Source organism: Oryzias latipes, chromosome 17 (assembly GCF_002234675.1).
Source record: "Oryzias latipes chromosome 17, ASM223467v1".
NCBI classification, from domain to species: Eukaryota; Metazoa; Chordata; class Actinopteri; order Beloniformes; family Adrianichthyidae; genus Oryzias; species Oryzias latipes.
In genome coordinates this window covers 15067327-15209688 of record NC_019875.2, presented here as the reverse complement: position 1 = coordinate 15209688, position 142362 = coordinate 15067327, and the positions used below count along the sequence as shown (strand labels likewise).

At 38.7% G+C, this 142362-nt stretch overlaps 8 protein-coding genes across 16 annotated transcripts; 3 read left to right on the top strand and 5 right to left on the bottom strand.

The window, feature by feature from the left end:
* Positions 1 to 20138: 20138 nt before the first annotated feature.
* LOC101169236 (WW domain-containing adapter protein with coiled-coil-like) lies at positions 20139 to 36972 on the bottom strand. Of its 4 annotated transcripts, none has more exons than XM_011486425.3 (14): positions 36628 to 36971; positions 36226 to 36259; positions 35889 to 35943; positions 35224 to 35413; positions 28196 to 28287; positions 26423 to 26532; positions 26196 to 26293; positions 25832 to 26119; positions 25169 to 25285; positions 24749 to 24897; positions 24483 to 24574; positions 24188 to 24368; positions 21474 to 21601; positions 20139 to 21386 (listed from the first exon to the last, which is right to left on the bottom strand). In XM_011486425.3, the coding sequence occupies exons 1-14, from the start codon at positions 36656 to 36658 to the stop codon at positions 21317 to 21319; spliced, it is 1635 nt and encodes a 544-aa protein (XP_011484727.1). In that variant the 5' UTR covers positions 36659 to 36971; the 3' UTR covers positions 20139 to 21316. The 4 variants fall into 4 exon arrangements, with proteins under 4 accessions (XP_011484727.1, XP_011484728.1, XP_020566541.1 ...); XM_011486426.3 differs by having other exon boundaries at positions 24188 to 24365; XM_020710882.2 differs by lacking the exon at positions 25169 to 25285 and having other exon boundaries at positions 36628 to 36972.
* A 3185-nt stretch (positions 36973 to 40157) lies between these two features.
* Positions 40158 to 65237, top strand: LOC101168988 (MAGUK p55 subfamily member 7-like). The gene is made up of 19 exons (XM_020710881.2): positions 40158 to 40245; positions 44767 to 44801; positions 45012 to 45130; positions 50042 to 50119; positions 50596 to 50676; positions 53321 to 53455; positions 54682 to 54763; positions 55956 to 56041; positions 56823 to 56900; positions 57334 to 57530; positions 57615 to 57673; positions 57874 to 57885; positions 58068 to 58121; positions 59547 to 59720; positions 62392 to 62472; positions 62554 to 62647; positions 62752 to 62860; positions 63141 to 63284; positions 64887 to 65237. The coding sequence occupies exons 2-19, from the start codon at positions 44777 to 44779 to the stop codon at positions 65115 to 65117; spliced, it is 1839 nt and encodes a 612-aa protein (XP_020566540.1). The 5' UTR covers positions 40158 to 40245; positions 44767 to 44776; the 3' UTR covers positions 65118 to 65237.
* Positions 65238 to 69610: 4373 nt separating this feature from the next.
* Positions 69611 to 77437, top strand: LOC101168740 (homeobox protein Mohawk-like). Its single transcript, XM_011486423.3, has 6 exons — positions 69611 to 70221; positions 70407 to 70566; positions 70647 to 70800; positions 70933 to 71244; positions 76756 to 76789; positions 76900 to 77437. The coding sequence occupies exons 1-6, from the start codon at positions 70034 to 70036 to the stop codon at positions 77207 to 77209; spliced, it is 1158 nt and encodes a 385-aa protein (XP_011484725.1). The 5' UTR covers positions 69611 to 70033; the 3' UTR covers positions 77210 to 77437.
* Positions 77438 to 81698: 4261 nt separating this feature from the next.
* On the bottom strand, positions 81699 to 85313 carry LOC101171031 (ras-related protein Rab-18-B). Its single transcript, XM_004078915.4, has 7 exons — positions 85114 to 85313; positions 84639 to 84694; positions 84469 to 84530; positions 84165 to 84237; positions 83855 to 83973; positions 83686 to 83752; positions 81699 to 82841 (listed from the first exon to the last, which is right to left on the bottom strand). Exons 1-7 carry the CDS (start codon positions 85179 to 85181, stop codon positions 82669 to 82671), a joined length of 618 nt encoding a protein of 205 aa, XP_004078963.1. The 5' UTR covers positions 85182 to 85313; the 3' UTR covers positions 81699 to 82668.
* Positions 85314 to 87640: 2327 nt separating this feature from the next.
* LOC101170791 (ATP-dependent zinc metalloprotease YME1L1) lies at positions 87641 to 95977 on the bottom strand. Of its 2 annotated transcripts, none has more exons than XM_004078914.4 (18): positions 95778 to 95977; positions 95315 to 95443; positions 94986 to 95163; positions 94732 to 94830; positions 94066 to 94175; positions 92400 to 92550; positions 92231 to 92314; positions 91859 to 92032; positions 91619 to 91771; positions 91395 to 91527; positions 90453 to 90515; positions 90193 to 90305; positions 89881 to 90036; positions 89638 to 89789; positions 89418 to 89544; positions 89269 to 89342; positions 89103 to 89189; positions 87641 to 89025 (listed from the first exon to the last, which is right to left on the bottom strand). In XM_004078914.4, exons 1-18 carry the CDS (start codon positions 95808 to 95810, stop codon positions 88882 to 88884), a joined length of 2160 nt encoding a protein of 719 aa, XP_004078962.1. In that variant the 5' UTR covers positions 95811 to 95977; the 3' UTR covers positions 87641 to 88881. The 2 variants fall into 2 exon arrangements, with proteins under 2 accessions (XP_004078962.1, XP_020566537.1); XM_020710878.2 differs by having other exon boundaries at positions 91859 to 92011.
* Positions 95978 to 96215: 238 nt separating this feature from the next.
* On the bottom strand, positions 96216 to 105390 carry LOC101168491 (acyl-CoA-binding domain-containing protein 5). Of its 2 annotated transcripts, XM_020710880.2 has the most exons (13): positions 104317 to 105390; positions 103965 to 104077; positions 103459 to 103582; positions 103134 to 103206; positions 102816 to 102960; positions 100160 to 100348; positions 99181 to 99405; positions 98750 to 98844; positions 98482 to 98647; positions 98217 to 98401; positions 97973 to 98029; positions 97415 to 97530; positions 96216 to 97312 (listed from the first exon to the last, which is right to left on the bottom strand). In XM_020710880.2, exons 2-13 carry the CDS (start codon positions 104068 to 104070, stop codon positions 97300 to 97302), a joined length of 1494 nt encoding a protein of 497 aa, XP_020566539.1. In that variant the 5' UTR covers positions 104071 to 104077; positions 104317 to 105390; the 3' UTR covers positions 96216 to 97299. The 2 variants fall into 2 exon arrangements, with proteins under 2 accessions (XP_020566539.1, XP_011484724.1); XM_011486422.3 differs by lacking the exon at positions 100160 to 100348 and having other exon boundaries at positions 104317 to 105381.
* A 1512-nt stretch (positions 105391 to 106902) lies between these two features.
* Positions 106903 to 125259, top strand: LOC101170217 (abl interactor 1). Of its 4 annotated transcripts, XM_011486418.3 has the most exons (11): positions 106906 to 107166; positions 110342 to 110509; positions 114325 to 114501; positions 117732 to 117746; positions 118345 to 118448; positions 119528 to 119668; positions 119859 to 119959; positions 120122 to 120337; positions 121485 to 121574; positions 123026 to 123211; positions 123323 to 125259. In XM_011486418.3, exons 1-11 carry the CDS (start codon positions 107050 to 107052, stop codon positions 123496 to 123498), a joined length of 1491 nt encoding a protein of 496 aa, XP_011484720.1. In that variant the 5' UTR covers positions 106906 to 107049; the 3' UTR covers positions 123499 to 125259. The 4 variants fall into 4 exon arrangements, with proteins under 4 accessions (XP_011484722.1, XP_011484723.1, XP_011484720.1 ...); XM_011486420.3 differs by lacking the exon at positions 121485 to 121574 and having other exon boundaries at positions 106903 to 107166; XM_011486419.3 differs by lacking the exon at positions 117732 to 117746 and having other exon boundaries at positions 106907 to 107166.
* Positions 123715 to 141572, bottom strand: LOC101163456 (amyloid beta A4 precursor protein-binding family B member 1-interacting protein-like). The gene is made up of 12 exons (XM_023964983.1): positions 139769 to 141572; positions 132349 to 132436; positions 130898 to 131043; positions 130710 to 130781; positions 130479 to 130638; positions 130287 to 130408; positions 130126 to 130200; positions 129904 to 130047; positions 128810 to 128920; positions 127390 to 127488; positions 127212 to 127311; positions 123715 to 125594 (listed from the first exon to the last, which is right to left on the bottom strand). Exons 1-12 carry the CDS (start codon positions 139826 to 139828, stop codon positions 125458 to 125460), a joined length of 1314 nt encoding a protein of 437 aa, XP_023820751.1. The 5' UTR covers positions 139829 to 141572; the 3' UTR covers positions 123715 to 125457.
* Positions 141573 to 142362: the final 790 nt, after the last annotated feature.

The following is a 142362-nucleotide window of genomic DNA, read 5'->3' as shown; positions in this document are numbered from 1 at the left end:
GGACAGGCTGACAGACGAGGTAAGACAGGAATCTCCCTGGACAATGATGTTTGCGGATGACATTGTAATTTGCAGTGAGAGTAGAGAGCAGGTGGAGGAACAGCTAGAGAGGTGGAGGTTTGCTCTGGAAAGAAGAGGCATGAAGGTCAGTCGTAGTAAGACAGAATACATGTGTCTGAACGAGAGGGATCAAGGTAGAAGCGTTAGGTTACAGGGGGCTGAGGTGAAGAAGGTGCAGGAGTTTAAGTACTTGGGGTCAACAGTTCAGTGTGATGGGGAGTGTGGAAAAGAGGTGAAGAGGCGAGTGCAGGCAGGTTGGAGCGGTTGGAGGAAAGTGTCAGGAGTGTTGTGTGACAGAAGAGTGCCAGCAAGACTCAAAGGAAAGGTGTACAAGACAGTGGTGAGACCAGCTCTGCTCTATGGGTTAGAGACGGTAGCAGTGAGACAGAGACAAGAGGCTGAGATGGAGGTAGCGGAGATGAAGATGTTGAGGTTCTCCTTAGGAGTGACCAGGTTAGACAGGATAAGGAACGAGTACATCAGAGGGACGGCTCATGTTGCCTGTGTTAGCGACAAAGTTAGAGAAGCCAGACTGAGATGGTTTGGACATGTTCAGAGGAGGGATAGTGTATATATTGGTAGAAGGATGTTGGAGATGGAGCTGCCTGGCAGGAGGGCAAGAGGACGGCCAAAGAGGAGATATATGGATGTCTTAACAGAGGACATGAAGTTGGCTAATGTTAGGGTAGAAGATGTCCATGATAGAGTGAGGTGGAAAACGATGATTCGCTGTGGCGACCCCTGATGGGAAAAGCCGAAAGAGAAAGAAGAATGGGATATTTACTGCTTTAGAGTTATGGTATTCTGACTTCCCAAACATCATGTTTTCAAGGTACAAGTAAAAAATTTTCCTGACTTAAGTGAATAAAAAGCCTCCTCACTTCAGGCACAACATTTTAATTGTAATGTAGAGTCATGCAGTGCATCTGGAATGTGTGCGCCCACACGCCAAGTGTAAATTACATGCAATTATTCTCCATTATGTTGCAACTGCAATCTTTATTAACTTTACCATTTTTGCTATACTTCAGGTAGAAGCAATTCAGAATTTTTTTGTTCATAAATCTGAATGCAGAAACGAAAAAGTACCGGAACAATCTGTTGTTACAAGAACAGGCAGACAGATGGATCCAAATACAGCAGTTTTTAGCTCAGTGTAAGGTCCACAAAGCTAAGTCAGGGTCAGACAGGCAGGAGATCATCCGAGGAGAGGCAGGGTAGTCAAGATCCAGGCGCGAGTCTTGGCAGGCAAACAGAGTCAGGGTCAGGAGACAGAAGATAAGGTCCAAATAGAACGCTCAAGCTTCCAATATTAACAATATTCTTTATAAAAATATTCACCCTGAAAGCTACTTATCCAGGCTGATCACCTCTCTAAGGTCAGGAGCAAACTTCATCATTTGTCAGGCCTCATTTGTTGTACAATTTTGGTATAGGCAATACTTATTTAGTTAACATTTTAATTTGAAAAACACATATTTTGTATGCTTTTTGTTGTTTTTTGTTTGTTTGTTTTTAAGAGATTTAACCTGATCTAGTTTCATACATTTCCACCATAGTAAAATCCATGTTTTTAAAGGGGATGGTCTTTGTTCAACGAAAGACTCATTATCCATTATTTTCTCCTCCCAACATGACCAAAGTTCTCATTAGAAGCTGTGTGTATTCCACGGGTATCGATGCACATCTGGCAGAAGAATGAGCAGTGTTGCCTTAGTGCAATTAAACTCAGCACAACCAGGATTATATTTAATTGGCAACTTCTGACAGGGAGGGACACATTAAAAATCTAGTCAGAGGATCTCATTCCTCACCTTGATGCTCTGTTTTTATAGAGGCGGAGCTGAAAAGATGAGACATTTTTCTTCTCAGGAACTAGAATCCTTTGACTAAATCAGAGTTTACCCTCGTTGGCCTTATCTCTTGCACTATCGCATGAGACAATAGTGTAGCAGGAAGAAGCTCTTTTCCACAAACGGAGGACATCGAATTTTGCGTGTTTATGGCTACATCTGTCCGTTGAGCATCAGCAGCTGGAGGTACACAAGGGACGAATAAAGTAAAGGCTGAAAGACCATGTTTAATGCAATAGTGTCCACTTTAAACCATTTTGTAGATTTAAAACAACATTTATCCAGGGCAAACCTTGATCCCCTTTAGTGTGTTTATCACATCAGCTGCATGCACAATCGACATATGTTCAGGTTCTAGGCCAGGTTTGCACCATGTGACACACGCATTGATGTTTCGCTCACACGTATGCATTAAGAAGGAAAACTGCCTTGAAAAAAGGGAAAATCCAGATGAGTGGCCTTCATAGGTTCAGCTTACCAAACAGCAGACAGGTCATATAACCGGACAACAGTTGAGGATTTATTGAACAAGAGCAAAAGGTAAAGAAAGCAATCTTTAATACACATGAGTGCTCCCCGCCTATTCTTCGTTTTTCAACACTTGCTTCCGCAGAGTTGTTCTGCCGGGTTCAGAGGAGATCAATACTTAATTTGGTGGAGCTTTCAGCCATCTTTAAGATTGCATACTTCATTTGTTTATCAACGTATCATTACTAAAAATGCAACCCCTTTTCTCTTTAATTACTCCTGTAAGGAACATTTTCTTTTGTTCTGTTTGTCCCTGTTGCATTTATGGATGCTTGGACCATGCAAAGAGACTGATTGAATTTATTTTTTATGGATCTAGCTGCGAAATGGATGTGGAAACAGCAAACAAAAATCTGTAATAATCCTTTATGATCTAAGAATTAGACCTTCAGTTATACAATATATTTTACAAGGAAAAGAGGAAGGCTATTCTTTTAAATGAAGCCTTGGAACAAGAAAATCTTTTGCTGTTTGTTGAAGAAACATTCGTACAGAGTAATAGAGGACATTAGAGGATGTGTGGGCAAACAGGATCTCTCCTCTCTAATCTGCCGACATTTCAACAGTCGACCCTGTGATTCATTTTTCAGTCTTAGGCTCCTGTCGTCCAGCCGCTTGCTGCAGGTCGAAAGCAGAAGCAGCGCCACACTGTGATAAGTGTTTTGTTGTTCTGCTAAGTGTTCCTCACAATCAAATTGGCTACATCAGCCCATTGTTGTGCAAGGCTGTAATTTGGCATCAGGACTAGACAGTAATCCATTCCACTCTGAATAAGATTGCTACAGGGGCAACTCTGCAGACGCATTGTAGTGAATCAACATTTAATGTTTCCTTAACCCAACAGAAAAGCTTAGAAACAGATTATTAATTAGTGGCTTTCTTTCTATTTTTCACTTGATGTGTGCGGTCTTGTTTTAATGAAGAGGGAGCAGTTTGTAAGGGGGAAATTTGTCCGTTCTGAGGCTTTGTTTTGAGGCCGGCTGAACATTGATGTTCTGTTTTTTTTTTAAGATCAAATGCATTTCAGCAGAAGAGAAGATGCCTGAGGAATGGAGGAGAAGCGTTCTGGTTCCGATCTTTAAGAACAAGGGTGACATGCAGAACTGCAGCAACTATAGAGGAATAAAGTTGATGAGCCACACAATGAAGCTGTGGGAAAGAGTAGTGGAAGCCAGGCTTAGGAAGAAGGTGGAGATTTGTGAGCAGCAGTATGGTTTCATGCCCCGTAAGAGCACTGATGCCATCTTTGCTTTGAGAATGTTGATGGAAAAGTACAGAGAAGGTCAGAAGGAGCTGCATTGTGTGTTCGTAGATTTAGAGAAGGCGTATGACAGGGTGCCGAGGGAGGAGCTGTGGTACTGTATGAGGTCGTCTGGAGTGGCAGAGAAGTATGTCAGAGTAGTTCAGGACATGTATGAGAGAAGTATGACGGTGGTGAGATGTGCTGTAGGTCAGACAGAGGAGTTCAAGGTGGAGGTGGGACTACACCAAGGATCAGCTTTGAGTCCTTTTTTGTTTGCTATGCTGATGGACAGGCTAACAGACGAGGTAAGACAGGAATCTCCCTGGACAATGATGTTTGCGGATGACATTGTAATTTGCAGTGAGAGTAGAGAGCAGGTGGAGGAACAGCTAGAGAGGTGGAGGTTTGCTCTGGAAAGAAGAGGTATGAAGGTCAGTCGTAGTAAGACAGAATACATGTGTCTGAACGAGAGGGATCAAGGTAGAGGCGTTAGGTTACAGGGGCTGAGGTGAAGAAGGTGCAGGAGTTTAAGTACTTGGGGTCAACAGTTCAGTGTGATGGGGATTGTGGAAAAGAGGTGAAGAGGCGAGTGCAGGCAGGTTGGAGCGGTTGGAGGAAAGTGTCAGGAGTGTTGTGTGACAGAAAAGTGCCAGCAAGACTCAAAGGAAAGGTGTACAAGACAGTGGTGAGACCAGCTCTGCTCTATGGGTTAGAGACGGTAGCAGTGAGACAGAGACAAGAGGCTGAGATGGAGGTAGCGGAGATGAAGATGTTGAGGTTCTCCTTAGGAGTGACCAGGCTAGACAGGATAAGGAACGAGTACATCAGAGGGACGGCTCATGTTGCCTGTGTTAGCGACAAAGTCAGAGAAGCCAGACTGAGATGGTTTGGACATGTTCAGAGGAGGGATAGTGGATATATTGGTAGAAGGATGTTGGAGATGGAGCTGCCTGGCCGGAGGGCAAGAGGACGACCAAAGAGGAGATATTTGGATGTCTTAACAGAGGACATGAAGTTGGCTAACGTTAGGGTAGAAGATGTCCATGATAGAGTGAGGTGGAAAAGGATGATTCGCTGTGGCGACCCCTGATGGGAAAAGCCGAAAGAGAAAGAAGAAGAAATGCATTTCAGCTCCATTGTTGTTGACTTCCACCATGCAAACCAGGACAAAAACCGGGTTAGACCTGCATCTTTTTATGCTTTTAAATCACCCAGCATTATTTCAGCCGTGAAGATAAAGAGTAACTGAAACTTTGATGAGCCTGAAACGGAAACCCTCAAAGAACTTTCAAATCAGTGGAACTATTGAGTGATTCTTAAAACAGCATGTGTTGATGAGACTTATCTGGATGATCGACAGAGCATTCAGCAAAACACGTCTGATGAGTTATTCTGAAAATCACAATGGTGGAGGACCTGCTCTGATTGAACTGCAAACTGCAAGGCTTAATGACATTCATCTGTGTGATAACTTTACAGAGTCCAGAAAATGTTGTGTAGTGCAAAACTCTCCACAACTCAGAGTGAAAAATGCTGAATATGTCCAAAACACTGTGATGAATTTATATTCATTTCCAAAAGCCAAGGAGGTAGTGACACCAACGACATTTTTCTGTATTAATAAAATATTTTATTTGTCCAAACACTGCCAATCATCTGTATGAGGCACTATAAAGAAATATTGTGCCTTCTGCAATTTGATATGGTTTCTTGTATGAACAACAAGATGTACAAATTAATGTAAGCAGCTACGATTTACCATAGATTTACCATAAATATGAAAGATGTCTTTGCTTCTCTTTAAAGAAATCTCTTAATAGAAGCCCTCTTTTAACAAGACAGCCTCAATTAAAAATGAATTTTAATCCACAGAGAAGAAACCTTTTTTTTCTTTACTAAAAGTCAAAGTTTTGTCTCGCTCTGTCATAATTCTGATGGTTCCATCCCTCTTGGAGACCAACACAACTGGACAGCATGTGATCCACCTCTTCCTTTAGCCGACCCAAGAGACGCTCTGGTACTCTAACTCATTCGCCTTACTGTTGCGTACTCCTTTAGCACAATGTCATGGTGCACCAAGTTTGTGCGTCCTGGATATTCCTGGAAGACTCCGGAATCAATGCTTTCAACTCAGCTTGTTGGTCTTTAGAAAGATGGTTTAAATCCAAGGTGGTGGGCATTGATGATGGCAGGAATTCATCCACTTCCTCCTCCTCATTGACATCTCTGATCAGCAATCCCATAGCATCATCTGCAGTCCTGGAACCCCATTCTTTGAGAAGGTTAACATGCAGTACACGACTGGACTGTTTATGACCTGGGGTGGAAACCTGATATGTTGTAGCCCCAAGTTTCTTTTGGACCACTAAAGGGCGTTGCCATTTGGCTAGTAACTTACTGTCACGAGGTAACATTACTAGGACTTTTTCACGTGGCAGGAAGCTTCTTTGGCGGGCTTTCTGATCATACCAGCTCTTCTGGCATCTCTGTGCATCAGCCATGTGGGCCTGCGCCAACTCGCTCATCCTCTGCAGCTTTTCTCTCATTTGAAGAACATACAGAATGACATTAACAGGTTCATCTCTGCCCTGCTCTCCTTCCCAGGTTTCTCTCAAGAGGTTGAGGGGCCCCCTTACTTCATGTGGTTCTTCCTTCTCGTTGCATGGCTCACAAAAAAAACGTTTCAGGGGGATCGCCGGGGAAAGAAACAAAAAAACTTTCCTTAAACTGCTGATCCCACTTCTGACAACAGTATGTGGTGGACCGAGCAGTAGAAGGCAAGGACAGCAAACAATTTTATCAAAAATTTTCAAATTTAATTTTCAAAACTTGTAAATGGGCAAAAATGTGCCCTTAAAAGAGGTAAAAGTAACAAAACGAACTCAAGCTTTTAAATGTAAAAGAGGAAAACTGAACAGACAAACAAACTTAATTAAACTGACCTACCTAATTGAAAACACAAGGGAACATATATAGTGGCTGATCAAACCAACTAGACACACAAGGGGGAACTTAAAAAGACTAAGACAATATACAACAAACAAACAAAACAAACGTCCAACATGTAATAAATTAACATACACAATGAATGAAACTAAGGACCATCAAAATGGAAACTAAAGTAAAGAAACACAGAAAGTGTTCCTTGTCCACTGGGCGATGGTTCAGTCCAATTAGCTGTCTGCTGAATATAAGGCCTCTGCTGACTGGCATGCATTGTTGTGTCAGGCCTGACTTGATTGTTCCAGCTGCAGATGGCAGCAGCAACAATGGTTCCCTCAGCACTGGTAACTCAAAACAGAACATCAAATTAATGAAGCAAATTATAATAAAGTAAACTGAAACATGTTAATAAATTTTATGTTCAAACATGTGTTTGGGTTATGTGTGAAAAAAGAAATCTAAAAGTACACGAACAAAAAATAAAGTGATCAGATATGGTGATGTGGTGCAGGAGGTTACTGCCCTGATGGGGGGGCAGCGTAGGCAGCCATCACAGAAGGGTAGCAGGGAGTCTTGAGGACAGCAAAAATAAACATAACTCAACATGCATAAAAAACGGGGCAAGGTACGGTACATCCCAACAATCCACCTAAACAGGTAGGAGCAGCAGAACATTGTGTAGGTTGGTTGGAGGTACGTACTTTATTTTACTCATAGAAATAATAACATACACATTATGCAACACACTTTCTATCCTCTTTTATCCCAAAATGTTTAAAAATCAGTTTATTTGTGGAAAATCTGAAAATTTCCTGTAATTCTTTCCTTTAAGAGAAGCACTGCTGCATCCACTGACATGAATACTGACACGATGACAGACCCATAATGCAGGAATTCAGGTGGAAGATGTTTGTGTGTTTTAGAAGTAGTATAAGAAGTTAGAAGTTAAAAACAAGGGAGCAGGTTTAGCTCGCGCTGGTTTGCGGCGCCTTCGTCCGTGAAACCAGGGTTCGACTCCAGGCTGCTCCCTGTTCCCTTCTCTACTTCTGTGCCGGTCCCAAGCCAGGTTGCTTTGAGAGGGTTGCATCAGGAAGGGCATCCGGCATAAAACATTGCCAAGTTTACCATGCAACCCTGATGGGAAAAGCCAAACGTGACACACATAAAGTTAAAAACAAATGTGTGCATATTTCTTCATAACCATATAGAAAGGCTGCAAAAAAGAAGGCAACAAACTGGTAAAAGTACATGAAGAGACAAACAAATGACTGACCATAACAGTACCTTCATGTTTCAGATATCCTGTAAATATCCTAACCTATCTTTATATTTAACCCCAAACCATTTGATTAACCTTTAACCTTATGGCATTCAGAGAGACCTGCAAAGTAAGCATCTCATTGTACAGGGGAACCCGTTTCCTTACTGTACATATGACAATAAACCCTTTGAATCTTGAATCTACCTCACCACCATGGCAATGATGATCCTCTACCACCACAGGGTTGATAGGGTGTTTGGATTGGATTTGGGGGGGATTTCCAGAGGTTTCTCCCAGAGCTTTAATGTCTTAGAGAGTTGATGAAGTGACTGGAGGTCTGACCACGGGGTGAAACATCCTAAGACACACTTCAGCCAACCAGCGTGAAAACAGGCAAAGCTTTTTTCACCACTGTGTCTACTCTTTCTTTCTTCACGAGTGAGAAGCTGCAGGTTGTTTTTTGGTTGTAATGCACATTTATGGTTAAACACAAACTTACTGTCATCAATTGTGAATCTTTCACAGTCTGCATTTCTTGCTTGTTTTTTGTTCTGTTTTTTAAGTGAAAGCTGGGTGCTGGTGGTTAAAACCATCGCTTCACAGCAGGAAAGTTCCTGGTTTAAAGCCCAGCTGTGACCTTACTGTGTGGTCTCCCTCCATGTGCAGGTGTGTGTCTTCCCAACTCCAGCCCACCCACCCTTCTAGAATTCCAAAAACATATCCCTGTACAATAATTGTCGACACTAAACTGCCCCATTGGAGACTGTCTTTGGATCCCTCTCGCTGCATCCAGCCCTATGACGAGCTGGCGACCTATTCAGGGTTTGCCTGCCCCCAAAGATAGCTACAGGCTGTAATGACCACTGTGAACCTACTCAGAAGAAAACCGGTGTAAATGATGGTTTGGCAGGCTCGTATGTCAAAAAATGTGGATATGTCAGATTTTTAAATCCATGGGCAAGAGTTTGCTAAAGTCTCAGGGAAGCCTCCTTCTCTTTATAATAGCATCTGAGGAAATTACTTGCAACAAGTCTTTTATCCAGGGGCGGAGCTATGGGGGAAACAGGAGGAAGGGACTTTGTCCCCCCACGTGTCCCCATATTTTTGAGTAAATATTAGTATCATTATTGACAAAAGAGGAATAAATCACCAGTATGAGCTTCTTTAAGCATTAACAAAAGCAAAACATATTAATATCTCCTCAGCTAAAATAACTGCTCTTTTAATATAAATAACAATAAAAAAACTGTATGAAAAACGTATTATTTTCTTTTTGCCATGGCCTTCCACTCTGCTGTTCTCATGTGCCACCCTTCCAAAGTCTTCTGCCCTCCCCCCCATGTAAAATATTCCAACTCTGCCACTGCTTTTAACAAATCTAATATTTGTTCATATTGAATAATATCTTTAAGTGAGTGCTTCTCTCATGATCGATTTCCCTTGACTGAAATGTTCTCCCGCCAATCAGGGGCATCAATAGAAAACTCTGATTTTTGGGTAGATTGGGAAGTTATTTATATCCGTTGGTGAAAAACACAGGAAAAAGTTTGCAACCAACATTTTCATGAGATATATCATGTATCATCAGCTGTGATATTTTGGTTGATTTGGTAAGTTTTTGCTCACAACAATGTTCTGTTAAGATGACAAAATATTGACATGAGTGTTAAGGGGGAAAAAACATATTTACTCTCAGATTTAATCCACACATTTTTAACATTGCAGTATAGTGAATTAGTCATTAATATATTTCAAATTATTACAATTCAGCAAGTAGTCATTTTTAAAAAATGATTTACGATAGATGAGTTATTCCCACCATGAAGTTAATTAAAAAATTAACTTTTTTGAGATTTCATGGAAGCAGGCATTTTGAAATGACCATAAAAAGCCCTTCTACTGCCCCTAGTGGAATGATGATGAACTGTAGGACAAAAAAACCCTCAGCAAAGTTCTATACAATGGGTTTATAAGGAATGTTTGGACCAAGCTTATGAGATAGGGGTCTCAGAAATGTGTGCATCTAATATGATAAAGATAAAAAATCTTCAGACATGTTTTATAAAAATTTTCAGATCTGTGAATCGGTTTTGGCACTACTGTATTTTTTTCCACAACCCAGGGACTCTCTGCAGAGGCCAGTACATGTTGAGCGGTTATTACAAATAAAATACACACTACCTTCTAACAACAACCCTTTGAAAGGTTAGCAAAATGCCACATATCTAGCCTATAATTAATCACGGCAAGTATTTTGTGCTGAAGTGTTCTAACCTCCCCTTGATAAGAGGGAACTCACAGGACCCAGCTTTAGTCCTTGAATAAATGCCTGACAAGAGGAACTCTGCAGACACACAAACACCCGCTTGCACGTACGGTGGCACCTCCAGTTCTTCTGAATCCTTTCACACAGATGCATTTTCACCTTTACTTCCTCTTTAATGCCGCCCTGTTTTTAGATTAGAGAAGGCAGAGTTTTAGATGAGAATGAAATGCAGCCAAATACTTTTGCATAAAAAAATAGAGGAGTAGGAAAAAAGAGCTCATTTTAAGCTCAATCCTTTAAAATACGTGCCTAAAAACATGTGTTGGAGTAATCAAAGAGGAGGAATTCATTAAAAATGACAGGCGGGCCTGCTGAGATAATGAATGAATTACCCGGGTCAGATGATTGCAGTTTTATGCTGACTTCCAGATCCACTTGTCTCCACAACTCAAGCGTACAACATTCCACTTCATTGAAAAACTATTTTTGATGAATTACCATTATTTAGAGCATCAGCGGGTGTCTTGTCCCAATCCCAAAGCTAAAACAGAATTCAGAAAGGTTAATAAAATAATTGCACACACAGACATAGAGGAGGGGGCTGCTTTATGCCTCTTTTCAGGAACTATTGGATGGTTGGCCTCATTAAATCTCTTACATGTATTTAATTATTTATTTATATATTTATTTTTGAGTGGGAATACTGCAGGAGAAAGGAGGTGCCATATCTCTGACTTTTATTTAGACTGAATGACTTTAATTCTTTGCTGATTTCCAGCTCATAAACTAAAGCAATATTTTATAATAAAGAACGATTTCAGGTCTACAAACCATAAAAGTCCTTTTTTTCTGAGATATAGGTACCTTTTAGAACGATGTTTAATTGCTTTAGTTAAGGCACCTTTTATTTCAAAATAATATGTCGTGATTATGTCATATGCATCCGTTTTAAGCATGAACTGAGGAATGTATTGAAAGCCATAGATGGGTTGGTGGGTTCAACAGCACCACTCTGTGGTAAAATTGTGTAATTACAGCTGCAATCTGATGATTACCATGAGATTGTGTGAATGTGCAAATAAAATGTGCAGGTTTATATATTAATATGCATAGTAATAAAATATATGGCATAAATGTGGCTTGTTCTGTAGAAGGTTGCACCATATCTCTGCTCCACAGATGCATATTTCTTGCTGTCATAATTTATCAGCGATGGGTGTCAGGTTACAAGGTTGCCTTGCATCACAGTTTTGTTTGGGGGCAAAAAGCTGTTTCTAAAGAAATTAAAATTAAAAAACAAAAACAGATGCATTATCTGAGCAAGTAGTCCAAAAGATGAGCCATCAGGGTTTAGAAAGACAAGCCCAAATGTTCTTCAGCTGATAAAAAACATAGTTTGGTATAAATTAGAAAAATAAAAAGTAGAATATGCACACAGGCTTTTACAGAAAGGGAATTCCAACTGTGACAAGTGCTAGTTGTTATTCTAAGGGGCTTGGCTGCTACAGGAAGGAGGAGCAGCAATTAGATTTTCACATGAGCTTCTGTTTTTTGTGTTCTCGAATCTTCCATTTTAAAATATCAAATAAAAATGAAACAGACATGGTTGGTTATGTGGAAACCAAATGAAACCAAGAACAACAAAGTTACTCTCAGTGCTTTGCCTGAAATATAGTTTGGAGCTCTTCTTACACATGTGGCAATCAAATCAAATCAAATATTTTATTTATATAGTCCTGTTTCTACATCATATAATTCAAAGTGCTGTACACAAAAAGTGAATACCATGAAACAATCACAATAATTTCAATGGAACCCCCCCACCCCTATATAACCTCCAACCCCCTCTCCCACCTCCCACCCCTAAACGATGCAGATAAACATTGGGAATAAATTGTTCCTGATTTGATCTGCAATGTTCAATGCCAAGCCTGCAATAGGACACTTTTATGGCTGTTTTAGAGGAGAGACAACTGCTTTAAACTCAACGCAGACCTGCAGTTCCATTATCATCCATCACAGTAAAAGTACAGCAGTTCTCCATGAAGACATCCAGCAGACGCAGAGCAACACTAGCATGTACTAGGAAGTACGTCCTTAGACCGATGGCAAAAACAAGCAAAATGAGCTGCACGCTCATTTTCCATTATCTTTCTTTTGCTGTTAAATGCTTGATCCGGTTAGTCTCAGGTAAAGTGCACTTTTCTTTTTTTATTGAAACAGTGCTCTGCATGGAACACTTTTCATTCTGTAAGAGTGCATCAGGATCAGATTTTTTTTCTTTGAGATAAATTACAGGTCGTATACTGTTTCCCGGAGCTTTCCATCTACTTCCAATGCTTCAAACAGCCGCCTGCTAATGACAAGAATTTGCATCTTAGCTGAAAAAGTTCACGGTCTTTAAAGCTAAAGGAATGTAGCCAAGAGAGACTTTGTACTCACAGCTTAGTTTCAAAAAGTTCCACTCAAATAATTAAAGGGTGGATTTTTGCTAAAGAGCCAAGTTGTTGTCTTAAGCATCTGTCTGGGTCTCTTTACAAAACACAAAGACTTTTGTTTTGTATTTCTTTCTGTTAAATCTCAGTTTGCCGAACAAGTTTTCTAGTTTGCTCTGGAAGAGTTTCATGCTAATGTATTTCCTAGATGGGTTTCATCCATTGCTGAGCCTGAAGAGGGATTGTGCTTTATACTCCAAATTTTTGCAGGCATTACTAAAAGGTGTATACTTACATTGTATTTATCTCTATAAAGCCCAAAGCGCTTGTCAGGGTTCGCCCGGCAGAAATTGAGCCACTGGACAAAAAAGATCTTCAAATCAGGGGGTTTTATTTTACCCAACAAAAAAATGGCATGGGCCTAAATTCAAATGGGATCAACTTAACAAAAATGTAAGTGAGAGCCTCAATAACAAAAGCTCAAACTAACTGAACCAAAACTGACCCACCAACAGGAAACATTGAGGAGATTTTACACTGGCTGATTAGACCAATGGCACGATAGAGAGGGAATCACAAAAACAAAACATTCAAAACCTAAATATTAACTAAAGTTGTAAATTATTAGTAATTTAACACTTTAACAAACAAACTGTACTTTTACTTCTAAACAAGTTTAAAATATTCCAAAAATACAAACAATAGTTCAACATAAGAATAAACTTTATCTTCCCCTCCATCTTCTCCAGATGGAAGTGTACAGGAAGTTGTCCATGCTCCTCCCTTTTCCACCATATCAGGAACTTCTTTAGCTCCTCCCACTGCCACATAATCAGGAAGTTATCCAGCTCCTGCCTTTGCCCCAGCATCAGGCCTCAGACAGAACTCAAAAGAATAGAATTACTCAAAACAAAAATGAACTAAATGTGTCCAGACTTTTAAAACTGTATGACCTTGTGGCTTTTACGCCGCGCAACTTCTATCCAGAGCTAGAGGGAAATCATTACCATTCAATATCCAAAAACAGTTCTTAGAAAATGAAGGAGGATAAAAACTGAGGGGATGAAGGAACTTCAAGATTAAATTGATTAGAATCACAAAGAAAAGTTTCTCTGTGTGTCGTGTGGCACTAAACTTTGGAATGGGTTAAGTAATGAGCGCAAACTATGTTCAAATATCCAAATATTCAAGAAGAAACTCTGATTTCACAATATAAAGATAAAGGGAGTTAAGGATCAACAGGTATTTGACCAAATACATGTGTGAACTTGATTGTGGTATTTTAATTACAACCAGCAATAATGATTACTGAAATGTTTTAATTACAATCAATAAGCTATTGATTTTCTTTATTTGATTTTGCAATATGTAGCAATATTTACTGGTTTAATATGATAATGTGTTCTAACGATCAATCAATGATTATTACATACCGGTTACTGTTACTGAAATCTTGAATGAACGAAAATAATCAATCATTACTAGGCACTGGATTTTGTTACTTGAAAAGAATCAATCAAATCAGAACCAGATTACAAAAACTGTGTAAAACTGTAAATTGAATTAACTCAGTAGGGGTGGGATTATATAAACTCGCTTCTTCCCACTCCTTTTCAAGCAATAAAACAAACTCTACTTATACTTTGGTTAATGATCACTGTTCTTAATTAAGCAAAATGTGATTTAAGTGACTTTTTTTGTTTTATTTTCTGTTTTTTTATTTATGTCTTTTTTCATTTCTCTAATGAGTTTGACAAATCTGTGTACATTCTTTATTGCTTTGACTACAATGCTTGAAATCAATCAAATCAATCAAATCAATCAAATCAGTCACAGTCCTATCCACCCATTCACTCACACATTCACACGCTGATGGCAGCTGACTGATTTTTTATTAGGTTTTCAGGAAACAGTAATCGGTCTCTGTAAGATGGACTGTAGATGTTAACAGGTACTTCAAAAGAAAAGAAAAAAAAAACAGAAATGAAAAGAAATCAAAAAAATACAAGATAGTGAGTCAGCAGGATGCCTTTCCATACCTCAGTCCTGGGACAGACATCCATCCATTTTCACTGAACCCCTTTTGGGGGCAACTCAGTTATTATTGGTGGGGTACAGGTGGGGTACACCCTAAACAGGTCACCAGTCTGTTGCAGGGGTGCACAACCACACACAAACACAGGGAAAATTCAGAGATACCAATTAACCAAGTAATAAAGCATGTTTCTGGACTGTTTGGCGAAAACCCGCACATGCACGGGGAGAACATACAAACTTCAAACAGAAAGGTCCCATTTACTGTGAGGGGAGACCACTACACCACTGTGCAGCCCAGTTTTGAGACATTAACATATCATTGAAGCGATTCAAATGACTTGATTTACAATTACTTGTAGTAATGGTAAGTTGATGATGACTCATTTTGATGTTTTTATATTCTGATTAAAAACTTGGGGTTCAAAGTGAAAACAGAAATGTGTATTGTGGGAGTGGCCAAACACAGCTTTATTGTTTTCTAGGCAAATTGACAAGACCAAGTCAGCTTCATCTGGAGAGTCACCCATAGAGGGTATTTCACAGGTTTATCATCACTCATCTAAATTACTGGAACATGCCTTATGCATGTGGGGGCCAGAGCTTCTATTGCACAGCTTCAGAGTTTTTTTAAAACACACAACAGCACACACATTTTGTTTCAAATATGCATGTTTTTTTCTTTTTGTTAATTTTATTATTCGTAACCCTTGTGCTATCTTAGATGACCCCCACCCTTACATTGACGTGTTCTCCCTACCATGACAAAGGTGGATAAAGGTGGAAAGATTTCATGTAATCCATGGAAACCAGTGAAGATCACAAATCATTGAAGAAAAAAGGTTCAGAGCACTGTCTAGTGGGTCTAGATGACCCAACTCCCAATGTTAAAGTGCCTAGGATAGCACAAGGGTTAATAATACTACCTTTGATATCACGATGTGAATCCTGTTTTACTTTCATTCCTTTTACTGTACGGCCCTTTGGGGATGTGTGGGCGCTTTTAAAGTGCTTTAGGTTGGACTGGACTGAACATGCCTGGGTCAAATCTCCAAATCACCTTTTGGATTACTTAGTTACCTTCTCCGCTCCACTTAGGTCATTGTTGCTTCATGGGCTAGAGTCTTCCCCAGCTGTCAATGGGGAGGTGAGGGGGGTCACCACTCAATCTCAGGGCTAACACAGACCTTAGCCCATTACAGTCTATAGGTCAGCCAGACAATGATGCATGTTTGGAGTCGCTCCAAGCATCCTTTTATTCACTTCAAAGCAGGAAGCATCCAAAATCGTTCTGTATCAAGCTTTATTCCGTGTGGTTAAATTTCACACAGATCCGGTACAACCTTCTGGAAACAACAACAACAAATAAAAATGAATTCTTGGCATCATTCAGAGCTTTTAGATGCATCATCGTTGGGCTCCTTTATCTATAGAGGTTTTACATTAGGCTGTGTCATCAAGGGGTTCTGTCTTCTATTTACATCACAGCTAAAAGATCCTTTAAGCTCTCAGGAGGAATTTACAACACAATAAATGCTGTGCAGCTCGTTTGCCTACAGCATCTCCCATCAGTCTGAGCGTTTTAATGCAGAAAATGGAGCAAAAACCATTAAAAATCCCTAAAGCGTGCTCCTACAGTGCTACATATTGACACAGGCTCACCTCGCACGTCCAAATGGTGTGAGCTTTTAAAGGCATCGGCTTCAGGCTCCCCCATTCATCAAAAAGTTTCACAAAGTCAACCAGAGTCGGGTCAGAAATCGGCCGATTTAAAGAGATATCGGTCACTTCAACGCAACCCTTGGCGTGGATGAGAGAAGGGCGGCGAAGAGTCAACGGAGTCACTGGTGGAGGAGCTTCATTTAGAGAAACAGGGTTAATGGTTGAGCCCACAGCTGGCTTACTAAAATCAGTAGTAGGGGTGACAGCAATAAATAAAGGATGACAGGCCATCAGCATAGTTACCCATATCCCCCTCTCTCTCTCCCAACGGATGATGCTGTTGAAAAGGTCAGTAAGACTGTCCAATGTCAACTTCACACTCACACACATCCCAACTAATGCTGTTGATGGAAGTGAAGAGTTGGAGGAGATGTTAGAGTAAATCCAAGGTGAGAGAACACTACGCAGAAAAGAAAAGGGCTTTGTTTTCTGTTACCAAAGATGGCCTCTAGAGCTAACAAGGATGGGGGTCCATCAATCAGCCGAGGGAAACTTATTTTTGGGACATCAGACAATTCAAGGTTGAAGAAATGACTCAACACGACGTCTCACAGCTGACTGAAAGGAAACTGCATCCTGATAATGGAAGAAAACGTTTCTATTAAGCCGAAAAAGAGGAAACTATCAAAAATTTGATCAAATTTCTCTAAGGATGAAAATCCTTTTTGCTGGGTTTAACACAAAGATGGCAGACAGAAGTGACCCTGAGTGCAGAGGAGGATCTGTTGATAAACAAAGTCAGATCCAAAGAAGGAAGGAGGCGGCTTCAGAATGCACGGATTTGAGCCGTCACCTACGCCCAGACGGTAGGAGCTCTGTCAAAGATCCAGCCAAATCTGATTTTTGTTTTCCTCTTTAATCCAACATCGCCCAACAGGAGGCATTAAAATGGATTAAGCAACCACTCTCTACAGTCAAGGAAAAACGTACTCTCTCGATGGATATGCGTATGGATTTTTCATGGAAAAGAAAGAGATGGGTCAAATGTTTTATGTCAATAAAGTTTAAACTAATGTCTGCAGACAGAAAATGTGCCTCCAACACAAATTTTCTGCATTTTAAATCTTTTCTGCCATCAAGCTGCTCAACTACTGTGGTAATACTTTTTTAATTTGTTGGTGCAAATTTAAAGGATTGTTTTGTGTCTGTAGAGGATCAATAAGTGAGTTTTGCATGTTAGGATAGAAAAAAATGTCTCAATAAAGAACTTTTCCTTGCTCCTAATGAGGTTTCTAAATGTCTTCTATAAGTCAGAAAATATATTTTGAATGAGCTGAGGTTTTAAGGCTGCATGGGGGTGTAGTGGTTTACACTCCTACCTTACAGGAAGAGGGCTGGGGTTCAAATTCCACCTGGGTCTTTTCTGTGTGGAGTTTACAGGTGTTTATTTTTTCCCTCCCACAGTCCAAAAAATGCTCCATCGATTGGTTACTCTGAATTGCCCCTAGGTGTGAATGTTTGTGTGTGGTTGTGTGGCCCTGCATCCAGGGCAGAGCCCACCTAAACCCAAAAGTAGGTGATATAGGCTCCAGCAATCCCTGACTCCAAAAGGGATTGAGCAGGTTTAAAAAAAATGGATTTTAAATTAAAGGAATCAACCCAAACATCATGTGAAGACCATCCCATCTCATCTGAAAACCTACTGCTGGCATGGAGTTAGGACGTATGAGCTTCTGATTGGTTCGAGGGGTTTATTTGGCATAATTTCTCCTCCACATCATGTCATTTCTTCAGTTAAAGCCACAAAGATTTGAATCTTGTTTGTATGGTTCAGCATATTATTACACATTCATTTTGTTTTCTGAGAAATGGTTAAATTTTTCAAAAACTCTCACAAAACGTGCTTTTTTTGTTGTATTTACATCACTGTTTTGGCTTTTACTCTTCTTCATTGGACTGACTTCTCACGGATCAAAACCTCCTAATTACACCTCCAGTGATAATTGTATGTCAAAGGCAGCTCTAAAGAGATTTGTCAGCAGGAGATCTGTATAACCTTTGTTTTGAACAGGTCTTCAGTCCACGGTTTAATAATGAAAATAGTAAAACTAAATGACATTAACTAACTGTTGCATCCAACTTTATTACATGACAAGACAGGTGTAGAGAAAAAGTGGTCAGAGCTGACTACAGCTCATTTGTTGGGATAATTTGGAAGAGATTGGTAAGTAAAAAAGTAAATTCACCACCTCTCTGCACGCTCACATAGAACCATAGTCGGGGTCATAGTGGGGTCAAAGACTGACAGTCCATTTATCCAGTCCAATCCAGTCTATCGTAATTAATAATCTTACTTTAAACAGAATTTCTGAAGTTATGGAATATCCGTTTTTACTGAAACAGCTTTGAGAGAGAGAGAGAAATCAGCTGAGAGCAAAAGGCACAGGCTGATTCTGAGACACACAAACTGAGGGAAAAGGTTTTAATCATGATTACTAAGTTTGTGACTAAAGTGTTTCAAAGCCTTAGATGGCAAACTCTATGAGAACAAATGCTGCAGCACCGCCACATTACAGCTGATGCAGCATGCAGAAAAAGCCACAACTGAAGCCTCTATTTGTTGTGCCAGGACTAAATGAACATAAGCAAGCATTTAAAAAAAACTTTTGGTATAGAAAAACAAATGTGATGCTTAAAATCTGGAAATGTTTCTTTTTTTTAATCGATACTCAGATCTGGCATCTCATTACTGCAGATGAGCACAAGTCTGAAGTCATTTTAGACTTAACACTAATAATCTTTGATTTGGTAGGTCAAGTGATCTGAGGGGGAAAAAAAGGAAATTTAATCTGCAAAAGATTATATGAGGGCATAGAGAAGCACAGCTCCAGTTTACTAAAAGAAACAGAACAGAAGTTATAGATGATGTATGAAAATGTTGGAAACCATTTTAGATGGAAAGTTTCTTTGAAAAAAAAAAAGTTGAAGGGGCTTTAAAAAAAAAGAAAAGAAAACACGATTGCAGCTGAATAAATTTCCATAAAAACTTCTGAAAGCATCCAAGTGCCAGAGACTGAGGCACTCTGATGGGTAATTGTACAAAATAGTCTGAAGGTATTATGTAAAAATGTGTAATTCCAGCTTTGAGCATCTTAATCTACACGCAATGTGCCAAAAAGGACAAGCTGTAGCCATGATAAGAAAAAAAAAAGCAAACTTGCTCAATAGTTCACAGTTATTATATTTCATGTGCTTAAGAATTCTAAGCACATTGAGTCTCAACAGTATCGATGTTCCAGTGGTCACACCAAATCTAGCCACTGAAATGGACACCAGCAGGAATCTGGAACTCTACTGTTTAGCCCTTGTGCTATCCTAGGCACATTAACATTGGGAGTTGGGTCATCTAGACCCACTAGACAGTGCTCTGAACCTTTTTTCTTCAATGATTTGTGATCTTCATTGGTGTCCATGGATTACATGAAATCTTTCCACCTTTATCCACCTTTGTCATGGTAGGAAGAACACGTCAATGTAAGGGTGGGGGTCATAGGATAGCACAAGGGTTAATGAAAAGCATTAACTCGCAAACTTTGGTTCATTATAAACCAACACATTGTCTTAAATTAATTTCAGTTTTAAATGCATGGAATTACAGCAGGTGAAAGCAGCATGGCAGCTTTCAGAAATGTTGCCCACTGTCTCCATCTTGTGGCCACAAAAAGAAGTGTTATTTTGAAAAAAAATCTTAAAATAGAAAATTACAAATTACAAAATTACAAAAAAATCTGCAAAAACGGCAACAGAGTGTAGATACCAAGTAAGAGACGAAAAGCATAATAAAAGGCGGCAGCTGTGTTATAGCATTTATTCACATATTTTATGGAATACAAAGCCTCCAAACCCTGATCCCTCTCCCCTCCCTTCCCTAAAAGAAGAGTGCACCTCTGATCTGATGGAAACTATTCAAAGGTTCAAAAAGAAGAGACAAAAAATCTGATATAAGCTGGAGTGTACAACTGTAGTTAAACTGGATTCTGGGGGAAAAGTTGACAACCAATTGTGGCTGAAGTCAGATGCAGAAATACTAGAGGGGCAGAGGAGTGATTCCTTCTGTTAAAAAAAAAAAAAAACTAATCTGATTTACATTTGACAATAACTTAATTTTTTTTGAAGAAAAGTTAGTAAAAGGAATGTAATATTTCTAATAATTTCACAAAAAGCTAGTGGGCAAGCAAAAAAAACAAAAACATTGGCGCACAAAAAGCAGAGTCAAATCCCAAACTGGCGGGCCCGAAAAAGGCGTGAAAAATTCTGTAGTGCACTAACACAACTTGAAGTGAATTTGTATCACTGGAACAGGAAAAAAAAAAAAAAGTTCTCATTAAAGTAAAAACTAAAGATTTGAAGTCTCTTTGTTTCTTTTGATTTTTTTCTTTTCTTTTATGTGAAAAAACAAAAACAAAGCAGGCTTGAAAACTATTGGATGGCAAAACAATTTACAAGTAAAATGCAAAGTAACTGATGCATCACCGCAATGACTCCAGACATTTCTATGCATGACAGATATATCAAAAGTTCTGCGAGTAAACAAGCATGTCCTACTCCCCACCCCCCCCTTCAAAGAACGTCCACACAGATTATAAGATGGATTTTAGGTCATACTGAATCTCTTTCTCACCACTACACACAAAAACACACCTGAAAACAACTTGAGTCAATATATTAGACAGAATCCGAGCGTTGTGGATTCAGAAGGTGCCGTTTGTAAAGAGCCTCAGGTCCTCTGTGTACGCCTGGTGACAGTAGATGTACTGTCAGGCTGGCCTTTTTTCAGAAAAGGCGGTTAATGTGGTGGATGGGGGGGGGGGGGGGGATTAAAAACAAGTAGACAAAAAGAAAAAGAAAAAAAGACTTGTTGGTGGCCAAAGCAAAGAGAATAAATGCTCTGCAGCAGCCTGCTGTCCGTGTTTATTCTTCTTCTGCTTATTGATTTCCTCCGACCATGCAAAACCTTCTCTTCTTAGGTCCTCAAACCATATAGGAGTTCTGATTCTTCAGTTTGTCCAGTTCTTTGATTTGCTGCCTCAGAAACAGGATCCTGTAAGGACAAGGAAAAGCAGATGGTTTAAATACATGTCAGCAGCAGCTCGCAGGGGGGGGGGCAGGGTTGTAGCTGTGGTCTCACCTCTGTTCCCTCAGCGTGGCCTGAATTTCACACACTCTGACCAGGGAGCGCAGGTTTTTCATCTCTGTGCAGATTTCAGACATGTACAGGCTGCCCATGTTATAGAAGTCCTCGCGCAGCCGAGCCGCCTGGTGGAAAGTTTGGGGGAGAATGGTTTTGAACATCGCCTTACAAACGTCCTCTCACATCCTTCGCGTACTGAGAGAGTCTGAATGACCTCATGAACCCAGATTAGCACGCCTTTGTAAAGGTGAACCTCATCTCTCAACATCTTCCCTGTCTTTCATAATGAAATCAAGAAAAACCTTTAACGGTAGCTCCTCCCACAAACTGCAGGAGTATAATAATAATAATAATAATAAGCTTTATTTGTATAGCACCTTTCAAGATATAGAATCACAAAGTGTTTTACAGTAAACATAAAGGCAAGAAACACGTGATACAATACACATATAGAAATAAGACAAAGTTAAGAGAACGCCATTTTAAAAAGATACGTTTTAAGCTGCTTTTTAAAAGTACTGAGTCCACAGATCTGAGGCTAAGGGGGAAGGAATTCCAGAGAGATGGAGCAACCGCTGTGAAGGCTCTGTCACCTTTTGTTTTCAACAGAGTTCTTGGAATAACCAGCAGACCTCGGTCACAAGATCTCAGGGAACTGTTGGGAGTGTAAGGCTGTAGGAGGTTTGTTAGGTAAACCGGTGCTTGGCTTTTCAAAGCTCTGTATGTTAGTACCAGGATTTTAAAATGCACTCGGTAACGGATGGGGAGCCAATGAAGCTGGTTCAGCAAGGGGGTGACATGGCAATACTTAGAGGATTTTGTTAAGAGCCTAGCAGCAGCGTTCTGGACAACTTGAAGCCGTTCCAGAGATTTTTCCTTTAAACGTGTGAAAATGGAGCTGCAATAGTCGAGGCGTGTTGAAATAAAAGCATGGATGATCGTCTCCGTTTCTGAGCGTGACAGAATAGGACTCAGTTTAGCATTATTCTTCAACTGATAGAAACAAGAGCGAACAAGTGAGTTAATATGACAGTTGAGAGATAATACAGGATCTAAAATAACACCGAGGTTCCTCACAGAGGGTTTAATAAAAGCTCTCGACTATCTGAGGCAGGCATTTGTCCGGAGCGCACTTCGGTTTTAGATTCATTTAGTTGAAGAAAGTTGTCACTCATCCAGCTCCTGACAGAGTCCAGACACTTGAGTAGAGTCTGTATTTTAAAAACATCCTGTGGTTTAAAAGACACATATAACTGAAAATCATCAGCGTGAAAGTAGTAAGAAAGATCCTTCAAAGAACTTAAAATATGCTGTAAAGGCAGCAGATATAAGTTAAACATTAATTGTCCCAGGACAGACCCTTGTGGTACACCACAGGTAAGTGATGCTGAAGAAGATTTGAATTTGGAAAGACCTACATAAAATGACCTTCCTGACAGGTATGAGGGGAACCAATTTAAGGCGGATCCTGATATCCCGACCCAGTGCTTCAGTCTATCTAGCAGGACGTGATGGTCAATAGTTTCAAAGGCTGCTGTCAGGTCCAGCAGCAATAGCACAGAGCAATGTCCTGTATCACTTTCCATCAGGATGTCGTTTGTGACTCTAAGAAGGGCTGTCTCCGTAGAGTGAGCTTTACGAAAACCTGAGTGAAACTGAATGGGGGATCCCGTGACTCTCCAAAGCAGCCGTGAGCTGTGTGGCAACAACTTTTTCTAAAATTTTAGAAATAAATGGAAGGTTGGGTGATGGGTCTGTAGCTGCTGAGAAAGGACGGATCAAGCTCAGGTTTTTTGAGAAGAGGACGAATGACGGCTTTCTTGAAGTAGTCAGGGACTTGTCCAGACACCAGGGATGAGTTTATTATTGTCAGGACGCAGGGGCCAATGGACTGGAAAACCTCCTTAAAGAGAGATGTGGGCAACACATCAAGAGAGCAGGAGGATGTCTTCATTTTACTAACTAAGCTGACTGGCTCAGATAAAGAGATAGGTAGAAACTTCTCTAAAATTACAGACCGTGCTGGGCTAGGGACCAAAACAGCCCCAGCTGCAGGACGCAGAGAACCTTTGACTGATCGGACTTTTTCGATAAAAACCTATCACAATCATTGTTCGAACGAATGGGAGCGGCAGGTAGAATGGGCGTGACAATGTTATTAATGGTATCAAATAACACCTTGGTGTTAACGCTACTTTTAGAGATAAGATTAGCGATGTAAACTGACCTCGCATCCCTGACAGCACTGTTAAAAGAGACTAGAAGGTCCTTCAAATGAACCAAATGTACAGGTAGGTGGTTTTTTTTCCAAAGACGTTCGGCTTTTCTGCACGGCCGCTCAAGGTGACGAATACTGTCATTTAGCCAAGGGGATGCCTTTACAACAGGGGCTAGTTTAGTTTTAATAGGACAGATGTCGTCTAGAATGGACACACAGTATCTGTTAAAATGATCTATTAAAAGATTAACATCAGTGCCTGGAGATAAAACCAAGCAAAAAGCTTCAGAATCCCCTCACTGTCGCTCCCAACACCGGCTGAATCATGAAACCGGTGTGAACGTACATTCAGCTTTTAGACAGCGACTTTAAAAAATAAAAAATAAAAAAATGGTGGATGCAAATTTGGTGTGAAGGCACATTTGTTTGGAGCCGTGATCAGTTGCACCCCTACTACTCAACATAAAAAATAAATAAAAGAGGTGGATTGTACCTGCTTTTCAGTGTTCTCTGAAGGCCACCCTTGGATATGTTTGATGAGGTTGTCATCAAAATGAGCAGCCAGGGAGGGAGTGAAGGAGCCCGGAGCCTCGAGTTGAGTGTGGCTGCTGGATGCTGCGAGAGGCAGTGAGCCACTCGATACACTAGATCCTGTGCACAGAAGCTCCTGGCTGCTGGAATGAGAAACTTTTATACGTTCTGCTTAAAGGTTCAAAAAGTGATCTCCTGTCTTTTCTACAAAGACGGAAAACTTTTATGGCGTGCTGACTTCATTTCTGTGAAGCTACCTTCTCTGCTGCAGAGTTCTGGGGTCTTCAGGACGCTTTTCTGTTGTCTGGGAAAAGGGAGCTGCTCCTTGTTTTCCTGAAGACATACTGCCCTAAAAGAGAGAACAGAGGCCAGAGAGAGGAGAAAAATGTGAGTCCAAACAAAGCAGCTGTGGAAAAACCACAGAGATAAAGCATCCTGAGGTAGAGCAGACATAACAATACAAACGACAAAAAAAAGGGGATTTATGAGCAGCAAGAAGCGCACCTTTGTCCCTCCCACTCACCCTGGTTTGTGTGGATGTGATGCTGGCAGCGTGCATGCCCAGAGGGGGCTTCTGGGTGTTCTGGGGTACGCCATTCCGGGGTGAAAGGTACGGCCGCGGTGATGACGAGTCGGTCGCCAAAGAGACCGGGGATGGACTCGAATGCTGAGCTGAAAGCAAAAGAAACAGATGTTCATGATTTTGCAGACTCAAGCCATCACATGGAAGCTGCTGGTTTGTAGTTTAACTCATCTCAACTACACAAAACCCCAGAAAAGGCGTTACCACGGGCAACAAAACAAAGAAATCGAGTCTGATGAGACTTGAAAACTCTCTGGATTGTAATTTTGATACTTAAAGTGAGAACAAGAAAAGAAATTTAGGATAATATCTATAAAAAAAAAAGATCTGAAGTGCAGCAAGTGCCAGACGACGCTGTACCTTGATTGGTCTGCTGAGCGGCGGCGAGCAGAGCAGTGACGTTGAAAGCAGGTCCAGCAGCGAGGAGCTTATGAAGCACAGACCGCAGGGAAGCTTGAGTGACAGCAGCTGTCAAGACTGCAGGGAGGGCATGGAGACACACTCATGTTAGTCAGGAGGAGAAAAGCACAAACGCCATCCGTCAGGAAACGCGGGCTAGCCGCCAATGGAGCCGACTTTTTTTTTTATAAGTTTATATTTCATGTGTGATGAAACCGGAAATCAGAAGGAGGAAGTGGAAGGTTAAAGGCAAGCGCGTTCTAACAGAACAGAAGGAAATTCCTCTCCAGGTGACTGTTGAAGTGTTTGAGGTTAGAAGCTGCAGCATTCGCTTTTCTATCATCATCTCTGACCACCGAAGCGTGTCTGCACGTCTTTAAACAAACTTTGCAGCACTTTAACACCTTTGAAAAACTATATTTGCTATCAATTTAAACTCACATTTTTTACAAAAAAATGTCTTTTTTTTTTTAGATAAAAAGGATTTTTTTTTGAATCAGCAAGATTCTGAAATGTGCAACCTTCTCCGTCTGCTGGCTTGTTAGAGGACTTCTGATCTGTCCTTACTTATAGGAAAGACTTTACAGAAAGCTGTAGAGGCACAAACTCCTCTCCCATCCTCACCCTCGTTGAGTTTGGCCACGTCCATGCTGCCGTTGTTCATCTGCAGCGTCGCCTGCAGCGCCGGCAGAAGCTGATGCAGCAGCGCCGGGTCCTGGAGCAGCGCAGACGACAACACGGATGCAGAAGCCTGGCCCGAAGCGGACGAGGAAGAGGAGGATGATGATGATGAGGTGTTGGAGGGGGCAGAACCTAAAGCAGCAGCAGAGTTTAGGCTCTGAGCAGAAGAGGAAGAGGAGGAGGAGGAGTGGCTGGAGCTTGAGGGGGTAGACTGTTCTCCTGCCGTCGGCTCTGTGGAATAAAAACGTCGCTTTGAAAAAGACGAGTAAACAAAGGTGCGCGGCTCATTTCTCCGGGTCAGACTTACTGGATGCAGCTTTGTCCTGCAAGGCCTCTTGTCGGTAATCCATGTCTTTCGGGAAACTGTTCGTTGCCATCTTGGTCGTGTCTTTCTGACGTTGTTCCCTAAAGCAGAAGTAAATAAATACATGCGATGAAGTAAAAGAGATGAAGAGCTGCTTGCAGCCTCCTGTTTTTTTTTGGTTTGTTTCTTGTTTTAATTATAGCAGGGCATCTATCTGAGGAGCAGCTTACCTCTCCAGCAGGTCCTTGGGCTTCTCCCACTGGGAGACCTCAGTCCTACAGTTGTAGTAGTACTTTTTCCCAGAAGAGCTAATGTGTTCGGTCCAGTCGTCTGCTGGGTCCTGGTGTTGAGACAGAAGAAACAATTAAAGATATTAGTGAAATACAGTTCTTTTGCACTGATTGGATTTTTTTTTTTAATGAAACTACCATCTTCATATTAGAAAAACATCTTTAAATCTGACCATCTTTAAATGTATTTTAAAAGGCGTCGCCAGGGGTCTTTTAATTATGATTGTCGTTTTTAGTTAAAATCACTTTTCAAGGGCATAGTTTCTGCAGAGTAGCAGGAGTTCATTAAAGATTTTGGGTGGGACTGTGGTTCCTTTAAAGGAAAGCTTTTTGAGCTTTTAAAAGAAATATGCACCTCACTCTTGACATGACTGTATATCTCATGTTTTAACCTTTTCACTACTGTTCATTTTAACTGTATTGTCTTTTCTATTTATTGTTTTAACTGTATTTTTTCATAGGTCTCAGGTCTCCTTTGAAAAACAGATCGTATCTCAATGGGACTTCCTGGTAGCTCAGATGAAGAAATAAAAGACGTACCTGGATCGATTTGTCTGCAAATGGATGCATCAGCCTGCAGCACGGAGCTTAATGACCGCCCAGCAAATTTTCTACGTCGGCGCCTTATTCACAACGATTTAAATAAGGACATACAAATTCAATTTTAATCCTAATTTTCTTTTTAAATGTCCTCTATCATCGGAAAAATGCCAGAAGAACAAATGAAAAACACCAAAAACCCAGTTTTTGTTGGACTTGGTTTTAAAGTTGCCTTAAACTGATAAATTCCTATTCTATGTTATGCTTACCAAAAAAAAAAAAAAAAAAAAGAACTGGTTGTAACTCAATGAACTTGCTGCAGGTAAGAAAAAGCAGAGTTTGATGGAAGTGAAGAGGAAAAAAAGAGACGGATTTCTTTAACTCTTCGATTCTGTGTTTCTGTTTGTCAGGAAAAAAGGATTTAGTGTTTTATAGAACCCAATAAAATTTGTTGAACATTTTTAATAATTGGATCAATATTAGATGAAACTGTGCCAAATCGATTATGAAACCAAACTCAACGGAATTAGGATTTTTGGCAGTGATCCCAGGATTTATTAAAACCAGGGTTAATTGTGATAAGGAACAGAAGTTTGGCCATAGAATGAAACATTGAGAATTACAGGGAGAAAGAAAAGATCTCACAGTAATTATTTGATGTCATTCAAACCACATCCTGAAAGAAAAACCGATCTAGCAAAAAGCAAGTTTGTGCTACAGCTGTGTAGATGATAGTTTGTACAATTTTATTAAAGTTAAAGGAGAAAAAAATGCGATAGAGCAAGCACTATATGCAAAACTGACTGATGCATTATGGGTGAAAAATTCTACCTGATAAATGAAGATTTGTAAACTGCACACTGAGACAAGAAAGCCAATGCAGGGTCCTAAACCAAACCTTTCTTTTAGTTACCAGTTCTCCTGCATATGAACACACTTGAGCCGATCAAATTGAATCGGACAATTATAAAAGCAGTTATCAGTATGAAGCAGCTACAACATCACATTTTTTAAGCTGATCTTTCAGAGCTGCACAGTTTGGGAACAACAACGGCCTGAATGTGGGACTGTGAGTGACAGATCTGCATAAAAGTCGACAGAGTAACCAAAAACAGTATGCTCCTCCAAAAATCTGAAGAACTCAAGTGATGTAAGTATCAGCCATCGTCTCACCCTGTCTGCAGGCTTGCTCTGAGCAGCATGAGGGTCAGCGCCATGCTGGGCGCTGTTGTTGTGGGAAGCCTCCTGAGGCGAGCCGCTGGTGCCTGCAAGAAAACCTTTCGCTTAATAAATCACGTCATAAAACGTCGTCATCATCATCTATTACAAAGTCCCAGCTGAAAATGAAGAGGGAAGATCTTAAAAAAAATATGGCAACAACTTTGATGGCAGGAAAGGATACTGAATAAGGTATTCATAGGAAAATGGATAAAATGGTTGATAGCCCTCTGTTAACAGAAGAAAAATCGACAAGGAATAAAGCTAGAAATTGACAAAAGCGTTAAAGTGAAAATAGGAAGCTTGAAGCCTGTTGGGCTGCATCCTCTGGATGTGACATCATGAGGAAAGTTGAAGACAAAATCAATTGGTACCAAAACAGGTCAAGAACAATCACTAAAAAAAATGGTAAATTTAAGGTTTAGAAACACTGTTAGATGGCCGTCTTAGCCAACCGAGGCTTTTTGTGAGATAACCAAGAAAGACACCACTGATAAGAGTACGGATGCACCGAAGCAATTCAGCTGAAATTGCCTGAAAGGCATCTTTTCAGTATTTAACCTCAAAACACTTGGCCTGAAACAGGATGTGAGGCAATCGAAACCACATCTGTGAGCTGGAAATATTTTTCTGTGTCAGAGACAGATAAAGGAATAGGAATTTGTAAATTGCGTGTGCTGAAATATTAAGAGGTGGTGCAAGTGCAAAGAGTTTTTGAAGCATTCTGAAAAGCTGAGGGGTCCTCCCCCAGGACGAACAGGCGGTGTACCAGAACTATTTTGAGAAGAATTAGCTTATCTAACTCTACAACTACATGTTTAAATAGTCCAGCAGGCTTCATCCAGATGGAGTTGGAGTATGGCTGGAAGCACGAGACGAGCCAGAGGTAAAGTCCACAGCAAAGACGATTTATTTTGGGGAAAAATCTAGATTTTATTTTCCCAGCTTTATGCTCTCTCGCGCTTCCGTTGTTAGGGAGTAAAAAACTGGTTGTGACTCAATGAAGCAGGTAAGAAAAAGGAAATTCTGCCAATTGCTTTTGTGTAGCTTCAGTTTAAGCTGCTAAAACAGCAGAACATACGAGAATTTTCCAGACAGAACTAGAGGATAATCCTGTTGGACTTACAGAAAGTTTTATAAAATGTGTTGATTTAGAGTCAGCGGTGTCGTTAGACAATGATGCTACGGTGCTATCAGGCTACGCTAACGGGCTGTTCCGTGTGTCGCCTACATGTGATCACGAACCGGTTTAAAGGTGGACTATATTTTCACGGAGTCGACTTTGATATGTGGTGGATAAATGCAACAAAATGAATTCAGAAAAACTGTATTTTGTAAATAAAATAAGAGGTACTTTGAATGGAACTTTATTAGAAGTACCTTCTGTAACATTACAGAGCCGGCGTTGAGCTAAAGCCCTCGTGAGAGCGCTGCTTCTTTACTGTCAATGGCAAGAATCCAGAACACGATCATGTTTTTGTTATGATTCCATGTAAAAACAAAATCACCTGGAGGAAGAGTAAGAAAAAATGTTTTTTTTCTGTCAATCTGTTCCCGTTTAGTAAATCTGTCCTAAATATATTCCATCATTTGTCATTTTTGTTAAAGACAGTAAAAGCAGGGAAGGAAAAATCGATTTCGTATTGAAAAAATAGAGATTTTATTTTTTGGCTATATCGCCTAGCTCTAAATTATGGATGTTATACCTACAGCCATAGGATTGGATACGTCAGAACAAAATACCATCAATATTTCTAAAAACTTCACAACCATTAACATGGGGGGGAAAAAAGCATATTTTGGCTCATTAATCTTTAGTTACGATATGAGAAGGGGCCTGAGTAACTTAATTCTGTGATGGGGCTCTTTAACTGCATGTCAAAATAAATGTTTTAACTTTTTCCCCAGAATGCTAATTATAGTCATACATTTTCCACAATTGGACAGCGACGTTATTCATTTTTTGGAGTGGCGATCCACTGTAATATTAACTTTAAATCTTGTTCACTGTATCTTGCAGCACTAGAGAATTCCCAACGGTGCACTTTAATTTGAATCGCCCTTTCATGAAGGCTGACGCGGAAAAGCGGCAGTAGTTGTTATAGGTGGGTGGGGTCACAGTCACAGTGCTGCGTGATTGGACCCTTTCCCTATGGAAGGGGAAAAAAAGCGCCTTGTAAGGAGAGATTGTCTCTAAAACATCAAATTAAACAGTAATATGAGAAATTTCAAACAAATTCTTTCATATTGAAAATCTGATGATAAAAAGGCAAAAAATAGTATTAACTTGTCACTTTTCCAATCTAAATTTTACATACATAAATGCAGAGTAAAAAAAAAGAAAACTCTAAAATTTACTGGATTTATGATAGAAATGTTTCAATTTTATGAATATGATAAAAAGATGAGTACATCCAAAGCATGTAGCACTGGAACAATATGTGCTTTTTTGTTAGATTAAGATTTCCCTCCCCTGAGAATTTTTTTCTTTTTTAGCAATTTATTTATTACTAGCAAACATCCTTTTTGCTAATTATGTTCCTGTTATTTTTTATATACTGTAATTGATTCTATTTTTGGAAAAGTAATTCTGATTATCTGCTAATTGATGATGTGGTGACGATGATGATTTGGTATACTGTTCAATAAAGTAAAGAAAATGTCAAACAGACAACAGATCAGGGTTTACTGTTGTCTCACACTCTTTAGATTTAAGTGCTAAGATTAACTGCTAGTTTTAGATTTTATAAGAACTTCTTAGGATCACATTCTCATTTTGCTCATGTTTTGTTCTGAAATGACTCATTTTAGATTATTACACTAGTATTTTGTCACAACAATTAGGTAGAAAAAAACTAAAAAATACAACCCATTTGTTTAGACCTAGGAAAAAAATACTTAATGGGTTATATAACATTTCTTTTGAAGTAATTCTATTTAACAGCTTTTTTTTTAGCTTGTTTTACACTTTTTGAACGCTTGTGTGGAACTCCTAGTTTCTAGATTTGGGCATCATCCTATAAAATTTCTTGTTAAGTAAAAATTACTTGCTGCATGTACTGAGGCTTTTCCTACTTTCTAGTGATTATCTACTTAGTGTATTCCTTTCCTATTTTTGGGTTACCTCTTTTTACCGCAGTCATGGCGACTCACGTTTGCAAGTTTATATCTAACAGGGGTTCTCAACGTTTTTGTAGCAGAGGGCCAAACTAAGAACTCCACGTTAGACTGGGGGCCAATTCTGGTGAAAAAAAAATGTATTAACAGAAAAAGTTGTTTATCATAACTTTCAATGACCAAGTGTCATTTGTACAGTTAACCAGGCCCTCCAGATGTTTTCCCAGTTGCAGTCAGAGGTTGCTGCCCAGATCTTCTACTCGTCTAGTAATTGTATCATTTGATAGACTTATTTCTTGAAACTTTTTCTTTTGCTCTGGACAAACAATGTCAGCTACTTTCAGTATACGTTGTTTTTACAAACTCCCCGTCACTTAAGGGCTTGCTACGCCGGGCTATTTCCAAAACCACAACGTAGCTAGCCTTTGTCACAGCTTCACTGGATTTAGACATTTTTGTAAACATCTGCTGTGCAGCATAGCCTCGTTGTAGTTGTTGGAGCTTATTGTTACGCTCCTCACCGGTAAATTTGTCATAGTTTTTATGATTTGTAACATAGTGACGATTTATGTTTAATTCTTTGAGCATTGCATTTACCTGCTTGCAAATAAGGCACATGACTATATCCTGACCATGAGGTACGACAAAGTAACCATTTGTCTACTTGGCTTGAAGGCGCCTTTTCTCCTCGCCAACACGTTTTTCCTCAAAGGAACCTACTCTGGCTCTCTTTTTTTGAGGGCTACATAAAATTTTCCCGTGGGCCGCCATTGGCCCCCGGACCGCACTTTGAGAACCCCTAATCTACAAAGTTTAGCTTTCCCACAGTCATATGGCGTTCAGGCGTCAGCATCGGCCCTATGTTTAATCTAACATGGATCGATGCAGAATATAATGTGTGTGTGTGTGTGTGGGGGGGGGGGGGGGGGGGGGGGCACAGCCTCAACCATTGAACGGTCTAAAGTGGACGCCAGTCAGTGACAATGCAAGAAATATAGCAAAAGCAATAGAAAAAAAGCCAGCTAAAAGCAACAGAGTGCATGGTTCACACACTACATTTAATTGTCAATGAGGGAATGCTGACTCAGCACAGTGTAAATGACACGCCAGTCATTTGTAGAAGGATTGTTGGCCACTTTAAACAATCTCAGCTGGGAATCTCATATTTCATTCTGAAACCATTTAAATAATTCAAGCAAGATGTGAGGACACAGCGTGATGCTGCTTATTACAAAATGGAAAGCCTCCTGGTGCAAAAGCACACCTAGGCTTGAACTTGAACATCCTGCAATATGAAAGGAGAGTCTTCTCTCTCTCTTTTCTCGTCCCCTTTGAGGAGATAAGTAAAAAGATCGTCAAATGCATTAGAGTCAGATGTTATTGTCCTGATTTTACACTAAAGCATCTATTAGGCACAGAAACTGAAACGGATCACCGAATGGAAACTACGACAAAAAGTATCCTTGGAGTCGGCCAACTCGGAGTCTGCCATCAACTCAGACCCACTCCTCTTCCTCGCAACTGTACTTAATCTATGATTTCAGGATCATTACTTGGAAATAGAGATAAAACAATGAATGGGAGAAAAGATTCAGTTGGTTGAAGCTAGGGCTGTGATGATAACCGCATCACCGCGGTGATGAGATGATCACCGCGGTGATGACTCGTCACTGCACGTTCTGCATATGGTGCGTGATTTGAACTATAATAAACACATTCATCTTTGCTAATAATTTACTTTTTCGGCGAGTCCTGTGATCAAACTTCAAGGGCTTCTGGGGGAAATAGCCCACATCCTACGCAAGGGACGGACAGTCCATTATACATATTATGGGGGGAATTTTTTTGTGTGTGTCTGATTTTAATTAACTGCTTTCCATTTTTCAGTACTTGTAATGTTTACAGATAATGTTAAATTAAATACACACAAACACGGGCATAAAAGACAATAGCGTAATTAAAACAGTTGGAGTTAGTTATATTTTAATTGCAAGTTTGCCTGCCGGTAGCTTCATATGGTATAGGCAATATAACCTATGGCGGCCCTCGAGAATTTAGTGTCTAAACCAGGGGTGTCAAACTAATTTCACATCAGCATAGTGGTTGTCCTCAAAGGGCCAGATATAACTTATACATGTAACTAAATGTAATGTAATTTCCATTGTATTCGTTTCCATTACAAGCTGCGTGCGTTCTGGAGTGCGCGACGCAGCCACCCGCCGGAGGATTTTGTGTTCGGCGGCAACACCGCGATCCTGCTGCTTCATCTGGGTGATCAAAAATCCCACACTGTCACAGTTGAAGTGCACCCGCATGAAGAACGAGGAGCACAGCTAAATGCATGAGCCTTTACTGTCCTGCAAGAGAATACTCCAAGTAGGAGTTTAATTTTGACCTGGAAGGTGACGAGCTCAACTGTTTAACCTATGCCTAAAAATAAGGGTCCTCTTGGACCCTCTTGGAGAAACAACCAAGTCCTCTATCCTGATCTAAAATACCACAGAAATATCTACGCTCCCTGCAGGAGCATCAACAACGAGACTGTTGTTGCATCTCATGCCCTTGATGACAAAGGAAGTAGACTTCACTCTAATAAAGCAGAAAAGATTCTGTTCATCAAAAAGAATCAGCTATTTTTTATTATATAAAAAGACAGGACTTTGCTATTAGTGAATATACATTATCTATCCATCCATCCATCATCTATCCAGGCCGCGGGGACAGCAGTCCTAACAAAGACACCCAGACTTCCCTCTCTCCCTGACCACTTCCTCCAGCTCCTCTGGGAGCGACCCCTGAGACGTTCCCAGGCCAACCGAGAGACAGTGTTTCCAGCGTGTCCTGGGTCTTCCCCAGGACCTCTGCCCATTGGGACATGCAGAGCACCTCCACAGGGAGGGGGCATCTGAACCAGATGCCTTAGCCACCTTTGACCTCACGCAGAGGAGCAGCGGCTCTCTACGGGTGACCGAGCTCCTCACCTCATCCCTAAAGGAGCACCAAGCCACCCTACGGGGGAAGCTCATTTTGGTCATGACGAATGGTTGTAAATATAGGTCAGTTATGGCTTTATCCATTCTGGCACATGTGTTAATGTATTTTATTAATAATAATAATAAGTGGGTTATAAAAACCTTTATCTGATAACATTGTTTGGATGTAGAGGTAATGGAATGCAAGTTACCTTATAAACAATATTGGATTTTTGTAATTTGCCCAAAAAAGGAATTTTGATAGATTTTTTTGTTACTGAAACGCATGTCAGATATTTAAGATTTCTAGTTTGAAATAATTAGCAGAGATTGTAATTTTTTTTTAATTACTTGGCATATTGCTGCAGTTCTATCTAGAAACATATCAAACATTAAAAAAAAAACATGTTTTTTCTAGTCATACCTAAAAATAAAAAAAGTAAAAATGCCTGCTGTATTATGTTAAAGACAATTGAGATGAACATTTTATAAAAAAATATGAGTATTAAGACATAAAAAGCTCTAAAATATCAAAATAAAATTCGAGCAAGGACCAAATATTTCATGCAATGTAATATAAAGCTATAACAAAAGGGTAATAAGCCTAATTAAGAAAAAGTGATGAAGATATGTGATAGAGATTATTTTCCTGTTAAAGGAAAGGAAATATAGTATTCAGTTACTTGAATTTTTATTTTTTGTAAGTGTTGTGAACTGTCTTTGTTGTTTTCAGGCAATAAGACCAAGTACTAATGCTAGTAAGTACCATATATTCTGTTTCATTTTTTTCAAAGTTTTTACAGAAACCTCGAAGTAGACGAAAATCCATTTCATGTAAAGGCAAAAATTGGATTTTTATTCTGATAGTAATAAAATTACCTCGTCCAAACTTACCATTCTTTCCTCGAACACTGTGGGAGACTCGGGCCTTGCTATGTCCGGCATTGTCGCCATGTCTACTAACGGGACTTTCATCCGACCGTCGCAGTACCTTATAAGGAGGGATGGGATCCGATAAGCCGTCCCGCACCTTGTCATAGCGGTACAGGCTACCGGACTGACTCTTTGGCTGGGATTTATGGGCCTAGAAAGGATAACACAAAAGATGTGTTGAGATCGTTTTCGTCGTACAGGGTTTAGCTGAGCCATGGCTTTATACGTGCAAAGATGTATTGTTTTTAAGTTCTGAATCCAAACTGACTGACTGGAATCTGGGGGTTTTTTGGGCAGTGATCCCCAGATCTAGTTCCACAGCATAACTGAAAATCCACGGAAGGAATTTCACTAGAGCAGTCAGTCATCATTTTGCCTTTCTAGAAAATACTCTTCAATAAAAATAAAACAAAAATTCCTCAGCAGAGCAGCTCTAACGCGATACCCGGTAAGGAGGAATTTCATTTTTCATCACCTGTGTTTCATGTTGTACATATGATTACTTCAAACAGACTTATGGATCCTTGAGTTGACCTGTCTTTTGATAAGATGTACATGTTTCTTTACTCTGGGCTACAGTAATTTCAAGTTCAGTAAAGTGTAAATACAGTAGATCAAGAAAAAACCTGTGTGATGAGATCATTTTTGGATAGACTGGCTCTTTGGCCGGGATTTGAGGGCCTAGAAAGAAAGCATTTGTTGAGATCACTTTGGTCTTCCAGGGATTAAAACATAGTTCAAGTAAAATAATAAACAACTCCATATGAGTTGTGGTTTCATAAAGGCAAATAAATAAAGATTCAAGGTAGACCAATGTATTTGCTAAGGATGGCCCAGTTAAAGTTTCATTATAGTTCATTTCACGTTAAGACTTATTTTAAATAACATTGACTTGAATGTATTTTTAATGGGAGGGCGCTGGACGCCAGTCAAGCTTAATAATATGGCAGGTAGGATTTATACCTGATAGGATTGTGAATCCCTTCTGTCGTTGAACCTGTGGAGATACAGAGAAAATTAATTCAATATAATTTAACAGTTGTGCATTTCGATTTCCCCTTCTTTAGCAGAAGTGAGTTAAGTTAGCACGGTTAGCACTACGTATAGCTATTAGCCAACACTTTTAGCAGAAGTTTGAGAGAGAAATAATATTGTAAGTGTGCATTTAATCAAAATAATCCACCACCTAAAGGTGATATTTATCACTTTGGCGTTAGCTAACGTTCTGTTAACGTTAGCTACAACCCGGAACCTAAGCTAACTAGCATGCTAGCTGCTACGAGGAAACAGCCGGCCTTTTCGATAAAACATTCGCGTTCCACTTCCAAACACATTATCTGGTTTTAAGGCTAGTGATCGATTTACCCATCGCTGACTCTTGCTGGTTTCCTTGCATACATCACCATCAAGACCGTGGTGATGAGTATGCGTGTGTGAGGGGGAACCGTGGCCTCCTGTCTGTCTGCTTTCAGTTCTTTTTTTTTTTTTTCCTCCGCTTCCTGGTAGGAGCTTAGTTTATCCTATAAACCTGACAGCTGAGAAACTCCAACTGAGCCCCAGAACTGCATAGCGGGTGGTCTTTGCTAAAAGCCACCCTCAGCGCATCATCTGACATGTAGTTTAGGTATATGATCTAGGCTCGGGCGATGTAGCTCGGCGGATGCAGCAGGAAGCGGTGAAGCCGGAGCCAAACGTCAAGTTCAGAGTGTAAAATGAACTTCCGGTGTTGCCCTTCAAATTAAACCTTAAGTCGCCCAAAGAAAATCAGTAATAACGGGAGCACTTCATGAGGAAACACAATGTAGAAATTCATTACTTGTGTTGTCCTTTCGATCGCTTAATAAGCAATGGCTTTTGAGTGAGAAAAACACTGAGCCACTGCCTTATGTGAATGTTGTCATTTCATCCATAACTTTTATAGACTCCCTTTACATAGCTGTTGTTAGAGTCTATCCCTAACATCCCATCTAATCTAAATTGTCTTTTTTCACCTTTCAACATGTTCCTTCACCACCGTGAATCAACTTTCACTGATTTGTTTGGTCTAATTTGGAAATTTAGGGGAGGGGTTTGTGGGGGAAAAAATGAGATTTAATCAACTTACATTTAAGTTAATTTTTTGTATCAAATTGGTTGTTTTTTTTGGAGCCATCATCAATTCAAATCAATTTTATTATTATATGCGCCACCGCAGTGGTTAGCACTCTTGCCTCACAGCAAGAAGGCCCCCGGTTCAAGTCCTGGCTGGGGGACATGAAAAACACAACATCAACGGGGGACCTTTCTGTGTGGAGTTTGCATGTTCTCCCCGTGCATGCGTGGGTTTTCTCCGGGATCTCTGGCTTCCTCCCACCGTCCAAAAACATGCTTCATAGGTTGATTGGCAACTCTAAATTGTCCATAGGTGTGAATGTGAGAGTGAATGGATGTGTGATTGAGGATATTCTACCCTGCGACAGACTGGCGACCTGTCCAGGGCATCCCCTGCCTACGCCCAAGTGGCCGGGATAGGCTCCGGCAACCCCGTGACCCCGAAAGGGAATAAACGGTAAAAGAAGATGAATGAAGAAAGAAGATGAATAGCCCAATATTACAATAATAGTCATCTCAGGGGCCTCATACCAGAAATTGTATAGTGGACATAAAATCAAAAGGATCATGAAAGTCAAACTATTAGATAGGTAAATTCTAAACTAAACTAACTAAACAGACTAAACTGAACTGGGCATCCCTGCCCTTAGACCCTCCTTCGCAGTAAAAAAAACTCCTAAAAAAAATCTGGATTCCTGAATTCCGGAGGGAAAAAAAACACAAAACCTCAGGGGTGTCCACATGAGGGATCCTACCCCAGGACAAGCGATGTACCAGCACGATTAGAAATATTAGCTTATCTAACAGTACAACTACATGTTTAAATAGTCCAGCCGATGGGCTTCTTCCAGATGAAGTTGGAGGCCGGCTGGGGGCGCGAGACAAGCCAGACGCAAGTTATACAGCCAAGCGTAGGAGCAGGAGCAGAGACGAGGTACATGGTCAGGTAAAGGAGCACAGACGAGCCAGAGTTGAGGTCCACGGCAACTGAAATCTGGAATCACTCCCACTGTCCTGGGGGGGAGTGGGAACGAGGGACAATACATGAATCACACAACACCCAACAGAGGCATGGAGAACTAAATGATAAATAAATGAATGATCAAGAATAGACGAGAGAAGGAGAGGAGGAGAGGAGAAGTAGATGAGAGTAGAGGATAGTACCCCAGTGCACCATACTTTCCCAAACTTCAAACTTCTAGCAGCCAACTAACAAGTAATTGTCATTGTTATTAAGTTAAATTCAAATATGTTAATAGTAAGTGAAATATTCTCTGATTATTAGCTAGTCTAGCAATAAGCCTGTCCAAGGAAGAATCTCATAAGCCTAACTTTGAACCTACAAACTGTGTCGGCCTCTCTTACACGAGCTGGGACCTTATTCCATAAGACAGGGGCTTGTCCTGCATTTTTGTGAGCGAAATGTTCTGTTTAATTGGTAAGGCACCATGAGATCTTCAATATAGGATGGGGTTATACCATTTTGAACTTAGTTCAGTATGAAATTATGAGTGTCTTTCTCTGTAAAACTAATCAATGCTTAAGTACCGGTATTTAGTGGGTTAAGGCAGTTTCTTCTGTTCTGCAGTTTCTTCTGTTCTTATTTGATATTTAAATTATTTATTTTCTCTTTTTATTAGTTTTATGTGTGTATGTACATACATTTATTTATTAATTTATTTTTAATTTTTTAGTCACACTAACCATTTTATATGTCTATTAAGGTTTATGTAATTATTTGTTTCTTGTTCATGTTTTAAATATATTCAATTTTAATTTTATTTCTTTTACATTTTATTTGTAAATCCAGTGTTTTCCTCTGAGGGATCCTCCACATCGGTGACTGACCCTTCTCAGTGAAAGGGGTCGCTGCAATGGGATCCCCCGGGTCTGACTCTTTTGATCTTTTGATCTGGGGGTTTTCTGTGGTAGTGTTTTCCGTGAACTTAGGTGGGGGGTGACTGATGTGGACATGTCCCCAAAATATCGTTTCCCCACTTCAGGAGGACGCCAGGTCTCTACATTCCATCATTTTATCACTCTTTTATTATGGTGTGTGTCTCTGTGTGTTTGGGGGGGGGGGGGGGTTGTCGGCACTGTTTGTCTTGTCATCTTGTTTTTCCAATTTTATTGTATTTTATGCACAGCACTTTGAGTGACATGTGTTTTTGTAAAAGTGCTATATAAATAAAGGTTGATTTGATTTGATTCTGCCATGAGTCAGGCATTTTCTACAGTCTGAAAAACTGAGACTTTCTTATCTCTTTCTAATTTTTTACCTTCATGACTGCTCTCTGTAAAAATTTTAATTTACTTTTTCTTTTTTTTTTATCAGAATTTGAGTGCAGGAGAAGAAAAAAGGAAAAAATAATGTTGTGTTAACATTTATGATTTGCTTCAACTCTACTTGAATTTTTGTTTTCTTCCCCATAAATGATGGGAAATCAAGATTAAACAAAATGAAGGAACTCAAAAAGTCTTATTGTGAGAATTAAAGTATACTTCTTAATTTTACCTTGTTGTTGACCGGAGGATTGGGAGACATTAGTGAATGCAATGTGGAAAACCAAAACCCTCTTAAGCTGACTTCTACAAAAAAAAAAAAAAAAAGAAAGTGCTGTTCTGATTAAGGTAAATGTATTTCTGTTGGATTGAACACCAAATGTCCTGTTTTTTTTATAAAGAGCTTCATAATCTCCATGCTGGTATTGGCATATCGATTGGCTGCTGGCTTGAATTAGGTTAGACGTGACACATATTGACTGGTTTAAGGGACTGTCTCTTTTACAGTCTGGCCAGTTGAAGCTGGACAGTGGATGGTGGAGTTGTGGAGCTTATAAATTCATCATTATGACCTGCAAGTATGGAACATAATAAAATGGACTGATACTGGTGAGTCAGGATTGCGTCATTGTTTCAAGTAATATTGCTTAGAAATAGTGTACACTTGTCATCAAAATTAAACTCAGTGGTTTTATTTAGTGTCGAAAAATGTTATTTTATTATGGTTGTTCAGTTTAAATAAAACCCTGCAAAGTTGTTTTTTCTATTTTGTTTCTCCTTTGATAGAGAGAAAGCGAAAGCAGTTGAAAAAAAATCTTTCAAATGTTTTTCTTGAAGCTAGTCTCTGTTTTAAAGCTGATAAAAATAAGATAAGACAGGCCATAATGACATTGGGGGGGAAAAAAGTCACAATAAAAGGAAAAATGTGAACAAAAAACCTCACAGATTTCTTATTTTACAATTACTTTTAAAATAGTTGACAGCAAAAGGAAACCAATTTGACAAACTTACTTGTCATTGTCACTCTAAGTTTTTGTAAATCTCACACAATGTTTGAGCACAGAAAAAAAAATCCAAACGATGTAAAATACTGCTGCTGTCTTGAAAAGGAAATGTTCCCACAATATATGTTCATAAAATATGTAACAATAAGCAATAAAAAAAATAAAAAAAAGTCTGGTAAAAAAATATATAACATGTATAAATGTACTTATTGGTTTACCTGGGAGGTAGAAATTGATTTCTGTTTGGAGGTGTGGGATTTTTTAACTTCTCTATTCACAAATGTTTTAGGGAGATTTTTGAATATGGGAATATCACTGGATGGACTTTTCCGCAGAACTCACTATTAAAGACCAACTCCCATGAAAATTGGGTTTTGTGTGTTTTTAACATGTTTTTGTAGCAATAAGAAAGACAATTTTTATCAAAATTACATTTCTTTATTCAATTTGGGAATAAAAAGATGGATGACGGGAAGTGTGGGCGGGCTCATTCCCCATCTTAAAGTCCCGTTCACAACTCAGAGGCGAATTTCGGAAGAGCTTTTGCTGCTCTGCAAAAAAATTTGTTCTAGGAAACAATACAGGAGTTTTGCCTTTACCTAAAAACTCATAATTAAAAGACCACTGGGAACGTTTTTATAATAGATCAAAATATGATCGGAGTGTGACTAAATTTTGTGTCCTTTCATATAACAGCACTCAAGGTGCACTAACCCTATAAAACTATACTTACAGCGTTTCAAACAGACACAGATATTACAAAAATGTGACTCCCCCTCTTTTCAGCAGACACGTGGCCTGCTAGAATACTCTTTGATTAAGAGGCAAGGTCCTGCTTCATACTGAGTTCTGTTCATTAAACTGTTCTCTGTAGCCCAAAAACAAGCAAAACTGATGTATTAAAAAAAAGTGACTGATGATTTTTATGACCTAAAACGTACTTAAGCGCAAATAAAGTAGCACAGGAAGATGTAGCACTACGCCTTCTGAGCAGCACAGCAGATATTTATTACCACCAGCTCAGTATTGTCCCAACCACTCATTCTTGCTGTACTACCCCCCTGTGGCCTGCTGGGTTTTCCACACCCTGAGACTTTCTGACATCAGGGTCCCACAGCAACATCCTCTAAAAGAAATGTGCCGCATCGTAAAAAGCTCTTTTCCAGAGGTCTACAAAAGAAAACAACAGTCGAAAAAACATATTGAGAAAGACAAAAAAAAAATATTTAAGGTTTATACTACACATAATTTAGCAGCAAATGAAACCAAAATCCTGAAAATTACTTTGTAAATACATCTCTGAATGATGAAAGCAGTTAATTTTGTTTGGCAAATAAAACACAGAAGAGAGAATAAGGCTGACTAAAAGGTATATTTACAGGACACAAGACTAATGCATAAAAACACACATTGACAGTATTTTGAGACACTTTTGCTTTACAAAAGAGCACTTTCAAATCGGCTCTAAAGTACATTTATGGTGACACAGTGGAAACATTTACTGTGGTTGGATGGATCAACATTTTTTATCATATAAAAAAATACCTGGAAATATCCCCTGAGGGTTTAAAATTACGATTTTAAGCAAAGTTGATTTATGTAAATAATAATGATCAACCTGTACTTGCAATAGCTCTGAGATTGTAGCTTAAGACCTGAAATCTGCAGTGATGTTAAGGTCGTGTCACAAAGCCACTATGTACATTTGGCACACATTGCAAAGATGAAAATTGGTCATACGTGAACATTCGTGGAAAGAGTGAGAAAAGTTGTGGTTGTTACGTGAAATTTCACAGATATTACAAATAAATCACGTTAAAACCACGGAAAAAGAACTAATAAACCACGCAAAGAACATGTAAATCAACGTAGACATAAGCCGTGAGTGATTGCGCTTTTATTAGCCAATTCATTACTGATTCGTGCGTCTGTTATGTCATTTTCATCTGAATATAATTTGTGTGCCGTATACGTGACATAAAAGTTTTACACGGGTGGTACATGCTTGATAAGTCCGTTAGACACACATGGAAGGTCGTGGGAAGCTACAAATTTGCATCTCGCAAAAATCACGCCCAATAGTGTAAGAGTAATAATTGCAAATAAACCACACAAAGTACGTGTAAACTGCGTAATTCTCAACTTGAAACATCTGTGCACATTGACGAGACACGTAAATATTACAAATGTCACGCAGGTATCACAAAAGAACCAAATGTCACATGTGGAAAATGTGCAAAATGTATGAGTGGCTGTGTGACATGCCATTTAGATAGCAGCGTACTCTTAAGGCCTGTTCACACCGGGACGAATTTCGCCGGCGATTTTCGCCGACGTTTAACGCCTCGTGACTAAACAAAGGGCACCAACGAGAGTGTGCACACCGACGCGAAAAAACGCCAGGCGTTAAAGCGTCAAAAAAAAAAAACGCCTCGGGTTCGTTTTTTTTTTTCGACGCGTCGCGTCGAAATCTACTCGACCAATGAGAATGGCGCTTTTGCTCACGTGTCTGGAGCTTCTGAAGTTACAGTAAAACACAACTTGGGGGCGCTCAAACACAAAACTGCCTTGCTGAGCACACATACCAGCGAAGAAGATAGACGCCAAGTAGCGTCTACACAACCGCGAAGCAATAATGACGGACATTCTAAAATATCCCCGAACCAAGCACCAGTTGGAGCTACTGGTGCTTGAAATATTCATGTTTTCTTTGTTTGATTCTGACAAGCGCGTAAATACTTGCTCTCTTCTTCTGAGTGAAAAGCGACTTTAAGAAGCGTAAAGTTGCGCAGCGCCACCTTGTGTACAGGAGTATTTCTGTTTTACATTAAGCGCCATCTAATGTCAGGGAATGAAATTGCATGTTCACTCCACTCATCGTCAGCGAAAATCGCCTGGGTGTGAACACAAAAGACGTGGCGAAAAACGCTGGCGAATAACGCCTGGCGAATATTCGTCCCGGTGTATACGGGCCTTTAAGGCCTGTTCACACCGAGAGGAATTTCGCCGGCGATTTTTGCCGACGTTTAACGCCTCGTGACTAAACAAAGGGCACCAATGTGAGTGTGCACACCGAGGCGAAAAAACGCCACGCGCCAAAGCGTCAAAAAAAAAAAACGCCTCGGGTTCGTTTTTTTTTTCGACGCGTCGCGTCGAAATCTATTCGACCAATGAGAATGGCGCTTTTGCACACGTGTCTGGAGCTTCTGAAGTTACAGTAAAACACAACTTGGGGGCGCTCAAACACAAAACTGCCTTGCTGAGCACACATACCAGCGAAGAAGATAGACGTCAAGTAGCGTCTACACTGCCGCGAAGAAATAATGACGGACATTCTTAAATATCCCCGAACCAAGCACCAGTTGGAGCTACTGGTGCTTGAAATATTCATGTTTTCTTTGTATGATTCTGACAAGCGCGTAAATACTTGCTCTCTTCTTCTGAGTGAAAAGCGACTTTAAGAATCGTAAAGTTGCGCAGCGCCACCTTGTGTACAGGAGTATTTCTGTTTACATTAAGCGCCATCTAATGTCAGGGAATGAAATTGCATGTTCGCTCGGCTCATCGTCAGCGAAAATCGCCTGGGTGTGAACACAAAAGACGTGGCGAAAAACGCTGGCGAATAACGCCGGGCGAATATTCGTCCCGGTGTGTACGGGCCTTTAGAAAACCTACTTTTTATCCAGAGTGCTATTTTTTCTACACAAAGGTAGTGAAGTTTTTTTATTAAGTTAAAGTTAATTAAAAAACTTGTTTTGATTCACCGGAAAAAAAAATGAAAATATCTTGGGTATTTACTGTCACCTAAACCATCAGAGTGAACATCAATTTGGTAAAGAATACTTTTCATTTTCTCCATGACTTGAGGTATTAGTTAGGTGGTTTGTGTTTCAATCCCTTTACTTTTCCATTAAAAATTTTAAAAAGAAAGCCTAGAAATACTAAAGGAAATAGATATCAGGAACATCAAATTTTAAATTAAACTTAGGGGTTTGTGGACCAAAACTACTATGAAGTCACCAGCAGAGGGCTGTCATGCATCAAAAGTGGAATTTTGTATGATTCATGTCCAAAAATGTTTTGTTTCAGTCTTGCTTTCTTTTATATTTTTTTTATCTTTTCTCAGACAAACAAGAATGCTGAGTCAAAGAGAGCACCAAGGTAAATGAATTAATACAGACAAACCCGACCCTGCAGGGTTTTACTTGCCTAACAAAATAATGCAAAAAACAAAATGCATGCAGATATTAAAAAATCCAATGGATTTTATGTTTTACTTTACTTCGCTTTTTAAAGCGTGCCTTTTAATCGCAAACATATGCAGCTGGATGTCTCATTGTCTGTGTCCTGGCCTTGTCCCTGTGTCTCCAGGTGTGTGCAAGCTGCTGTCATTGGTGATGTCTGAAACAGAATCTCCCACCTACAGGGAGGAGGACTACAGATTCCTTCACAGCATGCTGATGGAGAAGAAAGTTCACCTGCTCTTCAAGGTACAGACTCCTTTGCAGCTCAGTGCCACCATTTCATTCATTTTCTTTACAAAGGTGGTTAAAAGAGGAACACAGAGCTCCAGAACAGTCAGGTCCCGATCTACTTAGATATAATCTTAAATCAATGTTCTGAAAGAAAAAAGAACAGTATTATCCAGCAAGTTGATTCAGGAGATCTTCATGTATAAGAAAATGAATTGCCATGCATGCTAATATGCAAATTTCGTCTTTAAATCAAGTAATTGTGTGAAAAAGAACACATTTATTTATAAAGAATCTTTCAAATAAAATTCACACTAAACTGCAACACTAGGACAGTTTTCTCTGCCATTACAAATACCAAGAAGGTCTAAGGTATTCTAAATCCAGCATTAGCAGCTATTACTTGAAACAAATAGTTTAAGTATGACTTTTAGTAGTAGTAACAAGTTTATTTCAAATCAAATCAACATTTACAAGACTACACATACTAATCATACTATCTTTTAAACATAACTTTAAAATGAACAAGATTTTTGCAAGTTTTCATGTTGTCCGATAAATTGTTCCAGAGTGAGACACCCTTTACTGAGATACACTTCGATTTTAATGTTGTCCTTATTTTGGGTTGACAGAATTTGTCGATTCCTCTCAATTTATATTTATTAACAGCATCTCTGTTTTGAAATAAAGATTGAATGTTAGTCGGCAGAGAATTTATTGAAGCTTTATACATGATTTGGGCCGTTTTAAAATCTACAAAGTCCTGCAATTTTAAATTAAATGTATTAAGAAAAAGTGGATTGGTGTGCTCATTATATTTAACTTTGTGAACTAATCTGATGGCTCACTTTTGGAGTATAACTAAAGGATTCAAATTAGTTTTGTAGCAATTTCCCCACACTTCAATACAATAATTTAGATATGCCATTATAAAGGAATGATACAAAATAAATAAAGCGGATTGGTTAAGCATCGAGCTACACCTTTTCATCAAACCAACACATTTAGCCACTTTAGAACGTAAATGATGTATATGAGGTTTCCAACAAAGCTTGTCATCAATAATTACACCCAAAAACACATGTTTATGCACTCTCTCAATTGGTGTATCATTAACAATAATTTCCACTGGCTTTTCCTGCTAAAGAGCATAAATTTAGTCTTTTTTAGATTCAAAGATAATTTGTTCTTACCAAACCAATGTTTTAACTTGTAAAATTCCTGCGTTATGTCACTAAGAAGTTTCTCTAGATTCTGCCCTGAACATAAAATGCTGGTATCATCTGCAAAAAGTATGAATTTCATAATGTTTGACAATTTGCATATATCGTTAATATAAAGTAAAAACAAAGTTGGTCCCAGAATTGAACCTTGAGGTACTCCACATATGATATTCCTATTTCTAGATTTAGTATTACCAATCTGAACAAACTGCTGTCTATCTTCCAGGTAGCTCTTTAACCAGTTTTGTGTTACTCCTCTGATTCCATACTTCACCAATTTCCTTAGTAAAATATGATGGTCAATCGTATCGAAGGCTTTCTGTAGATCAATGAAAAATCCAATACTGAATTTATTTTTTTCAATACAGTTGGTAATCTCTTCCACAAGTTCGATTAAGGCAAATGATGTAGATTTTCCTTGTCCGAAGCCATATTAACTGTTGAATAGCAGATTGTTTTTTTCCATAAAGTTAAGTAATCTGAGATTAAATAATTTCTCTAGAATTTTTGAAAGCTGAGGCAATAAAGAAATTGGACGGTAATTTGTAAAACTTTGCTTATCCCCTGTTTTAAATAAAGGAATTACTTTGGCCGTTTTCATTTTAGTGGGAAACTGCCCACATTTAAATGAGAAATTAAAGATATGTGTAAGTGGTTTGCTAATAGCTTCAGCAACATTCTGAATTGTTTTCATATCAACACCATCCGCATCCTGAGATTTTTTATTACAACATGTCCTAATAGTGTCCAATACCTCACTCTCATTAGTAGGCATGAGAAACATTGTATTTGAATTTGTCTCAATCAAATCACACGGAATTGCATCAACGGTTTCAATCTTTCTGGCTAGTTCAGGTCCAACATTGACAAACAATCTGTTAAATCTATCTGCAATTTCTTCTTTGTCACTAATAACCATGCCACCGTCCACAAAATACTCTGGATAAGATGAAGTGTTTTTACTACGCCCAATTATATTATTCAATGTCTTCCAGATACCCTGAATGTTGACTTTGTTCCTGTCGAGTAATTTAGAGTAGTACTCTTTTTTCCTTTCCCTCAAAATATGAGTTCATTTATTTTTGTATTTTTTATACTTCAGTTCTGACTCAGTGGTCCTCTATTTCAAAAATTGTTTGTATAGGTGATTTTTCTTTTTGCACTCATTTATCAATCCATTTGTTAAACATGGAGTATTTACATTTTTGTCCTTTTTACATTTCCTGATTGGAAAATGTTTGTCAAAACATGAAATGAAAATTTCTATAAAGGAGTTGTAAGCTGTGTTTACATCTGACTCATTGTAAATGGAATCCCAATTATAAGAGGATAGGTCACTCTTTAATTTTTTAAGTGACTGTTCTGATTTAATCCTACAATATACAAAATCATTTTGATTACGTATCTTATGTCTTACATCATATATCATGAAGATTGGAAGATGATCACTAATGTCATTTAGTAATACACCACTAACCACTTTACTATCAAAAATATTTGAAAATATGTTGTCAATTAAAGTGGCACTGTGTGATGTTATTCTGGTCGGTATTGTAATAAGCGGATGCAAATTATTGTTATACATAACATCCAAAAAATCATCCGTATTTTTGTGTTTGTATGGATTTAATAAGTCTATATTGTAATCACCACAAATTATAGTATCTTTTGACTTTTTAATAGAAAATACTTTTTCCATCCATTCGTTGAATACCTTAATGTCTGATCCCGGTGCTCTGTAAACACAACTTACAAGAATATTTTTTCTTTTCTGTAACATAATTTCAACAGTAATGCATTCAAATATTTCCTCCACAGTAAGAGACATATTTTCTATAAGTTGACAATCCATGTTTTTATCAACATATATGGCCACCCCACCTCCTTTCTTGCATGGTCTACTCTTAAAAAACATTTCATAGCCAAACATTTGAAAATCAGTACCTTTGTCTTCATTTATCCATGTTTCTGAGACAGCCACTATATTGAAGGATGTCTCGAAGCAAGACAAGTAGTCCTTCATATAAACAAATTATTTAAACATCTTTATGGATAAATCCTGGCTTGTGGTTCATTAAAACACTGGTAAGGTTAATTGGATTAAGTAACAAATGCAGTCAAAACCCAGCAACTGTTTTATAAATCAAGTAAACATCACAAAATAAAGATTTACCTATTAAATATAACTTATTTTTAAAAGTTACAAGTACTTTAAAGTAAGTTGTGGCACTTGGGGCAGAGGCCATTTCAAGGCCGTCTCACATGATGACCACCACGTACAGTTGGTTCTTTCGTGATTCACGCGTGATATACGTAATTGATAAGTGTTTCTTGCATCCATCAAGGGTTTAGGTCGACGAGTCTGCACTCGAAATCGGTTTTGGTCGGTTGAGAATTTTGCAGTTTAAATGGCGTACAATAATATTGCGCTTTTCTGCCTACAAGGCCCAAAGTGCTTTACAGTCACAGACCCATTCACCCAGTCACACACATTCACACACTGGTGGCGGCTCCGCTGCCGAGCGCTGGCGCCAGCCCGCCGCCAGAGGCAGGGTGAGGTTCAGTGTCTTGCCCAAGGACACTTTGACATATTGGTGTGCAATGCGGGAATTGAACCCGCTCTCTTATTATCATGGGTCGACTGCCCTACCGCTGCTCCACAGCCGCCCAAACATATGTGTAATTTACACACAATTTTTACATACATCTTACACAATTGTGCGTGATTTTTGTGATATGCATATGCGAATTTGTGGCATACCATGACCATTCCATGTATCTCTAATGGACTTTTCAGGCATGTACCACCCATGTACAACTTTTAAATCATAAATAAGCCGCACAAATCTCGGCAAATTACCTAATTGACGCACAAATCACTAATGAATTGCATATAAACAGCGCAATAATCACGCACGGTTCATGTTCTATGTTGATTTACGTGTTCCTTGCGTGGTCTGTAGCTTAAAGTGGTTCATTTATAAGACAACTATCAAAAGAACAGGCAGACGGCTGGTTCCAAATGCAGCAGGTTTATTAGCTCAGCTGTACGTTTACAAAGCTAAATCAGGGTCAGGCAGGCAGGGGTCAACAACAAGCATTGGGGGCATCAGAGGAGAAACAGGGGAAGTCAGTATCCAGGCGAGATTCAGAGCATGCGGCAGGCAAACGGAGTCAGGAGTCAGATACAGAACGAGGACAGGAGGTCAGGAGGTCAGGAGGTCAGGAGGTCAGGAGGTCAGGAGGTCAGGAGGTCAGGAGGTCAGGAGGTCAGGAGGTCAGGAGGTCAGATTCAACTACAACACTTGGTAAAGATAGTAGAGTGGCACAATCAATTCTTCACACTGACTGAGGCTCAGTGCAGTGCTCAAGTATGCTGTGATTGATCGGAAATGAGAGTCAGGTGTGTGGCATCCTGGATGTGTGCGCTGGGGTTGCTGGGAGATGTAGTAAGGTTAGAACTTCTGGGGATGGTTCCCGCCGTTGACCAGAGAGGGGAGACAGAATTCTGACTTCCATGTAAAGACCACAACTTTTCTCACTTTTTCCACGTACATTCACTTATGACCAATTTACGTCCGTACAATATGCCTGAAATGTACGTAGTGCCTGTGTGACCCGACCTTATGCAAGATAAAATGATTGTAATTATTAGTTGATCGATTGAATAATGCATTACAAACACAAACGTACTCTGGTTTTACAGATCCACGAGAGGTTGAAGTGTTTTGAAAGGCAAAGCTGCATCCCAGTCATGGAGCAGGCAGCTTTTACAGCCTTAGAAGTAAGTATTAGATGATTGCATTTGTTTTTTAAAATTAAAGATATAAAATGTACTCATGTATCCAAACTAGTCATCAAAAGTATAGCAAAAACTCTAAGTCCTATAGTGCAGACTGAGATATTTCTAAGAGCCTCCTTCCCCTCCACGTGTACATTTTCCTGCAGAAGGTCCTTAATCCCCCCCTCATACTGTTGGACGAGATGCCAGGCATTTTCCCTTATCTGTCTTACATTTTCCCCTATTCCTTGCCTTCATGTGCTCGTTTCTCCACCCTCAAACCATATTCCGCTGCCTTTGTCCTTTTCCTTTTACAGATTAAATTTCTTTTTTCGCTTTTCACCCCATAAACACTCAATTCTGCTGTTTCCACACTACTTCCCTTATTTGATCTCCTTCCAAAAATCATTTAAAAGCTCTAATAATAATGATATTTACAAAAAAAAAAAAAACTTTTGTTTGCCTTTATTTTCTTTCAGCTGGTGGAGGAGTTAAAAAAACAAACCAGCAGAGATGACGTCAAAGAACTGTGTGCCCTCTTCTCCAAGCCACATTTTAAGGTTAGACTGCAATCGCTTCACAAATTTGTGTGTTATGATGCTTTGCTTAATTGCCAAAACCCCTGATACAGCCATAAAAACAATACGAAAATACGTATTTTTTTGCTCTCCCAAGAGATGGAAGACAGGAATACAACCCCACACTAAAATATGAAACAACGTTCTCTCTGATGAGAAAGAGGAAGGCTAACTGACTTAACTTAAATCAGCTGATTGGTTGAAAAAAAATACAGTTTTGTCTATTTGAGGGAGGTTCATAAAGTGCTCCACATTTTTCGACCTCTTTTGTTAACTGTTTTTTAGGTTCATGTTAGTTAGTAATATTTGGGTATTTTTTTTAAAGACCCACACTGATGAAAATTATGTTTTTTGTGTTTTTAACATGACATGTTTCTTATGATGGTGGACATATGTAAAGAAAATTTAAACTCAAAATTGCATTTCTGAGTTTTTCTTTATTCAAATCTTTGTGAACCATGTGCAGGCAAAAAAAATGCAGTTTGAAAAGGAGAGCATTTGTCACATAGAAAATACGCAGGGGGGACCACAAGCTCTCTACTCCGCTCCATTCTGATGCATCCACTTGCAGACGACTAGATCTTGGCTTTCCTCGTCCGAGCTGGCATCTGGCTCAAACTGTACGGCTGGATAGCTCCAAAATACTTGCCATTTTTGTTGCACCGTTAATGTTAGGTTGGTGGTGGGAGTGGCTGTAAGCTAGCGGGAAAGAGTGTAAACAGATGGATGAAGGGGAGCAGAGGCAGGCTTACTCCGAGCCAACAGTCAGAGATAAATTTCAAATGCACTTCTGGTGCTCTGCAGAAACTATGTCCTAGAAAACGAGACAGGTTTCTGGATTTCATCTTAAAATTGCATAATCATTATTAAAAGACCACTGGGATCACTTTTACGATAGATCAAAAGGATCGGAGTGGGACTTAGGGGAATTTGATCATTTTATGGTACAAGGACCATTAAGATCTAAGACTTTGTTGTTAGGCATAAGCAGGGGTGAAGTTTAGAATTGTTTTGAATATAATTTGAGATTTCAAAGACTTGTCCTTTTCAATTATACTAGCTTAATCTATTTCTGTCTGCATCTTAATTGGAAACATAATGTAGTCGCATGGTGACCATAGACCTACAAACTCCTCATTGAAAAGCTGCTTCAGTTCTGCTTTAGGTTATTGAATCATTTGATCTGCGGGGTGAGGCATGCTGTGTCACTTCCACTGCATGTTGAATCCATTTGCAATCACTTGTTCCTGCAGGTCCATCCAAAACCGTGTGCACGCTCCCCAATGTTTGCTTAGTGTGTTTAAAGTGTCATTTGAGATTGCTGCTAATCTGCTCTGTCTGCTTCAGTGAAGCACAAAAGTTTCCCAGGTAACATTGCATCATTTTTGCGTACTTTAGCTGTTAGCGGTTTTGAAATTGAGCTTAAACGGGGCATTAAACCGTTGATTTTGTAACAACGCAAACATAACCCTTTCTGCAAACTCTAACAAAGTAAAGTAAGTTAAAAAATAAAAAATAAAAAAAGCTCTGGAGATAAACATTTTATGAATCCATTTGAAAAAATGTTGACTGCTGCATGAAACAGCCACCACAAAATAAACTCCGTTTTTACCAGTGCAGTTACAAGTTGATTCATTTTTCCTCTCCGTGTGGCTCACCATGTCTGTGATCTGACATTGAACCGTAATCAGGCGTCACACTTAGTTATCCTAACTGAGCACTTGTGAAAAACCTAACAGAGTTGGGATTCCTTCAGTACACTCATATGAGTCACTCAAAACAACAAATTATATCAACTGTAAATTTTATTTGACTCACTTACACCCCATTATTCACTCTTCCCAGGGTGGTGCTGACATGCATTAACCTCAGTTGCACTACAGAAAATGTGCCCTGGTGCGATGTTTATTATTTTGCTAAAAAAGAAAAGAAAAAAATCTCAAATTGAAAAATCCTTGTGTTTCAGATTTGCTGGCAGATGCATACGCTCACTGAGTTTGCTTTTCCGATAAACGTTGAAAGTCTGGGCTTTTCTTAATGAGAAGCCGAAACTGGACGACAAGTAACAGTTTGTTTAAACAGTTCTGATGGCATTTCTGCTCTTGGCTACATCACAGAAGCTCACACGTACTTATGGGACGCTGGGGATATCATGCTGTAAATGGATGTTTGTTTTTTTTCCTTGAGAAGCTACTTTTGAAAGTAGCCAGAGATGCATTGCTCACATATTGGACACTTGTGAAATGAGCAACTGTTGATGGACATGAGAATAAAAAAATGAGTAACTGACAGACAGATGGGCTGATTCCTAAAATTTGATGAGCAGATGTTTCCCTTCATTCATGTCACAGACATTTTTTTCATACACAGTGACAAAACAAAGAGGGTCTTATTTGGTGTTGCATTGAAAAACAAAAGTGAAGTTTTTCAGCGACATACAGAACATTTTTTTGGAATTTCACAGAAAGCAGATAATGTTAGCGATGTGGGAGGTTTCCTTAAGGACCCAGTCCGATGAAAAACATGTTTTTGGTGTTTTTAACATGTTCTTGGGACATATATTGAGAAAATTAGGATCAAAGTTGCACAGAAGCAGTTTGTCATCCTCATTGGATGTATTTTGCAGAACCTTCTGCAGGTCCATGATGCTGTTGCTCAGAAGGACTTTGAGCCAAGTCTTGCCCCTGTACCTGACGATGCTCTGGATGAAGAGGAGGATTCAGTCAAAATTGTCAGTCTGGTCAAAACCAAAGAGCCACTGGTGAGTAGTTATTTCTTAAATTCTATCCAAGTTTACTTTTTTGAGGAAGATCGTTCACCTGTAATAGGGTTTTGCACTCATGAACATCATAAAGATTTTTTCCCCAGACAAGATTTCAAAAAGATACCAGGTTGGATGTTTTCTGTTGGTTGCAAAGTTGAACTTGTTCACTTCTGAACAAAAAAGCCTCATAAGAACCATTCACCACATTGGGCCTTCAGTTTACCTCACAGATTTTAGGTTCACATAGAATGTAGAGTTTTTATTTATTTTGTTTCCCTTACATCAATTCTCAGTGTGATGAGCTGCAACAGACAGCACTAAAACAAATTTGAGAAATTTCAACAGAAAATGCAATTCTAAATTTCTGTTGGAGGTGTCTGTTTCCCAAATTTTGTCTTCATTTTGTTTAACAAGAATGTTAGTAAAAGGAGAGGAGGAAAAATGTTATTAGGAGCTGCCAACATTAAACACTAAACTGCTATTGATTGACAATAAGAACAAGAATCTGAGGTCATTATGAGGTCACACGACTGGCAACCATGAAAAAAATGTGAAGTTTTTGGAATCCCATTTCAGTGTACATTAAATTTAAAAAACACAGCTAATTTGAGTATTTTGCATGCATAATTTGTAAGGCTTTTATTTTGGAGGGAAGTATTTTGAAGTTTTTTATTTAGAAAATTAACACGAACTACATATAGGGTGGTACATGCAATATACCATATTTTTCAGGTCAATACAACCCATCATTGTGACAAAGGTGAATACTTCTTTCAATAATTAAACATGTTTTGTTTTCTCATATACATAATAAAGCTTTTCTATCATTTAAAAGCGTTTGTCCTCATGTGTTTTCATTTAAGCTTCCAGGGGGCGGTCTACTCCAATCATATTGGACATACTTTTGTATCGATCCTTCAATAAGACATGAAATGACCTTTTACTGACACAATCGGTCAGTTGATTAGTCCGACATGTTCCTGTTCTTTGCTGCTCGTAGTTCTCTTTCCTTTGTGATCTGCACCGCATCAATGACATCTGTGGAAAAATAACTGATTTGGAAAATCTTTTCCATCTTTTCTTGTGTTAGATGAAAACAGCTAAAAAAAAGCTGGATTGATGGAACAATAAAGAAGAAGCTTGTGTGCAGATTGCTTGGTAGTTTGACCCACTTTGTCTCCCTACTAATGCTGTTCTATCACTGACTAATCCTCATCCTCAAGGGGGCAACAATCAAGAAAGACAAATCTACAGGGGCAATTGTTGTGGCAAGAATCATGAGAGGAGGTGCGGCTGACAAAAGTGGTAAGCTGATAAAAGCGTTCATTTAAAGTCCCACTCCAATCATCTTTTGTTCTATTATAAAATGGTTCTCAGGGGTCTTTTAATTATGATTATGTCATTTTAAGAAAAAAATTAGAAGGCCTGTGTTGTTGTCTAGGACATAGTTTCTGCAGAGCGGCAGTAGTCCATCATCCATCTGCTTATATGCTTGCTTACAGCCCCTCACAACCCCAACATAGCTTTACCGTTGCAACCAAAATGGGGAGCAGTTTTAAGGCCCGTACACACCGGGACGAATATTCGCCCGGCGTTATCCGCCAGCGTTTTTCGCCACGTTTTTTGTGTTCACACCCAGGTGATTTTCGCTGACGATGAGCCGAGCGAACATGCAATTTCATTCCCTGACATTAGATGGCGCTTAATGTAAACAGAAATACTCCTGTACACAAGGTGGCGCTGCGCAACTTTACGCTTCTTAAACTCGCTTTTCCCTCAGAAGAAGAGAACAAGTATGGCTTGTCAGAATCATACAAAGAAAACATGAATATTTCAAGCACCAGTTGCTCCAACCCCCAAGTTGTGTTTTACTGTAACTTCAGAAGCTCCAGACACGTGTGCAATAGCGCCATTCTCATTGGTCGAATAGATTTCGACGCGACGTGTCAAAAAAAAAAAAAAGAACCCGAGGCGTTTTTTTTTTTGACGCTTTGATGCGTGTCTTTTTTTCGCATTGGTGTGCACACTCTCATTGGTGCCCTTTGTTTAGTCACGAGGCGTTAAACGTCGGCGAAAATCGCGCGCGAAATTCGTCCCGGTGTGTACGGGCCTTAATCATACAGTTTTGAGCCAGATTCCAGCTCGGATGAGGAAAACGAAAACATACATGGATCTATTTGTCTGCAAGTGGATGCATCGGACTGGAGCGGAGCTTGTGTCCTTCCAATTGTACCACTTAAGCTATTTCCACCTTTTTTGCTCCTGATTCATAAAAATTTGAATAAAGAAATGCTCAGAAATGCAGCTTTAAGCCTATTTTTCTTCTTATATGTCTTCCATGATTAGGGAAATGGCACAAGAACGTGTTAAAAAAACAAATGCACGATTTTCATTGGAGATGGTCTTTAACTGTGAGATTAAAGAATATAAAAATAGAATATCCAGACACATATCTTCTTATTTTTTATTTTTATTTTTAATTAATATCTCTCCGAAGGCCTGATCCATGAGGGAGATGAGCTAAAGGAGGTGAACGGGGTTCCTCTGGAGTACAAGAAACCAAAAGAGGTTCTTCCGCTTCTGGTTGGTGATGATATCCTTTTCTGGTTCTTTCTTTTGAACATTTTTTGTGATTATTTGCGGACTACAACAAAATAATGATAATACAACAAAATAAAAGAAAGATTTTAGATATAAAGACAGTCATCCTTCAACGATCATTCTGAGACTGCTGAAGTTTGCCTTTCCATTCATCTTTTGAAACAAATATGGTAAAGCATATCCGTTCTTCCATTTTCTGTCCAATTTGACCTTTTTAAACAATGTTCATCAAAACGAATTATGCATTTCTAACATTGGAATTATTTTTTGCCTCTGCAAAACATCTATGAAAAAATTGTGGAAAGAAATTTATTTTTTTTTGTAGATATTTCAAATGTTTATTTTCCCTTAAAATAAAGGTTATTTGACTAACGTAGGAATTATATTAAATTTCTCTGACAAATTGTTCAAAACTTGAATTGATTTGTTAAATCTAAAGATGGACCTCATATTTTATTATGAATTAAAAAAGGTCAATTCACTTCATCAAAGTAATTTTCTTGTCTGAAATGGTTTGAAAATGTTAGATTTCTTAGAATATTGGAATTTGTTGACTTTTCCAAAAGTCAGAGTTAAATGGAATGGCATTTACCCTTCAACAATGTTTTTTTAATCAATAAACTATCAACGGATTTAGCCAAAGAGGTGATTTTGTCTTTCTGTTTTACATTATTGTGCCAATAATATGGTGATAAGATTCGGGAAGTTCTTGTGTTCTGAACAGTCAATTTACAGTTAACTGTGTGTGTCTGCATTTCTGCAGGCTCGCTCTCAAAGTGAAATTAAGTTCAAAATTGTTCCTGGATCTTTCACAGAGGACCTGCCATCAGATAAAATAAAGGTAATCAGAGTGCACGTCATATGTCAGACATTGTGTGAGAACATTTGATTCGATTATCCACGGTCACATCCTGTTGCAGTCATGTAGAGTCAAATGTATGTCGAGGTAAAGGCAACAATTATTTTACAGCAATTCTTAAGCTGCATCATTTTAGTTCAATATCAAAAATAAAATTTCAGGCTTCATGCTGAAGCCACTTATTTCTAAAATCAAGTAATAATCGATTGTCTGCACTTTCGCCCACTGAAAGACCATACTAGAGACCAAGCAGTAGACCAAAAAAGAAAAATTTCTGTTAAGAAGGAAGTTAAATCACAAATATTAATAATAATAATAATAATAATAATAATAATGGAAAATTGGATGGTTGAAAATACAACAGACTTTCATCTTTTGTTTTGGGCGCTTTTATTTTTTTATATGCTCTCCTCAGCTGTTTGTGCAGGCTCTGTTTGACTACAGCCCTCTGGAGGATCCCACCGTGCCATGTAAAGATGCTGCCATGGCCTTTAAAAGAGGCGATGTCCTCCAGATTGTAAATATGGATGATGATACCTGGTGGCAGGCACGCAGTGCAGGAAATGATGACAGCCGGGCCGGGCTTATTCCCTCAAAGCAGCTGCAGGAAAGGTATGGCTTTATGTCATCTTCCTTCAAAGAAGACAACAAGAATACAGATATTTTTAATCTCCGTTTTTTTTTTGCTTTCTGCAGAAGATTTATGTTACAGCGACCCAAACCCTTGTTTAAACCTCAGCGACCTCGACCAGCAGGTGAGAAACCAGTATTTTCTATAAAACAGCTCCACCTGAGAGACATAAAACACTTTCAAACAACATTTCAGAGCTCCTCGACTGCTAAAATGAGGGGTGAGGGGTATGTGTGAAGGTCCTGAGGAGAGCTGAGGTCACGGATGAGCTCAGCTGCCCTCCACTTGTACTAACTTCCTTTGTTTTCTCCACATGCTCCACAGATGAAGGGGGAGGTACTGTCAAGTTTACTTTTGAAATGTTGCTGTCAGCATTAGTACAGACAAAGCTTGAGTGTTAGCTTTTTTATTTTTTAGATTTAAAGACGAAGCAGTTTAAACTTAAATGGTAATGAAACACTGTGGTAGTTAAAGATAACAATCAAATATCTCTTACTTTTTTCTCAATCCTCTTCTAGTTTCATCCTCTGAAGAAGGTCCTGATTATGCAGCTATAACCGGGATTCACATTCGTAAGATGTTTGGCTTGTTCATACTAATAGTGCTTAAAAGTCCAACTCGGCAAAAGCGGATGTTCAGCAGGAAGACATGAAAACACAAAGCACAACTCCAGATAAGACACAATTAAAGGGGGTAGTACTTCATGCAGGTATGAAAGCTGTGTTTTTTGACCACTGTGATGTGGTTCTGTCAAAATAACAGGCAGACAGCTGGATCCAAATGCAGCAGGTTTATTAGCTCAGCTAAAAATCCACAAAGCTAAATCAGGGTCAGGCAGACAGGGGTCAATAACAGGAATTAGATCATAAGAGGAGAGACTGAGTAGTCAGGATCCAAGTGGGAATTGGGGCAGGCAGCAGACAAACAGATTCAGAAACAGGGTCAGTAGACAGACGATCAAATCCCAATATAACACTCTGTAAGGAAGTCAGAGCGGCACCAACCATACTTCGCACTGAGCTTCACTCAGTGCAGTGCTTAAGTATGCTGTGGTGGATTGAGTGAAAGAGTGTCAGTTGTGTGGCATCCAGCAAGTGTGCACCAGGGGTTGCTGGGAGTTGTAGTGTGGCTAGAACCTTGGGAACGGCTCCAGTCGGTGACCAGAGGGGAAGACAGAGCTCTAACTTCTGGCACGTACACTGGGGTGCCGTAAGAGAGTGTCAGGCGTGTTATGGAAAATTATTTAATTTCGCCCAAATTGTCTAAAATCAAATCAGCTCTGTTAATGCAAACAGGCCCAGGTTTCCAACCGAGGAGGTGGAAATTTAAAGGCTTGTTCTTTAAGTTTATTTGATTCTTCTTCAAGATACTTTAATAAAACACCTTTATATTATAAATACATACAACATAGTTTTGAAGTTTTTACATTTTTTTAAAGATGGTTCGCCTTGTGGGTCAGGACAAAGGAAAGAGAAAATGTTTACCTTGGCTCAGACACAGGGGATGCTTTATTGAACACAGCAAGACCCATCAAAAAATAATTGCATGTAGATAAATGTGGCCCTACTAAACATAGGTGATGATTTCTTATTTCAGTTGGTCAGAAAAATATTGATATGGGAGTAAATATGGGTTACCAAGTCTGAATTGATTTTGTGGATGTCTAGACTCCTGCCGCCAGGTGGCTAACATGTTCACACAAGCAGCAATTTTTCTCTTTTTTAAGCTGTTAGACATGACTGCTTTCCTCTGAATCAAATGGTGCATTTAGCAGATTTAGAACAGATTTAGCATTAAGATAATAATAATTTCAGGTATTGCAATACACTTTTAAATTTAGATTTGTGATGCTTTGCAACTTTGGGAATATTGTAAGGACTCTTTTCTAGTTTTTCCTTGGTTGTGTGTGCCACTTCGTGGGTTGTCTTACCTAAAAGTGGACAAATGGTTTTGTAATGCTGTAGGTATAAACACACCTGACTTGTACATTTTCCAAGCTGGTTTAAGGAGAAGTTTTCGACTGAGCAGAAAAAGCAGCCGGACCAAAAATGCTTCCTGGTTCTGGAGATGGAGCACAGAGGTACATGGGGTGCTATGTCCACATACCTACAGAGAGGTGGTTCCTTCCCTGAGAGAGGCAAAAGACAAACACCGCCTGGTCATCCTGATTGGTAAGTTTATCCTGGTGAAGAAGGTGGAGGTTCAAAGGTTGAAAGAACAGTGTTAGTCCAAGTGAAAATTGATAGTTTGAACAATTAATGAATTTCATCAATACATAAAATGGAATAAACAATTTAAAAAAGGGATAGTTTGTAAACCTAAATGTTCTTTTTCCCAACAAAATATGGCTTTGTGCAGATACAGAAAAAATGTGGTTTTGTACTAAATATCTGGATCTCCTATTACATATCACCTTACAGTTGTTTTATAAACCTTCTGTACACAGTAAAAGAAAAAGAACAAAAAGAAAAGCAAGAAGTAAAACTAATAAATAAACAAACAAAAAACATGAAAAAAAAAACATCATAAGTTTATACATGCATCCATTATCAGATCAAAATGGGAAATTACTTTTCATAGAAAAACTTTGTAAAGAATGGAAGACATAGTCCAAATAAGGTTTTCATAATTTGGAGAGAAAAAATCTGTTGCAGAGGGTACTTTACATGTTTTAGGTGTTCTAAAGGGATATTGTCCAGAAATTGGAAAACACCTTTATAGTAAATCGAAAGATATACTTCTTTTTTATGGTCCACCAAGTAATTCTAAACAATAGGCAGCTTTCTGTCTGAAAAAGAAAAAATAAACCGCATCCAGAGCAGGAGGTGGATAATGCTTCCTAAAGCAGCTAGCTTTCATGCTACTTTCTCACAGACTTGAATTTCAGAGGTTTACAAGAAATGAAAATAAAATAAAATATTTGTCCAGTATCAGACTTTTTATTTACCATCAAGTAGCGACTGGATGGCTCAGTTAGCTGCGTGTCTGACTGGCGCATGGGAAATCAGGGTTTGTTTCCCAGGGGCGCAATGAGCTTCATTCAGTGTGGGTGGTTTGGCAAGACCCTTTACGCTACTAACTCTGTAGCCACAAGAGGGCCCAAATCTGGGTCCCCCTGTGCCGTTCCTAGCCCGAATAAAATACAGGGTTGTTTCAGGAAGGGCATCCGGCATAAAAATCTGTGCGAATCAGTGAAAACTTATTTGCTTTGGCAATATGCCGAAAGGTGAACAGCATCAACAACTATCAATAACATTTATGCTATTCACTGACTGATTACCAATCTTTCATAGTTCAAATTATATTATGGATAATTTTATATTAATTTTTGACAATTGCTATGTAAAAATCGTAACATTCTTTCCATTTATATGCATTTTTTAGATAGATTTTTTTGTATTTTTATTTCATCTTTACATCCTTTCTTCATCAATTTATATGTATGTCTGTCTAAATGTCTGCTTGTCTAAATACTTTATATAACCTGATTCCACCAAAGTAAATAACAGCATTAATGAAGCTTCACCAGATCAAAAGAAAAGGTAATGCGCTGATGAAGATTTATGCTTCAAATCTTGAGTGCAAGAACAATCTGATCCCATGAGAGCCATGAAAATGCCTCACAAGTGGTCCAATTCGGAATAAATTGTGTTACCCTAAGTTTCTCTCAGTGGCCCAACCCATCCCTGTTCTGCCAATGCTGCAGGTCTGCTCTGTATATTTCAGAGCCATGTGTTTCTCTGGAGAGTTTTACAATGAAAACAGTTGAAGGTTGTTTTTTTTTTAAAGTTATATTAAGATACAAGTGGAGGTCATCTGTGACTAAAAGAAAGACTGGTAGATGAAAGACAGGGAGGACACAACTTATAGAAATGAGTCCTAAACAATAAATAGATGTGGACTAAATCTATCATCGGACAATTTCTCCATCATCAAACTAGTAAAGTTGGGATAAGAATTCAGGTTCTGACCCCTTTAATTGAGTTGGAGTTTACCTCGTCTCTGGATTATGTTTTAGTGTCCGCTGGGAAACCTTTTTAAAGACCTGAATTCATCATTAAGAATACATTGTATAATTTATTGGCAATGAAAATTGAGGCCAGAGAAAAAACAAAACCCGAATCTTTAATCCAGAAACGGGTGAATAATGTCCGACGAGGTCAGACATATATCCTTTCTGCTCGTCCAATAAACACATCTTTTAAGAAACAATAGACTGTTGTGCCCCAGGATAGCTGGTAAAAGTGATCACCTGTCACTTTAAGTACTTTTAGATTCTTTAACTTAAAAAAAAAGCCACAAAAGGGTATCAAGGCAGGCTGATGGGGCTTCTCTGCAGTTCTATATGCGGCTGGAGAATTCATCAGCAGTGTAAGAGCAGCAAGTCCATTAACTTGAATATAGTAATGTATTAAGCTTGTGATGGAAAAGGCAGGTATGTCAGGAATCTTACTTTTCAACTATGATCCATCAGTCTGATGCAATTTAGGGTTTGCAGTCTGAGAAAATACCAGAACAGAGTGTGTTTGTGTGAGCATCCTAAACCGCAGTGTCACAGATACTTTATCGATTTGGTGAGGTTACATTTGAATACAATGATATGGATTTTCCAGAGCAAGAGCACTGAACAGAATAATGCAGACAGAGGGCGGATTAAACATCATATTGAAATCAGAATGAAATCAAAGCTCTGTCTGACTTTCTCCTGCCCTCCTCCTCCTGATGTGTAAGACAGATGCATGATTTTGTGTCAGGCTCGCTTTGAGAAAAACATTGACACACAGTGATGTTGAGAAATAAAACCAACAAAGAGAAATGAGAGGTTTGACCTTTGTCTTAAAGGGCCAAGTGGCGTTGGCGTGAATGAACTGAAGAGAAGGCTGGTCATCTCTGACCCTGACCGCTATGGCATCAGTGTACCCTGTAAGCCGGACATCTTGGATACAAGCTGTTTTGTTTTCTGCAAACATAAAAAAAGGTATTGGCCTTCTTTTCCTCTGTCAGACACCACTCGAGAGAAGAAAGGACAGGAAAGGGAAGGAGTGGATTATCACTTTGTGTCAGTTCATAAGTTTGAAGAGGATATTTTGAATCACAGGTACAAGAATAGTCCTATCTTCATTTTTATTCATCTCCTTTTTCAAACGATCTAGTTTTTCTAAGTTAATTCAAGTGAATAACTTTTTTCCCATCTGCCTTCAGGCTCATAGAATATGGCAGTTATAGGGGTCACTACTATGGAACGAGTCTAGATTCAGTGCACAGAGTGATGGTGACAGGCAAGATGTGCCTCATGGATGTGCACCCCAGTGTAAGTGTTGACAATTCTTAAACTTTGTTTAATGTTATGTACACACCAGGCATGTGATGCCTGAACATACTTAACATTACATTAAGATCTCTACTAAAACCACTAAGAAATCCAGTAACTCAGTTACTTCACTAATCCAAATAACGTAAAACAATAAATTGGAGAATTCTGTTTTTTGATTCTATAAAAGCAAATATCATAGATACCATTTACCTTTTATCAACAATTCGTTGTACCCAAACTATTCCCATATCCTGCTTTTTTCCCATTTTCACTCTAGAAAGTAAAGTTCATTGACGCGTCTAAATTCAAACCACACGTGGTGTTTGTGAAGCCCCCAAACATCGAAGAACTGCGTCTCACAAGACGAAGAGTCAAGTTTCTATGTGACAAAGGGGACCCGAACCAAGTCAGGACGTTTACAGTAAGAAAACTATTGACTATAAGAGTTTGAAGTGAAATACAACACTTGTTGGTGGGTGAAGTGACACCACATTTAAATGTAAAACTTTTTTTTTTTAATCCTACTAAATTTTCTGCACTTGTCATTGGGTACATCCATCCATCTTTATGAAAACTTGCAGGAAAGCTTGATATGGTTTGCAAAAAGAAAAGGATGGGCCGCTCCTCCTATCCACTGACTGCAATAAACCACACAGTCAATGGTTTTAACCTCATTGCCTTCTGGATGGAACTTCTTTCTAGATGTCTAACTGTTTTTTTAATTCTTGTTAATTTTTGTCATAGACACGCAACTTTCTTTTAACCTTTTATTCATTTATTTAAAAACATAGCCCAATAAAAAAAATGACTCAAAACAGTTATAAAGCCACCCATCATTGTTAGAATAATAGTTAGTTCATCCGTATTATTCGTCAGTTTAATAGCTAAATTACACATGCAAAGAACACAGATAAAATTTTAGGGAACAAACATACACTGTACATGTATATATATATATATATATATATATATATATATATATATATATTTATTTATTTGTCATCCAGTCTCTTTTTCTAGTACAAACTGCACATTAACATGGAGATTTATATTTTTGCTAAAGTTATAATACCAAGTAAAACATCTTAAATATTCTTATACTTTATACGTGATGCAAAGAAAAGCTAGATAAAGAAATGAGCAAACTGCATTTTTTGTGCGAGGACATAAGGCTTTACACGTAACCCTTGCAAAGACAAAACAAAAAAACGGCATCATTACACTACACATGCCTGACCAGATTTGGATTTAGGAGACATTTAGGAGGTAAAACATATGCCGTGTGGCTTATTACTCCATGATCAACTTTGGAGTAATAAGAGTTTTATCTTGTGTTTTTATCTAGTTTGAATTTTTTTAAGCAGTTTGAATTTTTCATCACCCTGTTGGGTTTGTGGCCCTGTCTAAACAGGCAACATGCATGTTTTAGTGAACACATGTTTTCACCAAGACAGAAAGATGGAAATTCAGTTCCCAAATTCCCATCTGGCGTCACTGTTTGACCCCAACTGTTCACGTGGGCCTTATAAAAGCCTGTAAGGTCATACAGCTGTGTGACACCATGGTTGTGGTGGTTTTCGCAATGCCAGGCATCACAGCCCCTTCAAAAAACCTGACCAAAGTCATAAAAATCTATGTAAATAAAAGACAATAAAATAAAAATCTGAATAAAATATACGTTTTCTGATAAATTAAAGAAGTAGCTGCAATGAAAGAGGGCACCTGTTTTCCACCTGTCTAAGAGGTTCTAGTGACTTCCACCACAGCTGGTGATAGAACATTTCCTGTCTCTTAGCATTTAATTATCAGTCTTGTCTTGGTCAGGGTGGTTCATTGGTTATGGCTCTGCCATATTATCTCACAGTAAACTTTTCAAGGGTTATTTAAGTCACCATGTGGCTGAGCTCCAGTTACACAACAGTAGCCCCAGAAGTACTGGATAATGACCATACACAAGTATGGTTTGATGTCCAATCAATTTATCTAATGCAGATATTAGAGGGTGTCATTTGTGGTGTCATAGGAGGAGAACTTCCAAGACATGATCGACTTGTCTGAAACCATGGAGATCCAGTATGGTCATCTATTTGACAAGATCATCATCAACGGAGATGTTACCACAGCATTTAAAGAGCTGAAGGAAGATCTCGAGAAGCTGGCAGAGCCTGGGGTCCAATGGGTTCCTGCGGAGTGGAGTCGACCGACTCTAAAAAAAACACAAAGGAGTTGCGGTCATCTAACGGGCCTCTTTTGAGCTGAGACTACTTTTGTATTCATCTTGTTTTTTAACTGGCCTATACCATACAAAATCAACTTTTTGAGCATTTGAGTATTTTCACACAAAACAACCCCAAAGCGGTATTTTGATCTGTTCACGTATTTCTGAGTATTCCTCTAAAAACCTGAGCACCAGCCCCTCCCAACCCACGAAAACGAGTGGGTCCACTTTGTGATGTCACAAAGTGAGGAACAGCCCCTTCCAGGAAGAGTCTGCACTGCCAGCACCGCTTCCAGGCCATCAAACACACCTTTCTCCATGGACATATTATATGCACAATATGAACATTCATCTTTGCAAAAGTCCAGATGTTGTTTGTTTTCATGGGTAAGAAGCAGACATGCTACCGATGTCATGAAATGGGCGGCACTCACATGGAGCAAAAGCCAATGCCTCAAAGATCAAGTCGTCTTACTTCTGTGTAGGAAAAGGAGCTGCGAAAATAACTAATATTTCATTAAAAATTTGTTCTTTAATGTGCTAAAAGTGTATTATCATACAGTAATTATTGATATAGTTTACTCTGGAAGGCTTAAAAATAGCATGATGTAGGCCCTTTAAAGTCAAATTAGCAAGAAACAGAGAAAACTTTCACACACACACACAAATATTTATGTAGACACACAAGTAGAATGTATTCTTTTCTTAGTGTACCTTGGACAGAATCCTGCTAAAAAAATAAAAAAAGAGAAAAAAAATTAAAACTTATCAATTGTATAAACTGATCTAGTGCTGCAACTCATTTTAACTGTACTCCACACCAGATTAATATGATTGGCAGTCATCAGGAATGCATATTGCCAATGACTTCTACATGAAACCAAAATGATATGTAATATACAATCAAATAAAAACGTTAAAACACTTGTAATTATTATATTAAAATGTTATCTTTACATGTGTCAGTTCCATTGAATTGATTCCATCTCAGCATTAGTGAGACTCTGGTACCCATGTTTGAATGCCCCCCACTGATCTTCACCTAAATCATCTTAATAGCTGCATTCCCGGACAAATCATGCTGATCCCTTCCTCTTTTTTGGTTACTCAATTGGGTGTGAAGGAGTGTTAATGCGTCTGTCATGTCATGTTTGGGAGGAAGAGGAGCCTGACTGATGTGGGGAAATGAAAAAGGCTTTCAAGGGACTGAGGCCTTCACAGTCATTCAACTCAAAGTTATGACCACTCATAAAGGCTCACTGTGCTGTGGGGCTCCGTACGCAGCAGATGACAAGGAAGGGCGAAACTGCAGTTATATGGCAAGATTATTAAAAATGTCAGACAAGACTGGGCATGCAAAGAAGGTGGTGACTCGAATGAGTTAAGATCAAGCCACTGGTATGATTGCTTGCTCTTTGGTCGCCACAACACATAAACACTGTCTGTCAAGCCAAAACCAAACCTTAGCAAAGCTTGTCGGTGTACATAATTTCACGACAGCAATGAGGATCTGCAGGCACTTCTCTGAGATCATAACAATGCCATTAAAGACACCAGAAGGATCCAAAGAAAACCCATGTTCACTGTAGTTGCCACTGCAAACATGACCCAGAATATGATGTCAGTTGGTTTTGGTGTATTTTCCCCAAACACGCTTATTTCATACTAGCAAAAACAAATATGACTCGGGTTAATCAATACCAGGTTGCACAGTGGTTAGTACCTTTGCCTCACAGTAACAATGCAAACTCCACCTTTCTGTGTGGCGTTTGCATGTTCTCCCATGCATGTGCGGGTTTTCTCCAGGCACTCTTGCTTCCTCCCACAGTCCAAAAACATGCTTTATAGGTTGATTGATTACTCTAAGTTGTCCATAAGTGTGACTGTGGTTTTGTAATTGTGTGACCGTGCAACAAACTGGCCACCTGTCCAGGGTGTACCCTTCCTTACCTGGGTACACCGTATTGGGTACTGGCACAGGGAGACCCAAACTTGTGCCAGTCCTGTGCAGACCCCTGTTGTTTGCACTATTAACTAACCACAATCTTATCTAGGTGTAAGTATCTTCAGAAAAACTGTGCTTATGTAAAAGTAAATATTGATTAATAAATAGAAGTCATTTTTTTCTATGCGTAATAATACGAAATAAGAAAGAGTAATAGTGCAAACAGTGCAAAATCTAAAGAAAGCTGCTACAACGTGACAATAAAAAATAGGACCACAAATGTGTTTCTTTTTAAATAAAGACAGTAATAAAAAAAAGAGTCACTAGTATTAAAAAAGCAAAAAAAAACAACACTGTACTTAAGTTAAGTTAAAGTCTCATTAGTCCCATTTGTTCTCCACATTTGACAGCTGGGGGAGCAGTGAGCTGCAGACAGCCGCAGAGGAACCCATTGGTGGTATAAATCCCGGTAAATACTAAAATGTAAAGATCACCATTAACAATCCAGCCATTAGTGCAGATATGATGCTCTTCAATGAATCTCTCAGCTGCCCGATGAAACAAGGAGGATATAGACACAGCGCTCTCATAAACTCCATAAGTAAATTCAAACTCTTTACAGAACGTATTAAAGAAAAACTGTAACGAAAATATCAAAAGTATCAATCTCATCATGCTAGTATCAAGAATTCACCTATCGATCACAGATCAATCCCCCCACCTCTACTGAGTACCGGTGAGTACCAGCCCATCTAAAGCACTGTTTATAACAATTACCAAGACAGAATCTCAAAGTATAAATGCCATTCAGAAGTTTGTTACAATTATCGCGGACAGCAATCGAAAACAGCGAATCTTAGTATGAACTAGGCCTCACAGTTTTGGTGGGGACCGAACACAATTGATGCCATGACTATGAAGTTTAAACTGGACATAAAGAAATGAAAATTTACTGACTAAAACCAAGGAGGGTATATCTTTAAGACTAAATTTGCATTACAGAACTTTTGCGCTATTTCTCAAACTTCACTAGTGTTTTCATACAACTTATACACTGTATTTCCATCCACTTGCTAATGGGAAAAACTATCCAACCATTGTTGAGTGAACGGCATCCAGCGTCTACTTTGTCCTGTGCAAGGTCATCTTTCCCAGCTACTTCGGGGCAAAGGTAGGGTACATCCTGGGCAATATGCTTGTCCATTACAGGGCTACACATACTCTCTCTCTCTTTTAAGGGACATTTGGAGTCACAGATCAAACTAGGACACATGTTTTTGAACTGTGGGAAGAAGCCGAAGTGCTCCGAGAAAATGCACGCATGCAAAATCCAAACAGTAAGGACCCAACTGGGATTCAACCTATTGCGCTCCTGCTGTGAAACAACGGTGCTAACCACTACACCCCCATGCAGCCCTGTAGAAGGAATAAAATGTCTGTGTACAGTACAGTGCAGAGCAGGCAAAAAACCGCATGTCAGAACTGACATTACCTACCTACACTGAATAGGGATACTTGGCCAAAACATTTGGATTCTGTGTTGTATCGCTAAAGTCTTTCAGTGTTAGATGACACTGAAACAAACCCATTGGGTGCAACAAAAAGCTGTGAAATTGATTAACTGTAACAAAGTGTGTAATGCTACAGCATGTAGCAGTATTTTAAAGCATTAGAAAGCCCACCAAATAAGTTGTAAATAACAATAAGGAAGAAGAGACACAAGAGTTTCTATGTTAACGCCAGACATTTTGCCTCTTAGATGAACCCGGAGTTTGTGAACCTGCAAAACATGCACTAAACACACATAAACGAGGGCCAAATACTCCAAACAAAACAAGATATATTATCTTGACTGTGTTTTTTACAAGTCTCTTGGCTGCCAAATGTAAGTATGTTCCGAGCTAATATCAACAGTCTAGCCGGTGAACATATCACAGAGGGACAGGGTTAAATGGTGTGTGATAGCATGTAGTATTCTCCAAATGCTGCCCTGGAATGTGAGCCAGGAATTTACTGCACCTTGTGGGGATGCTTCTGGTCCAGGTGTTTTTCAGCTTTGAAAGCACTGAAACTCTGCCTCTTTCCAAATGCCGCAGAAATCATTCACATGCAGACAGAAATTACACTATTTTAAATCAAATTGCCAAGAGAAATTGGATTTTAGTTCATTTAAAACACTGAAATTGCAGCAAAATAAAAATATATTGGGCTTTTATTTCCGTAAGGATATTGATTTACCCCACCTTGTTGATGACATTGTTGTTCCAAATCCAGATTTCATAAAAAACAATATTAATATGATATTTTAATCAGTCCATTATGCTGCTGACGGATTAAAAAGATGCAAAGTTGTAATCTTTTAATGCACTCACAGAATGCAGGGATTTAAGCATGTGGCTACAAAAATCAATTTTCCTTTCCTTTGTGTTGCAGTCTGAAGAATCACATTTCACTAATGGTTTTGCTGCCTGTTAGAGACAATTTCATCCAAAGTTCTCCAGAGCCCTCTGAAGATAATTACTTGCAGACTGTATTTTTAGTCATTCCTCAAAATCCACAAGAACCGTGCATCTTAGGTTAAAAAATATGAAGGCAAACCTGACCTTCGTCAGAGTCTGCCTCAATAAAACTCTTACTAGTAAATCTAATAACTAAGTTTACTTGTAAGTACAATAATTCTCATTTACTGGGGGTGGGCTGCTGCTCCTCAAGGTTTCCTTGCAGAGGCTTCCAAAGAAGGGATTGGACAGCGAGAGGGCCAATAGGCTGCAGTGCAGCAGGTTATTTGAACTGTCCTCGATAAGCCCAGCTAAACCAGACAGCATCATCAGACTTTTAAAACCAAATTTCTGTGTAGGAGTCAGTCATCAACTGTTGTGCGGGGGCAACTAAAGAAGGGGAATGCTTTCAGCTCTTTAACATCACACCTATCATGGGATTTTACCATTTCTTCATCAATCTGGGAGTCCACTGATGCACCTGTCAATTGAGGGTAATCTCTAAAAGAATGGAAGAAGTTGCAGCAATGAAGTGTGACACTGTGCTCTGTTTGGATGATGGCAAGAGGGTTGAGAGGAGCATGCAGACGTGTGCAGACCTACCTCAGATGACTTTAGCAGACGGGCAGAGCGCGGATCCGCTGCATTGCCAGGAGGACAGCCTAAACGTCTCTGCTTTGAAGTACAGAAGATATGGGTATGAAGTTTCCTCTCTGAGATGTTGGCGTGGTCACTAGTAAAACTGCTGAATTAACTTTTGTAAATCAAAATGACAGAGCCTTTAACAGGTGCTATAAGAAAAAAATATTAGGTGAAATTATGCTGACGTACAACATTTCTAAAAAGATTTTTAAAAATTCTATTTGCCTTTTGTTACATCAGGTCTAGTCTGAGTGGTGTCAAAGTTCGCCACAAAAGACAGGTACTACAGAACATGGCCCGTCCCCTGAAACATTGGCTTTACAAGCACAGAGACAACCCCTACCCTACAAAGACAGAGAAAGTCCTATTGGCTCTGGGTTCTCATATGACTCTGGTGCAGGTAAGACAAGATTACCTGCAGGGAAAGCTTTAAATTTTTGTGAGCCAGCTCTTCTGCGAAACTTTGCCATGTGCGTGCAGGTTTCCAATTGGTTTGCTAATGCCAGGCGAAGGCTGAAGAACACTGTGAGGCAGCCTGACCTGAGCTGGGCCCTCAGGATCAAACTGTACAACAAATACATCCAGGGCAACGCCGAGAGGCTGAGTGTGTGCAGCGACGACACCCACACAGATGGTAAAGGCCTCTTCCTTTTAGCCAGAATTGTCAAGAGAAGCAGGGATATTTTCCACTGCCTGCATAAACCATCTTTGTTATGACGGTTTTTAAAAGAAAAACCAGACTCTGTTGTATTTCTTTTCACTGCAGATGAGGACTGTACCATGCAGACTCCTACCAGCCAGTCAAACTTTAGCAGGAAGCCTTCCCATAAAAGCAACGTTCTTGCCATTGCCGACTGCTCCAGCATTGACGACAGCACGTCTCCGCCGTCCAAGTATAAGAGCAGCTTGTTGAATCGCTACCTGAACGACAGCCTGCGGCACATGATAGGAGCCAAGGCGGAGGACATCTCTTCAGCCCGGAAAATGAGGAACCACTCTGAGTCCTACGACTGTGATCAGGATGTTGTCTCTCCAGCTTCCTCGTCTGAAACAGAGGCCAACTTTGTCTACCAGATGGGTGAGAGACACGATGCTAACACTATAAACTAAACCCCCCTTTTCCAGCACAAGTTAGGAGGCCTAAATAGGGAATCACAATCATTCCAAATTACCAGTAAAATAAAGAGAATTTACCGCAACCCCTGGCTACAAGAGCATAGCATCATTCTCGTTAATTAGAGATTAATGCAGAATGTGAGGCAAATTGACATTTTAACTGCCTAGTTTCCCCTCAGTTCCTTTTTAAAACACTGCAGTGTACAGTAAAAGAACAGAATGAACAGAAACTTCCACTTGGCTCCTCAGAGCACCTTGACAGTAATAAATCACTGGCATTCCACCAAAAGTTCAAGAGCTCTGCAAGATGAAATTGCACCAAAATTGGTCGAGTTTGACACCTTTGTGTCTTTTCAGACTAATTAGGAGCACAGCATGGTGACAGGCCTCAAATCCATACACAGGCTTGAGCCAAAGTCTCTGCAAACATCGCCAGTAAAGACTCGTGCAGATGCTAGAATTCCTTATTTTGAAATTGGAAGGAGCTCCTCCTGGCTGCCATCAAACACCGCAAGTGTAATTTCCATAAACTAGAGTGTGCCATTTGTTCCGCTTCAGCTTTAAGCCATGGTGGAAATGTCCAGCCCGCTCTCAAGGACAATTACAGAATGTCTGAGACTTTATTCCTCCCAGGGTGAGAAATAGAAACCCCAGCCAGGAGCAGAATTGCAGCAGTCTGTAGAGTGATAGAAACGTCTTGTTGTTGTGCAACTGTTGTGTCGGGGCTACCGCTCATGAGAAGCAGCACAGAGCAACCCCCTTATTGTTCATTTGGCTCCTTTTCTTGCTGTTTTATTCCCTCAAAGCCTCTGTACCTGCATGGTCTACTTCTCCTGTTGTTGCTTTTCTGCTCAGATCAATGTGATTTCTGAGTCAAAGCTGTGAAAATCTTTCTGAAAGCAATTCAGCACTTTAGGTTGACTTCAGTTCAAAATTAAACTAGGCAAGTTTGGCCATTTGAAATCTAAATCTCACCAATATGGTTTTAATTTTTTCAAAATCTGTTAAAAAGTTGAACCAGAAGAAAGATTTTAATTCATAGCCATAAATTATAAAAAAGTCATCATTATGGCTGCAATGAGATATTATTTTATTCTTAATATCCCAGCTTCTAAAGAAAACCCCAGACTTGATAACATGGAGCATTGACGTTTGTCAGATGTAATGTAATATATACAATTATGCAAATAAGCAGCACGTTTTACTTAGAAAAAAACTGAATTGATATTTGACAAATATCAACATTTTATTAAGGGTACCTGCAGTAATTTGTTCACAAACTGTCAGAATAACATATTTGTGGTTGCATTGTTTATATTTTTGACTCCCTAAAATATAACTAAAATAGGTTTAAGAAATGTTTAGTCTGGAGCTGGAGCTGCAAATTGCTTATAATTAAAAAAAATTAAATATAACCTTATGCAATCACACAATCAACCAATAAATCTCTCATAAAAAAAGATCACAAAATTGTGAAAAACCTGCACACAGATTTTAAATTAGCCATTATATTATTTAATGTATTTTGTTTAGCTTTTAAAAATCTGTTTATTATTTTAAAACAGCATTTTAAAATGTTAATTTTAATCATGTAGAATATTATAGTCATTCTATGGTTTTTTTGTTTTTGTTTTAGAAACTCAGATTTCAAAATCAATATTTTCTCAAAGTAGCTTTGTTTTTATTTCACATTGCTGTTTTTCAGAATGACTTATTTATTTCATAATGAGCTTTTTCAGCAGAATGAGTCTGTCTGTCAATCAGTGAAAGTGGGTGGGATCTAAATGCACATCCGCTGATCCCTTGAAATCGACTAATATTCATTTCGGCAACATCTGCACGGCTTTGCAGACATTAGCTGATCAAATACAGACAAACAATCTGTTGGCAGATGCTAAATGAAGACATTACTGGAGGCAAAAATAGTGTGGATGTGAAGTATGCAGATTTTAAACTAAATCCTGTTGGAAAGACGGTCTCCAATCCAAAGATTTTTTTTTAAGTAATCAATTAAGCTATCATAGCCAGGTGAGACACAAAAAGCCTGCAAGAGGCCCATAAGTCCCATATAGTCATATTTTTTTACAGACATAAGCACAAACGCAAGAAAAATGTCTTTTGATGTGGAGTATTAAGAATGTCTGTTCCATGATTCTTCTCATCCACAAAAAAGGAAAAATGTAGAAAAATTAACTATAACAAAGTTTCATGTATCTTGAAAAAAAAGTATTTGAAACTGATTGTTTTTACTTTGTATAAAATGTAAATGCACAGACCACTTCTGCATCTGCTTTTAAACGATTCCATCTAGTGTCTTTTGTCTTCTATGCTGGGATTTCTGAAGTTATATTATAGTACATGACACTTTTCATGGAGGGGACAATAGAAGCATTTCCATATGGAAGGAATAATGTGAAAAGAGGCACAATTTTATTTAAAGTGTAATGCGTATCCTTTCAGAAAACAGGTGTGAGTTTAGAAAAGATGCACCGATGTAGGAGTCACTCTTTTGGCAAAGTAAAGATGTTAGAAAGCAAATGTTATGTAACATTATGGGACTTTTACTCAAAATTAATTGTGATTTTCTTCTGAAAAACAGGACACAACAATGTTCTTACTTATTGCAAAGTTTTAATATTTAGCTTTCTTCTTTGTGCTTTTCATTGTTGTTTTTGTCACTGATTGTCACATGTAACCATATAACTTTTGAACACCCTCAAAAGTGTAGTGTGAAAACAAGCCAAACTACAAAAAAGAGACATTTTTCAGTATTTCTCCCCAAATAAAACCAAGTGTGCCAAAGTTTACTGGGAGCACCCCTTACATTTGTTTTACTCATGCAATCACTTCCACAGTTTTGGTTTCACTAAAATGAAATTTAGACTGCAATTTGAATAAGAAACCTCTACACTGATTTTTCATGGCAATTCATAAGCTAAATCCTAAAAACAAATACACCAGCCACTGGTAAAAATTTATTATATCTAAACCTTTATTTCAAAAGTCACAATATTATCTGTGACTCTGTGAGTGTTGGTTATGAAATGTTTTTGCAAATGTTTTGTAATATTATAAGTCTTGTTAGATCAGAATCCTTTTTTTAATTGAAATTGAAATTTATTTGCTTCTTCAAAGGTAACATCTTTACTTTTTTTAAATAATAATCAGCATTAGCCAAAAAGAACTGGGCTGAAGCATAATGCTTATCCAAGTCCATCCAAAGCAACAAGGACAGAATTTAGACAGAAACAAAACTTAAATTCAAGTTAACAAATGGGACACAACCGTGAAAAGCAAAACCAAATACATATTTATTTATATACACATACATATACACATGAACATTCAAACGTATATTTTTTACTGATTCATTCACACTAAGCAAATTATTTGATGTTTTAGTAGTAACGTAGTAGTCATGTAACCCACATATTTACAGTAATAACTTATTTAAGATCTTTATCCAAACAATTCCTATTTCTATCTACATTTCTATTTTTAAACATAAACCTCTTAAATTATATTCTCATCTCCACAATGACTTCACCCTCAAGGGCAAACTCCTTTAAAAGGGCACAAAACAAAGTTTCCAATATTGTTACATGCAGAGTATCCACAGATTTGTATGTATTTAATTTTTTAAATAGTGGATTCATATATTTAGAGACAGTCACAGAGCCTTCTCTGATTTACTCATAATGGATTGGAAGGCATTGGTGAAACAGACTGTTAGAGTTTTTTGTCAAGATCGTATTTGTTTATCGTGTTGAAGCATTTGCACAACGAGTGCAAAAGGCTCGAGAGCTATAAAAACATCTAGAACTGAGTTCTAGCGGTGGATATTTTTCTTTTCTTTAATCTCAGCAATAGCAGCAGAAGGAACAAACCAGCTTCTCGAGAAACTGTAGAACTGGTTTGGAAAAGAAAAAAAATGTTGCCCCCACTTAAAACTGATTTATTTTAGCTCTAAAATGAAACAGGGAGCAGAGTCATTACCACTAGATAAAATGTTGCTTACATTGATCCCCTCTGAAAATCTGAAACCAAACAGAGGTGAAGTAATGCTACTTCTTTGTAATAAATACATCAAAACTACTTTCCTGGAAAGGTTTAGGAGTAAAATGCAGAAGAATATTCAGTAGCAAGAAAAGCACTAAGCTTAAGGATGATTTATTGTCAACAAGAAGTTTTTTTTGGCTCCTGTTTTTCCCTCAGAAAGCAGAGATGGGGTCTGTTTCGGACGGTTTCCACTGAAAGGCTGTGCTGGGCCTTTCATTTCTCTGCTCATTGCTTTCAAAAGAAAAGCTGGTTTTTACCAACGTCTGTATGTCAGATGAAAAAAAAATGGTCATGTTCCAATGCTGAAATGGAAAACTTGTTCTACAAATATTACATTGGTGTGCAAAGATCACAAAGTTAAGATTTGCTAGGAAAGAAATATGACTCCACAATGTTTAAACTCTCTTTGCACCAAAAACTGACAGATTATTTCTTTTCTTGACTCTGAGAGAACACTGGCCCCTTACTTTAAAGAAATAATCATAAAAAGTACTGTTTAGCATTTATTAATAAGTTCATTCATAACCTGTGGTTGTTTATTTTTATATATTTGTATAAGAAAAAGGGGCAACAAAACAAAAAAAAACACACTGACAAACAAAAGTCAGAAAAAACTTTAATAAAACCCTTCACTTTTAACTGTTGCTGTACATCACATTTGTCAAACTCAAGGCCATGTCATTTTATGTGGCATAAAAGTTTTTAATTTCTTTAAATAAAAAAAATATTCAGTTGATTACATATTATTTATGTGTAGCTGCTGTTGTAATTATTCAATGTTTGCAGGTCTTATGTGTGTATGCAGACAAACTGTTGCCATCAAACCATCAGTTGGATGCAAGGCTGTGTGCAGCCATGTTTTGTCAAATGTAACACGTGTAATACATGTTCTTTGCAGCTCAGTTTTATGTTATTTTTCTTTATTCACTTGGACAGCTTGATCCTTCATCAATGGAGTTATGTGGGTTTTAATGAGCGGACAAAATTTAAAAGTATTTATGCTCGAGTGACAAGCAAAAATATTTTTTCTATGCAACTGTAATTGTCACTTTAAAAAGTTATAGTAAATAAAAAATGTGCAATTAACATTAAGGAGTAGTTATGTTTATTTTTCATTACATTTAGTCACATGCATAAGTTATATCTGGCCCTTTGAGGACAACCGTTATGATGATGTAGCCCTCGGTGAAAATGAGTTTGACACCCTGCTGTATATGATTAATAATTCAGGAGACACCGCGATGTAGAGTTGTGTGTCATCAGCATAGTTGTGAAAACCATCACCCTGCCTCCTGATGACGTCCCCAAGTGGCAGCATATATAGATTAAAGAGTAGTGGGCCTAAAATTGAACCTTGGGGGACCTCACAAGGTATTAATAGCTGAACTGTTAATACTTTTCTTTACTTTTGCAGATGCAACGGATTGGACTTTGACTAAACGTGACAGGCAAGTGCACCTCTTCTTCTTTCCCTACATTAGATTATAGAAAACAGAAACCACTTGTGCTTCTGACTTCTTCTGGAGGTGAATCTTTACAAATCATTGTAATGTGACAGAACTCATCAGCAGGACCGAGGCAAACCAAGACAGGACTGCCAAGGCTGGAAGGAGATCCGTGCTGCCGTAGCTCTCACCAGTTTGGCTCAGGGGCCGAGCGGTGCTTTGATGCCAGGTATCTCCACAGGGTGGAGCTGCAGCTCCGAACCCAGACCTGCATCGGGGAGCGCCCTCAGGACCAGGGTCTGCAGCATTGGAGCAACATCTGCTCTGCAGCAGACAGCAGGGACAACTCTCACCAGCCGCATCATCCAGAAATCCTCTCATATCTCAGAGGTGCAGACTGTCAAAGTTTCCAGCAGTGGGTAGACACCGAATGTGTTTTCCAACACTGAACAGCCTTCGAGGTGAATGTTTTTTAATGCTGACAAACTTATTCCATCATTATAGTGTCAATCTAAACACCAACCTAAAGGATTTTTATTTTTATTTTGTAATCAGTGTTGCTCTGTGGCATTAAGTTATATTACCTCTTAAGAGACTGGATCCTCATCCAATGACAAAACAGTTATTTGAATAAAACCAGTGTCAAATGTTCTGTTCAGCTTCTGTTTTAAATCAAGACTTTACTCTGACCAAGACCGCACGCTTACATTTTACAGAGCTATTATTAAGTGGTAAACTTCATACTTGCAGACATCAACAGTTTCAGAACAGATTTCCAAATGTTGGATTGTGGGATTAAGGGGTGGCACACAGAGCTTTATGTAGACATGAGCACAACTCTTAAGACAGCCCTCATTTCTCTATTTGGTTTCCAAGCACTCCGTTTCTTGTGATCCTTTTGTAAATTGTTTGAGCATCTCTGTAGGAGATTCACTCTGTGCATGATCACACTGCAAAAACCTAAACTTAAGAAAGTAAAGAGACCCTTGTTTCATGAAAAAAATTGTATTTTCTTTTTTGCAAGAAAAATCATCTTATCAAGAAAGTTTTTGAAAAGCAAAATAATCTTAGTTTGAGAAAATTTAGTGACAAGAATGTTTTTTTTTTTTTTTTTTGGTAAGACAATGTTTTTTACCCCATTGGCAGATTTATTATTTTTTGCTTATTCAAAGAAAATCTGCCAATGGGCTAAGCATTTTTGACTCTAATGGTGTGTTCATACTGCCCTCTGCAACGCGTGCTCAAGTGGCCACTTCCAGTGAAAAGTCAATATAAGCCTGCATAAAGGCGCATTTATTGTCACGTTCACAAGTAGCTACGCACGTTTCTACGACCATTTTCGGGCTCCACATACAAAACGTGCAGCCATTGAATGTGCATTGAAGGTAAACCAGGGCAAACTTTAACCAATCAGGCACTCGGATTTGGATGGCGTCCCCTTTTAATTCACGGAAGTGTCAACCATTTGAAAACTGATCATTGAGGAGAAATTTATAATTGTGATTTGTGTCCAGCTGGAATTACAAGACACCAAGTGGTTTCATATATAAGAATAGAGCTGTGAAAAAAGCCTGGAGCAAGATTCACGAGATTTGAACTATTTGGGAATGTAAACCTTGGTTGTTTTTTTTCTTTTTCTGATGTCGTAAAGTTGTCACACTTTTTAACATTAACACAAAATGCTGGTTATTGGTTTCAAGTGGCGTTGTAAGAATTTGGGGACTATAAATGTGAGGTGACACATTAGTGACCAAAGCCTACAAAAAAGTGACTTGTGAGCATCTTTGTGGTGTTTGTCATTCATTCATCTTCTACCGTTTTGTCCTTTTCGGGGTCACTGGGCTGCTGGAGCCTATCCCAGGCACTTGTGGGGGAAGGCAGGGTCCACCCTGGACAGTTTGCCAGTCTGTTGCATTCACACAGTCACACCTAGGGACAATTTAGAGTTGCCAATTTTTGGACGGTGGGCACCGGAGCTGGAGACCCCGGAGAGAACCCACGCATGCATGGGGAGAACATGCAAGCACTGATGTTATGTTTCAGGTCCCCCAGCCGGGACTAGAACCGGGGGCCTTCTTGCTGTGAGCGCTAACCACCGCGCCACCGTGCAGTGTCAAGTGTCTGTCATGTTTGTATAAAAAGAGAAAGAAAATGTCAACAGGAAAAAAAAAATCTTGTGTCTCGTTGAGAGAGAGATCAGATTTTAATCTGTTTTTTTTTCTAAGTTGTCTGATACAATTAGACACAACAGCAGTTTATATCTAAATTAGGGGTCTTTCATTTTTTGGACAAATCCCACCAACATTCATAAAATAACAAGAAAAATTATACTGTGTTTTTCTATTTGAAATCTCTCAGAAATAAAAACGCTGCAAATTTACAAGGACATATCTGATCAATCTTTAGAAATGGTAAAGAAGTGTTGCAGCTTCTTTTCTTTTTTCCCTTTTGTTAACAGGGAAAGTTTCCATTGGGAATTTCCGTGGGAAAACCTGCTCACATTCACTCCTGGTAATTACCAGTACAAACACAGATCTGCCTTTGAGCACTGAGCAGATCCACTAAAGCAATTTGGGCTCAGGCCTTCCAAAGACAACCACAGAGGGGTTAGTGAGGGTGGGGCAACTGGGCATCTATTCATTAAGGTCTTATTGGGTCACTCCAGCAACACTTCCAGCCAGACCTTCAAACATAAACATCAAACCTTTGTTCATCCATCCATCCATCTTCTAAACCTGCCTATTCTCAGTCAGGATCACAGGGATGCTGGAGCCTATCCAGCTGCTATCAAACAATATTACCTGAAATCAGACTTGGTGGTCATCTGCACACTTAACAGACACAGTGGAGCCACAGTTGGGAAAAGATCAGTTCGTCTTTCCCAAGCATTGATGTACGTAGGTTCAGGCATTGTCTGCATTAAGCATGCTGGAGGAAGTGTGTATGCTTAGTTTCAGTAAAGTTGCAATGACTTTTTTTGTTTGTTTTTTGGTTACTTGTTTGATCTGCACCAAAGAGGTTGCAAAACACAGAGTCAGTTTCATAAAACGAGGCAGCAGGAAATAGACAGCACCGGGGGCTGGGACATCACTTTGTGTGGATTCTCAATCATACAGATTGATTACATTGAAGTAATAGGTGCAAAAAAAAATACCACTGGACTTAGTTTCTCTTTTATTATTGAAGATGTTTCACGTCTTCTCCAAAAAGACTTTCTTAATTATTTCTCAATGGAAAACCTGAGGTGATGTCTTCAATAATATATGGTAAACCAAGTCCAGATGACTGTTTTTTTACTCACTCCAACCAGACGTGGGGTAAAGTACTCATGTAAGAGCAGCATTCTATTACAATACTCTACAGTAGATCAGGAGTCCTATAGGGTGAATTTCTCACTGACTACAACCTAGTAGGAGCCACACCCCTACTTCATCTTTAAAACATAAAAATGAGATGATTGACTTGCAATTAAATGTTGTTAAAATGATAAACACAAATTATTTCGTTTTTTTTGGCACACATAAAACATTAGCTTAAAGAGGAAAATTTGCATAACTTTCTTTCAAAATAAGACATCCTGTTTCAGATCTAAATGCAGAAAATGTAGTACTAGTTAGTGTGACATCAGCAGGGATTTTGATAAATACTATAAACAGTTTAATATTGAGGGTTTGTAGTGCAACTTAGCCAGAAATGTTTACATTTAATAAACTAAAAGTAAATTACAGCTAATTAAATGACTCTTCCAACCACAAGGAGGACTTAAAAGGCTTAAATTTGTTCAAAAAAAAAGCCTTATAATCCGGTGCGGATGAATTCTAGTACTGCTTACAGACCTGCACTTGATTATGATTTGGATTTGATTTTCTGTCATACACTGCGCTCAAAAGTCAGTCAAAGTGTTTTAGTAGGACTGGTAAATGACAGGTAAACTATTGTTGGATTGTTGGCGCATTTTGGGTAATGCAGACAGGAGCATTGCAGAGTGATAAGTGGAAAAAAAAACTTCTTAAATTAAAAATATTTTAAGTTTTCTTTAACCTGAGAGCCACAATGGAGGGGTAAAAAAAAACCCACATGTGGCTCTGCAGCCGCAGGTTGCAGACCCCTGATTGAGGAATAAATAGTCCAAAACAAAACTCAAATAACAGTATAAAAATAAAACTGATACTAACAGTTTAAACAATATGTCTGATTATTTTTGTTTGGAACTTAGTCAGAAAAACAAAAGTCGTCATAATTATAATATTTTAAAATGTTAGAAAGTACATTTCAACAAAATGTACCGGTACATTCTGGTAACAGTAATTATTTGTGAGTAGAATGAATAAAATGAGAAATAAGACAATTTTTGTTCAATGCGAGTCAAAACGTGGGTTCTTCTTACAAATCTAGTCAAAGTAAGAGCCCTTTCTTTTAAAAAACAATATTACTCAAGTAACTGTAACTTCATTTGGACTACTTTTTTTAAGTCCCTGCAATTGTTAAAGATGTAATGCATAACAGTGTTCCAAATATTTCACACTGATCTAAATGGACTTTAGCAAGTACTTATCAGAAGACTGAATATTTTCATCTAAAATCGCAAATTTTATGGAAAAGTCCTCAACCCCAAATCATTTTGCAACTACTCATTTATGTAAAATAAGCATGGCGATGGCTCTTCTCATCCTGGAGTCCAGGCTTTTCACATCACATGATTAAGAAGTACTTTCCATGTCTCCTGCTTTTGGTTTGTTCTTGACGTACTGAGCAAAGAATGTTTTCGTCCCGTCGTGCGCTGCAGCCAGCTCGCCGACCAAACATAAAGGAAGGAGCGCCGTGGCTTTGTTTCCACTCTGCAACTGCGCCCGACTGTGACGGCAGAAATTTAAAAATAAAAAATAAAAAGCTAAGGTTCAGTCACAGAAACTTCAGGTTTTTATTCTTTTATTTTTTTCAAAACAATCTCAACATAACTGACCATAACACCAGCACATTTCCCTCCCCTCATTAAGGCAGTTTTAATGACATGTTTACTGTATTTTTCTGAAGCAAAAACAAAAAGGAAAAAAGGAGCAAACATCTTTTTTTTTTTAAACATGAAAACAGATGCAATTAGGAACTGTATAATAACTATGATACAATAACGAAAAGCATCCTTCGGAATGGTCTCAGAGAATGTGAGACAAATAGGATGAACATGTATACTTAAAGCAGAAAAACAAGCCCTGATGGACTGCTTTTGCCGGAGCTGAAACTGGGCAAAGGTTTTCCTTGATGCTGTAAACATTGTAGTGCCACGGTCCAGATGACACATGCAACAGATGGTTTTGAAACATGAAACAATCAAGTAACTGGGGTCAGCTTTAAAATGTCATCTTTGAAAGCAATCACAGTGTCGAAAACCCTTCCTCTGGTGTTAAATGCCTGGCAACCCTCCTCTGCCTCAGTGCCAGAGGTTATTAAGCAACGCTTCAGACTCTTGTGTAGTGTAAATGTTTAGCATAAACAAGGAACAAGCTTCTTCACTGCAAATGAAATATTGATTAGAATACATTTATGAGACAACTACACATCTGCTAGAGGCACTATGCAAGTATCCGGATGTCTTTTTGAATTGAAACACTGGCGCGTAAGGATATAAACTCATACATGAAGAGACATGACAGAGCTGCCCACCCCCAATTGTGGTTGATTTTAAAACACTAATCTGCCCCAAATAACAGGCAAATCCTGCATGATTGCTTTTCATTTATCATTTAAATAGATTTAGCGAAGAATGAGCGATGAAGTAATTGTGCAAACTGCAAAGTTTGAAACAACACTCTTTCCTTTTCATGTGGTCTGTGCTCGTTCAAACAAAGTTGGTGCATTTTTCGGGGTGTTTTTTTTGTCCAGTTTCAGGGTATAGAGCAGTATCCTCCGCACGCTCTGCCGCCGGCCTGATCCGGGCTTCCCAGCTGGACCCTGTGACCCGGGCCTTCGCTCTCCCAGAGCCCCGGAGTCTGGAGGATCTTCTCCACTAGCTCCTCAAAAGCACACTGGACCCCGTCTTTGGTCTTTGCGCTGGCCTCTGAGCACAAGAAGAAGAAAAATAAAAAAATTTACACTAAATTTAAATCTTTAAAAACAGTATTTAAAAAAAAAAAAAAAAAAAAAAGCATAGACTTGAATCTTAAAATATGGGTGACGTCGCACTCGAACTGTAAAGTCAATGAGTGTTTTCTACAAAACAAATGTCCTTTTTCAAACAACATTTTTTTTTGTCTGTTCCTGATTTTTGAATAAAAAAATTCTCAGAAAGGCAAATTTAAGCTGAAATTTCGTAACATTTGTCTTATATCATCATAAAAATGATGAACATGTTAAAAAGACCGAACACAGCATTTTCATCAGAGTGACTCTTTAAGCACAGAAACATTTTGTTTTGGTTTGGCACCAAAAGGCAAAACCTAAAATAGACGTTTCCAAAAAAGAAAAAAAAAACACAATTCATCAAATAATTTAGAAAATTAGGAGATCAAAACCAACCAAATTTACAGTTATTTGTAGTCCTGAAAAACATGAAGCTGCCATTAAATCAAACCTAAATCATTGCATTTGGTTCTTTGTGGAACCCTTTAATTGTGAAACTCCTTGGAAGCATTGACCTTATTCTCCAGAGAGCAAAGAGAGAATCATAAACGAGCACAAACCTGGATTTTATGAATTTTCTCAGATTTATTATCTTTTTGCAGATTGGCAGGACCTTTTAGCAGAGCGCCACCAACAGAGATCAAAACAAAACTGAATGTTGGGCTTTAACTCTGCTTCTGTTAAATTAGATTTAGTCGATTTAGCGCAGGATGGTAGCTTTGCCTTTTTCTATGTTGCTTTGCTTCTCTGAAACAACAAAACTTGGCTGATTCTGTACTCACCGATAAAAAGCATCGAGTGTTTCCTGGCAAATTTCAGCCCTTCATTTCTGTCCACCTCCCGATCATCCTGAGAACAGATCAGTTCATAAACAGCGTTTAATTAATATGTAAGGTGCAGTGTGGGGGAATTAAAGTTGCAAGAAACATGCAAATTTGGGCGGGGTCTCACCTTATCAATTTTGTTTCCAACCAGCATTTTTACGATGTCGTTGCGTGTTGTGTAGGTTTCCAACTCATTCAGCCAGTTTTCAAGCTTGGTAAATGAATCGCGCCTAGAAACATCATATACTGGAAAAAAATATCCAGTTACAAGGGTTGTTTTTTTTTTAAGATAATACTTCTATTTATACCAACAATATAAATTAACCAACTTACTAATAGATACTTAAATTTATTCTTAGACATTAAGCTGAAATGTTATGGTAAAAAGGAAAGGAAGGAAGTTAGCAAAAGAGTATCTATAAATATCAGGAGTTTACCAAGTATGACACCCTGTGCACCACGGTAGTAGCTGGGTGTCAGGGTGCGAAACCGTTCCTGTCCAGCAGTATCCTGCAAAAGTAGAGACAATCAAAACTAGTTTATAATTCCAAAGCCTCATCAAAGGCCAACTTTTCTTTACTGATGACTTTTTTTGTAGCTTTTCTTCTCTTTGGAAAGGCTGTTTTCAGTTTTGCCTTGGAATGTTTGCTTTGCAATGTCGCCATCTAGTGGTCAGAACTCTTATTTCACAATGTTTTTCTTTCAGTGTTCATTTCGTTGGGATGAGGTGTGAATACGTACCCAAATGGCAAGTTTGGCTTTGTTTCCTTCGATTGCGAGGGTCTTTACTTTGAAATCAACACCTGATGAATCACCAGAAAAAAACAAAAACGACTCAAAAGTTATATTCTTGAAATAAAACAAATTTTTCTGTCCATCTCTTTGATATTAAAATGGTTTAAGAGTCGAACCTATTGTTGCAGACTGCTCTGGATCAAAGGTGTCCTCTGTGAATCTCAAGAGGAGGCTGTTGAAGGGAAACAAATAGAATTCCTGACATGACATCCAGTAGACGACACCGAACAACTTTGGTTTTGTTGATAAAAAAGTTTAAGTAACCTCCTGCCAGAGGGATCACAAAATCCCGCAATAACAACAACTTGTTTTGCTGTCTTAAGAATAGCATCACAATTTTAGCGTTTAGAACTTCACCACCAACACAACATCATCATCACAAAGTTTCTCAACTGTTTGTTTAAGGTTTAATGTGTCTTTAAAGAAACACATGGTAAGTTTATAGCAGTGGTTACTTATATGATCTGCTGGGGGAATAAAACCCTGCATGACTAGTTAGCAGCTGGGTAACCAGTAAAAAAAAAAAAACAACGCGAATGTCAACATTAGCAACAAGCTAGCTTGACAGTTCACTCCAAAACAGACACAGACCTGGATTTCCCAACTCCACTTTCGCCAATTATCAACAGTTTCAAAGTAGTAAGCACGTCCTCATCCATATCCTTAAATCCAAAGTACGAGTTCCACCTGAAGAAGGCTTTAAGACGGAATTGTCTGACTTGTTTTAGAGCAGCGGGCAGCTAACGGCTCCTATGACGGGACAAGCTCGCGCAACTTCCGCCCTGACGTCAACGTGTGACATCACGAGGTTCACGAGAACGGAGAAGACAAAACAAAATAAAAAAGCGAAATGTAAACCTAATATTGGATTTTACACCGATACTTAAAAACCGAATAATTATCCTTATTTTTTTTGCCAATCGATAAGTAAATAAACTTGCTGCATATTTAATTAATCTATTTATTCTCAATATTTTACCGACTTTTTCCTACAAAAGTATTCCTTATAGATAGATAGATAGATAGATAGATAGATAGATAGATAGATAGATAGATAGATAGATAGATAGATAGATAGATAGATAGATAGATAGATAGATAGATAGATAGATAGATAGATAGATAGATAGATAGATAGATAGATAGATAGATAGATAGATAGATAGATAGATAGATAGATAGATAGATAGATAGATAGATAGATAGATAGATAGATAGAATTTATTCCAGACTCATGGTCCAATCAGTAAAAAAGAGTACACAGGCCCACTACATTTAAAAAAATATTATATTATCTTATTATCTTAAAAATTATATTATCTCAAGCATAACAAAAAGATCTGTTGGAAGGTGAAGTGAACCGATCTCTCTCCTAGATAATTAAATATAAATTGGGCTTCTCCAGACAGAATTTAAGTAAATTGTATATCTGTAAAAAATTCCAAAATCAATAAAAGGTGAAAGAGGGGGAGTCAAGCAGCATATTTGACCTTGCTAGGCCTCCTTTACAAAAACATGCATGAAAAACACAAAGAACTGTCCAGGGTACACCTTGCCCATCCTGCATTTGCCCTTAAGTAGCTAGCATAGACTTCAGTAACCTCCTTGACCCTTACAGGACAAAGCGGGAACAGAAGATGAAAAGAATGGAACTTCTATACCTAATCTCTACACCAAATCTCTATGGTTTCCAATGCCATTACATTTGACCCGTATGTTAGAGGAATACCTTTATCTCTGGGTGATATAATATGTCTAAAAATTGTTGTAGAGTTAACACTTCAGGAATCAGGAATCTTTATTGTCCTTTTATCACAGTGATAAAATTAAATTAGCGTCTGTGGTCACGGGCCAGCCGTTTACAGTGAGAAGACAGGAATAAGTAATTATCAATATAATATAGTATGATTACTATTGAGTAATGCAGAGTAGAGAATATATTACAAAATTGAACAGTGGAGAGTATTTTACAGTATTAGAGAGTCCCATGATTATTGCACTGAGATTTAGCAAGTTGTCCGTGGGGGTGGGGGGTTACAATGATCTTCTCGAGTTCAGCAGTCTGACTGCCTCTGGAAAGAAACTGGTTCTCAGTCTGGTGGTCCTGCTCTTCATGCTCCGCAGCCTCCTTCCTGAGGGGAGCAGGGAGAACAGAGGGGGTGAATGGGGATGCTGGAGGCTCGTTTCCTGCATCTGGTGTCATAGATGTGAACATAAACCTCATATAGAAAAGCATCATCTGAGTAGACCTTTGTTTTGAGAACACCCTGCTTTATACTGAAGGCAATCATAGTTTAACTGTGAGCTGGAGGTTTTGGATTGCCAATCTTAAAGTCTGACTTCAATCATCTTTTGATTTTAAAAGTGTTCCCTGTGGTCTTTTGACTAGGATTATGCAGTTTTTTAACCAAAATCTCAAACATAGTTCCTGCAGAGTAGCAGAAGTTCATTAAAAATATGCCTCTGAGTTGTAGGTTAAACAGTTGGTGTGGAGCAACCCCACCCCCCACTTCCCCTCCCCAGTGCTGAAAGCTCTCTCTGCTCTGTTGGAGCTTTCCAGCCATACAGTTTTTAGCCAGATCCCAGCTTAAACAGGGAAAAGACAGGCATCAGAATGAAGCGGAGCTGGGGTGTTTGTTGCTCGCTTATTGTATATGTGACATCACAAATATGCTCTTTTCAACAGCATTTTTTGTCTGTTCCTGACTCACAATTTGAATAAAAAAATACAAAATCAATGTTCTTCATTTATGTCTTGCATCATAAGAATAATGCCACAACGACATGTTAAAAACACTATTTTCATCTGACTAGGTTCTCAGAACGTCTGTTGTTCTCGCTGAATATGGCCTAAATGTCACAAGCTGGCTGCAACACGGATTACTGTAAGTGTTTTTAAGAGCCAAGTATGAATGTGACGCCTAAAGAAAACACAAACTTGATATATGGCAGCTGGAAATGTGACTGTGTTGAGGCAGCAACACAGCCAAAGAAAACTGCAGATGTGGACCAAGATTGGGCCAGATATTGTGTGGCCCCTTTCCCAGTTTTAGCATTCTATTTCTTCCATGTGACTTTCTATAAGTGTTGGACTGTTGTTTTCTGGAAATAACCATACTTTTATTTTTTTAAATTTCACTTTATTTCAGTTGCACACAACAATCATAACTACAATTTTGGGAAATTCCAACAGCTGAATCACATTCAGAGCATTTCATGAATACAAGCGCGTCTTTACATTTATTTACAATCTTATGATCACATCCCAGTCATCTCTACATAGATAAAATAGGTTGCAATGAAGATAAACAGAGACTGTAAAGTCTAAAAGCTGAAAAATCAATCCCACTTCAACACAATTCATAAACAAATGCTGATACTTTTTGTGTCAAGAACAGATGCATATGCAGCACCACAGCATTATGAGGGAACAGCTGACACAATTTTGGTTTTATCTTTGTTCCACGCATTTAAAACGTCAACATAATGCAGAGGGTTTTACCTTCTTAAAACCTTTTCACCATTTAAGCAACAAAGCTTGTGTTTAGTGCATGTCGTCTGAGGCTGAGCTGCTTTTTATTTTTATCTGTACAGCTGAAACACAAAGTGCACAAAGGCATTGTTGTTGTCATACACTTGCTCCAAGTGCTAAAACTTTGTACTTTACATCCTAGTTTAATGTTACACTTATTGTACATTCCCCTTGAAGGCCTTTAAAAACGGTCAACAAGGACAAGCAGTGAGGGGGGGAAGCAAAATATTAAAGAAGGACTCTCTCAGCCAACTGGCTCCAAAAATGAAGGTAAAAAAAAAACAAAAAAACAAGTCGATTCCAGCACACTACCTGAAATAGAATATTAGATCACAGCAGATATGAAGATGTTTGCAGGAAGACATCCAAACCTCCAGCTCACAGTTAAACTACGATTTCCTTCAGTATAAAGCAGGGTGTTCTCAAAACAAAGGTCTACTCAGATGATGCATTTCTATCGGAGGTTTCTGTTTACATTCATGTTTGAATTCCTTTAAAATATAATAAAGTGACCTAAGCAACATGATGCTCACAACCTGCAACTTTGTCAGGACAAAAGAAGACAACTGATCCCATCATTTCAAATTATGGTGGACGTGATGGTGAGAACATCACACGCTAGAGAGGTTTTTCAGTTTTAGTTTCCAGATGAAAACAAATCAAAGGTTTCAGTGTTCAACCTTTTTTGAAAATGGTTTCAATTGGACAGTAAAGTTAGGGCTTCCATAGATTCCATTAAAGTGACAGAGTGAAGAAACCCAGTGGATGTTGGCCTGAGTCAATCTTTAAATCTGCACCCCCTCCCCTCCCCTCCCTCGCTGCACATTTCATCTGGTCTCCAGGGCTTTGCCCTCCAGAACCAACTGAATCTCTTTGGCGTCCAGAGTCTCATACATGAGCAGCGCGTCTGCCAGGTTCTTGTGCTCCTTGGTGTGGGTTTTCAGCAGGGTTTTGGCACGATCATATGACTCCTTCAAAAGGAAGAGTGAATGAATTACAAAAGGCCACAATTTTCTCTTGATTAGGTCTATTCAAAGGTAAGACAGACCTTCAATAAGATCCTGACTTCCTGCTCCACAGCTGCTTGCGTCTCTGGGCTTTGCTCGGTCATGTCTGTGTAGGTCATCACACCAAGCTGGGCGAAGGAGGAAACGCCGGTTCTCAGCTAAATCTTCAAAATCCAATCTTTTAAACGAAGCTCTGCTTCAGCCTACCTTTTCACACATTCCAAATCTGGTCACCATCATCTTAGCAATCTTGGTTGCACTGTCAAAGTCACTTGATGCTCCTGCAAAGAAAACATGTGAATCTTCAGATGTATTTTCTACATCATGAGTAAAAACATGATTTTACGATTATTGACCTGTCGTGATGTTCTCGTGACCAAAAATCATCTCTTCTGCCACACGGCCGCCCATACTGACGTCCATCTGAGCAAGAAGCTGAGACCGAGTCTCACTCCACCTGTCATTCTCAGGAAGCATGGACACCTGAAAGGACAAGGATAGAAAATGCTCAACACAAGAGGACTCAAAATGAACAAATAAAGTAGACTATGATGAATTCAATGTAGGTTATCTTACATGTCCCAGACTGGGGCCTCTGGGCATGATGGTGGCCTTGTTGATCGGCATGGCGTCTTTGGTGTAGTAAGCGACGATTGCGTGACCCGATTCATGGTATGCTGTTATGATCTTGTTCTTCTCGTCGATTTCGGCACTCCTCCTCTCAGGGCCTTTGGGGGTTGGAGAGTTAGATTTAAAAGAACAAAAATAAGAACAATAATCTCTCTCTACAGATGGATTCAAAACAGACTGGGCACCAACCCATGAGGATTTTATCCTTGGCAAACTCCAGTTCCTTCATGGTGACCATGTCTTTGCCATCAACTGCTGCCTTCAGGGCAGCTTGGTTAACCAGATTTTCCAGGTCAGCGCCAGAGAAGCCCACAGTGCCTCGAGCAATGATATTGGCCTCAATAGCTGAAGACGGAGAGGACAGCAATTGTTTGATTAGATTGTAAATTAAAACTAACGATCAAGCTGTCCCAGATAAGGACTCTATATGCAATAATATTGATTAGGCCTTTATACTATAATGATACATCTGAGACGGAGAACAAAATGTTGATGTCACACCTGGATCAACTTTAATCTTCTTCAAGTACCAGTTGAGAATCTCGGTGCGTCCTCTCACGTCAGGTTTAGGAACAGTCACCTGCATGTCGAAGCGTCCTGGGCGGATCAGGGCGCTAAAACAAACAGACCCAGGAATGAAACACAGAGACTCTGTCAGAGCGAGAAAAAGCCAGGACATGGCACTGTGCTGAGCATAAAAAGAGCCTCACATGATGAGAAACTGACATCTTAATGTTCACTCTACAATCAAGTAAACGTACTTGTCCAGAGCCTCTGGGAAGTTGGTTGCTCCAATGATGATTACTCCCTCATTGGTTTTAAACCTAAGAAGCGACAATACAGGTCAGGGTTTTGGTGTCCCAATGTTCTTCTTGGCTGATTTTGTGAAGATAAAAATACATTTCTAGATCAACAACGACATCAAACAGTGAAAAACAACTTTTCATTGTGCAGTAGACATGTCATTGAATGACAATTCACATCCAGACGTTAAAAATTATCTAGAAAATCTCCACGGATTCATTGTTAAAAATGATCAGGATTTTTTTATACATATTTAAGATAATAATCTTAATTCATAAAAAAATGAGTTACTAAACATAATCTGGTGTTGACTATACAAAAACCCTCAGCATTTTTTGGAATACATAGGCTCTACATTTATTGACAATGTGATACAGGCTTCATGTTTTTTTTGTTCAAGGTCACAATTACACAGTTTTATGGGTAATTTTTTAAGCTTTCCCAAAGTATAACCATCATGAATGTGTAAATTTCAAATTCATTACTAGTAAAAGACATTGAAATAAAAAATAAAAAAATTTAAGTGAGAAAAAGAAAAACTCATGTTAAAACATCGCTTCCTCACAGATTGCTGTCATTTCTGCAAGAACATTGTTTCTATTTCTCCTTCAAATGTTGAGCCAGATGGTTTTTAGGTGTGATCCTTTTATAAACAGTTATTCCAAGCATTCTTTAGACTTAAAAACCTAACAAAATATCTTGTGGGTGCATCCAGCTTCCATTTTTTAAATCACAGGTTGATTGACATTGAAACTGGCAAAATGTAACCTTTCTAAAACTTGATATTTGACAGCGTCTGAGCGGTTCTAAACCATCCGAACAGGTCAGTTTAACTCATAATTCAAAGCAGACGTCGACCCCAAACATGTTGATGTGTGACAAACCAATGAAGAGATTACCCATCCATCTCAGCGAGTAACTGGTTGATAGTCTGTCTGGAATAGGGGTGCATGGGGGACTCTATCCTTTTGCCCCCCACACTGTCCAGCTCATCAATGAAGATTACACAGGGTGCATTGGCTTTAGCTTCTCCTGAGAAATAGAAAGCAGAGGCACAAGGACTGAAATCAAATATAAATCATAATTTAATTCCAAATGGGAAACATGAAAAAAGAATACCCACTGAAAAGGTTTCGGATACGACTGGCGCCCACTCCAACAAACATCTCATCAAACTCAGACCCTGAGGCGTAATAAAACGGAACATCTGCCTCTCCTGCCACCGCTCTGGCCAGCAGAGTCTTTCCAGTTCCTGGAGGGCCAACCAGAAGAACACCTAAAGAAAAGATGGGCAGCAATGAATAAACAGATGCCAAAGCAAGAATCTGATTCACCCTGAAGACAAAAAAACAAAAGAAAACACCTTTTGGCAGCTTCCCTCCGAGAGCTGTAAACTTCTGTGGATTCTTCAGGAAGTCCACCACCTCCAGCAGCTCATTCTTAGCTTCTTCAACCCCTTTCACGTGCTCAAACGTCACGTTTTTCATCTGCACTGGGTCCACCGCTGAGTCCAATCCTGATGTGGTTCGGAACCGCACTACCCAAAATGGTTAGATTAAAGTTCGAAATCACAAACACTCAGAAGCATGCCCGTTCAAGAGACACTCAAAGACTGAATTTGGAGATCCATGCAGCTTTGATAAATGTCAGGTACTATTAATAATTGTTATAATCAGTTTTTCATAAATTAATAATTAGTGTGCAAGTTAGTAAATGTATCAACGCTGGCCTTTACCTGATATGAAAGGAGTCTTGGAGATGCCGTAGAGTCCAACCAGAAGCAGTATGAGCAAGATTATGCGGGTTCTCCTTAAAGAGTCTGAACCATCGCATAGCATTTAATGCAAAATTATCAAATACATGGTGGAGAGATTTATTAATGTTTGTAGAAAAGAAAAACCTACCTTGAGTGCGCTGCGTCAGAGCCTGAGCTTTCAGGAACCCCTCAGCGAAGCCTCTCTTAAAAGCATCCTGCTGTCCGTCCGGTACGTTCTTGTTCTTTAACAAGCCGTCAAGACTTTCAACTTCAATCCCTTTGTCGCGCGTAAGGAAACCCTGACGAGAAAAGATGCTCAGCAGTGCTTACAGAATCATGTCAGAATCTAAAGGTGAGGTAACACGGATAAAACTCCAAGAACTGAGTTAAAGAATGGCCTTCCACTTGACTAAGCAGCTGAACATTTACAAATCCCACTTTTCTAATGAAGCAGAAAATAGAACACTTCAATAGAATAAAATTGATCACATTTAAATGTCTACCATTTGATATACAGAATAATGTTAGACTACAATGTTGAGTTTGATTCATTTTTATGACTGAAACCTTTTATAATTGAAACATCTCTTTCCCCTCTTTGCGACTTTTATTGTTGCCTATATTTGATTATTTTTGTTCTTTCACTAAATCAGCTGAAAGTTTGTTGTTTCCCCCTAAGTCTTCTCAGTTTCACACCTTCAAGTGTGTTGGTTCTCTTTTAGGTCTTTGGTCATTTCGAAACATAAATGGAGAAATTGCTAATTAAAGAGGACCATAAATTTGATGCCAGTTTCAGGAAATAGTCAGAAATAATGATTGCATTTTTTTCCCTCTAAAGCTTCTTTTGCAACATTTAATTTTCAGTTGTCAAACACTACGGCTCTCCTCTCTTTTTCACTTTCAAAACACCCTAAAGGTGAAGATCACAAGGAGGAAGAAAAAATGTTTAAAGGAAATTAGCTCAACCATAAAAAACAGCTGAACTGAGAAAAGTCAGAATCAAATATGCAACCCTCATCGTGACGAGCATTATTACCAAAGTGGTTCCTTTATCTCTATAAGAGCCATTTTATAGGAGTACACTAATAATCTACCATCAATATTGGATATAGTATCAGGAAAGTCACATAAGGTAAAGTAACATTTTCATTAACACATCTGTATTCTTTAAACACTTAGCTAAAGAGCGGATTTTTCTTGTTTTCCTTAAATATCCACTTTGATGAAAATTGTGTTTTTGATGTTTTTAACATGTTCTAGTGGCATTTTATCATGATGGAGGACATATGTTAAGTAAATTAGGATTAAAATTGCATTTCTTCATTCAAATTGTTTAATATCATGAGCAGATGAAAAAATACCATTTGAAAAAGAGCTAATATGTGGCTTAGAAAATATGCTGGCTGGGCCACAAGCTTCCTGCTCAGTAACGGGGAGGGGAAGGGGGGTGGGAGTTGCTCCATGACAACAGTCCCACCCAAACTTCAGAAGTGAGTTTCTAATGAACTCCTGCTGCTCTGCAGAAACTATGTCCTGGTAAATAACAGTTTAAAAAAAATTGGGCTAAATACTGCATGTACTTATAATAAAAAAAAGACGACTGCGAACGCTTTTAAAAAAGCTTGAAAGATGATTGGGGAGGGTCTTTAAGGCTTAGAGAGATGGTGCAGACAATTAATTAAAATAAAAAATATCTTATGTTTAACCTTTTTGTGACCCTTTGCCTCAGTGTTTTTAAAAACATTACCAGCATTCATGTGTTTAATAGGAGAATTTGTTAATGAATGCATATGTATATATCTTTAGTTATTTACCTTCATAAAAGATGGTGTGAATGCTTCAGGGCCCACGGGGCGTTCAAGCACTGACTGCACACGTCTGGTTTTACTCTTTAGAGTCTTAAAGCCTCTCGTCTGAGCAAACACTAAAAAAAAAAACGGGAAACATTAACAGATTTGAACCCAGAAGTTTTACAAACTAATACATAAAATAACAGTAAAAAAATTCATACAAGGGAAAGAAAAACTTTTTTGTATCAAACAGATAGCTTCTTGCAAGTATTTGCTTAGTGTTTAAGTCAAAGTTTTTTTTTCTGTAACTGGCAAAAAAAAATCTAACAAATGTGTACATATCAAATTAATCAAATAGCAGTTTTCCTACGAAAGCCAAACACAAAGTGCTTATATAAGTCAATTATGTGTCAACTGTTTTAAATCTACAACACTCAAGTGCAAAAATGGTTAATGATTGAGTTGTATTATGTCTTTGTAATATCAATGATCATATTAGTACGACTGAGTTTTAGGGCCACCCAAAAAAAAATAAAAGTAAAAGTCGTGTTTAAAAAAAAATAATTTTTTTTTAAAGTGGCCCTAAAACTCCGACGTATATTAGAAACAAAAACATACATATTTAATTTTAATAAAAATAAATAGAAGAGTTTAATAAACTGCAAATGCATGCTGTGAATCTACATTTACCTGGCAAGTACTTCAGCTCTGTGCAAACAGTCTGGAGAGGTGAAAGGTGCCTACTTGAGAGGGGAGATGCTGAATTGGGAATGGCACCCCATGAGAAGCCTGGAAGAAAATCAGGTATAGCTTTTAAGTTAAATGTTGGAAAATCTTTGCTGACAAAAATATGTCTGCTAACAGAGACTGTGAAAAAGGTAAATTGATCTTAAAAAAAAAAAAAAAAAGTCACTTTAAAAAAAAAAAGGAACGTTTTCACTCACCGTACTTATTGTGGGAAAAGGAGTGTGAGGAGAGGTACGAAGTCTTCCATAATGTCTGACGATCAAGTTGAGGGGACACAACATCTGGGCTTATGAGTGGTAAAACACTTTTCACCATCTCTTCCAGTTGCTGTTTACCCAGGTCTGGAAAGCCGAGCTCCCGTAGGGTCCATGTAGTCTGTACATTATAGTGGATCAAGCATATATACAGTCAGAGTTGTAAAAGTTTCAGAAGTTATAGTCACTGGGCTAGAATTTAAAAGTGTGACAGCAGGTAAACCCCCGGATATTTATGTACATTTATGGCTGCAAGATAACTCTAATAATACCTCTGGACAATGCTGGTCCGAGTCTTGCTCTTTTCGTTTTCTCGACTTGCTAGTGGCGCTGCTGCTGCTTCCAAACGAGCTCTTCAGGGGGTGGAGGATGTTGATGAGGTGGCTGAGAGGCAGAGTCACCTGTGATAACAAAAAAAACAACAAAAAAAAAAAACGGTTAACGAGGACTGTTTGCTGAGTTTTTATAAGAATGATTAAGTGGTTACTTATTAGTTACTTAAATGAGCCACTTAAAAGTCTGACATTAAGCCCAATAATACTCTATAATCAACAAAAAACATAGTTGCTTTTTTAAGCAAATAGTAAAAACATGACCCGCAAAGGCATACATTGTAGTTTAAAACATTACCCCAAAGAAGCCGGGGCTAACCTAGCAAACAGGAGGTAATGCTAAAGTGAAAGGGGTCAGAACCAAAACAACCCTGCTAATGCTAGTTTACCTCAATTTTCTTACCTGTGGCTGCACCGACATAGTCAAGGAAAACATTATCTAGCTGTCACTGATACAGAAACAACAGCGCTGTTGTGTTAATTCCTATTCCCGAGACTTAACGTTCGGCTGTTTCTACACTCACGAATCTAACCGTAGCGCAGACATTGCTAGCCCATCAGTAACTTCTGCGCACAGAGCCGACAGAGCGAGCATGAAACCGGATATGACGTCAATAGCGCCACTTAAAAAAAAACCTTTTCAGATTCTCATTTCAAAATGCATTTTTTTAACATTTAATTTATTTTTCTATATTTCATCTAAATATACGTCTCAATTTTCAGCAATGTAACTTCTTTCTGTTGACTTATTACTTTTGTCCGTTTTGTCCTTAAATAAATAGGACATAAAATATGTTTAGCTATTCCAAACTTCCAAGCTAAAATCAAAGACAATAAAACATTTTTTTCATAAACATTTTATTGCATCACTACATATGCTTGATATCATAATGCCTACATTGCTTGGATACATGTCAGCTTGTGTAAAAATGTACAATATTTTTCACAGTTTAAACTATGGTGTTTCTCTTTCTCCTTTTCCTATAACTTTACGCATGAATTTTTTTCCAGCTATTAAAATAAAATCCCTTTCACACGTTTTTGCTTCTAAGTAGATGCTACATTAAGGTCATTTTGGAACTGAAATGGTTTGATGTATATTTTCTTCAAAAAGTTTTAAGGGGCCGAACAAAAAACACCAAGCACCAAACCATACAAAGATAAGCTGCTACTTACTATATGCGTTTGCAGCCTCTTTAACTACATTAATATTTGTCTATATATATGGGTTGTTTAAATAAGATCTCTTTTGCCACAACTTTATTTAGCTTATATCTTTCGTATTAGATCTTTAGCCCTATCTAAAATCTTTCAGGATACATGTCCTGTATTTGAGATAAGTCATTCCTTGGAGGCCCTGAATTTTGCAGACATGACCTAAGATAAAGTACAATCTTTTATTACTTGTACTAAACAATCTAACCTTTAAACATGACAGGCAGTAAATTTATAATAAATAATAAGAAAATCCTTTTTGTTTTGGTCAATAAAAAGTACCCTGAATTAAGTAAGACAATGTCATCAGAAAATATGGTTAAAAAAAGATTTAAATAATAAACAGAAAACTTAGTTTCACATAAATAACTTCTAGTAACCTCCTAGCCTCTCAAGATAATTTATAATGAGGAGTCTTTACTTGATTGATTTTTTGAATTGTATAAATATCATGTTCTCAAAGCTGTAATCTAAACTTACATATAAGATATACGAGTTGTCAACTGCAATATTTATGCATTCTTTGAAAAAATACTTCATCATTATGTTAAATTGCTTCATAATGTTTCCATCTCTTTCTTTTCTTTTGCCTTCTTGGTATCTCTTTATCTATGAGGCTTTCCTGTTTCAGCCTGATTGCATTCCATCTGTGGTCGAGGCTCGGGAAAGCCACAGAGAAAAGAAAATGCATCTTCACGCTGTCACACACTTCATGAGATTTTCCTGTGAGGAGAAAACGAAAATTCAGTGGCAGCAAAAAATGAAAAGGCATTTACTGATGACAACAAAATGTAGATAAAGTCCGATTCAGAAAGTTCCACTTGCCTTCTCCTACGCTGGAAATAAAGCTTGATGAGCCAATGGGAAACTAAAGGCCAGAACACAGTCAGAAAGGCTGCGAGAGGAGAGATATCAAACGGCCACCAGGATGGCCTCAAAAACTGCAATTTAAGAGAAACGACACAAGATTGTAATGAATATACATTATAGCTCCAAGAAGAAAGAAAAAAACTGGAACTAGCAGGGAGTGAAAACTACTATAACTATAAAAGAATAGGAAAAAGGGAAAAGAGGAATATTACAAAAAAAAACACCCTTGAGCTGTTAAGAGACTGTCTCTTTAAATGTCATTTTCACTCTCTCAGATGCATCTCCAATCCCTTCCTTACAACTTTCTCTATCATAGGAATCAACAGAACAAAATTACCATATTATCTTAAACTTCTTAAAAAACATGACATTATTGTTTTTCCAACCATCTTTCATGAATGTATATATGTCAGGGGTCATAAGGCCTTAGTAAAAACCAAAACATGTTTTACAAAGTAAGACAATAATATTATAAGGAAGTGTTACATTTGTTGAAATAAGTTACCAAGTTACCAAGATATTTCGTGTAACCAGTTGAAAGTCTTTCAGCCTTGGTGAGGGTGACCTTGACTGCAACGTGAAATGGAAAAAAAAATTGGAAAAATATATAATTACTGTATCAACAATGATGCCTTTTGACAGATTTGCTTGAGAAAAAAATATGCAGAGTGAGATCAGATTTGTGTACTCTTTTAGCCTGTGTCAAAAGTAAAATGCCTTCAATCTCATTTGCAAAACTGACAGTCTGTTCCTTCACCTGTGACCGAGCCAACTCCTCCAGAGTGTGTAGCCTGTGCAGCGCGCTGGCCATGTCACGCTGCAACCTCAGCAGAGCCACTGCTATTTGCTCATTGAAGTTTTCCCTTGAAGCTCTGACAGGATGCAGCTCACGACAACACGCAGCATCCCTGCTCTTGCACAGAGACATTGGTGACAGCAAAGCTGGAATGAAAGCCAGGGGTGTGACGTTTGAATCCCCGGAAGCACTTCTCATTCGCATTAGAAAGCTTTTAAAAACATACCTTTTTCTCTTCTCGACAAAGAGTTGCTGTGTTTGCTTGGACTAAACAGAATCAGCACTTCCTCCTCTGCACCCTTTAGGGTCGTGTTGCTCTCGAACCAGAGATCATTTGGCTTCACTGTGGCGGCGCCCGACCCAGGAGACTGTCCTCTGGATGAAGACAGCCGCTGCACCAGGAAAGCAGAGTGTTAGCCTTCTGAATGGACACAAACAAGCCTCCAATGCTACTCTTTCTTTCATGGGGAAACCTAGTGGGAATGACATCACACCTCCTCCATTGCTAGATGCTCCATCGAGTCACAGAATTCCTCATTATCAGAGTCTGTGGATCGATGGTTCCTGTCGGACGCAGCACCGATGTGACCTGTATGGTAACAAAAATGATATGAAAAACAAAAACAAATTGGTACATAGAAGACACTTGCAGAAATTTTCAACTGTTTTCACTATTGGAAAACTTTATGGAGTTGAATATCCATCACAAAATTCTGCATTTACAACTTAGAATAAAAAGTTACATGCAAAAACTAATGCAGTCCTAAAATTATTTGACCCCCACCAAGAGATGCTAGAGGGCAGCAATGGCAAAAGTAAAAATAAAAAAAGATGCAAAAGTATCACACTGAAACTGCAATAATTCAAGCTTATTGCTAAATTAAATGTATTATTTTCTTTTTGTTTGACTAGTGTATAAACTTACTGGTTAAGCATCCGTTAAACTGCATGTAAGGGTCATAGTGTGCGCAAGGCTCTATAAAACAGATGAGTTCCTCCTCCTCCACCTCACTGTTGAGAGAGCTGTGCGTCCCATTGGTGACTGAGGACAAGCTGGGCGCCACGCTACTGCTGGAGCCTTTGGTGCCAGACCTCCATCCTTTGTTGTCTACCATTAGAAGCCGAGGGTCTGGACTCCAATCTGGACTCACTTAAGAGACACAAAAGCAAAAACGATGGCTGTAGAATGAGTTTTTTTACTTGTTTTTGTTTGCTTGTTTGTGTTTTGTATTCGTTTTAAAGGGCTGAGGAGTTAATAGTAAAAAAAGATCTCTCAATTGGATCCCTATTATACATGTTAATGTTTTTTTTCCTCACATATATAAATCGATCAAGAAAAGCAAACTAATATTCAATCATTTTGTTAAATATTATTACAATTTATCTTAATTTTTTTTTTACCTAAAAAATACTTCTTACCTAGCTAGCTGCAAAAAATAAAATAAACAGTAAAATATAATGGCTTGAAAAAGTTAGTTTTTTTATTTGCTCTTTCTATATGTTAAAACATGTTTGGATTGGATATATTGTGAATCTGGGAGTGTGTGGAAATGTGAAAAACTACAGCAAAAATTAAAAAATATATATATACGTTTAGGTAAAAAGCTACCTTTAATTTACTAGATTTTTTTTCTTTATCGTTGAAAGGTGTGCTCTTAATTTACAGAACAAAACTGAGATCATTTTTATCATCTATGGGTAGATAGATGCTAAATTTGCATTTTGGTAATTTCATAAAGTCAGAGTGAAATTAATAAATTCAATCCAATTTTTCTTTTCTAAGTAATAATCGCAAGAAAGATTTTGAAACTAAAAATTCTAGTACAAGTTAAACAAATTTTAACTTAAATAAGTTTAGAAACTATCACATCACAAGACTTCTAACCACTACATCACTGTTGTACCTATGATTTCCTCCTCTTTGCTCATACTGAAGTCTTCATCCCCATCATCCTCAATTCTCCAATCACTGTCCTGCTCCACATGACTACTTTCTTTACTTCCCTCTGCCTCCTCATTGTTGACACTCGGCACAACGCTGTCCGTGTCCTTCTCCTGGACGTTTTGTATATCATCCCACAGATCCCCAAAGCCTGAGCGGTACAGTAGAGACGCCGTGTTAACTGTAACACTGTTATATGTCACAAACTGCGCACTACAAAACTACACAAAGCAAAGACACACTGCAATCCTAGGTTCTGCTGATGGCGAACTACACAACAGACCTAGCACAAAGTAACACAAACTTCTCAAGAACAGCGTGTGACAGACTGATCTAGGAAGCTTAATTTAATTTTTGCACTGTGACAGAAGCACAAATCAATAATAAGGGAACTTTCCTAGCCTAATAAAAAGGAAATGAGCAGCTCAGCTAATCTATTAGGTAAAAAAAACATCAAACACTTGCCTTGAATTGTTTCTTTTCTACCACAACCAACCAGATCTTCTATTGATAGAAAGATATAGAGAAAAAGGTTTACCATTTGAAACATTAAAGTGTTTTTTGAGAGTTGGATCATATGTCTTTCCATCTGAAAAGCATTGTCCTGCATTTTGGCTCCCATCTATATGAGACCACCTGTAATGGGTGACCATGGACTGGCAGCTTGTCGTGGTTGGGGGGCTTGTGTGTCTTGATGACCTGGAAAGCTATGCTGGCTGGAGCTTTGCACTCCTGGTAGGGTCTCCCATGCCAGACAGATCGAACGGTAGAGGCCAGACTAAGAGCAGTCCACCGGCCCTCTAGGTTGGGGGTTTGGAACAGGGCTGACAAACCGGTCCTAGAAAACTACGGTTACGGAAACAGCAACGAGGTCAAAAACCACTCTAACGTGCAATGGGCCTCCAGAGTCCCAACAAGAGGCTTGTATGATTGACAGTGGTGAAAGCCAGACTTTGAAAGCCACTGACAAAAAGATGGAAGTCTTGAGCACCATAACCAAGACCAGATTATGACTCTGGAATGTACGAACAATGTACCAAAGAAAACGAATGCCTTGGATTTAGAACCGAAAAAGGGTTCAAGGAATGGATTACGAGACTACAAACGAAATACAAACAGCAGTACAGAGAAGCCAACAAGACAGTGAGGAGGATGGTGCGCGCCGACCATCGAGCCTATGTTGAGGAGCTTGCTGAGGAGGCGGAAGGTGCAACAACCCAAGGAGAACAAGGCCAGCTGTACAGAATTAGTCGACAGGTGTGTGGAAAACACCACTTTATAGTCAGTTCACCAATTAAAGACAAACAGGACAAGCTTCTCACAACAGAAGTAGAACAAGAGGCACGCTGTGCCGAACATTTTCATGACATTTTGAACAGGAGGAAATTGTTTCAGTCATCAAGTCACTGAAAAGCAATAAAGCACCAGGTCATGACAATTTGAATGCAGAGCTGTTCAAGACCAACCCAGAGATGGGCACAGAAGTATTGCAACCATTATTCAAGACCGTTTGGACATCAGCAAGCATACCAAAGGATTGTGCTAAAAGTGTAATTATCAAAATTCAACAAAAGGGCACACTCAACAACTGGCGCTGTATCATCCGTCTGTCCATCCCCAGCAAGATCCTGGCCAAAATAATCATCGGTAGGTTATCAGAACCTGTGAATGCAACACTTAGAAAGGAACAAACCGGTTTTAGAAAAGGGAGGAGATGCACAGAACAGATTTTTGCTCTGAGAAAATTTATAGAATAGAGCAGTGGTCCCCAACCACCGGGCCGCGGGACACTTGGCACCGGGACGCACAGAAAGAAAAAATAATTTCGATTTTATTGTGTTTTTTTTTTCTTTCGAAAAAAAGTTTTATTTTGAAAAGTGACCGGATTCTCTCTGTTACATCTGTCACACTTACCATAGCAACCAGAGTGTGTCGCGGTAGAAACGATGTTGCTCATGTGATGTTCTGTTGTTGGTGTGACGTTATGAGGACACTGCTAATAAAGTTGCACATGATTACACAGTGGATTTACGTTCATTGTTATTATTGTTATTATTATTACTAAAGAGAAAATTCCACCCCCGGTCCACGGTAAACGTGTCTTGCGTTGCACCTCAACCCCCACCCCCACCGGTCCGCGGTAAACGTGTCTTGCGTTGTACCGGTCCGCGGTGACAAAAAGGTTGAGGACCACTGGAATAGAGTGTTGAATGGCAGCAAGAGCTCTTCGTTAACTTCATTGACTTTGAAAATGCTTTTTTGAAAATGCTTTTGACAGTACACAGAGACAGCTTGTGTCGAATCTTGAGGGCTTATGGAGTCCCGACCCACATGACACAACTGATTAGACACTTTTATAACAATTACAGATGCTGTGTGGGAGGAAGTGACATCTGGTTTGAAGTGAAAACTAGAGTCCGTCAAGGCTGTGTGATGTCAGCTCTCTGTCAGCCGAGCTAAAAGAATTTGGACACACCGGGGGAACCATCTACACCTTGGCCCGCAACCGTCAGAAAGGGAAAGATCTCGTTGATACCTTAAGCGTCTCAAGGCGTAAAGGACAGTAAGAAGAAGAAGCATTTTGGCTCATACACTTTAATCCTTGTAAGATAAGTTACCTTTATGATCTGCAAAGGGCCTTGTGAAAGGTCTGCTGACCACCGCATTTTCTTCAACTTCTTCACCATCGACCTCGGAGTAGAAATTACCGAGCTTCTGAACCAGTTCAGACACCTCATCTGAGATTGGTATCGTCTCCAAAATCTGGTTACGTATAAAAGATAAAGTTGTGACAAAATAATATTCGCAGCCCTGAAAATAGTCTAATCTATTTAATACAGCATGTATGTCAATTTTCTCATTACAAGAGGAATCTTTTTTAACAATAAACTGTTTCTGTGAGCTTTTGTGTGCATAGTTTGTGTGAAAGGCCTTACCAGCTGGATGGCCTCAATGTAATTCTTCATGGCTTCCTCCTTTGTCATGTTTCCCAGAGAGCTCCATGCATCCCTGGCAACAAAGAGTCAAGGTTAAGCTCTTGACAGAACCATGACTGCTGAAAGACTGAAGCTGTGAAGACCAAAGGGTACGTTTTTCCGTAAAGGTAATATTTGTCCTCAATTTAAAAGAATCGCTAGTAAAGTGATGTTAAAGCATGTTCAAAGCAAAACAAAAGATGATGTTTTATGCTTGTCCTCAAATATTTTTGCACATTTATTCTAAAAGGCTGCAGCACCTTGACACTATAACGCCAACGCATACCATTTAGCTTTGCTGCTGCTGTCCCAAAAGCCAATTGGTCTGGGGGAATCGCAGGGTCCCGCAGTGGCCTGCTTGTAGTAACTATAGAACATTAACATCATGTCATCAGAAGGCTGGAAAGAACCTAAGCAATGAAAAGAGGGCAACATATGAAAACCGGGAAAGGTTTAAGGCGTCAAAAGCTGTAAAAATATAAAATAAAGAAATCATTGTAGATTTTTTTTCTGATGTTTATATTCAATTACAGGTCTTGATCTTGTGAAACACAAGATAAAGTCGATGAGGATAAACAATTCACTTAAGCAGCTTTCAGGCTTGTGGCAGCTCTTATAAATGAGGGGTCAGCCAAGAGTGACAGCTCTGCATGTAGGTCAATCAGGTTGACTGTTTACACTTCACTGAGCACAGATTTCACAGTCTGTGAATGTAATTAGTCTTTTTAAGTTCCATCAACCTTCCTCCTCCAAAGAAATAAATAAATAACAATTTCAGGAAGCCCCCTCTACCTTCCACGGGCAAACTTTCGACCACTTTAACTGCGGCACTGAATTTCCTCTCCAGGCTGTGTTCGTCCTCCTCCTGCGCCATGCTGAGCTCAACCAAGGATGACATGAGGAGTCTTGAACAAGAAAGTGGGATTAAAATCACTGCAGTTCCGAAAATGCTGGAGTGACGACTCCACGACTCCATTCCACGTTTCCCCTGGCAGAGTTTGCCTTTTTCCATTTATGTTGGTAAATGTTCAAAATAAGACAAGTATTTTTTTAATTAACCATTAGGCTATCGGTTATACATTATCCAATTTTGTAAACATATATTACATTCTGGAGGTAATAATAATAATAATAATGAACTCACCGTAATCATGCGCAGCCAAGAGCCGTCGATCTAAAAAAATTTAAACACCGGCGTTTGCCTGCAAAATACAGCAGAAAACCAATCTTCACTTTAGCTAAAGACGAGCCATGCTGTCAACGTTCTGAGACTTGGGAAATGTAGTTCAAAATGAGCAATATCTGGCGAAAATATCGTAGAAACTTCTCAAATCATTCATTCAAATCCCATGAACCCCTTGGACACTAATTCAAACAGCGGGGATATCTGGGAAATGTAGGCGGAGTCTTTCTATTTTTTTTATTTTTTTAGCAATGCGTGTTAAAAAGTGTTTTGGGTGTAATTACCAAATGCAAATATCAAATATATCACTTCACTTCACACTTTATGACTCTATTTATTTAAAAAAGAATGTAGTTAAGTAAAGATTTATTAAGGTTCATGAAACCGATCTACCACACTGATAATATTTTTTTTAAGTTATTTGATTTTTATTAGCCATTGTAACGTTTCTTTTTTAAATATGATAATGAAATGTTAATGTTAATTTTTTAAAACACAAAACTCTTAACATTGTAACCTAATTCTTATATAAAAGACTATTTTTTAACTTTTAATTTTTTGTTTTGATCTTAGTGTTGTCAATGTGGACTGTAACAATACATATGTGCAAACTTGATTTACTTTTCAATATATTACTTGGCCAGTTGTTTTCCCCTATATACAGATAAACCCAAGAATATCACGGCCGCCTGGCTGCTGTGTCTCCATTTACAATAGGAAGAGAACGGCTGCATTCATGTAGTGTTGGAATGATCAGAAAAATGACTGTCTTACCACGCCCCCAAACACACAAATATTCCAACACTATGAATATCTTTCTTCACCTTAACAAAGATCAATATATTTGTAGTCCACCATCTATGAGGAAACACCAGAATAAAAGGGAAAATTAAAGCATTAAAAAAGTTTATCAATACAATTGTTTTAGCCCCGTGGAATTTTCAGAATAAAAGCATAGCAACTTCCATTGCAGATATACTTCCGTTTTGAGTTAAAGTGTTGTGTTGTGAGTTAAAGTATTGTGTTGTGAGTTATTGTTTCGTGTTGTGAGTTAATTTTAAATTGTTGTGAGGAATTGTAGTGTATTATTTGTGTTGTGTTGCAAAATCTAAAGTGTTGTGTTATGACACTTCTGGCCCATCGTACAAAAGCATTTTTTTTATTGTATTACTACAACAAAAATTATAACAATGTTTAGCAAGGTAAAGTTTTTGCATCACCTCCGGTATTAAGGTTATTCCCTTTCTGTTGAGCTTGGCTTAATTTTTAACCACTTATAATATTCCAATTACCCCCAAAGTCTTTGCAATAGTCATGGATGCTATTCCTGAAGGAATAATAATGTTATTTAAAGGTTTTGTACACCCTTTACCATCATGTTCAGTGTCTTTGAATAAAGGTGGTGCAGCGCAAGCAGTTTGTTTGTTGGTGCTAGAGTTAATACTCTCCAAGTGTTATTATGACATTTTATTTATGGTTTTATTTGTCGTCTTAATGCTTCAAATAATGATATCATTTTAACTCTCAGCAATGTAAAGCACAGCACTTTTAGATACCAATCCCCTATTTGGAGGTTTGGGTACGATCATCTTTTTTAAACTTTTAATTTTTTCATTTATTTGTTTAAGTCAGCAGTTTTACTGTTTTTATTAAGTTCATGATACCTGTTTTTTTTTGTTCTTATACTCTTATCTCATTGTTTTCATATTCCTATGTCATTGATTTTGATACTTTTATGACATTGTTTTTATCTAACACTTTTTATCTCATTTTTCTTTTACCCGTTTGAGTTTTCTGTTTTTATCATTAAGTCTTTTATATGTTTTGTGTATTTTTGTGGCAAATGGACCTTGAGTCTGTAATAAAGCTTATAAATCAATGCAAATTTTCTGAGGAAAAAAAGGCCCTTATTCAAACTTTTTATGATTGAGTTAAACCAATTTACCAAAATAATAAAACCTTTTTCTAACCCCAAAGCTGTAAGAACTTTTGACACCTTGGAATGTTTTAAATGTACAGAATAGCATCTTACTGCTTTTACAGCTCTTGTTTATAATTTTTTTATGCTCCCCTGACACTTTTTGTTAGTCCTTTTCTATCTGCGTATCTTAAAGTTGACTCGATTTTGTACTATGATTCTGTATATTTTCAATAAAGATTTTTGAAAGAAAAAAACAAATAAAAAAAAAGGAGAAAAAATATTAACAAAAGCGAGCAGCTGCTAATGGAAAGGGAATACCCATAATACCGGAAGTGACGCAAAAACGTTACTTTGCTAAGCAGTGTTGTAATTTCTATCGTAGTAATACAAAAAAAAAGCCTTTTGACTGTTTTATGTATTTATAGTGTCCACATAAAGAAAACGATAATAAATATCTTTGAAAAATCATACACAATTAGTTTTATATTAGGTCCTTTCTGTTAGTAGCGGTGTCTCCGCTTTCGTTGTTGTGTTTCTGGATTTGATCACTTGTAACAGGGTTGCTTTTGTTATGCGGTATTTGGTAGTTTGCACCTGGTTTTGCGTTCAGTATTTGTTCATTTGTACTGGGATTTGTTGTTGTTGTATCTTAAATGTAAACGTGTCTTGCACCTCTCGGCCACCGTACCTTTCTCATCAGAACAGCAGAGCATCACCGCCTCCTCTCACAGAAACAGACAAACGGGCAGGAGAGAAATGCAAAGGGATGTAAGATGGCAGAGCTACAAATGTTATTAGAGGAGGAAATCCCTGCCGGTAAAAGAGCGCTCGTGGAAAGCTACCAGAATCTTTCGCGGGTAGCGGAATACTGTGAAAACAATTATGTTCAGGTAAGAAACGCATTTTTGAGTCAGAATGTCGTGTGTGCGGGTCGTGTTTGTGGTGGTGGTGCGAGAGTGAAAACCACAGGGAAATGAAATGCTGGTCTTGGTGAAAGCCACCCTCAAACCGCTAGCTTCAACGAGTGGCCTCCTCTCCCGGTTCGCTGACAGAGCGCGCGGCTCGTCGAGCATGGCTGCACGTCGATGGGTTTTTGTTAAACGAAGGCTTTCTGTGTGCCGAAAGCGGCTGGGGGGCTTCAGAGGGTGTGTCGTTGTCATGACTAGAGGTTTGTCACTCTCTGCTTTCTCCTAGACTAGAGGTACCTGTGTAGGAAAACGTCGACCCAGTTTCTCTTTTAAAAATTGTAGACATTTTAAAGCTTCTTTTTTTTTGGCATACGACTGGCTAACAATAATGAGCATAAAAATCGGTGAAAATGCTAACCTAACCTCAACTGTTTACTCTTAAAAACTGCACAATATGTTACTTATTAATTATCTCTATATATGTAGCAAAAGAATTCCAGTCTTTTTTAAGTTTGTTATAATATCGACTGAATTGGATTAATTATTCATTTATTTGCTCCTATCATTTTAAACATAATTGTTAATATTCCGTCATTTCATATATTTTACTATGAAGTATGTCATAAACATATTGTTATATATCTTTCAAAAGTAATATTGCAGCTGATATGAGGTTTGACCAAAGGCTTTTTGTTGGTGGGAGGTTGCAGCTTACTTGTGGTTTTTCTACTTTCACTCAAACTACAATATAATGATATTTCAGAAGGGGTGCATTACTAGCAGGATGATCATTATTTTTATATTTTTAATCCACCCATGTGTATGATAAATATGCATACATTAGATGTTTTTTATTTTATTTTTTATTTTTGCATGAATTGGTTGGTTCAGTGATCTGAGTCAAATAGAGGTGCATGCTGGGACAAATATCAGGAACTTTCCTTCAGTGGAAAAAAAAAGATTAGATGAACAATTTACAGAACAATAATTATTAAAACTAAAGTCGAATCATTTTAGCCAGAGTTTAAATGCTGGTAATGGTAAATATCACTGCATCCATGGTCAATAATTGTTAGGTTCTGTGCTTTCCTTATGTTGATTAGATTTTATTTTTCTGCAATTGGAGAGGCTCACATTTCAAAGGGTCTTAAAAAATCTCTTAAAGTATTTTTAATCTAGAAGACATTTAGCTGCTCATCTGAGCAGCTTTTCAATTATTACATAAAATCTGCTGACTCCACATAAATAGTAAATAAATAACTCAAACTTCCCGTCAGCAGCAGCTAGGATTAAAGAAAAAGAATAGCGTCATGATATACTGTTCTCCCTGCATCCTCTTAATGTCTGACCCAAATGCACTCCTACTTGCTAGTGAGTAGAGGTTGCAGTTATCGGATGGACTTTCCTTTTTGCTTCCTATTCCTTTTGCTAAATTCAATCGCATTTGCATTTAGCCAATATTGCAGCTCTAGATGCCCATGTTAGTTGTAATTGCAAAAATGTGAATATTTACACGTTTTTTTTTTTTTTCACTGTTTGATTTTGCTAAACTGAAAACAAAGTGTTTTAAGTTTTATTGATGATTATTGGATTCCACTTAGTAATTTACCCACATTGTATAATCTTTGGTATTTAGTGTAAAGTCAGAGCTTGAAAAAAAAAAGCCTCCCTGGAGTTGCTACAACAAATAAAATAAAAAACTAAATGTCATATGTGTGATTGACGGATTGTTTGTACAAAAATCAAAGGACCTGAGAGGAAAAAAACAAATTCAGATACCATTTCTCTTTAATCATGAGCACAAATGCTTAAGTTCTTTTCATCCATTTACTGTAGATCTTTAAAGCTGACACTCATTCCTATAAAGCGAAGATGCAGACATTTGACCTGTCCTAAATAATGATGTCTTTAGAGATTGCAGTAGGATCCACTCTTTGTACTTACTTCATCCTGTTCAGAACCGTGTGGGTGTTTGAGGCCTATGTGCTATTACTGGCTGAGAAGGGATTATTTCTTAGACCAATTTTAAATGATCAAAAACAATCTTACGTACATTTTTTTACCACATGGGAGGAAGTGGGGTCGTCAACAGAAAAGTCACTTATGCAACCGGAGAAGATGCAAACTCCACCTAGCTAAAAATCTCTTTTCAATATCTTTTAGTAAAGAATGACATCAACAAGAAAATACTAATGCAACATCAAACTGTTAGGATAGAGTCAGCTTTTATTATTAGCTCAGGTACTTCTGTCATGTGCAAACTTGAAAGTAGAGCTCAGCTTTTTTTGGCTCTCTTTTCCTAAAAATAGCGTCTCTGAAGTTTGAGATCTGAACAGTGAATGGTATGTTTTTTTTCTCTCAAACAGACTTGAGTATGTGTTGTTTTATTACAGATTGATTTTTTATTTATTTACTTCTGCTATTCTTAAGTTGTCAGGGTTTTGTACCAGTGAAACTGCTGGGTGACAGCTAAGATGGATTTTAACCTGTAATTGTGTATATAAAATATCCCTATAAACTACATAAAAAAGGTTTCCATTTTATTCTGTTTGACCTTTTCTTTTATTTATTTAAACCAGACAATACAGTTTGAAGGAAAACAGAATTCCGTGTTGCTTCCATGACAAAGCTTGGCAATTCCGTGTTGGAAGACCTCTCTGTATGGCAGCATTATCCGTGCTTTGTTTCCAGGCTATTAATATGTCTATTCAGTGCCATTACTGCGTAGAGGCATTTAGAAACAGATGGTTTGTGCAGACGGGTAGAGAATTGGGATTTTACATAACGTCCTGGCATACCTGCTCTCAGGGCTTAACTCCCACCATGCACCTGACCCATGCTGCCACAATTGAGGTGTTCACAGTTGTGCTCTTCAGTTCCGACATGTGTTATTACTTCACAGACCAGCAGATTTCTTTCTTCACTTCTCGTCAGGGGCTTAGCATGGATTTGCTTTAAAATTCCAGCAAAGGGGGGCTGATTTTGTCACTCATTTCTGTAGAAACCAGTCCTTTCACTTTCAGCACAAAGAGAGTAACAATTCTTCTAGATATTTCTCCTTTTAAATCATCTTGTTCACTGGCTAGTCGTTTTATTCCCCCCCACATATCCATCCCTTGAATTTTGTAACTTTTTTTTTTCCTTTTCCCTTTGCCAGGCTCAAGACAAAAAGAAAGCCCTGGAAGAGACCAAAGCCTACACCACCCAGTCTCTGGCCAGCGTTGCCTACCAAATCAATGCCTTAGCAAACAATGTGCTGCAGCTGCTGGACATCCAGGCCTCGCAGCTGCGCCGCATGGAATCCTCCATCAACCACATCTCCCAGGTACACACCCCAGCCCAAATGTCATTATTATCATGATTAGCCTTCTTTTTCTCCTAAGCCACCGTACAACTCAGTGCCCCGTCCCTTTACTCTGTGCTTTATTAAGCTTGTCAGATATGAAGCAGCACAGCCTCCTGATTTGCATTTTTAGCTTCTCCTGAAGTCCGTACGCAGCAGATTGGAGTGAGGATAGTTACAGTTTAATGAGCAACAGCTTAACTACTTTATCGATTGTGTGAGGATGGTCACTTGTGATTGATGACACCAGTTGGTTGCAGCCTTCAAAGTGTCTGAGCTGTGCTCCAGACTGAGGGGTCAGCATGTAAGGAATTCACAAAACTAGATGGGCAAATGAGTATGTGCTCATTAGTGTTCATGGACCCTAAACCCTAACTCTTGTTATTCTCCAAGATGAGAAAGTTCTTCGAAGTCTAACATGTTAGCATAGAATGACAGCCAGCTTTAAATCACAGCCCCACTGTTCATTGCTGCCAGATTTGTGAGCAGCTGCGGCTCTGAAAATGAAAGCGTGTGTGTCGCAACACGGCCTCTTTGCCATTTTCTGCGTTCTTCAGCACTTGGGGATAATATCAGCAATAATTCTAGCATCAATTTGATACCTCCAAGTTTGTGGCTCCATTAAAATAAAACATGGAAAGCTAAATTAGGTAAATGGAGAGAGAGGAAAAAAAAACATTAAAAAAAAGATATGTTTGTATTTAGGTAGAATTGATTAATGCTTTGCAGCAAATTTCACAAGATCCTGAATGTCTTTTAGTTTGTTAAAAATGATTTATCTTTGCAGTCGTCTCACTCTGCTATTCTAAAGAAAATATATGCAAGTAAGAAAGTTATTTTAGGTGCAGTGCTTTGATATTATTCTGCTGCATAAAAGTTGGTTAAAAAAAAGGAGAAGAATGCTAAGAATCAAGTTTTTATGATTACATTTTACAGAACTTTTGATCACAACTCATCTAATTGACATGGCGGGCCACATTTAGAATTACAAATTCTTCCTTTTAAACAAACACTTTACAATGCTTCTTTGAAAAAGATATGTATTTAATCCTCAAACAACAACAGTTTAAACCCTATTTAATGTATCCCAAAAGGCTTTGGATCTTAAATGAAAAGCATCTAGTTCACAGGTAATGCTTACATTTATGGGGAATTATTCAAGAAAGTTTAATTTCTTTACAGGTTTTGCACCTAATTTAATGATGAAAGCATAACAAATTTACGGTGGCCCTGAAGTACAAATCACAAAACATTTTGGAAAACAAAAGTAATTTCAAGAAAAAAAACTGAAACGTTAAAAAATAAAACACAATGAGAAACTGAAAAGTAGGTGCTATGGGACATCACTGATCGGATGATGATATCCAGTAATACTTCATGCCAAATAACCTTCAGTTGAATTGATGGACAAACAAGATCATCCAATAGTACATACTTTTTTCGGTTTCCGTAAAAAAGGAAGAAAAAAAAACGTTTCAGACAGCAAAAGTAATTTACATTTTATATTTATATATATATATTGATAGATAGATAGATAGATAGATAGATAGATAGATATATCAGTATCTATTTGTATTAGAGAATAACCCATCAAGTGGATTTAATGCATTATTATTATATGTTGTAACTAAGGATCAATTCAAAGGATTTTTTTAATCATCACCTGAGGAAACGGAAAATATGATTCCCAGTTTCAGCCAACGCAAAGCTTCTGAAAATTGTTAGAATTACTAAAAATGAAAATATGGGTACTTCCCATTCGTTTTGAATGAATAGGAATCTTTGATCTTTGTGTTATGCTATGTATACACTCTTTATTTATCACCTTAGTAAAGCTGATCAAGATTCCATTTTAATTGAAGAGACCTTTTTAAGTGCAGTAATGTCCTGGCAATGTTCTGCTTTGTGGGTTCAAAAGATGATTGGGTTGATTATTAATGACCCGTTCCTCTGCTCAGTAGTATTCCAATTCACTAAGTTTATTTAGAAAACAATTACTTTGAGACACAAGCCGTGACTTATCAGACTGAAGCTGAATAGATCGAAGGCGGCAGAAATGATCAGGAGCCTTTAGTGGCAGGAATTCCCCACAGAGGCCCAGCAGACATCTGTATCTCTGTTTCTGGAAAGATTACAACAGACAGGAACAATGACAGAAATCAGGAAGGGCAGACACAACTCTTTGATTAGGTAGGAGTTCTTACATGTCGTTTGGTTTGCAGATCATTTCAAACAAAAAGTTTATAATATGAAACTCAAAGAAGAAACATTTGTTTTGTTCATTTTTGTTGGATGTTTTTTCTTAGAAAGTTACAGTTTAAATAGCTTTAAGATTAAAAACAGTTCCTGTAGTGAATGTCTTCTTTCCTGTTTTTCCTCCCTTCTCCATTTCTATTTCAGATGACCCCACATTTCTTTCATTTCTCTGCTTCTTCTGTTTATCTAAGTCACTTCCTCTTTGAGCTTCTCTTTTCTTCCTCTCGCTTTCTCTGTTCCTCATTTCTCCCTTATCACTAGAAGGAAATAGGCGGGACGTCTCTTCTTCCTTGCCAGCTGAAAGCCGGGTGTGCCACTTCCTTTAAAACACACTAGACTGCAATATGTTGTTAGTTCTCTCCCAGCAGACACACGTCACATCAGAGGGTGTGATAGGCAACTAGAGGTCCACTTTGGTTCTTAAACACCCTTATATTTTTAAGATGAAGTAAAAAAAAAAAAAAATAGATGAGATGAGTGGCAGCGTGTACCAATTTCTGACAAAAGATCTCTTCACACACATTTCTGCCCTCTATTTCTTCCTACTTTAGTAGAGGGTTTTACGTTTAAACCCAGCTGTAATGATCATTCTTTCACACCCTTCACTGCTAAGCATTCCTCACTCTTTGCACTCTTCTTTATCATCCATAAATTGAGGGCCCGTCCCTCTGCAGGGTGTCTGATGTGAGCAATAATGACTGTAATCACGGAGGAGATGTAGGTCATCGCATTTCCAATTATTCCTGATGTGAGGGGTCAAAGGCAAGCTTTGGGAAATTGGCCTCGGCAAAACAGAAGATGTAAACATTTGCTTTATTAATGCAGGGTTTCCCAGGCAGAAACCTCAGGCCCCCCAGGACCCGCAAGATATGACTTTCTCTCTATTTAAGTGAACTGAATCTATGCAGTTGTGATAATTCCTAAACCTCCTTTCATTCTGACTTTTACTTTCCTGAGATAATTGTTCTGCCTTCAATAAAAAAAGAGGCTGCTTGTATTTTGGAATCATGGAGTCGAGAATGTTTTTGTGCAAACTGGAGCTAAATTTACAAAAGAAGATTTCAAGAAGATAATATAGTGATGAAAAAACATTTAATATTTGATGGTAAACATTTAACAATTTCATAAGTGAGGTGTCTTTAATTTGTTCCTTTTGTTGTGGTCTGTGCAAATCTTTTTTTGTTATTGTACACTAAATATATAAAGATATAGTTTTAGCAAACCCCCTTATTGAAGTTAAAACTTTTTAATTCAATCTAAATAACATGATTTATTTAAAATTTTAAAAAAAGTGTAGAACAAAAAAGGTAATTTGGAGTTTTTTATGTTAACATGTTTATTTTTATTAAACAATATAAAAGCTCACAATATTTTCATTAAATTTAATGCTGACATTTAGCTAAAAGCATACGAAATGTACTTTTTTTAAATAAATATATAAATATAGATTAAATATAAAATTGAAATAAGATAGGCTTGTAAAATAAAACAGCTTTTTTCCCCCCTCTAATGTAGCCTAATTCTGAATTTCCCTCCTGCAGACTGTGGACATTCACAAGGAGAAAGTAGCACGTCGAGAAATTGGCATCCTGACCACAAATAAGAACACTTCTCGCACTCACAAGATCATCGCCCCAGGAAACATGGAGCGGCCGGTGCGCTACATCCGGAAGCCCATCGACTACACCCTGCTGGATGATGTGGGACACGGTGTCAAAGTAAGAGTTTTTTAATATAGAAAGACAAACTCTCTAATAGGCAGGTTCATTTATAGTTTTTGTTTGGTTTTTAACTCTACAAATATGTGTTATTTAATCATTTTAGTAAGTTAAACTTTGTTTTCTGACTTTAAACTTGCATAAAGCTGTTGTTTTATTATAGTTGAACATAAAAAGTTTCCGTTTTAGGGAGGGAATTAAAGCAGTTGTGACTGACAAAGCGTTGAAGACTCTGGTTTTGTGTTTGTGTGCTCTCTAACATCAGAAACAGGATGGTGTTTGTGTGTTTAAATGTGAGGAACAAATCTTTGCCAAGTGGTACTCACACCATCACATCCACTCTGAGTGAAAAAAAAAGATCTCAGTCCTTTTCCGACTCATGCTTTGTTTTCTTTATTCTCACTCTCCATGAGCCATTTGTACTTGTGAGTGTGCGTAGTGTATTGGATTTGGCATGTGCACCCCCCCTTGCGTCTGTCTCTGTTGAGATTGTGGCTGTCTGCTGATTTTCAAACATCCACTGATTCAAATTCAAAACCAAGTGGCTCCTCTTTTGAGAGCTGGCTCGCACTGAGACACATTTGGCTCGGCCCACTATGCAAATCGAGCCCCATTCGTGAATGTGGGAGATGATGGATCTCTATAGAAATCGATTCAGATCAGTCAAAATTACACAAAGTGTGCTGTTTTTTTTGTATTTTTTCTCTCGCCATGAACGAACATCAAAATAAAATTTAACACAAAGGTTAAATATGCAGATCATTTTAAACGTGACAAAGTATTGTGTAGCAAAAATGTATTGTTGTTTGTAGATATGCACTTGTGCGTATCAGTGCAGGCAGAAATGCATATCACATTTCACCTCCCCAAGACCTTCTTTCATGCAGACATTGGTGAATAATTCAATAGGTTTGATTCTCACTGCTGCACACAAATGTACCATATTATGAACTGCATTGACTGCATGTGTTTGTGCATGTCTGCTGTTTTGTTTTTCAAGATTTACCCATCGTTTAAATTCTGTCTGTGGGGAAAAACATTATTTTGAGCTTATCAGCACTCCACACCCTGATTTCTTTGTACGGTACTTGTGGTGGATTCTCTCGAGAATTTAGGGCAGGATCATCAACCCTCTACATGCCTGGATGAACCCAAGGAGAGGGAGGAAAATACATTCACATGTTCAGGAATGAATACTTTTCCCTCGTTTCACTACAATAACCTTCATAAGCATTGCTGTGATTGACCGGAGTAGGTCAGTTTGAACCTAGTTCTAAATAGTTGCATCTGTACCATCAGATGGATTTTTTTATTCTGTAAGCTGTGGCCATAGTGGAGAAAAACATTTATGTACATTTGTTTGTGTGTAACATATATACATAGATTTAGTTTTGTTGCCTGCTTTGGATTTCTGTCAGCCTGTGAACACCACCCAGTCCGACGGATGGTTAGAGCGGTTGAATTAGTACCTGGAGACCAGTCTTTGTTGACTGTGCTCTCAGGATCCCTCTTCATGGTCACATCAGTTCGTCTGGGGGCGAATATGTCCAAAACTCGCTTCTATCCTCTGTCACTGGGTTGTTGGCGTTCGAGGTGACCTATGGATACTGCCTTGTCATCCCAGGAGCATCATGTCTTGCTTCCTTCGGCCCAGTTTTCATTGTTGGGTTCATTTAGCCTGGAAACAGTTCACTTGGTGCCATTGCACTTACTAGAGGTGTACTCCTGGAGGTGCTTTTCCCCATGTTTAAGGGTAGGCCAGAGGGCAGTCTTCCATGGAGGACCTTCCTCTGCAGGATGCTCACAGGCAGCTAGCACTCAGTTTCGTCAATTTCTGCCCAATCGCAAAAGTGACAGAATGTTGGCTTTGTCTTCTCCAGTCTCTGCGGCCCCCCCTTACATTTCATCAATAGTAGGTCTGCCTAAACCACATGTGTCAAACTCATGTGCCAAATGTGGCCCGCCATGTCATTTTATGTGGCCCGTGGGCATAAAAGTTTTTAATTTCTTAAAATAAATAAATAATAATTGGTGTGTATTTATTCATATCTTGGGGGAAACAGACTTGAAATATGGGATTGTGCAACTAAACATTAGGACTTAAACTCTGTCCATATAACCTAACCTGACAGAATCAAATGTAAAAGGATTTATGCTAGAGTAACAAGCAAACATGTTTTCTATGCAACTGTAATTGTCACTTTAAAAAGTTATAGTAAAGAAATAATGAGTTATTTAACACTAAGTAAGGAGTAGTTACATTTTTTTCCCATTACATTTAGTTACATGTCTAAGTTACATCTGGCCCTTTGAGGACAGCCGCTATGCTGATGTGGCCCTTGGTGAAAATGAGTTTGACACCCTTATAAACTGTCTGGTCTCTTCTTCCGTTGAGCCACTGAGGTTGGAGTTTGCAATTATTGTGGACGGAGAGGGGTATGGTCCTAAGGAACGGTCATGAATCCTACCCATTCTGTCCTCAGCCCTGCCTTTTTTTTTAATCATTGAGTTCCATTATCACCACCTGAATCATCTGATGCCAGTCTTCAGAAGGGTCTCTGTCACGCTCCTAGCTTTTTATCAGGAGGATCACCATATTTGGGTTTCCTGCCACTATACTCATCAGATTCATGCAACTAACCTTGGCCGTCACCTATTTAGGACCTCTTCTCTTTTATGTATGACCACCACCAGTTTTTAGTAGTCTCTGCTCGTTCCAGGATCACACTTCACATCAAAGCATAGATCAAAAGTGCTGCCAATGGCAAGTTTCTATCCCTGAGCTTCTTCACTCAAGTTAAATCCTTCACCTGCTTTGGATATATACTCTTCATCATTCCTGTTACTGACCCTCACCTCCTTTGACCAAGAGTTTGCCTTACGCATTACAAATTGTGTCAAAGCGTTTTTTAGCAAGCATATAGATCTGAGGTCTGAAAGTAGACAGTCGGGTGACATACTGGACAACCCTGCAGGAAATGTAGACCAATGCAATTTTCTTTCATTCAGGAAAACCCCTCTGTCCTTTAAGATTTTTATGCCCATGCTAAGGTTTTCTTTATTGATCTCTTTCCAGCTTTATATGCTAACCAGAGACCATATTTATGCTTAAAATGTATTTGGTTATTAATATTTGACACCTTCTGCCATTAAAACAGTCTTTCTTTTATGAGCATTAACCAGTGAGTCTTGCTTCTTTCTCTCTTTTCTGTCTACCTGGTTGCACTCAGTGGCTCAAAGCCAAGGTAAGAAACGGCTGTATTTCCTCTTCTGCTCTTGTTGATCAGATTACAGTCACAGCATCATTGTGTTTGTGATGGTTATCAACAATTGAAAACACTTACTAAAATTTATTAGACCAAATATGTTGCCATACAAGTTTCACAAGTGAGAATTAAAGATAAATTTGACTTAAAATGATGTTTTGTTTAGAATGTTTTAAACTTAGATCAGGAGCTACCATCTGTTTATTTTTTTATATTTCTTTCATGCATGTAAGGTTCAAATTTCTGATTTGAATTATTATAGTTACTTCAAATAAAAAAAGCAGTAAATGAGTGACACTCTATTTTATTTGGTCAGGATGTCAGTATTGCATGCCTTACCTCATTCTCCCCAGCCTTTCCTTCGCCGGATCTTCCTGTCTGATGTTTCCTGTTCATTGTCTGAACATACTTCATATAAACATATGGCTGTATGATAAAAAGGGGCAAAAACACAAGTTACTCATTTAGGCACTTTTTAAGTGACTCCAAAGACTTGGTGCTTGTTGGGAGTCTCCACAAACGTCACCAAACCAGATTCTAGAATTACTCATGGTTTTTCTTTCTTGTGCTTCACCAGCAACATGGGAACAATGCAGCAGGGCGAGGGGGGACCATTTCCAGAACCAACCCACCCTCACAGAAACCACCAAGCCCCCCAATGGCAGGTCGTGGCACACTTGGGTACGAAGTTAAATCTTTGGAATGTATTGGTTTAAACTCAAGAAGATCGCTTATAGGATGACTTTATTGATTTTGCGTGAAAGGACTTTTCTAATGATCAAAAATTGTGATTTGTAGAGAAAAAGTACGTGGAAAGAATAAATTAGTTAGTATTAAAGGGCCTATATCATACTTTCCTTAAGCCATTCATCGTAAACTATATACATTTATAAGATAATCTATTACCCTTGGCACACTGAAGAAGACATTTTTTATGAAATATGAGTTATTTTCACAGTTTATTTTCCTACCTGGAAGTAAAACGGACTCGATCTCTGAGGCACCGCTTTTCGCTCCTGTGGGTTCCGCCCATTTCATGACATCATCCTAGAGCCGACCTCGGCAGTGTGTCTGCGTTTCACCCACAAAAACAAACAACACCCAAACTTTTGCAAAAGTGGATGCGCATATTCTGCATATAATAGGAAAGCATTTTTTGCCGCTCACTGCTAACTCCGCGGAAAAAGTGTGTATGTGTTAGCCTGGGGGCGGGGCTGGCAGCACAGACTTTTTCCTGGAAGGGGCTGTTCTTCCCTGATCTACGTCACAATGAGAGAACCCACTCGTTTTTGTGGATTGGGAGGTCCTCTAAGTACAGGTTTTTAGAGAAATGTGTGAGTTTTTAGTTGTTTATAGTGACTATAGTGATACTTAAAACCTCAATGTTGACTTTTTTCATGATATAGGCCCTTTAAATTAAATGAAAATATTGTGAGGAATTATATTGTTCTAATAAAAATATGCATGTTAAAATTGTTAATTCTATATGATCTTTTTTCTAAAAAAATTCAAATATTTGAATAAATGATTTTGTTTAGATTGAAATAAAATGGTTTAACTTCAACATGGGCTTTTACTAAGACTATAACTATATCGCCATATGTTTAGTATTAGAGAACCATAAAAGATATAAAATTTGTACAAGTAACAAATTAGACAGCTCACTTATAAAATTAGATCCCTCTGACTGATAAAACATTTTATATATTCAGCAAAAACAATTTTATTCATGTGTTGCATTTTATCTTTGTTTGAATTAGGCGTAACACTCCCTACAAGACGCTGGAGCCTGTTAAGCCTCCAGTGGTGCCTAACGACTACATGACGAGCCCAGCCAGACTCGGCAACCAGAACAGCCCTGCACGCACTGCTTCGCTCAACCAGAGGCCAAGGACGCACAGGTGTCACCATGTCACCCCCTAAGCTCTCCTTTTTTTTTTTGCTGAGTGTGAATGTGTTGCCTCAGTGACAAGAAAGCTGTTGTAGCAGACTGAGAAGTGAGGAAGTAATGACAGCATGTCAAGCTGTCATGTAATTACGTTTGTCGCACACATCCTGTGATGACAGTCAAACTGTCTGCTGTGTGTGCAGTGGCAGCAGTGGTGGGAGCGGCGGCAGGGAGAACAGTGGTGGCAGTGGAGTCGGCATTCCTCTTGCAGTTCCCACCCCGTCTCCTCCCAGTTTGGGACAAGGTGAGCTCCAGTCTTCCATTCCAATTCGTGACACAACCTGCTTTCTAAGCAATGCAATTAGTGTGCAAATGAGTCTAGATCAAAGACAGCTCTTTAAGCTCAAGTAGGAACTACAACCCCCCCGTCCCCTTCTAATCACAGCATTTCCTTCATTCCCACCAGTGGTCACATCCTCAGCTGCTGTGCCTCAGGGCCCCGGCTTGGGCCCCATCCCAATGTCCCAGTTTGGCACCATCTCCCGTCAGATTTCCCGTCACAACTCATCAACGACCTCCTCTGCCTCCATGGTGTCAGCCACCGGCACTTACCGCCGAGCCCCCTCTGTCTCCTCCCAGCAGCCGCACATCAACGGGGGTCCAGCGTTTTCACAGAACTCGGGTAGGAATGAAAAAAACCTCAATTGAGCTTTCAGAATCCTCATTAAAATAACCAGAGAAAGTGTGCCGGTGATGTGAATTTGTGCTCTCTGTTGGGTCAAAGGTTCATAGGTGGCTTGACATTCTCAGAACTAAGTGATAAATATTATTAATAAAGGCCTGGTGTTGTCGTCACACCTTAGATTTGCTGTACAGGATGTTTCTCTCATTAACTACCACCTTTAATTGAGTTTTGTTTCCTCCACTAGCAGAAGAAAGCTGAACTGAGAGGGCATTAAGGGACAGAAAAACACAATCAGCTGCCAGGCTTTTGGAGTTCCAGGACGTGTGCATAAAAGCTGCGAGTAGATTAGAATTTATTTTGGCAGATGTGACTCGGGGGCATTTATGTGTAATGGCTTTTAAAGGACAGTCACCCTGGCTCAAAGTGGAAAAGGAAGAAAGGAGAGGGGCAATCAGCATGCCACGAGTCTCTGCCGTTGTAGCTGGTGTAGCTCTGCTGAACTAAAAGCAACTCTTGGAATCAGAGTGGATGAAGCAGAAGCCTTTTTTTTCCTGTTAGACCAGGGAGCCGACTGATTACACAGTGTGGAGCGGTGGATGAATGAGGCTTAGAGGTGACGGCAGGCTTGAGTGATACGGCATGACGGCCCAGGAAGATAGCCGACGGCCTTCCATTACGTGTGATTTATGATGCCGGAGCTGCTGCGGCGGAGTCTGACATCATGTCTTGAACGAAGGCCGGCTGTGTTTTTGTTTGTCTGCGTTTTTCTCGTATGTTTTAGGACAGAGCGGCTAAAAGCCTCAAAAGATGGGAAAGATGTAACTGAAAAAAGTTGACATTTGATGAGATTTCCAGGACCACACACAGACGCTTCATATTCTTTTTTTTGTTTTTGTTTCTACAAATATTCTCATTTCAATTGTAGGATTTTTGGCTTTATGCAGTGCTTTGCGGTTCTTCCTATAGCCTTTGCTTCTAATGTTATAGCTGCTAATGTAGAAAGTGAATTCTGCACATTTATGCTCAAAAGCTTATTTTCGTTCTTTTTGTTTTTCTGTTTTGCTGATTCTGTGTTCCTGTCGTCTTCCCTGCCCATCACTGGCTTTTGTGTTTCTGCTCCTCTGTCCTCGCCTGGCTGCTCTAGTGTCTGTGGCTCCTCCACCTCCTCCTCCTGTGGTCCAGCTGACCCCTCAGATCCCTCTGACTGGCTTTGTGGCCAGAATGCAGGAGAGCAGTAAGTAAAAAGCGTCACAGCGGTGCTATATGAAAGAAAAAAAATCCTTTGTCCATTTGAAAACATTTAGCACACAGGTGTGACCCGAACACACCTTTCCTCAGACAACCCGCTGCCTCACACTCTCCTCTCGTGGCTTGCTTCACTCAGCTACGCTTAAAATGCTTTCATCGCACAGCAGACGGGGTTGAGGTGGAAGAGACCATCAGAGGTCTCCGTGTTGCCATGGCGACGGATCATTGAAAGCCTTCATCCTGTACGGTTTGCCCACTGAAGAGAGGGGGGGAAAAAAAAGACCTGATGGCTTTTCCTGATCCACCAACAGCCTGTCAGAAAAGATGTGACCTAAATGTACATTTTAATGGACAGCCTGCAGAAATACTTAATTAGCTGAACTCAAAGATGATCTCAGACCAGGATTTGTTTTTTCTTTTCATTTTGACATAACTTTAGGGTACGAAGCAGTTCAGGCAAATGATTGTTGCAGCTGCTCTGGACAGATCGTCATCCTGGAGCTCAAATCTGAGAAAAGTCTGGGATTCAGCTCTTTCGACACTAAATCAGTGGGGGGGGGGTAGGAGAACAACTTCCTGTGATCTAAATGCAGCTTCGCTTTTCTTGGACTTGTCAAAGACTCTGCTCAATGTACCAAAGAGCTTTGCTGGCAAGGAGCCCTTTTTCATAACAAGAACATATAAACTAGAAATATTCAAATGAAACTTTATTTTTTACATTATTTTTTTAACCGCTGTGCTTTTGAGCCATCTGCGGCACACAGGATACATTTTTCAACATTCGCGTCAGGGATTAAAAAGGAGCTGCTTTGATTCTTTGAACAGGGAAAAGAAAGAAGCTGTTCTACAAAAAGCAACATTTGTCTAAAACTGATTTATTGTGACATTTAGAAACTAACCAAGCTTAAATTAAAGTGAGAATGGTAACAAGTTATCATAACAAAGACCAGTTAGAAACAAAGGAAGCAGATTAGTTAAAAAGGTGCATTCATTTCCATCAGCTTCATGTTTGGCTACCTTTTTAAAGCAAAGCTGTGCTTATGAATACCTGGAAAAGCAAGATGGGGAGTTATGGGTGTAGGGCTGCTTTGTTGGAGAATTGGGCTAAAACAAATGTCAGATTTGATCCTAAAACCCACGCTAATCCACACTTGACGTGTGCTGAGAATACAATAGAAAAAAGTGGGATATTCTCTGGCTGGGTTTGTGGTGTCATTGACTTTAGATGCATCAATTTATCATAAATTCTTCAGAACGGCTCAGTTAACTTCTGGTGAGTTTAAATTACAACAAGCTTTGAGCTTCAAGATGTTAGTCAGTGGAAGTTTTTTTTTTGTTTTGTTTGTTTGTACTTTCATTGATTTAAAGTTTATGCTATTAACCCAATAGTCACATAAACTGATTTAATCTAAATCTATTTTTTCTTTTGTGGTGCAGTAACAGACAGCCCAGCGCCGCCCCCTCCACCTCCCCCAGAGGACGTGGGTGTGTTTGAGGATCCTGCCCCACCTCCACCTCCTCCACCTGTAGACTATGAGGAGGAAGACGCTGCTGTGGTTCACTACAGTGATCCTTATGCCGATGGAGACCCCCACTGGGCCCCCAAGGTCTATTTAGAGAAAGGTCAGGCCCACAGGGGGCTTCTAATGATTATAATTGTAAAATAAGCATATATGAAACAAGTCATTTTGATTTAAACTAAAATGAATGCCTTTTCTTTTCTTGGCTTTTCAGTTGTGGCCATTTATGATTACACAAAGGATAAGGAGGACGAGCTGTCCTTTATGGAAGGCGCCATCATTTACATCATCAAAAAGAACGACGACGGCTGGTTTGAAGGCGTCTGCAACGGCGTCACTGGACTTTTTCCTGGAAACTACGTCGAATCAATCATGCACTATGCCGATTAAGAAGACAAAAAAGACCTAATCGTACGATTTGTGGCCCCCAGAGATGAAGATGTACAGTTGTGTGCAGCTGTTATGAACCAAGTGTTGCGGTGACGCTTTGAGTGAGCGTTGCACTTTTGAAAGTTTGGGGTCTGCTTGTTTACACTGGAAACAAAATAGAGGACGTACGTAGGACAAACCTTTCGAGCGCTATATCCTCTTTCGAAGCATGTGGGGTTCTTTTGTCTCACCAAAAGAAAAGAAAAAATGAACCATTGTGGATCTTAATGTAAAGCTCCGTCGTATTGACCTAAATCCAGGATTTTGTGTAGCATTCTTGTGATAAAATGCTCCTTCTTTTTACAAACACCTTAGATCATCTGACCATCCTCCTCCCGAAAAGATTCTAAGAGTTAAAAAGAGGAAAAGAAAACACAACTTTTCATGTCCGGATGCTCCAAAGAAAAAGCGTACCCACAGCGTCTAAAAGGGTGAGCGTTCACACAGAATTTACAACAACAACAAAAAGAGGACATAGTGAAAATGTATATAAACTGTAATGTGACCAACTGTCAGTGCATTTATCAGTGTGTATCAACAGTGTTTCCATCGCTCAGTGGAAGTGGTGCCAAGGTCGGATGCTTCTACTGTCATTTTCACCTGTATTTGGGCAAAAGTATTGTGTAAAGGCATTTATTTTTTATGATAAGCCACAGATGAATCCTTGAACTGTTGCCACTGCAGTCAGTGACGCTGTTGCACAGCTCCATGCAAACTAACAAGCTTGTATTTACGTCATAGCTTCACGGTTTTGGTTGTAGTATAGCTAAATTGAGTTGTTTTTTTTCCCTTTTTCCTATTCTTTGCATGGTTGCCAGTGTGGTGCTTCTCCATTGGTGCTCAGTGACCACAGTTACCAACCCAAACAACCTCAAAAACTACCAAGAACTTTAGTTTCCTTACATCCAGCTCATCTGATTGTAAACTCGCTTCATCAAACCTGTTTTTGTAGTGAATGTCAGCGACTCAGCAGTAATGTTCTGCAGTTTCTGTGCGTGGCAGCTTGTCCTGCACACGAATGACTTCTGCTGCCCACAGCGAGGGAATGAAACAATGAAGACTGCCCTTCCATGGTGTTTCGTGGTGCAAACAAAACCACCTAAGTCAATGCCTGTCCTCATAGTGTACGTTTGGAATACATATCCTCCAATGAACATTTCATGGAAAATGGATGTAAAGGTAACATTTTCTGGTTTTAGATGTAAAAAAAAAAAGAAAAGGCAGCATTCATTGAGCCTTTAAGCAGGAAAGTATTCAAGTGTCATTACAGTGAACTGCATCTCATTTATGATCGTATTTTTTACCATCATGAGGTCATTTTTTGGTGAAAAATCAACTTTTTCTAACTGATCTATTTCTAGCATTGCATTTGACTTCTTATGTCCAAGACTGCTGAGGAATGTTTGCTAGCAGTTTGTATGTGAAGGATTTATTTATAGTTTTGATTTTTTTTTGTTTTTTCTATCCATAAAAAAAAAAAATGACAAGACGATCACTGGCGTGTGGGAGATTTCTAACGTTCACCACTAAAACGTTTGAGGGCATCGTGGGAGAAGGCGCCTTCTTCAGATGTGTTTTCTTCTGATCAAATGTGGAATAAAAAGGAAAAAAAAAACTGAAATATTCATGGGAACAGAATCTGATGTGTGTCCTATGTATATAGATTGTGGTCAGTTACATTTATGTACAGTCTTTTTGTAATAAAAAGCTCCTTGAAGCACACGGATGAACAGTGTTTTTTGTTGAGGCCATTTTTATCAAACAAAAGACCATGTGTTTCTACATTAATGTCCAAACAAAATAGAAAGAAATATGTAAAATTCAAATATATGCTCTTTATTATAACCATTTAACAATTTAGATATTTTAAAAGCAACCCAAAAAAAAAAAAAAAAGATGACTCGCTGAAGGACATGAGAGCTAGGGTGATGCATGAACTGGGGGGGAAGGAGGGATGAAGTCAGGTGGTGGTTCTTCTAAATTGAATTTAACCTCAGATTTAGGTGGAGATGGACCCATACATGGGTTGACCACAAAGGTGTTGTGCTTGGGCTGATCTATGGAGACAAAGAGTTTGAGATCCAAAGAAAACAGACATATTCAGAGCTCCGTGTGATCACGTTGGAGCTCAAGACTGATCCAGTGCTTCAAACGATGCACTGAAACTTGCAGGTACTTTATTTGTACTCCTCTTTTTGATTCCGTGTGTCTGTTTTAATTAAAAACAAAATAAAATATTCTAATCAGTCATTGACACAGCTTCTTAGCCCTTTATTTCCTTTTGAGATCACAGGGTTGCTGGAGCCTATCCCAGCCACTTTGGTATGAGGCCAGAACAGTCTCATGATTCAGAATTGCACACACTTCGATTCACAAATGTCATTTTATGCAAACGTAACACAATGTGTGTGTTTATGAAACACAGGGTGTGCATTTGTGAAACACAACGTGTGTATTTCCAAATTTATTTAGCACGTTTGCATAAAATGACATTTGTGAATCGAAGTGTGTGCAATTCTGAATTATGAGACTGTTCTGGCCTCATAATTAACTCCCATTTTTAGAGTCTTATGTACGACTCCGCCGTGGGTTTAAACCCACGACCTTCCAGTCACAGAGTTGAGACTCTACCGCAAGGTCACTGAGCTGGTTCTTATAAAAAAAAGACCCCCCCCCCCCCCCCCCCCCCCCCCCGAAGATCTTAAGATCTTCGCTTTAAATACATTTAAAGGTAAATACATAAACAGGTTTGATGGAAAAAAGTAGTTGGAGAAGATTTGCTAATTTTGAGGTTTTGAGGTTTTCTATGACATTTGTCAGTTTAGGGCCTCATCCTGCAGGGGGCGCTCACCAAACTTTAAAAAACAGAAGCTGGCACTGAAGTGTGTCTTAACGCTGACCCAAGATCTACATGAGTAACCTATATAGCACTGATGCCCACTGTAGTGTTTGCCCCATTGTTGTTACCCCACTGTTGAGCCTTTGAGCAAAGACCTTGATCGTGGATGCTCCGGTGCAGCTGCTAATCTCAGACGGTACACTGGTATACGGGTTTACAAACAATAAATACAAACTATTTCCAAATGAAGCAAAGTTCCTTGTTAAATTGTGTAAATTTATGTAGCAAGAGAAAGCATTTAAGACATTTGCCTTTGCTAAATTTGGATATCCCAATATTTTAAATGTCAGACAGTGCAGAGAAAACAATATAATTTATAACCTGAAAAAGTCGAGTTTTTGCACATTTTTTAAATATGGACCATTCTGAATGAAATTAAAGGGTTTTACTGATTTCAAGCATAGTGGAGGAAGGCTGATGATAGGGGTTTATCTGAAGCTATGAGAACAAGAGGAGCTTCCAAACTATACAGTCTCACAAAATAGGAAACAAAAGGATTTTTGTTTTGTTTATACTCATGCTAAACTACTAAGATCTGATATTTTATTCATTAAATTATTTTCTTTTTTCCCTTCCAAATTTCTTTTAAATGTATTTTGACTTTTAGCCCTGCAGTGGAATGGTAAACTGTCCAGGATGCACCCCTCCTTCCCCCAAAAGTGTCTAGAAAAGGCTCCAGCAACCCAAAGCGTTTAGACAAAAGATAGATAGTTTGACTTTTGCAGAAAATACAGAATCTTTTAGAATAGTCGTTCTAATTATTTTTAAACCTCACCAGCTTTGGTCTGAAGTGAGGCAGCTTTGTTTCGTGCAGACTGGAAACCGGAGGCTCTTTTCACAGCTTCCTGATAGTTCTGATGGAGGACGGGTCCGTACTGAACACAGACAGGTGACTGTTTAACCTCTTAGAAAGGACATTCAGATCAAAGAGGGTGGACAGAGTTACAGCTGACCTTAGCTATTCTGATGGAGGTGACCCAAAGCAGCAGGGACTTTTCGTCTTCACAGCAAAGGAACTTGATGTAGGGAGAGTCTTTCTGGATGCAGGGATGCTGAGAGCACAAAGAGAAGAAGAGATATGCAATTGATTTCATAATGTAGAGGGAAGAAGGTTCAAAGAAACATTGAAGAAAACCATCTAAATATATGCCACCTAAATTCCAGTCATTTTTCAATCTTCTCACCTTTTTTTACATTGTTTGTCATTTGTAGTATGCGCTTTCACCAGCAGAGGTCAGAGTAAGAATAAAAATTGGAATTTAAATGAGAATTTCTTTATTTGACACCTTGGGGAGGAAATTGCAAGGTGTGTGAATGTGACAGATAAAAATACATCTACAGAAGAAGAAAAAAAGTTGGGTTTCTCTCATGTATTTCAGTAAAAAAAATTCTACCAGCTAAAGTTTGAAATATATATATATTTACAGAAGTTTTCGACATGTGAAACAAATTGCAAGAAAAGGTAAGCTGTGTTTTTAGACCACAGCAAATGAAAAAAAAAACATCTGGATATTGATCCTAGAACAAAATAAATATTTGTTTTAATTCAATATTTGATGGCAAAACATATATTTGTGTGGGCACATTTTTTGTAAAATTTGCACTTTGGTGACCTTATACTACTGCAGGCGCCCTTCTACTAGTGAAGACAGAATTGAACCATTGTTTTCTTTCCTTAATAGCTCTTATTTTCTCAATATAATTTTAACATGGACACCAATGTTAACTGTTTTTTTTTACCATCCAGTCATTCCTCATGAAAGAGGAAAATAATGATCACAGCAGTGATGCATTGTTATACTTTTCTTCACTAACTAAAGTTCAGACGGTCATCTATTGAGTTCTAATTCAAGTTAAAAGAGCTGCTTTTGAGTTGTAATTTAATTCAGTGCAATATTTCTGCTGTCAATTATGCAAAATGGCTTGTTTTCAAAAGAAAGAAAAGTGTACAGGTCTGCTTATTATTCCCAATACTGCAGGAAAGTTCAGGGGTCACCACAATCTGCCTGTTTTATAGGAAGAGGCTAGATTTATACAATGTGTGTGTTTTCGTTTGCAAATCCAGCTTAGATGGGGGGTTAAATTCTTTTTTTCATGATGTCTTAACTTCCACATAAAGCTGACTCCTCCTATTTTTGTCTGTTTTCTTTTTTTGCGCTCTGCATGGATTCCAGACACTGTTTTCAATTTTGTAAGCGCTTAAACAGAGTGAAGGTTTCATCCCAGGCTGATTCTTTGACACGTGGTCTCCATGGAAACTGTTGTGTTGACCGGCAGATTCAGCACTCAGTGACTTCAGCATGCCAGACCTAAAAAAAAAAAAAAAAGGGTGCGTCTTCCGAGACAAGAAACATCCCACACACTGTGACTGACCTTTAACACAAAGCAGAAGCTGGTCGGAGCCTTGAATTTCTCTCTGTAGTTGCTGGCTGTGTAGACGTTGACTTTCTCAAAGCGGATAAAGCAGGCGAGATCAGACGAAGACTGGCAGGGGAAAAACAAAATTTCATCACACTGACAGAGGTGCTGGGGATCAAGTGTGAGCAGTTTATGCCGACAGTGACATCTCCAATACTCATCCTCCAGTATGAAGCAAAACTGATAGCGGACCGAGACCAGTGTTTGTTCCCCTTTGCATACAAGACTCGACCCAAACATTGACACAATAACCAACTTTCAGGAAGTAGACTTAACCTTAAGGATGCTAGGTTCTTTTTTTTTTAAATCAGTTTTAATATTTTCCTTCTTCTTGAATAATTTTTCTTCACTTACGATCTGAATCTGTTCAGCTAAAAGAATAATTTAACACATTTTGTCAGCAGAAAAAATAAGTAACAGTAGAGCACGTTGGAGGAGGGCTGGTGGTTTGGGTTTGTTCTTAGTCACACGTGCAACTGAAAGTCCTTAAACTATTCTCAGTCATCTGTACAGCAGAAAATGTGAGGACATATGTCCAAACTTAACAACACAAAATCAGCAAGAAGAAAAGATTAGTATGTATCACCGGCCCAGTCAAGTCAGACTTGAACTATTTTGTAACGTTAAAGTCCCACTCCATCATCTTTTGATCTATTGTAAAAGCGTTCCAAATAGTTTTAAAATTATGATTATATTATTTTTAGCCAAAATAAAAAGACCTGCGTTGTTTTCTCGGACGTAGTTTCTGCAGAGCAGCAGGAGTTCATTAGAAATACCTGAGTTGATTTGACACGGAGCAATCCCACACCCCCTTTCCATCGCCCATAAGTAAGCGGTCTATTTTTTAGAACACTGTTCTGCAAGATTACAGTCGGTCAAATAAAAATCCACATTTTAGAGTAAAAAATATTCAAAACAAGACATGCACTATAATTTCAAAGGCGTGACTTATTATTATTTGCACTGCCGAGTATTTTCTTGTAATGCCACACAAGAACCCATGGCAGTAAAAAAAGAAAGGCTTGTGTTTATCTTTATTTTTTCTGTACCTTTGTCTTTCCTTTGGGTACATAATAAAGGCCAGAGGCCCTCAGAAGGAAGTACTGATGTTTCCAGACCTTCTTCCCATCTTCTTTTAGGTACATCTTCCCTTCAAGATTAGGCACAATCACACTCGTGCCTCCGAAATGCTCCTGCGGTGTCAGAGGAGAAAAATGGTTAAAATGACCACATGGACCAACACAGACAGTCATTGTGTACCTTTAGCTGACCTTGATTAGGAGATCTTTAGTCTGTTTGTTGACATCCGTCTGACCGGATTTATTCTTTTTCCACATGAAAAACAGCTTTTGGGTTCACAAAACACACGGACCAATCACAGACATGAACCCTGACTCATCAAACATGAAGAAAGGGATGGTTTTGAACTCACTTGTGGGTCAGTGAACATCACATACTTTTGGGGTCTTAAGATGAAGTGGATTTTGTTCTCACTGTGGCGAATCCAGTCAGACAGGAGCTCCACAAATAACTCGTGATCCTCCAGGTCTCGTTCTGTAACGGACACAGGTATGAGTAATAGCGCACGGGTCCTGTTGACACTTGTGCGTGCCAGAAGTCTCACCAATCTGCAACTCGGGGTTGGCCTCACACAGGCTCCACTCGATGCTTTGGTCGCAGTGTGTTTTCTCAAAGAGCTTATCCAGAACCTCTCGCACCATCTGCCTCCCATCCACCATCAGAGTTTTGGAGCTACCGTCACTCATCAGGACTTTTACTATTAACTAAGCGTTTTTGGTTAGTTCAACTGCCACAGAATGACTTAATAATACACTTTTTTAGTTTTGGGCATTACCTTTCTCACTTTAGCTTCTTTCAGCTTCTCCAAAGCTATTTTAATTTTATCCAACTTTGTTTGGGCTTTTGTCTTAATGGAAAAATTAAAGAATCCTCACGTTATTCATTTATCTTCCATTTCCATCAATCTTTTACCGTTTTTATCAAACGGGAAGGTTCTTCAGTCAGTTTAGGGGGAACTTATACCTCCTCGTGCGTCAGAGCAGGTGATGGATGATCCTCCACGAGGCTGCCTGCTGCTTCACAAACTGACAATTCTTCAGATGTGCATTTTAATTCTAGGTCGGCCACCAGCGCATCCAGGTCATGATCTTCCAGTTCGTTGAGTGACTCTGAGAAGATAAGAAGGAAGTTGTTACTTCAGGAATGACGGACAACGTGTTCTGCTCTTCTACTGGTCAAAAGAAGGCAGAGCGGGAAAAATCTTTATGTGCACAATTTAAGAAGCTTAGTTTTTATTTTTTCTTTGACTATGTCCCTACAAAACTGAATTTATCTTTATTTTTAGCGTTAGTAGCCTTTTCCGTTCTTGTCAAAATGACTAACTATTTTGACTGCTTTGAAAATTTGCTACGGCATTACTTGGTTAAAAAAAAAGGACCAATAGGACCCTGACTTTTTTTCAAAAGATGTTTATGTTTTAACGTTGTTTAATCATTAAAATTTAAAGATAGTAATAGATGTGAGTAGTACTACCTTGAATGACCATAGCCGTTAAATTGTCTCCATTCTTTTTTTCAGAAAAAAGAAAGTTACAGAATTGGAAAAGGTCTGATGAGGAGACTATTCCGTGAAATAAATAATGTATAAAATAACGTTTAAAATATCTAAGTGACGTCTCCCAGTTAGTTAAAAGGGGCCTTTTTATATATGATCAATGCATAGGAGAAACACAAAAGTACACAAGGAAACAAAGAAATATCTTATTTCTGGTATGAAAAGTCATGCAGGAGGAAATAACAGAAAACAGCGATGAAGATTAAAAAAAAAATTTTTTTTGCTGACAAACAAAACAATAACGGTTGTTTTACATAATAAAACAGAAAAAAGGATAAAGCAGAAGGACATTTTCTGCTTCTGTGAATGTCAATGTCCAACTTCCATTGGTAAGGAAAGAAAGCTAATCTGATTCTGCAGGGTCCTGCAAACATCAACAAAAGAAATGAAGGAAATCTGAATAAAACACATAGATTGGTGGGATGCACACTGATTTCGATTCTGTGGATTTTTATTTTAGATTTGTTTTCTTTTCCCTTCTGCTTTTCCCTTCAGAAGTCACCACAGTGAATCATTTTCCTCCATCAAACCCTGTCTAATGCATCCTCTCCTTTAACATGGCTTTTTTTATTAGATACAAGGTGAACAAATATATATTTCAATAATAATCAACAGTTATTCCAACAGTTGAGGCTGAGATTGAGGTTTGAGTGTCTTCACAGGAAGAAGACCCTGCTTCAGCGCTCAGAATCTTCATTTTAAGTTCTAAAGGTCACTGTGACTTTCTGGCACCAGAAAACCAGCAGGAATTTGATCTGTGGGATGTCTGCTGCATGTCTCCCCCACGTGGAGAGACTGTCAGGGCAAAGCGAGTCTTTGCTGTCTGGATTTACTTTTTTGAAAGGGAAGGAATGACTTACCCTTCAGGTCTGTGAAACCAATGGAGAATGTGCTCTGCTCCTGTGAAGCATCTTTCCCTTCAGCTGTGTCGCCTTCAGATAACAGAGACTGCAGAAGATGAAAAAAACACAGAAGACTACTGCATGCTGTATCCATACCCAACATGTAACTGCAATTCAGAGCATTCATAACAATTACACAAGAAATAATGAAAAAGAAATAACATAAATTTTGTTTTATCTGTTGTTAAGGAACTTATTTCTGATTTTTCAGAACTGTGAAAGAAAGTACTACTTTTTTCCTTTCATTCACATGGACTGAATTTTTTACTTTTATCAAACGTTTTTAGGTCTGCTCATATATAGAAGTGCAACTAAATAAAAAAGTTGTTTTTCTCTTTGCTCTTCACCAACTTTTAAAATGTAATTCATAATGCAATCTATTTGCCAATGTGCACATTTGTCCCACAGCATGATTCTGCCACCTTCAACCATCAAAGCTTAATTCTTTTCCCTCCAAACATCCTCAAACACAATGATGACCATTGCTTTTGAAATTTAGGTGGATGTCCTCTTTGCTGCATGGACCTTCACCTGCGGAATATTGCTAAGATCAGAAATATAATTTCTAAGAGTGATGCTGAAAAACTCATCCATGCATTTGTTACGTCGAGGCTGGATTACTGTAACTCCTTGTTAGCAGCGTGTCCTAAGAGTTCCTTAAGAAGTCTCCAGCTTGTTCAGAACGCAGCTGCTAGATTGTTAGCTGGAACCAGCAGAAGAGATCACATCACTCCTGTGTTAGTTTCGCTCCATTGGCTCCCAGTTGATTCTAGAATTAAGTTCAAGATCCTCCTGTTAACCTATAAGGCCTTACATGGAATGGCCCCGTCCTATATTAAGGACCTCATAGTCCCTTACCAACCAATCAGAACACTTCGCTCGCAAAATGCAGGACTGCTTGTGGTTCCTAGAATTAGTAAAAGTACGGTTGGAGGTAGAGCGTTTAGCCACCAAGCCCCTGTCTTATGGAATAAACTCCCAGCTCATATAAGAGAGGCCGACTCAGTTTCTACATTCAAAGCTAGACTGAAAACATTCCTCTTTGGACAGGCTTATTGTCAGACTAGTTAGTATTCAGAGATTATTTAACTTAATGTTAGTTTGTTTAAATTAAACTTAATAATAACTATTTCTTTTAAAAGGCTGCTAGAAGTTGAAGCTGGGGTAACTATGGTACACTGGGGTTCTGTCCTCTTTCCTCTTTCCTTTTTTACTTCTACCCTTCCTCTCCTCTATTCTTGATCATAATTTATCATTTAGTTCTCCATGCCTCTGTTTGGTGCAGTGCGATTCATGTATTGTCCCTCTTTTCCTCTCCCCTCCTGGGGAGTGGGAGTGCTTCCAGACTCCAGTTGGCTCATCCGTGCTCCAGTTCCTGACCGTTTACCTCGCCTTTGCTCCTGCTCCTACACCTGGCTGTGGATCCTGCCTCTGGCTCATCTCTGGCTCGTCTCTGCTCTGTACCTGACCTAGTACCTCGTCTCTGCTCCTGCTCCTACACCTGGCTGTGGTTCCTGTCTCCGGCTCGACTCGCGCCTTTGACTGTCCCGATAACCACGGCTGGATGAAGCTCGTCTGCTGGACTTTATATATGTAGTTGTAGATTTAGATAAGTTAATTCTTCTCTAAGATTTCTGGTAAATCGCCTGTCCGTCCTGGGGGAGGATCCCTCCTTCATGTGGGCACCCCTGAGGTTTCTTCGTTTTTTCCGGAATCCGGTTTTTTTGGGAGTTTTTCCTTACCGCGAAGGGGGGTCTAAGGGCAGGGATGCCAGTATAGCTTAGTCAGTTTGTTAGTTCATTTTAGTATTTTTCTATTGAACTCTTTGTATTCGTGATCCTTTTGATTTAATGTTTTACTTCGAAGCCCATCGAGACGACTGTTGTTGTGATTTTGGGCTATACAAATAAAATTGAATTGAATTGAATTGAACCTTCAGTCAGCAAATAGTAGCTTCCTCTTGGTCCCGTGAAGAACTTTAAAAATACATTTTTTCTGCATATTGGTGCCAAAAACACCACAACTTAATCTTAAACTACTGAGCCCGTGTCCTGACATTAAGATATAAAAATATATCTTGTTCCCACAGATTAATATCTTGTTCCCACAGGTTATTATGTCGTTCGCACGAAATACTATTCCGTTCCCACGAGATACTATTCCGTTCCCTCAAAATACTATTCCGTTCCCTCGAAATGATTTACTCGTACGAACGCAATAATTATGTCGTTCGAACGCAATAATTATTCACGTCATAAATCATTCACGCGGATATGCTCTCTGTACGCCGGCAAAAGCCGCTTTCAGCGGTAACTTCCGTGTCTCTGTGACCCATATTCGTTCAAAAAAGGAACATGAAAAACAAAAATGATCACTTTATTACCGTCTCAATGAATATAAGAAAAATATCAAAAGATTTATGATAACTAGGCTGCTTTGTCATACGATAGCTCCTGCTAGGCTACTACTAGCGCCGCCGCAGAGCTCTTTGATGTATGCCGGCATTTGGGCAACTGGCTGGTCTGTTGTCAGACAGCTGATATTGTAGTTTAGGGTCGAACAGGAATAATAATATTCAGGACTTGTCTTTTATTAACTTTAGCAGTCAGTCGCTTTACATTCGAAGGCTATAAGGATACATGCTAACTGACTAGCCGATCATTGATCCTGTTATTAATTTACGTCATAGATTTACAGCAGATACCTTCACATTTCTGTCTGTGTGTGTCTCATTACATTGCATTGAAGACACGGAGGATGTTTAGAGAACATATTTATTTATTTCAAAAAGCACAAAGCATTCATCGTATTCACGTTCATTCACATGATGATGATCTCTGGTACGCCCTCAGTCATCTTGCTGCAAAAGCCGCTTCCTGCCGCTACTTCCGTGTCTCTGTGAGCATTTAATAGGGGTAAAAATAAAAGCAAGAATGGTCGATCTGTTATTGTCTCGATGACAATCTGAAAAATATCATATTAAGCTGGCTGCTTCGCCGAAAGCACTTACCTTTAGCTTGTAGCATAACAACAATGGCAGTACGTCACGTTTCCCAGAATGCTTTGCGGCCAACCATTGGTCTTGTTGTTAGACCTTGGTCACAGGGACACGGTGATTGGCCAATGATTGGCAGGAAAGCATTCTGGGAAACGTGACGTACTGCCATTGTTGTTATGCTACAAGCTAAAGGTAAGTGCTTTCGGCGAAGCAGCCAGCTTAATATGATATTTTTCAGATTGTCATCGAGAAAATAACAGATCGACCATTCTTGCTTTTATTTTTACCCCTATTGAATGCTCACAGAGACCGGAAGTAGCGGCAGGAAGCGGCTTTTGCAGCAAGATGATTGAGGGCGTACCATGATGTGAACGTGAATACGATGGATGCTTCTGTGCTTTTTAAAATAAATAAATCTGTTCTCTAAACATCCTCCGTGTCTTCAATGCAATGTAATGAGACACACACAGACAGAAATGTGAAGGTATCTGGTGTAAATCTATGACGTAAATTAATAACAGGAAATGATCGGCTAGTCAGTTAGCATGTAGCCTAATAGCCTTCGAATGTAAAGATACTGACTGCTAAAGTTAATAAAAGACAAGTCCTGAATATTATTATTCCTATTCGACCCTAAACTACAATATCAGCTGTCTGACAACAGACCAGCCAGTTGCCCAAATGCCGGCATACATGATCAAACAGAGAGCTCTGCGGCGGAGCTAGCCTAGCAGGAGCTATCGTTTGACAAAGCAGCCTAGTTATCATAAATCTTTTGATATTTTTCTTATATTCATTGAGACGGTAATAAAGTGATCAATTTTGTTTTTCATGTTCCTTTTTTGAACGAATATGGGTCACAGAGACACGGAAGTTACAGCTGAAAGCGGCTTTTGCCGGCGTACAAAGAGCATATCCGCGTGAATGACTTATGACGTGAATAATTATTGCGTTCGAACGGATTAATTATTGCGTTCGAACGACATAATTATTGCGTTCGCACGAGTTAATCATTTCGAGGGAACGGAATAGTATTTTGAGGGAACGGAATAGTATCTTGTGGGAACGGAATAGTATCTTGTGGGAACGGAATAGTATTTCGTGCGAACGACATAATAACCTGTGGGAACAAGATATTAATCTGTGGGAACAAGATATATTTTTATATCTTAATGTCAGGACACGGGCTCCAACCTGTGGGAACAAGATATTAATCTGTGGGAACAAGATATATTTTTATATCTTAATGTCAGGACACGGGCTCCGTATTAAACAACAAAATAACTAAAGAAAATGTGTTGAATCCAGACAATTTAAATCCAGCTTTATAACTACCATAAAAATATGTTGTAATTTAAATATTCTAGGAAAATATTTTTTCATTTGTATTTTAGCGCAAAGGCTAATTTAATGTATTTTATTTTATAGTATTTATTAGTTTGCATCCAGAATGTCTATTTAAGGCTGTCATTAAATAGAAAACAGAAGAGACCTGTTTCCTCTGAGGGATCCTCCACATCAGTGACTGACCCTTCTCAGTAAACGGGGTCGCTGCAGTTGGATCTCCTGGGTCTGACTCTTTTGATCGGATCTGGGGGGTTCTGTGGTAGTGTTCTCCGTGAACTTGGGTTGGGGGGGGTCGCTGATGTGGACATGTCCCCAAAATATCGTTTCCCCACTTCAGGACAAAGCCTGGTCTCTACATTCTATCATTTTATCACTTTTTTATTTATCTATTTATTTATTTTTTTTAAGTGTGTGTGTGTGTGTGTGTGGGGGGGGGGGGGGGGGGGGTTGTTGCACGGTTTGTCTTGTCATCTTGTTTTTACATTTTATTGTATTTTATGCACAGCACTTTGAGTGACATATGTTGTTGAAAAAGTGCTATATAAATAGAGGTTGATTTGATTTGATTTGATTAAAAAAAAGGATCTTTAGAAAGGGCAGCTGTGGTGCAGACAAAAGGCGATCTGCTGCCAAACACTTGTGTTAACCAACTACCAGAGGCAAGGTTCGATTTCCAGCATGCATGTGTCAAAGTATCCTTGGGTAAGACATTGAACCCCAGCTTGCCTCTGGTGGTAGGCTGGTGGTAGCGTCCAGCAGCGGAGCTACCATCAGTGTGGGAATATGGGTGAATGGGACTGTGACTGCTAACCCTTGTGCTATTCAAGGCACTTTAACATTGGGAATTGGGTCATCTAGACCCACTAAACAGTGCTCTGAACCTTTTTTCTTTAATGATTTGTGAACCTTCGGGGAGGGGGGGGGGGTCGTTTTTTTCTAAGAACCAGTTCAGTGACCTTGGGGCAGAGTGTCAACTGACTGGAAGGTCGTGGGTTTAAACCCATGGTGGAGTCACACATAAGACTAAAAATGGGAGTTAATGCCCCCCTGCTTGACACTCAGCATTAAGGGGGTTGGATTGGGGGATTAAACCACCAAATGGTTCCCCAGAGCGGCTTTGTCTGCAGTTCACCACTCCCCCAGGTCAAATGCAGAGAATAAATGTCACACATGTACAGTACGTGGGTGCGTGACAACTAACGGGACTTTAAGTAACTATTATCTTGAATCTAAATATTTTGTGTTTTCAGTTTAACCCTTGTGCTATCCTAGGCACTTTAACGTTGGGTGTTGGGTCATTTAGACCCACTAGACAGTGCTCTGAACCTTTTTTCTTCAATGATTTGTGATCTTCACTGGTGTCCATGGATTACATGAAATCTTTCCACCTTTATCCACCTTTGTCATGGTAGGGAGAACACGTCAATGTAAGGATCAGGTCATCTGGACCCCATAGGATAGCACAAGGGTTAAGCGCCTTGGGCCTTCAAAGAATTGTAGAAAAGCGCTATACAAGTAAACGCCAATTACCATTTATCGTTTTTATGAGATAATATTCTTCTATTGAGAGCAGCATACAGGACATCCACATGTTCATTAGCCAAATCTGCACACAAAATTAGGCTTGCCACATAAAAGTAGCTAACTTCTGTCTGAGAACACATTTTGTCATGCTGCCATGTCTGCATAGACAGAGATGCAAAGCAGACCCCGGCGCCTCCTGAACAGTTAAGAGGAGGGGCATAATTAAGGTCATAAGCGGAACCATTTATACATCCATTAGCTTCAAAGAGCTTTAATCAAAAAGCGTTTCCTGAGGTCTCCCCGCTGTGGAGTGGTTTTTGTCAAACCTGAAAGACTCCTTGCTCCGGTCAGACAAACTGTCTAATTAATTTTTTTGGTCATCCCCCTCCCAATATGGACTTTAATGAAACATTTGTCAAGAGTGCACAATTTTTGTTCTATTTCTTGATGAGTGCTGGAGGGAATCTGCAGGCTGTGCTGAAGGACATTCTTTACATTATGATGGTTGGTTTGAAGCCAAGATGCAATCAGATGTTGTCTGCAGAACCTATTGGGACATAATTTGTCATTTACTTTCATTACCTGTTCATATGCAAGCATAAATAATGAATAATGTCTGCCAACTTTGTTAATATGGTTCCATGAAAGGATGAGATCATTCAGATGATCGATGTATGGAATGTTTTTAGGAATACGGTGGGATAGCTCTACACAACTTTATGTCAGGAGTCCAAAAGTGTTTACATTGATTTAAAAAAAAAACTTTGAGTAAAGATTTTTATTGTCAAAATAACCAGATTAGATACTTCTCAAACGGTGCTGTTACCTCATATTAGCCAGTAGACAGTTGGGCAAAAACCTGGCAATGAGTGGAAAAAGCAGCTGGATTTACAACCAAAATGCACTTTTGGCATAAAAATTATTTTAAAAGCTTTTTAACTAACTTTTCTGTTTTGGGGGCTTTCACCTAACTGACTTTGCACAAATCTGTATTTTTTGTAATCTTATTTTGAAATCCGTTGTTCATTTATTACTATAGGTACAACCTTTTTGCTGCTCCTGGATTTGACCCAAAAATCCTATTACGTGACGATGAAACATTTTCTTGACACTTAAAATCTAGTTTTTCCTGATCAATTTTTATTTGAAGCAGCAAAGAATTTCAAAATTAAACTGCTTTAAGGTAATACAGGACCAGAATTGATTAGGCTTGCACTGGAGGCTGCAGTCATTTTATTTATTATCAAATTTTTAAATGGTAAATGAAAATTATTATTGTTGTTTTTTAAGCATCAGAGTGCTTTTGGTTTGCACCAGTAGTTTGTCATGGTTAACTCTGTTGTAACTGCAGCCCGGTTGTATTTTTTTTTATTTTTGTGGCATTTCAAAAACAAATGTATAACAGCGAGTGGGAATTGCAAATTACTTGTTATCTACATTTTTGTTTTTAATTCATATCTTAAAACTTAAAACAGACGATTACCTATTAACAAAATGTTTGCGCTTTACCTGAGAGAGATGATCGATCTCTCCAATCAAATGATTTAGCATATCATCAATCTGCTCCATCTGCCAACAAAAAAAACAAAATATATATAGATATTAATATACAGACTCATAGGTTAAATAAAACAGCACAAAAGGAAATAATAAAAACTGAAAGGTTTCTGCAATTTCATTTCAGCTTGTTTGACATTCAGGAAGCCCCTGCTCAAGCTGTTGAAAAAAAAAGGTGGAAATACACAAGTAGTTGAGGCCCGGTCAACAAATTCTTCATGCAAATTCATTGCAACTGCAAACAATGTGTGAAACTTGGTCATCTGTGTTTTTAGCTGTACTCCTATCTGCAATCTTGAGCAACAGTAAACAGAGTAATGCAGCAGTAATGGCTTCTGTGTTGTTCTTGCAAACTAAAACGGTCCTTTTAACCACCATCTAGTTAAACGGATTTCCTCTAAAATGTCGACTAAAGCAATACATCTACCAGTAGTTTAAGTCTTCCAACATGATTTTTAGGCTAACAATAAATTTTATATCCAAGATATTCTCTTGCATGTGGCACAGAAGCAAACTGAGAGGCAGATTCTTGCAGGTACTTGCAAATAAAGTAGCGGTGGAAAAGTTTAGATTCTGTCTTAACCAGCATGCAAATGTAGCTGCATTGACATATAGACAGCCTGTTTTCATGGTTATTTTCTATCTTCTATTGTTTTTATAATATTCTATTATCTAAATGATTTTATTTCTCTTTAGTGAATTCAGTTTTTTTTCATGTTTTCTAACACTTAAGCTGCTTGTGCCTTTTATCACAAGCACTTATGTAGATGTTAAGGTTACTTCTAACTTCCTGTTTCTTATAAAAACCCCACTGATGTCATGTTATTGCTCCCTTAAGTGGATAAAAATAGGTTTTCATGTAGGTAAAGTCTCTTCTAGTAAAATACTGTGCCATACATCATAGGTGTAACAAATTAATTTGACAAGACAGTGGCAAAAGTTGTTGGTAAATGTGACAAAGTGGAGGAAGATAACCAACAACAGGACATCTACATGCATTCAAAGTGCATGAATGTAAATTAGAACCATTTGCTTTTGCAGGTTTGTTTGTGTTTTGCATCATGTTTATTCCAATTAAGATATCCCTAATCTTAAATGCTGAAACAGAAACACACTCAAGTGTTTTGTTTCAATTCCCTCCATTGGCTTCCTTACATTGTAGATAAAAATGAGCTATTTTACCACTTACCTCAATTAGGTGGTTCCCAGAAGCAAAAAGTAGAAGTGCAAGACATATTTATAGACAGAATGATGTCACGTTGTCCCCAATATGCTAAGTACTAAGTATATCTACCAATATACTTAGTATATGCTAAAAGTGAGGCAGCATACTTGAAGTTTTACTTTTTAAACTTAAAATGTTCAAATTTGGTCTGAAGGCGTATTCATTTGGTGTACACACACTACACATGTGGTCTATGTAGTACACTTGCTACACTCAAGTGTTGTCATGGTGCCTCTGTCAGCTTTCCTACCCTTCCCCTCTCTGCTTGGCTCCTGATGATTCCCAGCTGTGTCCACTCTCCATCACCGACCAGACCTACTTAAGGAGATCCAGAACCAGCATTCATTGCCAGTTTGTTGCCCCTGATGGTGCATAACTTGGTCTCTCGTCTAGTTCAGTCCAAGTGTTCATGTTCATGTCTAACTTTTGTATTGCCTCGCCTTCAGGACATTCTGACCACGAGTGGACACCTGAGTCACCGGATTACCTGAACCACAGAACCTCTCGGAACACCAAGAACCTCCAGCCTCGGCACGAACCAACTCCGACCACCAGCCTCGCCTCAAGCCATAACTATCTCAAGCTACTTCCAGCAACTTCACCCGCTGCTCTCCAGCCACATCAAGATCACAAGCAACTCCGAATATCATTAAAACTTGACTTACCAACTTACTCACCTTGTGTTTTCCTTCCAGGTTCCAGCGCCTGGGTCTGCCTCGCCTATCTTGCCATGACAAGTATACTTATAAAATAAACTTTTCCTTTGTACTTTTTGCTAAGGGGCATCACTGGAACTCAAAGTATGGAGCTTCAATGATTTTTTTTTTAAAACATTTTTTTTAAAACATTGCTTGACAGTAATCTATCTTTTTTTTAATATATAAACTTGTCCTGTCCGACTGCTAAGCAAACGGATGAGAGCTGAAAGCCTTTTGTGTTGGACATATTTTACTTTAAAAAACAGGGATTATCTATCTTATGTAACACCAGATGTATATTTAAATGAACCCCTTGACAGTAATCTTTTGTCTAATTTGCTGCAGGGGGCTTCCCTTTCTTAAATTATTTGTCATGTATGGAGCTATTTAAAGAGAGCTTCAGATATCAATTGGAATGGTGTAGCTGTGCACATGTTTGCTGAAGTGAATCCAATGATTTTTTACTGTTTTAACTATAATTTGGAGTATTGCTATTCTTATTAATCACTTAAATCTTAATACTTGGAAGAGCAGTGTTTCTTGTCTTTTTCCTACCTCAATTAGGCCACTCTGCTCAAATTACTTCAGTGTCTGACCATAAATAAACTCAAATCTAACAATAA

Coding starts and splice junctions, on each gene's coding strand:
- LOC101163456 (XM_023964983.1), bottom strand. CDS start 139,828: ATGGAGCAGATTGATGATATGCTAAATCATTTGATTGGAGAGATCGAT. Junction 131,044..132,348: donor TGGTTTCACAGACCTGAAGG/GTAAGTCATTCC, acceptor TTATCTTCTCAG/AGTCACTCAACGAACTGGAA. Junction 128,921..129,903: donor TACCCAAAGGAAAGACAAAG/GTACAGAAAAAA, acceptor TTCCCCTGCCAG/TCTTCGTCTGATCTCGCCTG.
- LOC101168988 (XM_020710881.2), top strand. CDS start 44,777: ATGCTGAGTCAAAGAGAGCACCAAG. Junction 62,861..63,140: donor TCATGGATGTGCACCCCAGT/GTAAGTGTTGAC, acceptor TTTTCACTCTAG/AAAGTAAAGTTCATTGACGC. Junction 63,285..64,886: donor ACCAAGTCAGGACGTTTACA/GTAAGAAAACTA, acceptor GTGGTGTCATAG/GAGGAGAACTTCCAAGACAT.
- LOC101171031 (XM_004078915.4), bottom strand. CDS start 85,181: ATGGATGAGGACGTGCTTACTACTTTGAAACTGTTGATAATTGGCGAA. Junction 84,695..85,113: donor AGTGGAGTTGGGAAATCCAG/GTCTGTGTCTGT, acceptor TCCCTTCAACAG/CCTCCTCTTGAGATTCACAG. Junction 84,531..84,638: donor AGAGCAGTCTGCAACAATAG/GTTCGACTCTTA, acceptor GTGATTCATCAG/GTGTTGATTTCAAAGTAAAG.
- LOC101169236 (XM_011486425.3), bottom strand. CDS start 36,658: ATGCAAGGAAACCAGCAAGAGTCAGCGATGG. Junction 35,414..35,888: donor AAAATGATCTCATCACACAG/GTTTTTTCTTGA, acceptor TATCCTTTCTAG/GCCCATAAATCCCAGCCAAA. Junction 24,369..24,482: donor AGAACTCTGCAGCAGAGAAG/GTAGCTTCACAG, acceptor TTCTCATTCCAG/CAGCCAGGAGCTTCTGTGCA.
- LOC101168491 (XM_020710880.2), bottom strand. CDS start 104,070: ATGTCATCCTTGGTTGAGCTCAGCATGGCGCAGGAGGAGGACGAACAC. Junction 102,961..103,133: donor ACATTGAGGCCATCCAGCTG/GTAAGGCCTTTC, acceptor ATACGTAACCAG/ATTTTGGAGACGATACCAAT. Junction 98,030..98,216: donor AGGAGTTGGCTCGGTCACAG/GTGAAGGAACAG, acceptor TTCACGTTGCAG/TCAAGGTCACCCTCACCAAG.
- LOC101170791 (XM_004078914.4), bottom strand. CDS start 95,810: ATGTTTTCCTTGACTATGTCGGTGCAGCCACAG. Junction 95,164..95,314: donor CGGACCAGCATTGTCCAGAG/GTATTATTAGAG, acceptor TATAATGTACAG/ACTACATGGACCCTACGGGA. Junction 90,306..90,452: donor TTCCCAGAGGCTCTGGACAA/GTACGTTTACTT, acceptor TGTTTGTTTTAG/CGCCCTGATCCGCCCAGGAC.
- LOC101168740 (XM_011486423.3), top strand. CDS start 70,034: ATGGAAGAAGTTGCAGCAATGAAGTGTGACACTGTGCTCTGTTTGGAT. Junction 70,222..70,406: donor TTGAAGTACAGAAGATATGG/GTATGAAGTTTC, acceptor TTGTTACATCAG/GTCTAGTCTGAGTGGTGTCA. Junction 70,801..70,932: donor CGACGACACCCACACAGATG/GTAAAGGCCTCT, acceptor TTTTCACTGCAG/ATGAGGACTGTACCATGCAG.
- LOC101170217 (XM_011486418.3), top strand. CDS start 107,050: ATGGCAGAGCTACAAATGTTATTAGAGGAGGAAATCCCTGCCGGTAAA. Junction 110,510..114,324: donor CCATCAACCACATCTCCCAG/GTACACACCCCA, acceptor TCCCTCCTGCAG/ACTGTGGACATTCACAAGGA. Junction 119,960..120,121: donor TCCTCCCAGTTTGGGACAAG/GTGAGCTCCAGT, acceptor CATTCCCACCAG/TGGTCACATCCTCAGCTGCT.